General features: G+C 42.5%; 5 protein-coding genes across 5 annotated transcripts; 2 read left to right on the forward strand and 3 right to left on the reverse strand.

Annotated features, from left to right (window-relative positions):
* Positions 1-17640: 17640 nt before the first annotated feature.
* On the forward strand, positions 17641-22580 carry KRR1 (KRR1 small subunit processome component homolog; the record flags this gene model as incomplete). The annotated part of the gene is made up of 10 exons (XM_079549679.1): positions 17641-17704; positions 17977-18155; positions 18519-18653; positions 19015-19140; positions 19228-19311; positions 19996-20052; positions 20441-20611; positions 20784-20861; positions 20967-21060; positions 22441-22580. 10 exons carry the CDS (start codon positions 17641-17643, stop codon positions 22578-22580), a joined length of 1128 nt encoding a protein of 375 aa, XP_079405805.1.
* Positions 22581-27029: 4449 nt separating this feature from the next.
* LOC306947458 (glioma pathogenesis-related protein 1-like) lies at positions 27030-33670 on the reverse strand (the record flags this gene model as incomplete). The annotated part of the gene is made up of 6 exons (XM_079536778.1): positions 27030-27181; positions 27269-27295; positions 27808-27890; positions 28772-28881; positions 30549-30794; positions 33491-33670. The coding sequence occupies 6 exons, from the start codon at positions 33668-33670 to the stop codon at positions 27030-27032; spliced, it is 798 nt and encodes a 265-aa protein (XP_079392904.1).
* Positions 33671-66311: 32641 nt separating this feature from the next.
* LOC306947447 (glioma pathogenesis-related protein 1-like) lies at positions 66312-71692 on the reverse strand (the record flags this gene model as incomplete). Its single annotated transcript, XM_079536767.1, has 6 exons — positions 66312-66547; positions 66631-66657; positions 67536-67618; positions 68574-68686; positions 69095-69340; positions 71513-71692. The coding sequence occupies 6 exons, from the start codon at positions 71690-71692 to the stop codon at positions 66312-66314; spliced, it is 885 nt and encodes a 294-aa protein (XP_079392893.1).
* A 3396-nt stretch (positions 71693-75088) lies between these two features.
* LOC306944591 (GLIPR1-like protein 2) lies at positions 75089-83285 on the reverse strand (the record flags this gene model as incomplete). Its single annotated transcript, XM_079533164.1, has 6 exons — positions 75089-75243; positions 75340-75366; positions 76438-76523; positions 79608-79711; positions 81019-81264; positions 83118-83285. The coding sequence occupies 6 exons, from the start codon at positions 83283-83285 to the stop codon at positions 75089-75091; spliced, it is 786 nt and encodes a 261-aa protein (XP_079389290.1).
* Positions 83286-83588: 303 nt separating this feature from the next.
* CAPS2 (calcyphosine 2) lies at positions 83589-121536 on the forward strand (the record flags this gene model as incomplete). The annotated part of the gene is given in 27 exon segments (XM_079533177.1): positions 83589-83772; positions 84993-85198; positions 86406-86472; positions 87727-87817; positions 89287-89396; positions 89988-90242; positions 91365-91508; positions 91511-91566; positions 91570-91578; positions 91580-91619; positions 91622-91644; positions 93876-93922; positions 94866-94911; positions 95033-95152; positions 99587-99754; positions 102040-102162; positions 104844-104911; positions 106879-106998; positions 107885-107959; positions 108856-108951; positions 109058-109151; positions 111901-112016; positions 116669-116745; positions 118144-118298; positions 118805-118924; positions 120005-120101; positions 121361-121536. Coding segments are annotated over 27 exon segments (2883 nt in total).
* Positions 121537-129815: the final 8279 nt, after the last annotated feature.

The raw sequence follows: 129815 nt of genomic DNA on the forward strand, positions 1-129815 counted from the left end.
GTTTAGGATGTCTGTTTGGATATCTGATACAACTCAGTTTTTCACTCCTGCAGAGCAGGCAGAAGCACTCCCAGACTCCATTTTTAAATAGTCTGCTATGCACAGCACTCATGAGTAACCCAGGTCAGGCTGATGAACTGGGGAGCTAAACTCAGACAAACACATTTTCTCCATGAATTTGGCCTGTCCAGGCACTTGTTAGATCAGGAAACTGTAATTTTTCAGCAAAAGTAGGGGAAGCAGAGAGGAGAATCCAATGAAAACAGTGTGGATTGTAGTCTGGATTTTGAGGGCACACAGAAAGGGTTTGATATTTTCAGGGCTTTAGTGTCACTCTTTCAGTTCTGTCACCTATGCTATTAAAGTCAAACTTTGTTTTTGGATTTATCATGTACAACCATGCGGATAACATAAGCCCTCTGGGTTTAAATTACAACAGTTTTAGGCACCAGTAAGCAACAGACAAATTCTACTGAAAAACCCTCAGACACATTTTCCACGCTTGCTTTAGAAACTGCCTCAAAGCCTTGGCTCAGAATAACATTTCTGTTCATCTAGGAAGTCCACAGCCTCATCTGATCAAAGCATGTGCTCCTCCAAATCAGACTGTGAGGAAAATTATTTCTCTTTGGTGTAGAGACAGTTGGGGGCTGAGTTTAAGTCTTCTGGTGGAAAAATACAAACCAAATTGTCTTCCTTAGGCCAGCAACAGGTCTATGCTTCTTGCTTCAGGTGTATATAGGTATGTATCATTTTGTTATTGCTTCCATTTTCTTATTTTCTTATTGTTATTCTTTGTTTTGTAAACGGTATCTCACGTCTGAACAAAAGAAAAACCAAAGCTATTACTGTCTAGTGAGGAAGAAAGCAATTTGGAGATCAGCTAAACACATCTTCAGATGACTGGCCCGTTGTAAATTTCAAGCACAACAACAAAAACAAACAATTCTGTGCTCTCACAAATTCATAAGCAAGCTAGCTCACTAGTAAACTTATTCTAGTTCTAATTACTTAAACTTTTTTTTTTTTTTTGAGTTTTTAAGTCTAAATTGAAGCTAGGCTTTGGACGAACAAGGGTACAATAGAGAATTAACTTTGCTCTTACCTACTTTTCCCTTGGAGACACCACCATTTACTGCAGAGGTAGTCAGGGGTGGCAAGTGTTTCTGTTGCTTTAGTGACCTATCACCTCCAAAGACTTTTTAATATTTAATTTGGAGTTAGACACATACATGATAAAGGTAAGATTACTTCATCAGGGCTCCCACTCATTAAAACTTCCTCTACAAACTGTGGAAAGGGTATTTGATGCTCCTTGGTGCTCCAGCTTAACGAGAACCAAAGGAAAGACCTGGCTGAGCATCTGTGACTGCAAAGACACTGCTAAGTTCTTATTAAGAGGGTTACGTGTGATAAAAATGGACTGAGTTAGGAAGAACAGCTTTGCTCTGTTTTAGTACTCATGTTGAAGGAACCTGAGGTCATTCACAAGCAGGCTTTATTTTTCCAGTAGTGACTCAAGACAAGAAAAGAGCTTTTTATTACTATGCAGTGATGGAAAAGGATGAAAGCACAATTCATAATATTCTGGAAACTGCATGATATCTTGGTGGCAGTTGTTTGGTCCAAACAAATTTATATAAGGATATCTGCTTTTTTTTTTTTTTTTTTCTTCTAAATGTTTCTCTGAAGTTTAACATTTACAGGGAGGCTTTATATCCATGCATATATTTATTCAAAAACTGGACTTTAGAGTAAGAGATACAGGATCCCCCAGAGAACACATAATGAGTACCTCTGTTTGCTAGGACAAATTCAGGTGTTGGCAATCAGCCCTAACATGATTCTTGGAGACTGGGTTTTAACCAATCCTGGCCCTGGAAAGGATACAGGTGTGCCATAGGGGAAGGAGCCTGGAACCCCTAGGGAGGTGGGTGCCCTCATTGAAGGAGGACAACACTGGTGGTTTTTTTTTTTTTTTTTTTTTTTTTTTTTCTGCAGCTGTGAGTTAGGTGGAGTTGCCACATTCCTTTGTTTGATGGAAATTAAGATATTGTGAATGCATATACCCAGAATGCCAGTGCTCAGAAGTACTTTCCTGACTGGCAAGGAGATTCAGCAGGTCATAGAGATAGGCATATGCTTTGTCATGGGCAGTTTCTGTAAAATACAAGGCAGGTTTTCATGTGAAAAAAAAGAGAGGCTACAAATGCTGCTTGCCATCTGTTCTGCTCCTCACTTGGTTTCCCCTCTGCCCCTGGGGTCCTGCATCTTCTCTGGGAGGAGCTGGTATGGACCCTTGCTGCAGGCACAGTACTGTGCTACAGGGAATAGAGGCTGAGCTATTTCAGCCATCTTCCATGCACCAAATTTATAGATTTGCCAACATGATTTGTTTCTAGAGAGGGGGGAATGGAAAGAGAATCAACCACAGCCTTTCAAGGAAGGAAGTACAGTGGGAATTTTGGTTTATCCCCAGGTCATTCATTAATATCGGCTGATGAGTCAGAAAAATGTGGCTGTCTGCTGACATGTAGTGTGCCTCAGTAACAAAACAGGTTCCTGTTGCAGCAGTTCACCATTGCTAATGCAGAGCCAAGCCCTCTGTCAGCTTCTGATGATTCCCACATCCAAATAAAGGGCTGCATTTTGCTTCCTGTTTGCTTTTCTGTTCTCTCAGTCCCCCAGCTGATACCTGCGTGCAGGCTTACAGAAATAACAGTTCTACTGAGTTCTGTAGAGTGCTGTATATAAACATACACATCAGTTAGGATACTAGATCATGTTGCATTGAATATATTTAATAAAACAGCATTCTCCATTATAAGGCTTTTTGTCTCTCAGTGCAAAGTCTCAGTTAATGCCTGCAGAGCCATGGAGGCACTTGCTGAGGGCAGTCCCTACCCCAGCACACACCGTGCCCGCAGCTGCCCAACGGCAGCCCTCACTGCCCAGAGGAGGAAGCAGCTCTGCCACAGGGATAGGCCATGGCAGAGCCCAGCAGCTCTGCTGCGAGGCAATCTGCTCCTCAGGGTGAGCTGTGCATGAGCAGATGGCAAAGGGGCTGACCCTGCTCCAAGCAGGAGGCTGATGGCCACAAGGCCCTGCCGAGACCTCTTCCTACCTGGGTTACCTAAAATCCCCTGATCCTAGCCCCAGGTCTTCACACCTGCTCACCTGATTCAAATACTTGGCTCCCTGGCTCTCTTCCAGCCTTGGCTTTGCATCTATATCAACACTCGGTGACGCAAAAACTGCCCTTCTCCCATACATCTTCTGAATATGCACAAAAAGAAAGTGTGTTTTAAGATCACTGTATATCTGTTCCCTTCTTCACATGGGGTGATGGTTGCCCATGGCTGATCTGAATTACTAAATAGCTCTGATCAAGCACATTTATCTGCAGATGTAGCAAAGAACTGCTGGACCACCAGACCACCTGACTAATCACTGATCAACAGTAGCCAGACAGGCTCCAAGTACCCACTAATAGATTTTCCAGACCTAAGTGACTTGTAGGTTTATTTAATGTGAAATCTTTATTCTGCTTGTCTGATCAGTCTTATTTTCCTTCTGGTGAAGTTCTTCCTAGATGAAAACCATTAAAAAACAGTTCAAAGGCTGTTCTGCTTAGCAGTGCAAGCTCCTGTCTTGCCTTTTCCCAGCTAGCTGTGTATTGTTAACCACTCCTGATGAGCTTTGAGGTGAGGCCCGAGCTGACTTTTATTCTCATCCAGCGGAAACTCCAACACAATCAATTGAATCTGCTTTTGAGGAAGAAGGCTGCTCAGAATACACAGTGTCACGATGCTTGCACTGTTTTCCATAAATACAAGGCACATTCAGGGAGAGTGTAGGAGGGACACAAATGTTTTGAGACAAAGGCAGAGAAAGCATTTTTCTAACAGTTGATTTTCAAAACAGAAATCCTGTGGGATTTCAAAATAGAAATTGCTCCTACATAATTAAATCTTTTGAGAGGTTCATCTGCATGCTTGTCCCTGCCTTGGGGCTGGTGTTTTGCTGCCCATAATGAGCTGCAGTTGGCCGCCCCTGAAGCCCCGCTGTAGGCAGGCGGCACAGTCGGAAGTTCCCATGTGTTTGTGGGGGATTCAGCTGCAGCTTGAGGCAGTGATGTGCCTGAAGGTGGGGGGGGGAAGGTCAGAGAGGAATAGCTGGAATAATGAGAGAAGTTATCACATCCCCCAGGGGATGGATTTTCAGGGTAAGTTCCATTTCCAGCAGTGCTGCATGTGTAGCCAGTATTGTCTTGCTAAGTCCTCTAACCTGAAAATACATTATCTGAATATAAAGAAAAACGGAAATGATGAGCTATTTTGGAGCTATGTCCCATCCTCTGCATTGAATCAGAGTGGGAAAAAAAAACCTGCAAACATGAGTATTCCTACATACTAATAAAAACAGCATTTTAGACTGCTTTCATACATGGGTGTCTCCTCTTTCTTTCTGCTTCTGTTGTTAAGACACTGGCCTCACAGAGAACTACAGTCTTTTGTCTTTCCGGGTTCCTCCATGCTCAGGAGCTCAGCTGCAAGTATCTCAGCTCTGCATTCTCCCCAGCACACCATGCTCACATGCAAGTCATCGAGCCCTGGAGCCTCCAAAACAGCCAAGGGCAAACAGGCAGCACAAGATGAGGAAGTAAGCCCCAAGCACCATGCGGGAGCTGCTTGAGCACCTTGTGTCAGGGCATGGCTGCCATTCCCTGCTGCCTCCTGTGCTCTGGGAGCTCCAGAGCGACAGATGGCAGCATTTGTGCCATCGCTGCAGCATCACCTGCCAGCCCTGCATTGATCTCAGCCCAGCAGTGCCCAACAATCCCTCTCATTCATAAAACCCTGGGATTTTTATCGTTCCCTTTGCTGCTCTGAGACACTATTTTTTCCAAAGATACTGATTTAGGCTCATAAACACGGTGACAATTTTGTGAAAAATAACAGGTGGCGTGGGTTTGGGGGCAACGAGGCAAATGCGTTTTTCTTTTCACACCGGATCTTTCCTAAGCTGTGCACAAACTCTGTTTTGCAGTTAATGATGAAATGCTAAGACTGCCAGGACATCCTGCTTATCCAACAAGAGGAACAAAGAACATCTTTTAGTAGAAATCAGGTTTTTTTTGTATCTGAAAGACCAACATCACTCACAAATCACGGAGGCTTTGGAGCTGATGCTCAGGGTTAAGTGGATGCAGCAATAAAGCTCACTGACAGCTTTACAAGCAGGGATACCAGAAATCCTTCTCCAATAGAACCATAATCTGTTCAAAGTGTCCTGCATGGGGCTTTCATCTTTTCACACACTATTTGGAAGAAAGCTCTACTAATGAGATTTGTGCCATCATGAGATGGGATTTTACTTTTGTATTTGGACGTGGAGCTTAGGGGTGAAACGACTTCAGCCACAGGCTCCATGGGTGCCTCCTTCCAGATGTGCACAGCTCCAGACGTGGAACATCCAGGAAAACTGCTGCCCACCCCAATGGGAGAAACACCTGCACTGTAGTTAGGCAGCACCCTGCATGTGGCCCCCGCCCGCACATTAACTGTGAGCCAAACCCTGTCCTCCTCTACCCCTGAGCGTGCTGGGTGCTGGATTTGGGCACCTGGCCTCAGGCAGGCATGGAGGCTGTTCTGCCCTGTAACGCCTGCCATGCAGGGGTAATCAGAAACGTCATGTACAATTAAAACAAATATGGCATTTAGCTGACCAAGGCTTATTAAATAAATACGATGTAGGATTTACATAAGGACAAATGTACGATTTTTACTTTGCTGTATTTTTTTTTTTTTCTTAAAATAAATAGAGAATAGAAAGTTAATTCAAAATCATGATGGCCTACTTTCAGGTTACCATAGAACATTAAAGCAGCCCAGACGGAATAAACACTGATAGACAACATTCAAACAATACTTTTTTTTTAAAGTCTCTAAGATTTGGCACTATAGAAGAAGGAGCACTGAAGGTGGAGTACATCTGAAGACCAAATTTGAAGTGTGAACCACTGGCTGGGCAGGGAGGCAAAACTGGTCTTCATGAGAAGAAACATTCTTGCTGTAAGAGGGTGTGTGCATGGCCATGGTCATTTTTCCCAGACTGTGAGCCTGGTATGTAGGTTGCTGTATCAAATGTTGTCTCATTGCAATGTATGCCCTGACTTCACTTGTATGAGGCAGAGATGAGAGCTGTGGTGCCCCAGGAAGTACAGGGGGAAGGGTTCTGTGAAACATCCTGCTGCTCCTTCCTGTGGCCACAGGAATGAACCTCCAAGCAGAGAGGTCACAGCCTGTTTGTTACCAAACACAGCGTCATAAATTATGAGAAAATTTTCCTCCTGGATGAAAGGGAACATATGATGCACTGTGGTACTCAAAGCAACGTAGGAGACTCCTTAACACATACACGCTGTCCTGAATGGGCAGATGTCACTGCACTAAGGTTTCATAAAATCCCTTTGGCAACTTGGGATCCTGTCTCCAGCCTGCATTGCTGAGTGCAGGAGCAGCCCATCCTGCTTCTTTCTTCACCAACAGAACAAGAGATGCCGAAGTACTCCAGAAACTTTCAGGTGATTGCAGAATACAGCTGGTTCTCAGGGAAGTCATTTCACCTGCCAGTATTTCGCATAGTTTTCATCCCTTCAATTTGGCAGTCAGGGTGACTGCTGAGCCTTGTTGCACCACCCAGTGCTTGCTCTGAAACATGACATTCTCCCACAGTCATACCCAGGCACCCAGAGCTTTGCAAACCTGTCCCAGCTTTGGAATTCACCACAGACTGAAAGCAGGAGAATTTGGCCTTGCTTTGGGAAGCAGCAAGTGCTTGTGAATGTTTTGGGTGAGGCTGGTTGTAGAAAGCCATGTTTCAGCCAGGCTCCTGAAGACAACTTTTAAATCTTAATTTTCCCCTTAAAAAATGCTAAGCTGAAATAGTTGTTACTTTACTTACAGTTCCTGCAAAATTGCTCCTTTGAATATTGAGTTAGCAGCAAGAGAGAAAGTGCTGGGTTCTGTCACCTAATGAGAAGCACTGTTTCTTTACAAACAGTGAATTAGGAGATCCTTAACATAATGGCAGACCATTAATCTCAGCGCAGCAATACAGTACCTTTTGCAGTATTACTTTTATTTTTGTCCAAGCTTCATCCAGTTCCAAGTATTTTCTGATTCAAATAAGGATCTTAAGCACTTTCATATCTTTATCTCATTTCTCATTTGCTCTATAATATATTTCACACATTTTAATTATTTTTATCAGTGATGGTAAAGAGTTATGACTTGACCATTCAGCTTCCAACCATCATATAGCCATCAGCAAATTAGGACCTGACTATTAGATGCCTGCAGAGTAGATTTTGCTAAATGTTTGACTCTTCTCATTCAAAAAACAATCCTCTTTGCTCTATTTATTTTCTTCCTTCCTTTCTTTCTCTCTCTCTCTCCCCCTCCCCTCCTCTCTCCTTCCTTCCTTCCTTCCTTCCTTCCTTCCTTCCTTCCTTCCTTCCTTCCTTCCTTCCTTCCTTCCTTCCTTCCTTCCTTCCTTCCTTCCTTCCTTCCTTCCTTCCTTCCTTCCTTCCTTCCTTCCTTCCTTCCTTCCTTCCTTCCTTCCTTCCTTCCTTCCTTCCTTCCTTCCTTCCTTCCTTCCTTCCTTCCTTCCTTCCTTCCTTCCTTCCTTCCTTCCTTCCTTCCTTCCTTCCTTCCTTCCTTCCTTCCTTCCTTCCTTCCTTCCTTCCTTCCTTCCTTCCCTCCTTCCCTCCTTCCCTCCTTCCCTCCTTCCCTCCTTCCCTCCTTCCCTCCCTCCTTCCCTTCCTCCTTTCTTCTTCATTTTTTTTTTATATAAATGAAGAAGCGATGCCAACATAAGCGCTGTGACATTTACAGCAGTTCAGCTGGGAACATGCTGCCTGTTCTTTTTATACCTAATTTGCTGATGATTTCCAACCATGTAAGAGTACAAGCAAGCACTCAGTTTGATAGCAGTGTGTGCTGCTGCCCTTGTCTTTTGTTTAACCCTTATCTAATTTTGGCAGGACCGCAGTTCCTGCTCTTAAGTGTGATAAAAGGATCAGCACACTGCCCAAACCTACAGCCAAAGGCTCTGGGGCCATGCAGGCAGGATGTCTCAGTCCAGCACTTGCTGAAATAGGGTCATCTGACCCATGTGATCAGCAGTGCCCTTGGGTCCCGCTGAGCTTGCTGCGTGCCCACAGCCCTAATGCTATTTTGTTATGCTTTTGGCATAACTTGTCTTCCCTGCTGACTCCCTGTATTTCCTCTCTCCTCATTTGGAGATGGCCTCAAACCCTAAATAAGAACTGTTGCTTAGCCACAGTGATTTATGAGGACATTTCCTAGCCTAGTTGTGGTTTCCACAGTGCAAGCCTTAATATGCAATTCAAGGAGAGAACTGGAAGGATCACAGATCTCATGGCAGAAAAGGACCACGAAGTATAGCACAACTGCCTGGGAATAGACTGTTTGACTGTCCATACACTTAACTAAATTGCTGCTGTTAGAGTAAAGCATATCATCCAGAAAGGCACCAAATCTTCAGTGTAGAAGAAGCGGAGAAAACATTTTTATCCTGAGCATTTAACAATTATCCTTATTTTTGCATTCTTGTAAAAATTATTTATATATTTGTCACAACATTGTTCCAACCACTTCAGCTGTATTGCCTGTGCTTCTTTAATTCCCACAAGCTACACACAGTCACTTCTTTCCAGGATCCTATTTCCCACAGGGGTCCAGCTAGCATTCCTTCTTCCCAAGTGTGTGTTTTTGCATCATCTTATGTTAAAGTACTCCTTGTCTGGATGACTCGAGCTGAGTGAGTGCCCCAGCACACTCTACATGACTGCCATATTACAGCCTATCTGCTTTACATCCCGGGCGTCTTCCATACTTTGGCTTTGCATTGCTCTTAGGTGCTCAACAAAACATTACGTTGGCCCTATGCAGACTGAATCCCAAATCTGGCAGCTCATTTCAGGGTTATTCCTCATTGTTAATCAGGAAGGTCTTAATCCACTGGCTGTGTCCTGTGTGATGTGACAAGGTTTTTATTTTGGTTGATGTTGGTGGAGCTTTTTGAGATAACATCCATGTAGTCCGTTACAGTACATATGAGTTAAGGGTCTGTCCTATATCCATAACTGTATTTTATCAGACAAACTTGTACACTGGAAAAGTGAAATATATGAGTAGTAATGTAGGTTTGTTCTTGCAAAGCACCGGTGTCAGTAATTAAATGTACATCACTGAATCTCATATCAAGGTTTTCCGTAGTTTCAAGTAGGATGGAAATTAACCAGCCAGTCCATAGCTGTCAGCTAGTGACATCCTTGACATCCTCTTCAATTAGCACCTCATCATCTTGCTTCAAAGTTCCTGTAGTTCCCCTGGTATTTTAGAAGCTTCTCAGCCAGCTCTTCTGGGACACTTGGGATGCACAAGAGGCACTCTGCCTGTGTTACAGAAGCCAGAACCTTGCATCTTCCAAAATCAGAGAAAAAGTGCTTTCCCGAATGTTTCTGCTTCTACTTTGCATTACTTTAAACATTCTTCTATCTCAGCTATTGGAGGTCTACTTTCAGTTTCGGTTTGAACATATTTACAATTAATAATTGTCCTTGAACATATGGTAATTTTTCACATCTAGAAAATTCATTGTTCCTTCACTGGGCATGAGATGTAATAGAATTACGTGGACCTGGGAAGCCCCAGAAAACAGCTTATGCAGCTAGGAGGCAGGACTAATGTTGCCTTGTTTTAGGGTGGCTGGATGCAGATCCTGTGCACGGGGAGCTGCAGAGCTAGGTGACCTTCCCTCCCTGCCTTATGCCTGTGGCTGTGTGCTAGAGAAAGCCAGCCTGCCCGCTGTTTCTGTTTCTCACTTTCCTTTGGAAGCTGCAACAGCAACTTTGTGCTTTAAAACCATGAGTCCATTTGAGACATTTCCAAAGCGCTTGACAGCTTTTCCAACCTGCTCAGACTTGGTGTCTCCTTGTATGACAGCCTTTTGAAATGCCCACAAATATGTTTTCTCACTTCCCATTCATGTATTAAAAGCTCATCTCAGTGATGCGGTGCCTGCCCGGGGTCTCTCTTAATGAACAACTGTCAGATGTTCAGCACCAGCGGCCTTCACCGCTCCAAGGCACAGGCTTTGAGAGCTCTTCTCAGTCACTTCCAGTTCTGTCTGAGAGCACAGGGCAGGGGGGAGAGGGGAAGGAAGAGGCTGTGCCTGTCAATGGGATTCCAGCTGGTTTGTATATAAAGTCTTTCCAGGACACCCAAAATGCCTCATTCACCAGTCAGACGTCACATTTGAAACAAAACAGGCTGTTTGGTTGACATGACAGCCCTGCTGAGGTACGTGATAATGGCATCCCTTGTCTGCTGAGCCCAATGCGCGTGCTCCCCATGCACCGGCAGCCAAGCGGCCCTGGCCAGGCTCCGTGGTGGGCGAATGCACTGTTAGGCCTCTGCCCCAGCCAGCCAAGGTCCAGAAAATACCCTGGCATAGCTTCGTGGCACAGACCATCATTTTTATATTGCTTTTGGGTAAACTTCAATGACTCATCTTGTATTCATACTCATCTATAGTCGGCTTTTTTTTTTTTTTTTTCCTTCTAATGTTCTGATTTGCCAAGCTGCAAGTGGTTTGTTTAACAATGTGTGCTGCCTGGAGAACAGATGGCCTCTTTTCTTCCTCCCGGTGGCATGCAAAAACGAAATTTTATCATTCAAACTTTGGTCTGCGATATTTCATCCGAAATGGTTGTTTTAACAGCTACTTCACCACCCACCAGCTCCATTGTGTTTCCTTCCACATCGGATATGACTTTACAACAAACTTAGTGTCCCATGCGGCAGCTGTGCCGCGCACAAGCTCCTCTCAAACTGCTGTCCTGTACAAATCGGTACTTGGAGAAAGCTCGCCACCTAAAATCTTTACTTTGGTAAGGGAAGGGGACAGCCCAAAGTGCTCTGAAAGAAGTCCTGGCATCACCTCCCAAATTGCCTCTGGGACACTTCGTGCTGCGCTGCACTCCACATTTTGTGTCCCCGCCTGTGTCCCCCAAGCTCCAGATGGTTGCTGTGGATCTGGATCAGAGGAAAGTGCTGTGAAATCTGCTGTGGGTGGAAGGATACACATGTACTAAACGACTTCATAGATACATAAGAGGCTTGATGTTCAGTTTTAAAAAAAAAAGCTTGCTAAATTCTGGGTTTTGAAACTGGCTGCTAATATTTTAGTGAAAAACAAGAACCATGTGGATTTAGCGAGTCACAGGGCAGGTTATGAACAGATGTTTTGTCTGCCAGTTCTCAGCTGCTACTTTGATAAATCACAGGGGAATTTCTCACTGGCTATCTCAGGGGTAAATGCATCAAGCACAAAGTTTCATATCAGATGTTATGGGCTGTAGCCTTCAGCGTACTGAGTTCCCTCTGAGTCGCATGACTGTGAACCAAGGACAAGCTGTGCTGCTGAATCACCGCTTTTATGGTGAGAGAGCTCCCCGTGGACACCAGGCTGGTGGGGACACTACTGCAGCTCAGGATTTCAGGCACACAGAGACAGGAGGAATGGAGATATGGGAGTGAGGATAGTCTGGGCTTGATCCCCTGCCTGCAGCATAGGATACAGGCTCATAGCTGCTTCCAGAGTACCCACAGCTACATATAACAAATTGACTGACACATACATTAAAAAAGAGCAAGAGCTGAGGTCTTACTTGTTTTCTGGCACAGAAAGCATGAGTGCTTCAGGGTGACTGTCATGGTGTCCTTGGGCCAGAAGAGCTGCACCATGCAATGCCCCTAGCCTGCCTGGTGCCATCGACTGTGGTGAGCTCACCCATGGAGCCTGACAGCTCAGGCTCTGCATCTCAAAACTAATTCATCTGTGCTTCTGCTGACACCTTCTGATTATGCTGCTACCCCAGTAAAATAAAGGATGTGCTGCAATCAGTTTCCCACCCCCTACTCCATTGCGGATACGAGACAAAAGATATATTGCTAATTAAAATGTTCTTATCTGCTGGAAAGCAGTTTGTAGGATTGATTTCAATAAAACTGATGATGCAGCCTACTCAGATCACTGGGAAATGACCTCCTTATTATAAAGTCCCAGAATAACATAGTGAAGCAATCTTGATTTCCTGAAATCTGTCAAAGGAAGAACTTTGCAGTTAGTTACAGCTTATAATATGGATACTCCTGAAATGTCCTCTGCTTAATGAACAGCTGATATTGGCTAACCTCATGGAAATAAGAGAGAATTAGTACCAGCTGCAAAATGCATTCATTGGATAGTGAAACTGGCAGTTGGTATTATGCCTGCTATAAATATTTTTAATTAAAAATTGTTTTCTGTCTCTTCAATTGGTATAATAGCGATGATGCTTACTGAGAGTTACTGAAGATGTAATAGGATTCCCCTTCGTGTATAGCAGAGCTATTTATTCTGCTGTAATTTTGCTATAGTGGAAATCTACATAATAATGCCTGGATTCTAGTACAAGAGAAAAATAGATTGAGGGAGTATTTTATCTCCACATTTCAGAATAATACACACCGGCACTATTGCGCATTCCTAAAGATCCGCAATGCTCAAAGCCTGGCTGCTCAGGTACAATATTATAATGATTTTAATCACGCATTTTGGAGAAATTCAGGGATGTATTTCCTGAGCACTCTCAGCTGCACATTCTCTGTGCATATCTCAGGTCTTGGCACAGTTTCTGTTGCGTGTTGTTCGCTTTCTGACAACTCCCAGACGCTCAAGTCAAGAAAAAAGCCCCATCCTGTCCATCACTGTACGACGCATGATTAGACACATCCCCTGCTCCAAAGACTTTTTGATTTAAGCCTGCTGCTTTTATTTCATAATGACATTGAGTTCCTTTTCCCATTTGGCTCCTTCCCTTTCTTGGTGACAGCAGTTTTATTGCAGCAAGGCTTTCCCCAGACAAAGCTGTCATCCTTTCTGTCTGTTGGTTCTTTCTTCTTATTCTGGGTTTTTCCTTCTGCCTCAAATTATCTTTGCTATGGTTTTCCAGCAAATCCTTTCAGATGATCTCGTGCTTTGTGCCCCTCTCATGTTTCAGCTCTTTGTTCCTCTTTAGGGTTTAGCATGTGCTCTCCTTTCTGCTCTCTTTCAAAGGGAAGTCCTCTCTCTCTTAGAGTCAGCTAGCTCTTAGCTGAGCTGAATTTATGATGGCTGCTGTCCCCTTTCCTGATCTCTCCATGCCTAGCCCTGCAAGTGCTAGCTACATCTGAAAACTTTGCTCTTGAATCAGTGACACTTCTCTCATTTTTAGCAAAACCTTCCTTCTGGCTTTCCAGCTTTGAAATACTAGTAGATAACTGACAGTGTGAGCACTTGCTCTTTTTTTCAACTTTAACCCAACTAGCAGGAAGCTGTGCAGTTATTTTTCCATCCTGACCTTGTAGCGAGGTGTGGATTTGCTATGTGGTGAAGAGAGCCCAGAAGACTGAGAATTTGTTTATGATCCTGTGATGATACACAAAGTCTCATTCCCTCTTCTGAAATTTGTGTTTTCCTCTCCTGCTTCCTGCTTGGCACCTGTGATGACCTCCCCCTCCTCAGGTTCCCTGCAGAGTTGGCAGCAGCACTGCATCAGCGTGGTTTGCAGTGGGCACTGTTACTTTTATCTGTCAGCGCCTCTGCAGATTGCTGCACTCAGCAGCAAAGTCAAGAATAAAGCAGAACCAGAAAAGCGACTTACACCTCTGCTAGAGAGAGAACTGAAGAGGAAAGAGAAATGGAAAGCCCAGCCATATCAGCCTTGGTTGTGTTAGCAGGATGGGGCTGTTCTGAAGGTAGCTGGGCACAGGAACTTTCTGCTTGATAATTTTTATTCTGTCAGGCTGTCTCTGAGTATTGGGTCACTTCATGCCATAACTTTACTCAAATAATGAAGGACTTTAATATTAACATGAAAAGGACAACACATTCTCAATTTTTTTTCCCCCTATATCGTGACCAGTGAACAGATTTTGGTATCCAGTTTGAGTTATACTTTTATCATTTGGGGTGTTTTTCATGAAAGAGCTCGGACTCTCACTTGCCTTGTGGCTTGTTTCCTGCCCTGCCATGAGCAAAAAGAATTAAGAATACCCTAAGCTAAGACAAATTTGAGATACAATTCTCCAGTTGTTTCAATCAAAAGGCAGTATTGATTATTTAATTATGCAGAAAAGATCCAGATGCTGAGCATTTACTACAGATTAATGACTGTCCCAGAGCAGTTAATGGCTCTTCTCACTGCCATCAACACAAACTGCTTATTAATCCCTGGAAAATGGCTTGCATAACAATCATAACCTGCTGTTAAAAGTTTATAAATAGATAAAAGTGTCACATGGATTTACGAGTGCTGGGGCTGAATGGGATCTGCATGGCATTTCTAGTGAATGAATGCCATGTGCATGAGCTCATCTGATTGCTTGAATTATCACAAAATCCCAAGTTGCTCTTTTGGATTTGAAAATGGCACGTAAGAAAGTGCCAAGTGGCTTGAGTCCTATCTACTGACTGGGAAATAATTACTTTGCTGCATAATAGAGGCACCTTCAGCCTAACAGCAGCGCTCTGCCTATTTTATCTTACAGCCTGAAGTGCATTCAGGGGAGGCTGTGGCTGTGCTGTTTCATCGCCTGCTTTCCTTCTAACAGGAAAGCGGTGAGCGCACATAGACACACGCACAGCTGCCTAGCTTCCTCCAGAGCCCAGCAACTGGCTCAGCAGATGTAGGGGTCTTGCTAGACTGAGATCTGCATTATTCAGGCAGAAGACTTCAAAAGGTCACACAAAGGGAATTTGATACATGTTGCTTCCTGTAGGGAAACTGCTTCAGCAGGGCCTTGGACTCCATGATCCCCAGAGGTATGATCCAACCCCTGCAATTCTGTGATTCCATGAGAGCTGCTTTAAGAAAATGTGTTGCCCCATCAGAGTCTTGTACAGGACTGCTGGAACTCCCTGCAGTAACCTCCATCTCCCTGTCCCCTCGGCAGTCCCTGGCCCCAGACAGCTGTCCCCACCTCCCAGCCTGTCACTGCCAGACATGCTGGGGCTGGCCATTGCGTCTGAGCAGTGTCGGACAAAAGTGATATAAATCTGTCATTGTCTGAGCCCAAGTGGGCTGACTGGAGCAGGAGAGGGGTCTACACGAGCACCTGGTCTGTGACAGGAATTAGGGAGGCGGCTTCCTTGTATTCAGCTCCTCTGCAAAATTTGAGGTAAGAAGAAAGCTGAGAAGTCACTGCCGCCACCAGAGAGCCAGGCAGGACGGGATATGAGAGGCCATCCTGAGTCACAGCTTCCAAGTCTGACAGCACAACTGCTGGTATTGTCTCTTAATTTGAGGCTAGATTTTCTTCCCTGTAGCATGATATTCTTTCATCGTCATATTGCATGTGGGCTGATCCCCACCTGGAGATAAATTAAGGAGATTAGCTCCTCTGCACCTTGATATTCCTCTGTGCAAAATAGCTCAGTAGTCACGCTTATGGGTCTCAGTCTGGTTTTGAAAGGAGTTGGAGACCCTCTGGATGAAAGTGGGTATAGTGGGCATAATGGGGATGGGTTAATGGTTGGACTGGGTGATATTAGGGATCTTTTCCAACCTTAATGCTTCTACAATTCCGTGAGTGGGCACGGTGGGGTTAGGTCTACAATTGGGCCTGATGGTCTTGAAGGTCATTTCCAACCTTCATGATTCTCTGGTTCTGTGATTCTATGAAGGCAGTGTAGTGAACACCAAGTGCTCTATCAACCCAGGATCATAAATTCCCTGTTTAGTACTCGTTGTAGGTAAGCAGGTTGCAATGTCAGAGCCTTTCTGCCACACACATATACACTTTCCGAACAGTTTTGTTGCAGTAAATTATGGTGTAATTAAAGCAGAACAACAGCGCCTAACTAAGGGTGAAATCTTGAAAAATAAATAGCATTTCAGTTGGATTTGTAATTGTTTCAGGTTCCCCAGATACGAATTATACTGTCAGGCTCCTGACTGATGAGAGAGCTGCATACACCAATAGCTGGGAGCTGGGTGCTGCCTGGGCTGCGGTTTGGGTGGCCTTGTGGGTGACCCCATTGGGGTGCAGAGCTTTGAGAAGCAAACTCGATGATTTTAGTTCTTTTCCAACCTGAGTTACTCCGTTGTTTTATATTTTCAGCCAGCGAGCAACAGGGATGCTCTGTTCCCATTTCCTTGGAGACAGACGTCCCTGGAGCGTGCTTGCAATTTGGAGAAGATCCAGGTGCGTCTCATCAGAAACTTCTGAGCCGCGGTCTGTCCGTGCTCATTGCCAGAGCAGCTCGGGAATCTGCTGTTCCTCAGGCACCGAGGCTTGCTAGAGCTGCTCCTTTTGTCGCGGCGGTCAGTGCCACCCAGCGGGTAAAAGCAGCATGTGCGGCCCAATGAAAGGTCTTTGGTTGTCAGAACTGAGTTTTGGATGTTTTATTTATGTGTAGAGTAGACAGCAGGGATAGCTGTTGGAGAGGGTCCAGAGGAGGGCCACGAAGATGATCAAAGGGCTGGAGCCTTTATGAAGAAATGTTGTGGGAATTGGACTTGTTCATCTGAAGAAAAGGCTCTAGGGAGACCTCATTGCAGACTTCTAGTACTTGAAGGGAACTTAAAAGCTGAAGGGGTTTGATAGTGATAGTAAAAAGAGAATGGCTTTAAACGAAAAGAGGGGAAATTTAAGGTGGATATTACAAAGAATCTTTTACTCAGCAGGCAGTGAGGCACTGGCTGCCCAGAGAGCCTGTGGGTGCCTCATCTCTGTTGGGTTAAAGGCTGGGTTGGATGGTGCCTTGGGCAACCTGAGTTGGTGGGGGGTGGCCTGCCCATGGGGGAGGGGTTGGAATTGATCTTTAAGGTCACTTTCAACTTAAGGCATTCTATGATTCCATAATTATGACAATAATTAAACCACTCACAGTGAGCAGGTCTGATGAACATTTGCAGGGACACTGCCCTGCCTCAGGGACTCCTGCTCAAACGTCTCTTCCAGCTTCTCCTGATGCCTAGGAAAGCAGCAAAGGCTGCACAAGCTTGCTTTCATTCTGAAGAAAATGCTATAGTACAAGTATGTGATGGGGAGTGGGGAGGAGGCAGTGCATCACCCAGGAGGCATTAAGCTATGTCATTCAACTAAATAATTAGATCTCATCAGGAACACGTGTTCTTTTTAGTTGCAAGTACTAAAGTACTTCAAGCATCTACCCAAGTGCTTTGGTTTGATTTTGATGATGCTGGATTTTTTTTCCCTTTGCACTGCAATACGCCAGCAGCAAATTCAGCGCTGAGGTGCGCGGATGGGAGCGATGTCTGACATGAAAGAGGAAGGAGGAAAGAAGGTGCTTGTGCCGCACGCCCCCCAGTCAAGCCCATCTCCAGGACCCCGCGGCTGCTGCCTGAGTGGAGATACGGCACCCGCCCCAGCTGCCCAGCGCGCTGTGCCGCCCGGGAGCTCGACTACAACGGCGTGCAGCGCGGGACTCCAGTTCCCGGCGTGCCGCGCGGCCCCTGTTCCACTTCCGGCGCCGGGCGGAAGTTGTGTGCGCGCGGTGAGCATGGCGGCTCCTGAGGCGGCGGAGGAAAAGGCGCGGCGTCCCGGCAAGAAGAAAGCGGCCAAAGGTGGGTGCGTTGCTCTGCGGGATCTGTCCGCGGGTTGCGCGGCTTCTTGGCGGCGGGGTTTGGGCCTGCTGCTCCGCCGTGCTTTCCTTTTCGCTCGCTGAGAGGATGAGGGGCCCGGCCGCGGGCCGGAAAGGGGGTAACTTCCGTAAGGAGAAATGCAGATCGCCTCCAATGGAGCATTGCACGCACTGCCTGCTATGTGCCTGCTTTCGGTTATCACTGCCATCGGTGACAAAGGAGAAACAAACTTTATTTCGTCTTTTAATCTCTAGCAGTTGATGAGTCTGAACTGCTCACCGTGCCGGATGGATGGAAAGAACCGGCATTTACCAAGGAAGACAATCCCAGGGGGCTGCTGGAAGAAAGCAGTTTTGCAACGTTATTCCCCAAGTACAGAGAAGCCTACCTGAAGGAGTGCTGGCCTCTTGTCCAGAAAGCCCTGAGTGAGCATGTATGAGTTGTGATGCTGTGCTCTATTATTTGGGAGATATAGGTATTACTTTTGCATCAAAAGTTGCTGTAGTAGTAGGTGTTGTCCACAATCTGCCAACTTTAAAAGAGATGAGGGGGATAGTGTTTCAGGCCTTGTGATACATAGAGACTGCCAATCTGGTGGCTTTTGTGTGTGTGTGTGTGTGTGTGTGTGTGTGTGTATGTGTATATGTGTCTGAGAGTCATTTTCAGAGGTTTGGATAATGGATTTGCATGCCTGTGCGGTGTGAAGTTTTATATTTCTTAAGTTCATCCTACCAGAAATATAATCTTAGATTCTTATTTTAGAGATTGCTTTGCTGTTTATTTTCACATGTTGCAGTATGTGAATGCAACGCTGGATCTAATTGAAGGAAGCATGACAGTCACTACTACTAAGAAGACTTTTGATCCATATGCGATCATCAGGGCTAGAGATTTAATAAAGCTTCTGGCAAGAAGTGTTCCATTTGAACAGGTTTGTAGCAAATAATATTGTAATGTTTATAAAGTAGTATGTTTTCAAAATATGGCTTTTTCAGGTAGTGGTGGTGAAAAACTGGAACAGGTTGCCCAGAGAGGTGGTGGATGCCCCATTCCAGGAGATACTTAAGGTCAGACTGGATGGGGCTCTGAGCAGCTTGACCTACCTGTAGGTGTCTCTGTTGCAGGGGAGTTGGAATAGCTAACCTTTAAAGGTCCATTCAATTCAAATGATTTTATAATGATATGAAAATATATATTTAAAGTAAGCATAACTGCAAATGAAATTAGTCTTTTGGCTCTTCTGAATAATACTTTTGGATTCAGATGTTAATACCTGCTGCTTGTATCTTCAGGCAGTTCGTATTCTTCAGGATGACGTTGCGTGTGACATCATTAAAATAGGTTCTCTAGTGAGGAACAGAGAAAGTTTTGTGAAAAGAAGAGGACGACTTCTTGGGCCAAAAGGATCTACTCTGAAGGTATAAGATTTTACCATAAAAATCTTAGATGTAGATTTGTTTCAGACCTTGAGCTCACACTGACTTTATTCGTTTTTGTTGTTCCAGGCCCTCGAACTGTTAACCAACTGTTATATTATGGTGCAAGGTAACACTGTTTCAGCTCTTGGACCTTTCAGTGGGCTAAAAGAGGTAAGAGAAGGCAGATGAGTGGTTTCTGTAGCCCACTTTTGTGCCCAGCTCTGACATGGATTGCAGGCAGAATCTGACAGCCTCGAGAGTTGTCCTTTCGGCTACATGTTAGTGCTGCTTCTATGTGAATGCCTATGATCTTAGCTCTTGAATTTTGTTAGTTGCTGAAAAAGTATTTTTTGTTTCTTAAGGTAAGATTTAGCAGGCATATCAAAGGGGTGCCTTCTTATATTTCTGAATAATGTATCTACTTCTGCTTCTTTGGCTTTTGTTTTTCTCTGTAGATTACTGTGAAGAATTGCTATAGTTAAGAGATTTAAGTGAAAATACTGCAGTGCTAGTGGCATATAGCATGGGTGAACATCTCATGTATTTTTAGTAATTCTGTAGGGAAAAATACATGTCAAAAGCTAAAAAACAACATAACATCCATGGTGGCATGAAAGTAGTGCTTGTGGGTGATGCTGGAGTGTATCAGAAGCCTGACAGTAGAACTAATGATATTTTTGAAGCACTGTGCCTTCTAGTTGGCTTTGTGGCTTTTTCAGTCTAGCTTCTTTTGTTGTGCAGCTAGGAAAGAGAAAAGTTCTGATTTTGAAGAAACTTAGGGTACTTAATATTTTAATTGATCAGAATATGAAGTACCTGCTGAGCGTACCGTTCACTTTCTTTTATTAAATGCAGGTTAGGAAAGTTGTTCTGGACACAATGAAGAATATACATCCCATATACAACATTAAGGTTGGTATGGTCTGGTGTGCACCTCTGAAAGCATTATGTCTTTGTACAGAGCTTTATGTTAATAGTTATATGTTTCAATGTAGTAAACTGCTTGTGAGTATTTCTGTTTTGTACTTAAAAAAAGAAAAATCGTCTACTTGCTGGGGATATGTTGTCATATCATTGACAGTATCTGAGAAAATATCATGTTTTCTTCCCTTTGATTGTTTGCTTGATACCTGCTCATTTAAATTGTTCCCATCCTGAGACATATTCACCTTTCTGCTTCTGTTCATAATTAAATCCCTCAACTATTAGTATACTATCAGAAACTTTTAGTTTGGAGCTCTTAGGCACTACTGCAAACTGTTGTTTTATTCTTCTTTGTGACATTCTAAAACTCCCAAAGACTTTGATGATCAAACGTGAATTGTCAAAAGATCCTGAACTGAGGACACAAAATTGGGAAAGATTTTTGCCTAAGTTCAAGCGGAAGAACTTGAAAAAACGCAAGGAGCCAAAGAAGAAAAATATTAAGAAGGAGTACACACCATTCCCACCTCCGCAGCCAGAAAGCCAGGTCAGCTGAAACTTTATTTGCTTATGCAGGAGTATATGATGATGATTTTAAATCCTGCTTTTGTTAAGATGAAGTTAACGGGCTTTTTCTGTCAAGTTTTTATTTCCTCATACTATATATCTGGCTGATAATGTATAATTTTCTAAAGCTTCCTGATACTTTTCTTGTACAGATTGATAAAGAATTGGCAAGTGGTGAATATTTCTTGAAAGAAAGCCAGAAGAAACGAAAGCGAGTGGAAGAAATAAAGGTAAATTTGTTACAACCAATTAGAAAGGGCTTGATTTCTGTCTTCGATTTTTCTCCCTTTTGCCCTGCTCTATTGGTACTTCATACTTGTTATTGTTAACTTTAGGCAAAGCAAGCTGATGCAGTCAAGAAGAGACAAGAGGAAAGGAATAAAGCTTTTATCCCACCGAAGGAAAAGCCAGTTGTGAAAGCAAAGAGAGGTAACATTTTTTTTTTTTTTTTTTTTTCCCTGTTCTAAACATTTGTAGTGTAAATTCCTAGCCTGATGATGTGGAGATGTAGCCATAGGAAATAAGAAAGGTCATGCTACTTACATATTAATACACTGTATATTGCAGTTTCTTGTGAGCTGAAGAATTCGTATACTTCTTAAACAGTGTATATTCTGGAGCACTGATTTGTATAAAATACTTTTTTGTGATAGCAGTAAATTTTCTGTAATCATGCTACTGCCTCTTCTGTGTATCAAATAGTGCGCTCTTCCAGCTGGTAAGTGTTTTGAATGAAACCATTCAGTCTTCCAGAACTAAATAACAGAAATACTTTGTATGTAGAGAAGAACTGAGTTCCAAAAAGGACACCTGATGGTGTGTAGGAATTAACCATGTGAGGTGGCAGAGTTGGACCTAAGCTCATGACTCTTGGCCAAAAGAGAAAATACCAGATGAATCACAGAATCATGGAATGGTTTGGGTTGGAAGGAACCTTAATATCCTAATTCCAACCCCCTCCTATGGGCAGGGCCACCTCCCTCTAGACCAGGTTGCTCACAGCCCCATCCAGCCTGGCCTTGAATGCTTCCAGGGAGGGGCACCCACAGCCTCACTGCAGCCTGTTCAGTGTCTCACCACCCTCGCAGTAAAGAATTTCTTCCTAGTATCTAATCTAAATCTACTCTTTTCCAGTTTAAAACCACTTCCCCTCGTTCTGTCGCTCATGTCCTTATAAAGCATGTTCTTAAAATGTTTTATGAACATAAAATAGGATACTCTTCATGCTCTGTCACTTCCTGTAGAAGTCTCTTACAAAAGTTTTTGTGCAGGGATCAGACTTTTTCCAGCAGCCATCATTAATGCATGGCCAGGGAAGGAAAATAAAGGTGGTACAGGCATGTGTGTGAACTCATCACCCTAGTTACATGCATATATATAAAATGCCATGAAAGCTCTGAAAATAAGTACTCAATAAATAGTTTATTCTTTTTATGTAAGACCAACCAAGGCAATAGACAAGTGTCCAGCAGACTGTGTATGTATTAATCTTGGACTACAGCAGTGGTCTGATGAGCAGGTGACAGTTTCTAAGTGTGCAGTGTAGTAGGGCATCAGTTTTCAAATACAGTTGTATAGGATTTTTTTATGTAACTATTCCTTGAATTCTGTTGAAAGAGGATTGTGTATCATTTTCAGTAAAAATGATAAGAATAGTTTATAAAATTGTTAGCAAACATAAAATTAGTCCTAACCAATGCTACAGCATGCAGTTTACCATGGATACATATGAAGTAATCTTACAGGCTGTGAAAAATCAGGAAAGTAAAACTTGTGTCTGTTGTTTGTGCTTGTGTTTCTACTGTGTAGCCTCCACTGAGAAAAAAATTGATATTGAAGCCATCAAGGAAAAAGTAAAGAATGCAAAGAAGAAGAAATTAGGAGCACTTCCTATGGAAGAAGTCAAGTTAAAAATGGCAGCAGATGAAAAGAAGAAAAAAAAGAAGTAATTCAACTCTCATGTTTACTTTCTCCTACAATAATGAACGTTTTCACACTTGGAACAACTGAGACATGGAGTAAACCACTTCTTGCTGTCAGTGTAGTGTGGATGAGAAAATCCTAGGCAGGAAGATTGTTCTCTTTTCACAAGCCCATTTTAACAAACGGACCTAGGGCAGCTATGCAGAATTGTCAAAGTTGGTGTACAAAATCTGCTCTCTCATGTTTTTTTGAGAAAGTGAGAGTGTATTTGGGTAATATCTGTCTGCCTAAAGGAAGTTGTATATTAGAAACATTCAGGAGTTTGATACAGAATGTGAAATGGTAAGGATTGGAGAACTCAGTGGGAGTTAAATGGAATACTTCTATGAAAGGCTACCAAATAACTGTCAAGATAGGCAAGATTTATTAGTTCTATTAAGCTTTTATTTCTGTACAAGCTGTTTTTCTTGTGTGTCTTGTCTTGGTGTTAATAAACTATTTTAATATATTGATGATAAATCCTTTAATTAGTCATCTATTGCAAAACCTACATCTTGTATTCTTGTAAGCAAGCTCACAGCTTTGTGTGAGGATTAGACAACCATAATCTTAATTGAACGCCATTAATAAATTGTCATTTATTAGCATTATCTTGTTAGGCAGAATGTAACACAATGCAAGTGTGCTGCAGGGAAAACATAAATGTTACCTTTCTTTAAATGTGTTCTTAATTCATTTCTTACAAGAAATGAGAACTTAGGTTCCTTTTAACTTTGTTCAGCCCCTTCCCCTTTTTTGAAGGAAGTACAAATGGAAATTATGATGAAACAGAGTGCACTGGAAAAGCAGATGTTACTTAGTTGATGAATCTGAGGTTCAGGAAGCAAATGTAACAGTAAGTAGGTGGTCAGGCCACACCAGTTTCACCACAGCGTTTGAGTGCTTTGCCAGACTTTGGAATTCTGATCCCTTGCACATGTGGTAAAGATTATTATGCTAGAGCACTGCAGCTCACTTTGCTTTGGTTAGTGGCCTTTTATTTGAGACTGGTCAGTGAAAACACAGCTGTTTTCTTTGTTACATGTCTAAATAAGAATTTAGAATGTATGTTAAAGAGTCAGTATGTGTATGTGCACGGAGAAAATGATCTAGGATTCTTGCCCTTTAGGGTGGGGGGCAATATTGGTACCCCTTTCCGTTGCCTGACCTTTTCTTGCAACTTAGTTCTGGAAGAGAAAACTCAATACTCTATCATCCACAAATGTCATTTTAAGTACTTATAAAATCATGTAAGAAAGTACTGCTCAACAGATGCTTCACTGAGAAAATAAGAAAATTACACACCCATCTCAGAAGCTGTAGTAGGCTGATATGTTTAGGATACCAGCCCTATGATAAGCTCTTAGACATGTTATCTGATATGTAGCTGTTGATGGTGTAAAGGGGAGACCTGAGCTCAGCATCAGGTGGGTCAGACATATTGGCCTGGGCTACCTCCAGAGGCATTGCCATGGTTCTCATGTGATCCCCCAAGTGAGTGGGATCACAACTTCAACAGAGCAATCTGCAGAGTCCAAAGCCAGTAAAGAGGAGCTGAACTGGATTCAGGGGAGGTGCAAGGAGGGAAGAGTCCTCTTATATTTTGGACTGAATGAGGCCCCTTTTACTGCAGAAGGTCCCTGCAGCAAATTTCTGTTTGCTAAAATTTTTATATCTTGTTCCATGATGCAAAGAGCCGTTTGACTTTGTAGGTTGGCCTTTTATTTCAGGAACCTGGTTTGGCTAAAAAGGCTTGCTGCTAATTAAGTGATTGTTTTCCTGCTGGGCCAACCAACTGCGTGGTTGCCTGAGTCACAGAGCAGGAAAATGTACGTTAGCTTGGTGGCAGCCTGACCTTAAAATGCATCTGTGTACTTCCATGGAAATGTATGTTTTGAATTTTGGTTCCCCAGCTGAGGTATGTGTGTAGGTTGGGCATCAAAGCCCCAACCGCAGTAGAACTTACTTGATTTCATGGAGTCTTGTTCTGTTTTTATGAGATGAAAGGGTTATGTTTGACCTTTTTTGGTTGTTATGGCTGCTGAGTTTCAGGGATTGTTGGTTAGACTTCTATTTATTTAAACAGGAAAATCTAGAAAGGCCCTTCATTCACTAAGGAAGGCAAACCAAGGATTTGTGTGCTTAGAATCAGCTTTTTAGTGGTAACCACCTGCACTGGGCTCACTACAGTGCTTTTGACACCTATTCTGATGTGTCTTAAAAAAAAAAACACAGAAAAATAAGTTTAGAAGGGCAAAGTAGTTGTTTTGGTAATTTCAGAACTAGCTTGAACTTTTGCAAATTATCTCCTTAAACTGATTTTAGAGTTTAGAGACTAGCAAAGTACTCAATGGCTGTTTGTGTATCTGTATTTTGCACTGATCATGTGGAAGTCGCAGATGGATGCCATAAAAAGAATGTGAACAACTTGAGGGGGTTTAATCATGAGGAGTTAAATATCTGGATTTTGGGTGTCCTTAAAAAATGAGATGCAGTTGTTTGGCTTGGACTCCTTGACTTTCTGGATTTTTTGTTTGAACGTTACCATGCTGTAGAATTTGTTGTGGGTTGGTTGTTTTTTTTCCCCATGAGCCCCAGTGATTTACAGTTGTTTTTTTAATGAAGCTTTCTCTATGGAATTCCCTTCAAGCTGCTAAGGTATGTGGTTCAGTGGCAGCACTGTGAATGTTCTGAACTTTAAGGGCTCTGTGTTGGTTCTGTTTACTCTCCTGGAAACCAAGTATAGATTAAACTTAGCAGGGGAGCATTCCTGCTGAGCTCATTTTGCTCCTTGGACACAGCGCTGTATGCACTTTCCTTTCCTCCATTTCTTCTTCCATCAGTAGGACCTTTCTGCACATGGGGCAGATGCTGGCATAACAGCCCTTCTCTGCAAAAGGACACTGCAGAGTACGTCCTGCTGCCAACATGTGCTGGTTATTGTCCTTGTGGGATTTCCAGATGGGACTTTGCAGTACAGAAAGTGTGAGGCTTGAGTGGTGCTCAAAAAAGTGTGGCCAAAAGGTAAGTGGGAATGAAAGTGGCTGCCCTTTTCAACAGATAGACCCGTGGCCTTGAATTTGTAGTGAAGATTTTTTATTTTTATTTTTAACAAAATTGTCTCTTTCTATTTTGGCCAGAACATGTGCTGTGACATTGGTCACTGGATGGCAGAAAAGAGGCTCTGGCACAAATTGTAAATATAAGTGAAGGACAAGGAAGAGAATTAGGAATTCTGTCCCTGACCACATTTACATTTTGGAAAATGATTTATTGAGGACATGCTGTGATGCTGAGATGATTCAAGTACTAGCAACTAACTGCATGGAAGAATAATGTCAGAAACTCTGGGTTGCAGTTGCAGTAATTCCAGGTGAGACTGACTCCAGGAGTGGCATCAGAGCAGGACCCTGTGCAGCAACACTGACAGAAGTGAGCAAAGACAGCACCACAGACGGGAAGCAGCTGGGGGACTCCCTGGATTCCTGCATAGAAGCACCCAGCAGAGTGGTGTGATATATCGAAGGGGCCTGGCTGAACCCTGCCTGCTCTGAGCACAGCCTCATGGAGACTGGAGCTTGGCAGCCACTGAGCCCAGAGCGCGACTTTGGGCACAGCACAATTTTTAGAGCACTGCACTGTGTTTCCCAGCATCGTGTTTCTTGGCATTGTGCAGGCTGGAACTGAATGTATTTGTTCTGGGTTTGTGCACCAGTGGACCTTCAGATCAGGTTGCAGATACATGATCACCATGCATGAGAGGCAGGAAATAGTGGTTTATTGTTTGAAGCAGAAATAAAAAACCTCATGCTCAGAAAAAGAAAAAAAAAAAAAAAAGGAGTTTAAGGTGGTGCAGAGTCACATTTAAACACGGGTGAAGCTCTGTGTCTTGGCAGAGATGATGTGTGTTTGAAAACAGATTCTAAGCAAAGAGAAATGCCAGTGGTCCCTGTGCACTGCGATACAGGGAAACGCACTATGGGATTCACATGCTGGAACTCACCTGTACCCAAAAATTATGAGGTAAAAAAAAAGCTATAAATGATAAAAGAAAATCTCTCCAGGCTACCTAAAACCATGCTGCTGCGTCTCGCTGGAGGAGAGCTCAATAGGCATAGAGGAGTCTGCTCTGCTGGGCTGCCGACACCCCACTCCCTCCCTGGGAAGTGTGGCAAGCTGTTCCATGGCACACCCATCTCTGCCACAGTGCTCCACTTTGGAAAAGTAAGCAGGTAATTTAAAACCAGCTACTGATTCTGAACAATGAGAAGGCTCCTTATCAGCTCTGCCAGCTCCTCCATGAAATGGGGATGGTATTTCTATATTTAGAATGATTTGTGGATGCAAACTACATCTCCATCCATCTCAGCGCTGCCAGTAGCTTAAGCACAGGGAGAGGACGAATCAACCTCAGTGCTGCCACAGCCTTCTATGAGTTACTTGGTGGCAGGTGCTATGGACCAGTATTTGGGTAGGATCCAAGTGGCTACAATACTCAGAATAAGAAGTAACAGCCTTAAAACAACCACAGAGATGCAGTACTCATCGCAGGCAGGTCTGTCCCAAGCTGGGTGCCACCTGGAATCACCTGGAGGCAAAACAGATCAATTATTTCAAGTGTAACTGCACTGGGGACAACAAACCGAGGCACTGATTTAATATCTGTGGTACTTACTAATGACTTTGTCACGCTCAGTGTTTCCTGGAGAGAGAAGAAGTGAATGTAAGCAGCAGGCTTAGAATCTGTAAACAATGTAAGTTATAAAAGAGGAGAATTCACTCACAGTGGGCTGACAAGAAATACAGTTCTGTTTCTTTCCAGGAAGAACCAAAGACCTGTAGATTTCCAGAGAGTGATTCTGGGGCTTTGCTGCAGAGACCTCGATTGCATCTTACTGAGTGTCCCTGCCAGTGGCTGGCATGGAGAGGACTTATTCCTCAGGTACACTTCACTCCATCACCTTTTTTTTTGCCCAGCTCTCAAGTTCAAGATCCACTTGTCTAGCTGACGTCAGCAGCCAGGGATCCCCTCTCATTCCTTGATGCTGGTATTTTAAAGCCTTTACTATCCATGGGCATCACTGCTCTCTTGGCTTCTCATTGCATTTTTTCAGACAGTATTTGGGAATAGGGGATGCTGTGCTTCCTGCCAGAGTCTTCTTGCATGCTCCCTCTCTACACGTGCTTGTGGAGGAGGGTGGGTTGCCTACTTACGACACAGATTGTCAGCGCACTGCTCGCCGTTGCATTTGCTGCATGCTGCTCCTGTCTCGTATGGGTGCCGTCTGTAATTCCCACTGTGAAAGAAAATAACATTGCTTTGAAGCTGCCCTTATGAGGAGATGGCAATCCCTTCTGCTAATTTACTTCTGAACTTGAGATTTTCTCTGCTTGTACTGACAGTGAACTGTGTCCTGGTCAGCCCTGCCTGACTGCCCTGCTCTCACCTCGCCCAGGAGGTGCCCAGGCTGCTCCATGAAGATTTTGTCAGGCAGTAAATATCCACAGTAAGGGCTTTGTACTCTATGCTCCCTGTGACCTTCAGGGCTGAGCAGATCAGGGCCTCAACCAGGACCAAGAAAGCATCCTGCCCTCCTAATTTGAGACCAAGGTTCAGCAGGTCCTTCAGAGCCTCTGTGTCTCTCTGTACCTCAGGCAGCAAATATGCTACTTACAATGCATATGAAGGATCTCTCAATAAAATTCTGTCTTGAGCAGCCCCAGCATCACGTCCAAGCTCTCATACTAAAGCTCAGCCTGCAGCTACAAGCACTGCACACTTCAGTATTTACTCAAACCATTGACCAAGAGACCTGATTCTGCAGACAAATGTGTAAATATTTTCACACCTTGGATCTGCACCTTGGCAACCATCTGGGGCCACCTCGGCACTGAGGAACGAGGGAACAGCTTTCAAATGATCACTTAGGTATGCTTATTTCAGTGTCTTATATTTTACCTTTTCTACCAGCACCATTGCTTTTTGGCTACAATATATAACTCCCATTTACTCAAACTAGGGTTGCTTGGATAGAAGTATGTATCTTTCTCTGCTTTGAGGACCATTTCTACCCATAAACACAAGAAAAAATGGTCTGATCCTGTCAAATTGCACATTGTGGGAGGGAAGAAGGGGCAGGATCTGAATCCTCTAAAATATTTGTCCTGGAAACCTTACGCTGGCCCATAGTTGCAGACGAAGTGTGCTGCGTTGGTTCCTGAGAAGTATGACACTGTGGGACAGAAGTGGACAGCACAGCCAACCTTGTAGCTTTGAGCCCAAACGACCTGGAAAGACAGACACAAACATTGGTGGCTGAATATTTGGTTAACAGCTACACTTTTAGGGAAAAGCCTTGCTCTCCTGTATGTTACATGTCAGATAGGCTTTGGAATGCTCCTTGGACATGATTTGCAGTGGTAAGCAGTAGTGATGGATATCTAAATAATAGCTTGTTCTGAAGAATATCTGGTTGTTTTAACTAATTCACTAGATGTTTATTAATTTATTTGATGACCAGAGGACTGGAGCACCTCTTCTATGAGGACAAACTGAGAGAGCTGGGTATTTTCAGCCTAGAAAAGACTCTGGGTGACCTCATAGTGGCCTTCCAGTACCCAAAGGAGGCCTAAAGGAAAGCTGGGAAGGGACTTCTTAGAAGGGCATATAGCAACAGGATGAGGGAAAATGGTTTTAAACTGGAAGAGGGTAGATTTAGACTAGATATCAGGAAGAAATTATTTACTGTGAGGGTGGTGAGACACTGGAACAGGTTGCCCAGTGAGGCTGTGGGTGCCTGTCCCTGGAAGCATTCAAGGCTGGATGGGGCTGTGAGCAACCTGGTCTAGGGGGAGGTGTCCCTGCTTATAGCAGGAGATTGGAACTAGGTGATCTTGAAGATCCCTTCTAACCCAAACCATTCTATGATTTTACAATTAAAATGGCTGAAAGAAAGAGAAATTGATTGTGACAGATAGTTTTCCTTTCTTGCAAAGGAGAAGGTGAAATTTGTCTCCTTTCCTTCATAGTAATCCATGATAGTTCTGCCTTTCCCACTGGAGGATATAAAATCTGTGAGTACAAAGCTGTTTGCTGTCTTCTACAGGGGTTTACTGCACAGGCAAATGACAAAAAGCAGGGAGCTACAGGAACAGGGAGAAGGAGCACATTCAGGTTGCAGTCTTGCCTTCTATGACCACAAGCATGACTGACATAACAGAGACAAGAGCATCAGATCCTCTGCGTAGCATGAGTTATCCAATTCAACTCAGCACCACATACCCTATTTCCCTTTCCAAAGGGAAGCCTGCAACTTGTTGTTTGCCAAGTCCATGAACAGAACAGAATTTCTTTGTCAGAATTGCAAGTCTAGTTCATAAAACCATAGAATCATAGACCCATGAAACTTGGAAAGGACCTCTAAGATCATCTATTCTAGCCGTCCACTCATCACTGCAATGTACACTAAACCATGTCCCTAAGTGCTGCATCTCCATGTTTCTTGAAAATTTCCAGGGATGGTGATGACTCTACCACTTCCTCAGATAGCCTATTCCAACACCTCACCACTCTTTCTGGGAAGAAATTTTTCCTAATATCCAAGGTGAGCTTCCCTTTGTTCAGCTTAAGACCATGACTTTTTGCTTTGTCCCTGTTACCTGGCTGAAGAGGCCAACCCCACCTCACCACAACCTCCTTTCAGGCAGTTGTATAGAGCAATAAGGTCTCCCTGAAGCCTCCTCTTCTCCAGACTAAATAATCTCAGTTCCCTCAGCCATTCTCCATATGACCTGTACTCCAGGTCCCTCAGCAACTTTGCTGCCCTTCTCTGGACACCAGGCTCCATGGCTTTGATATATTTCTTGCAGTGAGAGGCCCAAGACACAGTACTTGAAGCCTCAGCAGCACTGAGTACAACTAAACTTGACAGAGTTGGAGAAGTGTGATGCCTTACCTGTGTGTAATGGCCACATACTCTGCTACAGCTATTGCTGGTGTATGTGTAGTCTCTGACCTCTTTGTACCAAGAGGTGATGGCTCCTTGCACTGAAAAAATTGAAAGTGAGCCAGTCCAGAGATTTTCTCCAACAGGAGTAAATCTGGGGTGAGCCTGCCCTGGCTCTTGGAGGTATATGTTATGTTTAAACTCGCATCTCTTTGCCCAACCTCTTGCAGTCTTTGCCAAGTCTGGATCCCAACTCTGCAAAATAAAGACAAGTAAAAATGACTTGGTTATCTTAGCAATGCAGTAGTGCTGAACAGATTTTGGAGAAGTTGTGTCTATATGCTGCAGGTTCGCTTGTTTATTTCTGCTGAGACTTCGAGTGCTGTATGGTAGACTGACCTGTAAGTTCCAATGGGAATCTAGTCACTCATTAAACATGGGGAAGATTTTGGAGAGGTGGACAATTGTGTCTGACATGCTTGTTGAGTGCCAAGACTTGTGCATCGAAGTGTGTGGAGCACAATACACATTTTCAGGCTGTGCCACTTAAGGGTGAATGTTAATTTAACCTTTAAAAAAAAGTATTTATAGAAAGCCTGGAAGAAGAGGGTTGTGCTTTCTGTCCCAAACTGTCTGAAATCTCATGCAGCCTCACAGATTAAGGCCGCTGCTTGCTGGTCAAGTCACAAACATGCAGGATTTTTGAAACAGTCTAAACTCAGGGAATTTTGTGGCTTCAAACACTAGCACTGAATTCATATTTGTGGAATCACTCACTCACTTGCAATTCAGTCCAACAAAGAGCTGTTGCATAAGCCATTGAGTTATATGAATGTCTTTTGTTTGCACTGGAGGCATTGTCTGATTCCACTGGGTTTTCTTGTGTACACAATCTGATTGAGCAAGCAGTGTTATCCCTCCTGGAAAACAGCTCCTGGAGCTCTGCTTAAGCAATGTGTCATGAAAATTAAGCTGTTCAGTACTGCTGGAGAATTTCTGATTGGGCTTTTGTTAAAAAATAAGACTTCCTTATTTATCCTTCTGTGCATGGATTAAAATCTCTCAGTTGCCTCTGCAAACAGTGGGATCACCAGAGAGAAACTGTTTTGACCTGATCGTGACTGAGGAAAGATTTGGAGGTTGCTGAATTTCATGCCTATGTTTTACATAATATAGTTTTTTTTGTACTGAAGATGTCTAAAACGTTTTTTTTTTTAAAGAAAATTAGAGAATTGGAGAAATTGCCAGGTGACATCAAAATAGATCTACAAAGATTTGAAAATATTTTGTAACCACCTTCTTCCAATTCTCCCTATGCCAATTATTTGCGAGAAGTGTTGTCCTACAAAGCTAAAACATAAATAATAAGTCTAAGAACTCAGTACGTGGAATAATAAAGGTAAGCTTGGTAGCAGGGGGTCTAAATGCAACTGAAGATCTGTTGTTTCCTTAGATGATAACTTTGAAGGATAATTAACACAATCTCGCTTTATTCAGGCATTATCTCCCAGTCCTAGCATTGCTGCAAGCTGAGACAGAGGCTGCAGTTCACATTTTGGCAATGCTGTGAGGTCACAAGCAGAAGACTGTGACAAAAGCTTTGTGACAGCAGTTGATGGGTTAGTCCTCCGCAGTCCCATTTTTTAAGCTCTGCTGGAGAGTTCGCACCCCTCTTTTCTTCTTCATCCTGCACTAGCATTAATAATAACAGCTGTATTACAAATGTGGCTGGTTAGGCTTTGTCACTTGTGCTTAAAGGAGTTTCTGTCTTGCATTTTGTTTTAAAAAGTATTTTTTTCCCAAAGGATGGAAATGCCTTGAGTTCATATCCTTCATCTTTATGCATCTAGATGGACAGTTATCAGCAGGAAACAGAAGTGTTCTGAGAAATAAAAAAGTTTTCTTGTTTTCCTCATTTTTGTAGCACTAAGGTCAATTACAACAATGAACATGTATGATCTTCTCAATTTCAATACTTCTCCTTTTCTCATTGATTTTATAATGTATTTTACTGCTTTATCCACAACAAATTCTTACTGGGAGAGGTCATACCCAAGACTAGTTTTTTTGCAGCTCTTTAAAAGAAAGCTGCCATTATTTTGGTTCTTTTCTTCTTTGTGGTGACCTGTCTTTGTTTGCTTTTTTTTTTTTTTTTTTTTTTCCTGGTTCCAGGTCTTCAGCTTTTCAAACAGAAAAATCAGGCACAAAATTGCTGCAATTTTAAAAAGATGGATACTGCTCATAGCAAGACTCTGTTAGTACAGAGCTAGTGAAGCGGTTTAGAAAAAGTTTCAGAAAAGGTCTGGAGCAATATGCAGTGGAGGTCTGGTTTGCCCCACTAAAGCTACTTCCCAGGGCTGGGGTTCTTTTGAGTCACAACAGATTGCCTTTTGCATGATGGTTGCAGCCAGAGATGGGCACCACTGTGCAGGACCAATGCCTCCAGCTGTTGCAGCTGCTGCACTTGTTTTGGCTTCCTTTGCAGCCCAGCACCTAGGAGCTGCAGCTAACAGCTCTCTATTGGCTCAGGCTGCAGAGATCTTTGCAAAGAAAGCTAAAAGAAAAGCTCTCCAAAGCCATTTGGCAATGTTTTCTGCACTTGCCAACTCAAGTATGAAAGGTTGTGCTAAGGTCTGCACATAAATCACACCCCAGGCTGATAAACTGCAATGCCTTGTAACGAGGAGCCTTTTCACAGCACTTTTCACAGTGCTAGGCTTAGGGTTAAAATTTTGAGTTTTGAATGAAAAAATTAAGTCAGCTAAGCTACACGCATATCTGATTGTGTAACACCATCCAACAATCAGAGCCTTATCTTCTGCTTTAAAGAGGAACTGCAGCTATGATCCCAGGAGTTGGTTTCTTTTTCATTTTTTTACATTTGATTAGAAAAATCATCTTTAACAACTGTAAACACCACACTTGCATGTAAACTGTGAATATCCCCTTACCATGTACAACATGTTGCTGGCTGGGGGGCTCACTCCAGACCGGAATCTGTTGTGCGTTCTCACACATTCCTCAATGAACTCTGCATCTCCAATATCAGGCAATGTCTCTGGTTGATAGAAGCCAGAAGAAAGGCAGAAATGCAATAAAGCCAGCTCACAAGTGAAAAATCTGCTTATCATGTTACTTAGCCTCCAGTCTGTCAGCTTGAAGAACAGAGCACTTCAGCTGTGTAAGGTGGCGTTAGCTCTCCTTGCAGCTTGTGGACTTGTGTTGCTTGGAAGGCTTGTGGGCTGGACTTGTCTTTGCCATGGTAACTGACTGCAGCACATGTCACAGGAAATGAGTCATATTTCAAGAGCGTTGCTATGAGAATAGGGAAATTAAGCTACGAATTCACATTAAAGCCGCAGAATCTTTTTCTCTCTTCTCTTTCACTGCAGTGGGCAAGCTTCTCGTCTCCTAGCCCTAGGGCTTCTTTGTTTCTGTAACCTGCCATCCGTAGCAATCACAATGGGTTACAAGAACGTTTTGGATATTTTTTCTGCTTTTCATAAAAACAGCATTGCTATTAAGTCTGCCATTCTGAGACAAAATGCAATGAGACATAATTGATCTGAATTAAATCTTTTACTATAGTAGAGCAGTCACTATGGCTGTACTTGCAGTTACTGGCTAAGTGTGACTTAAATGTACTATGCATACTGATGGGTTTCTTCTGTGATCACTTGCTTGTGGTATTTGTTGCTCCCAAATTTTCCTCCCCAGCTTTAGCAATTCATGAATCATTCCCCATGACCCAAGTCTGCAGTGGAGCTGTGTGCCACAGAGGTTGGTGCTGCCTCATGCTACATGCCCAGCACCCACACTGGGCTTTTCACCCAGCAGCTGCTGTCCCAGTCACATTGCCTCACGTACCCCAACACCCCCTGCCCAGACCCACCACCATCACCACCCTTTCCTCACAGTGCCTGTAACTATAATCTCTCCACCAAGCTCAGCATCCTTTCTGTGACCCAACTTGGACATCTTCATGGGAATGAAGTTGGATTTCTTCCCACTCCATGTTTCATTTTAGGAATTTGCAATTTTGGATACTTAGGTGTAATCCACAGTTACCACTTCTGTGCATGCGATGCCATAAATGTTGGCCTTGGTCATAGCAAGTTATGCTGTGGGCCTACAGAAGCAGCCCCACCAGGACACATTACGTGCCATGGGTTGCACACCTCAGCTTTTTGGGGGAGACTGTTTATGGGCAACAAAGCCCTCTGAAGGAATCAGGTGCAGGAAACACCACGCTCCCAATTTCACTACAGATCACTTCTTAAAGAATAATAGGGTGGATTGGGCCCTGCCAGCAGTCAAGCACCCTCTATGAATCCTTCTTTGTTTTTGGCTCAAAGCTTGCTACCTGAGGTATTTCTTGTGATAAGACTGACTTGTCTAGGAGATGAGTGATGGGTGTTGCATGTGCCAATCAACATCACTGTGTGGACAATTTTACATTTGAAAGCATTTCTTTGGAGCTGTTTGCCTTTGGAAGAGAGTGCTCAGGACTGCTTACTGGCAGAAGATCTAGCCTGTGACCAAATAACTCCAGCTTGCTATGGGAGACTGGGGGATGAAACCATTGCATCCTGTGAAGGCAAGATACAAGTTGGCGCTTCCCTGTTCCCTCTTATCTGCTGGCAAGGCCCGGAAGATGGGAACAAAGGAGTTTCTGCTGAGATCTCAGAGCCAGAAGCTGCCACTCAAAAGAGAGCTGACTCGACCACTTTGGACTTATAAATAAGTTGGTTCTACCATTGAGAAGCTGCCATCACCATCGCCATGGTCACTATCACTGTCAACAGAACAACGCCTGATGACCCACCACTACTGAAGACTGAGCTACGAACCACGCTGGATCCATGGTGGTGACTATCTCCCTCTTGTTTCCCAGAAATACTCCTTGCTTCTTTCCTATCTTTTGTATTGCCTTTCTTCCCTTCCCCATCACCCTAATTTGTCATAGTGTCTGTCCTCCCATTCTCTATCACCCCGATTAAGATTTGTAATAAGCTGGTCGGACCAAAAGTTGAACCACTGCTTCTTAATCTCACACCGAGTATACAGATATCAAAGAATCTCCTTTCCCTCCTATAAATTGGAGCAAGACACACCCACAGCCAGCAGAATGGAGGAGAAAGCAGGAATTAAAAGATGAGAAAACTCATGAGTCAGGATAAAGACAGCTCAACAGAAGTGGAGATGAAGGAGGAAAACAAACAAAATAACAAGTGCTGTGAAGGCAATCACCCTCACAGACAGATATATAGATGCCCAGTCTGTGAGCAGTGGCCACCCTGGAAGAAACCCCTGCCTCTTCTTCCTCTACTCTTGATTTCATTTCTGAGCACAATGTTACATGATGTGATATATCCTTTGGCCAATACAGGTCAGCTATCCTGTCTGTTAAAGGCAAACAATAATAAATGCATGCATATACATTCTCTAAATCTTTATTTAAACCTTTTAATTTAAATCTTTACTTATTTCTCACGGTGAAAGATGGCAGCAGAGAAGAACTGACAATGGTCAAGTTAAATATGTATCTTCTTATATGGTGACATTTTAACAAAAGCCTGAATACCTAGTGTTCATTTTCTTTGTGTGATGCCACATTAACAGAATCACAGAGTTGTAGGGGTTGGAAGGGACCTCCAGAGATCATCGTGTCCAATCCCCCTGCCAAAGCAGGTTCCCTACAGCAGGTCGCACAGGTCGGCATCCAGGCAGCTCTTGAACATCTCCAGAGAAGGAGACTCCACCACCTCCCTGGGCAGCCTGTTCCAGTGCTCCGTCACCTCACTGTAAAGAAGTTCTTGCGCACATTTGTGCGGAACTTCCTATGCTGCAGTTTCCGGCCGTTTCCCCTTGTCCTGTCTCCTCTCACCACTGAAAAGAGTCCGGCCTCGCCATTCTGCCCCCCACACCTCAGATACTTATAGACCTGGATCAGGTCCCCTCTCAGTCTTCTTTTCTCAAGGCTGAACAGACCCAGTTCACTCAGCCTTTCCTCATAGGAGAGATGCTCCAGGCCCTTCACCATCTCTGTGGCCCTCTGCTGGACTCTTTCCAAGAGATCCCTGTCTTTTTTGTACTGGGGAGCCCAGAACTGGACGCAGTACTCCAGATGAGGCCTCACCAGGGCAGAGTAGAGGGGGAGGATCACCTCCCTCGACCTGCTGGCCACGCTTTTTAATGCACCCCAGTAAGCCATCGGCCCTCTTGGCCACAAGGGCACACTGCTGGCTCATGGCCAACCTGTCGTCCACCAGGACACCCAGGTCCCTCTCTGCAGAGCTCCTCTCCAGCAGATCATCCCCCAACCTGTACCGGTGCATGCAATTATTCCTCCCCAGATGCAAGATTCTACACTTGCTTTTGTTAAACCTCATCCGGTTTCTTACTGCCCAGCTCTCCAGCCTGTCCAGGTCTTGCTGAATGGCAGCACGGCCTTCAGGCATGTCAGCCAATCCTCCCAACTTCGTATCATCAGCAAACTTGCTGAGGGTGGCCACTAACCCCTCATCAAGGTCATTGATGAAGATGTTGAACAAGACCAGACCCAGCACAGACCCCTGAGGAACACCACTGATTACAGGTCTCCAACCAGACTCTGCACCACCAACAACGACCCTCTGCGCTCTGCCAGTCAGCCAGTTCTCAACCCACCTCACTGTCCACTCATCTATCCCACACTTGCTCAGCTTTGTTATAAAGATGTTGTGGGGGACAGTATCAAATGCCTTGCTGAAATCAAGGCAGACTACATCCACTGCACTCTATTATGACCCCACAGAGTACCATAGTGACCCCATGGAGCTCCATAGTGACCCCATTAAAGTTCCATTGTCACCACTTAACAGCTTCATTATGACCATATAGACATGCATAGTGACCCCACAGAACTCCATGGTGACCCATTAATGTTCTATTCTTACCCCATAACAACAACATTATGACCATATGAGCTCCATAGTGACGCCATACAGCTCCACAGTGACGCCATAGAGCTCCATAGTGACCACATAAGAGCTCCATAGTGACACCATAAGAGCTCCATAGCTACACCATACAGCTGCACAGTGACCCCAAAACAGTTCCATACTGACCCCACTCAGCTTCTGTGTCACCTAAGAATAATTCTTGGGAGACTCCAGGCAGGTCCAAAGTGCCCCTATAACAGCAACATTAGCTCCATGGTGACCCCATCCAGCTCCATAGTGGCCCCATAACATTTCCATCCTGACCCCCTAGAGCTTGATAGTGACCCCACAACAGATCCGCTATGAGCCCATAGAGCTTCATGTGACTCCTTAGCAGATCCCTTGTGAGCCCACAGAGCTTCTTAGGGACCTCCAAAGAGTTCCACAGACCCCCTGTGGAGCTCTACAGTGTCCCCATACAGCTGCAGAGTGACCCCAAAACAGCTCCCTTATGACCCCTTACAGCTCCATAGTGTTGTCCTAGAGCTCCATAGAGACCATAGAGAGCTCCATAGTGCCTCCATAACAGGTGCATTATGACTCCATGGAGCCCCAAAGCAATCCCTGAGCTGTTCCATTGTGACCCCATCACAGTTCCATAGTGACCCCATAGAGCTTCTTAGGGACCTGAGATCAGTTCCACAGACACCCCATAGAGTTCCATAGTGACCCCATAGAGCTGCATAGTGACCCCAGAAAAGTTCCATTCTGTCCCAATAGAGCTCCATAGGTTCCACATAACAGATCTATTACGACCTCAAAGAGCTCCAAAGGGACCCCAAAACACTTCCGTTATGACCCCCTGGAACTCCATAGTGATCCCATAAGTGTTCCATTGTTACCCCATTACAGTTCCCTTATGGGCAGAAGAGTTCCATTATGACCCCATGGAGCGACATAGTGACCCCCTAGAGGACCATTGTGACCCCATTAAAGTTCCATTCTGTCCCTGGAAGAGCTCCATAGTGACACCAGAAAAGTTCCATTGTAAACCCATAACGCTTCCATTAGGACCCCATAGAACTTCCTAGTGACCACATTACTGTTCCATTCTGACCTCATTACAGCTCCATAGTGAACACTTCAGAGGTCCACTGTGACCCCATGGAGCTCAGTAGGTTCCATATAACAGATCTATTATGATACCGTAAACACCAAGGTGACCCCATGGAGCTCCACAGTGAGCATCTAGAGTTCCATGCAAACCCATAGAGGTCCACTGTGACCCCATTAAAGTTCAATTATGAACCCATGGAGCTCCATAGTGATCCCATAAAAGTTCCATTCTTACCCCATTACAGTTCCCTTATGGCCAGAAGAGTTCCATAGTGATGCCATAGAGCTGCATAGTGACACAATAGAGCTCCAGCGTGACCCCATCACAGTTCCCTTGTGACCCCATGGAGCTCCGTACATTACACATAATACATCTATTATGACTCCACAGAGTACCATAGTGACCCCATAAAGCTCCACAGAGGCCCCATCTAAGTTCCATTGTCACCCCTTAACAGCTTCTTTATGACCATACAGAGCTCCATAGAGACCACACATAGCAACATGGTGACCCCATTAATGTTCTATTCCTACCCCATAACATAACATTCCGACCCCATAGTGACCCCATAAGAGCTCCAAAGTGTTGCCCTAGAGCTCCATAGAGACCATATAGAGCTCCATGGCGACCCCAAAACCGTTCCATTATGACTCCATGGAGCCCCAAAGCAATCCCTGACCTGTTCCATTCTGACCCCATCACAGTTCTCTTGCGACCCCATAGAGCTCCTTAGGGACCTGAGAACAGTTCCATAGACAGAACATGGAGTTCCAAAGTACCCCCAAAGAGCTGCATAGGGACCCCAGTAAAAGTTCATTCTGTCCCAATAGAGCTATGTAGGTTCCACATAACAGATCTATTACGACCTCAAAGAGCTCCAAAGGGACCCCAAAACACTTCCATTATGACCCCATGCAACTCCATAGTGTTCCCATAAATGTTCCATTATTGCCCCATTACAGTTCCCTTATGGCCAGATGAGTTCCATAGTGACGCCATAGAGCTGCATAGTGACACAACAGAGCTCCAGCGTGACCCCATCACAGTTCCCTTGTGGCCCCATGGAGCTCCGTACGTTCCACATAATACATCTATTGTGAACCAACAGAGTACCATAGTGACCCCATAAAGCTCCATAGTGGCCCCATCTAAGTTCCATTGTCACCCCTTAACAGCTTCTTTATGACCATACAGAGCTCCGTAGTGACCTCACAGAGCTCCATAGTGACCCCTAAGAGCTCCATGGTGACCTCATTAATGTTCTATTCTTACCCCATAACAACAACATTAAGACCATAAGAGCACCACAGTCACCCCATAGAGCTCCATAGTGACCACATAAGAGCTCCATAGTGTCACCATAAGAGCTCCATAGCTACACCATACAGCTGCACAGTGACCCCAGAACAGTTCCATACTGACCCCACTCAGCTTCTGTGTCACCTAAGAATAATTCTTTGGAGACTCCATGCAGGTCCAAAGTGCCCCTATAACAGCAACATTAGGATCACACAGCAGCTTCACGGTGACCCCGTCGGGCTCCATAGTGGCCCCATAACATTTCCATCCTGACCCCCTAGAGCTTGATAGTGACCCCACAACAGATCCGCTATGAGCCCATAGAGCTTCATGTGACTCCTTAGCAGATCCCTTGTGAGCCCACAGAGCTTCTTAGGGACCTCCAAAGAGTTCCACAGACCCCCTGTGGAGCTCTACAGTGTCCCCATACAGCTGCAGAGTGACCCCAAAACAGCTCCCTTATGACCCCTTACAGCTCCATAGTGTTGTCCTAGAGCTCCATAGAGACCATAGAGAGCTCCATAGTGCCTCCATAACAGGTGCATTATGACTCCATGGAGCCCCAAAGCAATCCCTGAGCTGTTCCATTGTGACCCCATCACAGTTCCATAGTGACCCCATAGAGCTTCTTAGGGACCTGAGATCAGTTCCACAGACACCCCATAGAGTTCCATAGTGACCCCATAGAGCTGCATAGTGACCCCAGAAAAGTTCCATTCTGTCCCAATAGAGCTCCATAGGTTCCACATAACAGATCTATTACGACCTCAAAGAGCTCCAAAGGGACCCCAAAACACTTCCGTTATGACCCCCTGGAACTCCATAGTGATCCCATAAGTGTTCCATTGTTACCCCATTACAGTTCCCTTATGGGCAGAAGAGTTCCATTATGACCCCATGGAGCGACATAGTGACCCCCTAGAGGACCATTGTGACCCCATTAAAGTTCCATTCTGTCCCTGGAAGAGCTCCATAGTGACACCAGAAAAGTTCCATTGTAAACCCATAACGCTTCCATTAGGACCCCATAGAACTTCCTAGTGACCACATTACTGTTCCATTCTGACCTCATTACAGCTCCATAGTGAACACTTCAGAGGTCCACTGTGACCCCATGGAGCTCAGTAGGTTCCATATAACAGATCTATTATGATACCGTAAACACCAAGGTGACCCCATGGAGCTCCACAGTGAGCATCTAGAGTTCCATGCAAACCCATAGAGGTCCACTGTGACCCCATTAAAGTTCAATTATGAACCCATGGAGCTCCATAGTGATCCCATAAAAGTTCCATTCTTACCCCATTACAGTTCCCTTATGGCCAGAAGAGTTCCATAGTGATGCCATAGAGCTGCATAGTGACACAATAGAGCTCCAGCGTGACCCCATCACAGTTCCCTTGTGACCCCATGGAGCTCCGTACATTACACATAATACATCTATTATGACTCCACAGAGTACCATAGTGACCCCATAAAGCTCCACAGAGGCCCCATCTAAGTTCCATTGTCACCCCTTAACAGCTTCTTTATGACCATACAGAGCTCCATAGAGACCACACATAGCAACATGGTGACCCCATTAATGTTCTATTCCTACCCCATAACATAACATTCCGACCCCATAGTGACCCCATAAGAGCTCCAAAGTGTTGCCCTAGAGCTCCATAGAGACCATATAGAGCTCCATGGCGACCCCAAAACCGTTCCATTATGACTCCATGGAGCCCCAAAGCAATCCCTGACCTGTTCCATTCTGACCCCATCACAGTTCTCTTGCGACCCCATAGAGCTCCTTAGGGACCTGAGAACAGTTCCATAGACAGAACATGGAGTTCCAAAGTACCCCCAAAGAGCTGCATAGGGACCCCAGTAAAAGTTCATTCTGTCCCAATAGAGCTATGTAGGTTCCACATAACAGATCTATTACGACCTCAAAGAGCTCCAAAGGGACCCCAAAACACTTCCATTATGACCCCATGCAACTCCATAGTGTTCCCATAAATGTTCCATTATTGCCCCATTACAGTTCCCTTATGGCCAGATGAGTTCCATAGTGACGCCATAGAGCTGCATAGTGACACAACAGAGCTCCAGCGTGACCCCATCACAGTTCCCTTGTGGCCCCATGGAGCTCCGTACGTTCCACATAATACATCTATTGTGAACCAACAGAGTACCATAGTGACCCCATAAAGCTCCATAGTGGCCCCATCTAAGTTCCATTGTCACCCCTTAACAGCTTCTTTATGACCATACAGAGCTCCGTAGTGACCTCACAGAGCTCCATAGTGACCCCTAAGAGCTCCATGGTGACCTCATTAATGTTCTATTCTTACCCCATAACAACAACATTAAGACCATAAGAGCACCACAGTCACCCCATAGAGCTCCATAGTGACCACATAAGAGCTCCATAGTGTCACCATAAGAGCTCCATAGCTACACCATACAGCTGCACAGTGACCCCAAAACAGTTCCATACTGACCCCACTCAGCTTCTGTGTCACCTAAGAATAATTCTTGGGAGACTCCATGCAGGTCCAAAGTGCCCCTATAACAGCAACATTAGGATCACACAGCAGCTTCACGGTGACCCCGTCGGGCTCCACAGTGGCTCCATAACATTTCCATCCTGACCCCCTACAGCTTGATAGTGACCCCACAACAGTTGCGCTAAGAGCCCATAGAGCTTCATGTGACTCCTTTGCAGATCCCTTGTGAGCCCACAGAGCTTCTTAGGGACCTCCAAAGAGTTCCACAGACCCCCTGTGGAGCTCTACAGTGTCTCCATAGAGCTGTAGAGTGACCCCAAAACAGCTCCATTATGACCCCTTAGAGCTCCATAGTGCCTCCATAACAGGTGCATTATGACTCCATGGAGCCCCAAAGCAATCCCTGAGCTGTTCCATTGTGACCCCATCACAGTTCCCTAGTGACCCCATAGAGCTTCTTAGGGACCTGAGATTAGTTCCATAGGCACCACATGGAGTTCCATAGTGACCCCATAGAGCTTCTTAGGGACCTGAGATCAGTTCCATAGGCACCACATGGAGTTCCATAGTGACCCCATAGAGCCGCCTAATGACCCCAGTAAAGTTCCATTCTGTCCCAATAGAGCTATGTAGGTTCCACATAACAGGTCTATTACAACCTCAAAGAGCTCCATAGGGACCCCAAAACACTTCCGTTATGACCCCATGCAACTCCATAGTGTTCCCAAAAAAGTTCCATTGTTACCCCATTACAGTTCCCTTATGGCCAGAAGAGTTCCATAGTGATGCCATAGAGCTGCATAGTGACACAACAGAGCTCCAGCATGACCCCATCACAGTTCCCTTGTGGCCCCATGGAGCTCTGTACGTTCCACATAATACATCTATTATGACCCCACAGAGTACCATAGTGAGCCCATGAAGCTCCGCAGTGGCCCCATTTAAGTTCCATTGTTACCCCTTAACAGCTTCAGTATAACCACATAGAGCTCCATAGTGACCTCACAGAGCTCCATAGTGACACCATCAGAGCTCCATAGCTACACCATACAGCTGCACAGTGACCCCAAAACAGTTCCATACTGACCCCACTCAGCTTCTGTGTCACCTAAGAATAATTCTTTGGAGACTCCATGCAGGTCCAAAGTGCCCCTATAACAGCAACATTAGGACCACACAGCTGCTCCATGGTGACCCCGTCCAGCTCCACAGTGGCTCCATAACATTTCCATCCTGACCCCCTACAGCTTGATAGTGACCCCACAACAGTTGCGCTAAGAGCCCATAGAGCTTCATGTGACTCCTTTGCAGATCCCTTGTGAGCCCACAGAGCTTCTTAGAGACCTCCAAAGAGTTCCACAGACCCCCTGTGGAGCTCTACAGTGTCCCCATAGAGCTGCAGAGTGACCCCATAACAGTTCCATTAAGACTCCTTACAGCTGCGTAGTGTTGCCCTAGAGCTCCACAGAGACCCCTTAGAGCTCCATAGTGACTCCAAAACAGTTCCATTCTGACTCCATTTAGCCCCAAAGCAATCTCTGAGCTGTTCCATTCCGACCCCGTCACACTTCCCTTGGGAACCCATAGAGCTTCTTAGGGACCTGAGAACAGTTCCTTAGACACCACATGCAGTTCCATAGTGACCCCATAGAGCTTCTTAGGGACCTGAGATCAGTTCCATAGGCACCACATGGAATCATAGAATCATAGAATCATAGAATCACCAAGGTTGGAAAAGACCTAAGAGATCATCCAGTCCAACCGTTCACCTATTCCCAATAGCTCCCACTAAACCATGTCCCTCAACACAACATCCAGTCTTTCCTTGAACACCCCCAGGCTCGGTGACTCCACCACCTCCCTGGGCAGTCCATTCCAGTGCCTGACCACCCTTTCTGAAAAGTAATACTTCCTCATGTCCAGCCTGAATCTCCCCTGCCGTAGCTTGAAGCCATTCCCTCTGGTCCTATCACTAATGACACGAGAGAAGAGGCCGACCCCCAGCTCACTACAACCTCCCTTCAGGAAGTTATAGAGAGCAGTGAGGTCTCCCCTGAGCCTCCTCTTCTCCAGGCTGAACATTCCCAGCTCCTTCAGCCTCTCCTCATATGGCCTGTGTTCCAGACCCCTCACCAGCTTTGTTGCCCTCCTCTGAACACGTTCCAGGGCCTCAATATCTTTCTTGCAGTGAGGGGCCCAAAACTGGACACAGTACTCGAGGTGCGGCCTCACTAGTGCTGAATATAGGGGAACAATCACCTCTCTGCTCCTGCTTGCAACACCGTTTTTGATGCAAGCCAGGATGCCATTGGCCTTCTTGGCCACCTGGGCACACTGTCGGCTCATGTTCAGCCGAGCATCAATCAGTACCCCCAGGTCCGTTTCCTCTACGCAGTCCTCCAGCCACACCGCCCCAAGCCTGTAGCGTCGCCTGGGGTTGTTGTAGCCGAAGTGCAGGACCCGGCATTTGGCCTTGTTGAACCTCATCCCATTGGCTTCAGCCCAGCTCTCCAGCCTGTCCAGATCCCTCTGTAGGGCCTCGCTACCCCCAGGCAGATCCACGCTTCCAGCCAATTTGGTGTCATCTGCGAATTTACTGAGGGTGCACTCGATGCCCTCATCGAGGTCATCAATAAAGATATTGAAGAGGACAGGCCCCAGCACCGACCCCTGGGGAACACCACTCACGACCGGTCGCCAGCTGGATTTGACTCCATTCACCACCACTCTCTGTGCCCGGCCCTCCAGCCAGCTCTTCACCCAGCCAAGAGTGTACCCATCCAAGCCTCGGGCTGCCAGCTTCTGCACGAGAATGCTGTGGGAGACAGTGTCAAAGGCTTTGCTGAAGTCTAGGTAGACCACATCAACAGCCTTTCCCTCATCCACCAGATGGGTCACTAGATCATAGAAGGAGATCAGGTTGGTCAAGCAGGACCTGCCCTTCATGAACCCATGCTGGCTAGGCCTGATCCCCCGCTCATCCCGCACATGCCGCATGATCTCCCTCAAGACAATCTGCTCCATAACCTTCCCTGGCACCGAGGTCAGGCTGACAGGCCTGTAGTTCCCCGGATCCTCCTTACGACCTTTCTTGTAAATGGGAGTCACATTGGCAAGCCTCCAGTCTTCTGGGACCTCACCAGTCAACAAGGAGCGCTGACAGATGGTGGAAAGCGGCTCGGCTATCACCTCCGCCAGTTCCCTCAGCACTCTCGGGTGGATCTCATCTGGCCCCATCGACTTGTGACAGTCCAGTTGGAGCAGTAGGTCTCTGACTGTTTCTTTCAGAATCACAGGGGGGTTAGTGCGCTCCCCAGCCGAGATTACCAGGTCAGAGAGAGGAGTGTCCTGAGGATAACTGGTCTGACTTTTAAAGACAGATGTAAAGAAGGCATTCAAAACCTCTGCCTTTAACTTATCCTCAGTGGTCACATTCCCAGCCTCATCCAGCAAAGAGTGGAGATCCATAGTGACCCCATAGAGCCGCCTAATGACCCCAGTAAAGTTCCATTCTGTCCCAATAGAGCTATGTAGGTTCCACATAACAGGTCTATTACGACCTCAAAGAGCTCCATAGGGACCCCAAAACACTTCCGTTATGACCCCATGCAACTCCACAGTGATCCCAAAAAGCTCCATTGTCACCCCATTACAGTTCCCTTATGGCCAGAAGAGTTCCATAGTGATGCCATAGAGCTGCATAGTGACACAATAGAGCTCCAGCGTGACCCCATCACAGTTCCCTTGTGGCCCCATGGAGCTCCGTACGTTCCACATAATACATCTATTATGACCCCACAGAGTACCATAGTGAGCCCATAAAGCTCCATAGTGACCCCATCTAAGTTCCATTGTCACCCCTTAGCAGCTTCATTATGACCATACAGAACTTCGCAGCGACCCCACAGAGCTTCATGGTGACCTCATCAATGTTCTATTCTTACCCCATAACAACAACATTATGACCATAAGAGCACCACAGTCACCCCATAGAGCTCCACAGTGACCACAGAAGAGCTCCATAGCTACACCATACAGCTGCACAGTGACCCCAAAACAGTTCCATACTGACCCCACTCAGCTTCTGTGTCACCTAAGAATAATTCTTTGGAGACTCCATGCAGGTCCAAAGTGCCCCTGTAACAGCAACATTAGGACCACACAGCTGCTCCATGGTGACCCCGTCCAGCTCCGCAGTGGCTCCATAACATTTCCATCCTGACCCCCTACAGCTTGATAGTGACCCCACAACAGTTGCGCTAAGAGCCCATAGAGCTTCATGTGACTCCTTTGCAGATCCCTTGTGAGCCCACAGAGCTTCTTAGGGACCTCCAAAGAGTTCCACAGACCCCCTGTGGAGCTCTACAGTGTCTCCATAGAGCTGTAGAGTGACCCCAAAACAGCTCCATTATGACCCCTTAGAGCTCCATAGTGCCTCCATAACAGGTGCATTATGACTCCATGGAGCCCCAAAGCAATCCCTGAGCTGTTCCATTGTGACCCCATCACAGTTCCCTAGTGACCCCATAGAGCTTCTTAGGGACCTGAGATCAGTTCCATAGGCACCACATGGAGTTCCATAGTGACCCCATAGAGCTTCTTAGGGACCTGAGATCAGTTCCATAGGCACCACATGGAGTTCCATAGTGACCCCATAGAGCCGCCTAATGACCCCAGTAAAGTTCCATTCTGTCCCAATAGAGCTATGTAGGTTCCACATAACAGGTCTATTACGACCTCAAAGAGCTCCATAGGGACCCCAAAACACTTCCGTTATGACCCCATGCAACTCCATAGTGTTCCCAAAAAAGTTCCATTGTTACCCCATTACAGTTCCCTTATGGCCAGAAGAGTTCCATAGTGATGCCATAGAGCTCCATAGTGACACAGTAGAGCTCCATAGTGACCCCATGGAGCTCCGTACGTTCCACATAATACATCTATTATGACCCCACTGAGAACCATAGTGAGCCCATAAAGCTCCGCAGTGGCCCCATTTAAGTTCCATTGTTACCCCTTAACAGCTTCATTATAACCATATAGAGCTCCGTAGTGACCTCACAGAGCTCCATAGTGACCCCAGAGAGCACCATGGTGACCCCATTAATGTTCCATTCCTACCCCATAACAGCTCTATTATGACAATAAGACCTCCAAAGTGTTGCCCTAGAGCTCCATAGAGACCATATAGAGCTCCATGGCAACCCCAAAACCGTTCCATTATGACTCCATGGAGCCCCAAAGCAATCCCTGACCTGTTCCATTCTGACCCCATCACAGTTCCCTTGCGACCCCATAGAGCTCCTTAGGGACCTGAGAACAGTTCCATAGACAGAACATGGAGTTCCAAAGTACCCCCAAAGAGCTGCATAGGGACCCCAGTAAAAGTTCATTCTGTCCCCACAGAGCTATGTAGGTTCCACATAACAGATCTATTACGACCTCAAAGAGCTCCAAAGGGACCCCAAAACACTTCCATTATGACCCCATGCAACTCCATAGTGTTCCCATAAATGTTCCATTATTGCCCCATTACAGTTCCCTTATGGCCAGATGAGTTCCATAGTGACGCCATAGAGCTGCATAGTGACACAACAGAGCTCCAGCGTGACCCCATCACAGTTCCCTTGTGGCCCCATGGAGCTCCGTACGTTCCACATAATACATCTATTGTGAACCAACAGAGTACCATAGTGAGCCCATAAAGCTCCATAGTGACCCCATCTAAGTTCCATTGTCACCCCTTAGCAGCTTCATTATGACCATACAGAGCTTCGCAGCGACCCCACAGAGCTCCATGGTGACCTCATCAATGTTCTATTCTTACCCCATAACAACAGCATTATGACCATAAGAGCACCACAGTCACCCCATAGAGCTCCACAGTGACCACAGAAGAGCTCCAAAGCGCTACACCATACAGCTGCACAGTGACCCCAAAACAGTTCCATACTGACCCCACTCAGCTTCTGTGTCACCTAAGAATAATTCTTTGGAGACTCCATGCAGGTCCAAAGTGCCCCTATAACAGCAACATTAGGACCACACAGCTGCTCCATGGTGACCCCGTCCAGCTCCACAGTGGCTCCATAACATTTCCATCCTGACCCCCTACAGCTTGATAGTGACCCCACAACAGTTGCGCTAAGAGCCCATAGAGCTTCATGTGACTCCTTTGCAGATCCCTTGTGAGCCCACAGAGCTTCTTAGAGACCTCCAAAGAGTTCCACAGACCCCCTGTGGAGCTCTACAGTGTCCCCATACAGCTGCAGAGTGACCCCATAACAGTTCCATTAAGACTCCTTACAGCTGCGTAGTGTTGCCCTAGAGCTCCACAGAGACCCCTTAGAGCTCCATAGTGACTCCAAAACAGTTCCATTCTGACTCCATTTAGCCCCAAAGCAATCTCTGAGCTGTTCCATTCCGACCCCGTCACACTTCCCTTGGGAACCCATAGAGCTTCTTAGGGACCTGAGAACAGTTCCTTAGACACCACATGCAGTTCCATAGTGACCCCATAGAGCTTCTTAGGGACCTGAGATCAGTTCCATAGGCACCACATGGAATCATAGAATCATAGAATCATAGAATCACCAAGGTTGGAAAAGACCTAAGAGATCATCCAGTCCAACCGTTCACCTATTCCCAATAGCTCCCACTAAACCATGTCCCTCAACACAACATCCAGTCTTTCCTTGAACACCCCCAGGCTCGGTGACTCCACCACCTCCCTGGGCAGTCCATTCCAGTGCCTGACCACCCTTTCTGAAAAGTAATACTTCCTCATGTCCAGCCTGAATCTCCCCTGCCGTAGCTTGAAGCCATTCCCTCTGGTCCTATCACTAATGACACGAGAGAAGAGGCCGACCCCCAGCTCACTACAACCTCCCTTCAGGAAGTTATAGAGAGCAGTGAGGTCTCCCCTGAGCCTCCTCTTCTCCAGGCTGAACATTCCCAGCTCCTTCAGCCTCTCCTCATATGGCCTGTGTTCCAGACCCCTCACCAGCTTTGTTGCCCTCCTCTGAACACGTTCCAGGGCCTCAATATCTTTCTTGCAGTGAGGGGCCCAAAACTGGACACAGTACTCGAGGTGCGGCCTCACTAGTGCTGAATATAGGGGAACAATCACCTCTCTGCTCCTGCTTGCAACACTGTTTTTGATGCAAGCCAGGATGCCATTGGCCTTCTTGGCCACCTGGGCACACTGTCGGCTCATGTTCAGCCGAGCATCAATCAGTACCCCCAGGTCCGTTTCCTCTACGCAGTCCTCCAGCCACACCGCCCCAAGCCTGTAGCGTCGCCTGGGGTTGTTGTAGCCGAAGTGCAGGACCCGGCATTTGGCCTTGTTGAACCTCATCCCATTGGCTTCAGCCCAGCTCTCCAGCCTGTCCAGATCCCTCTGTAGGGCCTCGCTACCCCCAGGCAGATCCACGCTTCCAGCCAATTTGGTGTCATCTGCGAATTTACTGAGGGTGCACTCGATGCCCTCATCGAGGTCATCAATAAAGATATTGAAGAGGACAGGCCCCAGCACCGACCCCTGGGGAACACCACTCACGACCGGTCGCCAGCTGGATTTGACTCCATTCACCACCACTCTCTGTGCCCGGCCCTCCAGCCAGCTCTTCACCCAGCCAAGAGTGTACCCATCCAAGCCTCGGGCTGCCAGCTTCTGCACGAGAATGCTGTGGGAGACAGTGTCAAAGGCTTTGCTGAAGTCTAGGTAGACCACATCAACAGCCTTTCCCTCATCCACCAGATGGGTCACTAGATCATAGAAGGAGATCAGGTTGGTCAAGCAGGACCTGCCCTTCATGAACCCATGCTGGCTAGGCCTGATCCCCCGCTCATCCCGCACATGCCGCATGATCTCCCTCAAGACAATCTGCTCCATAACCTTCCCTGGCACCGAGGTCAGGCTGACAGGCCTGTAGTTCCCCGGATCCTCCTTACGACCTTTCTTGTAAATGGGAGTCGCATTGGCAAGCCTCCAGTCTTCTGGGACCTCACCAGTCAACAAGGAGCGCTGACAGATGGTGGAAAGCGGCTCGGCTATCACCTCCGCCAGTTCCCTCAGCACTCTCGGGTGGATCTCATCTGGCCCCATCGACTTGTGACAGTCCAGTTGGAGCAGTAGGTCTCTGACTGTTTCTTTCAGAATCACAGGGGGGTTAGTGTGCTCCCCAGCCGAGATTACCAGGTCAGAGAGAGGAGTGTCCTGAGGATAACTGGTCTGACTTTTAAAGACAGATGTAAAGAAGGCATTCAAAACCTCTGCCTTTAACTTATCCTCAGTGGTCACATTCCCAGCCTCATCCAGCAAAGAGTGGAGATCCATAGTGACCCCATAGAGCCGCCTAATGACCCCAGTAAAGTTCCATTCTGTCCCAATAGAGCTATGTAGGTTCCACATAACAGGTCTATTACGACCTCAAAGAGCTCCATAGGGACCCCAAAACACTTCCGTTATGACCCCATGCAACTCCACAGTGATCCATAAAAGTTCCATTGTTACCCCATTACAGTTCCCTTATGGCCAGAAGAGTTCCATACTGACGCCATAGAGCTGCATAGTGACACAACAGAGCTCCAGCGTGACCCCATCACAGTTCCCTTGTGGCCCCATGGAGCTCCGTACGTTCCACATAATACATCTATTATGACCCCACAGAGTACCATAGTGAGCCCATAAAGCTCCATAGTGACCCCATCTAAGTTCCATTGTCACCCCTTAGCAGCTTCATTATGACCATACAGAGCTTCGCAGCGACCCCACAGAGCTCCATGGTGACCTCATCAATGTTCTATTCTTACCCCATAACAACAACATTATGACCATAAGAGCACCACAGTCACCCCATAGAGCTCCACAGTGACCACAGAAGAGCTCCATAGCTACACCATACAGCTGCACAGTGACCCCAAAACAGTGCCACACTGACCCCACTCAGCTTCTGTGTCACCTAAGAATAATTCTTTGGAGATTCCATGCAGGTCCAAAGTGCCCCTATAACAGCAACATTAGGACCACACAGCAGCTTCACGGTGACCCCGTCGGGCTCCACAGTGGCTCCATAACATTTCCATCCTGACCCCCTACAGCTTGATAGTGACCCCACAACAGTTGCGCTAAGAGCCCATAGAGCTTCATGTGACTCCTTTGCAGATCCCTTGTGAGCCCACAGAGCTTCTTAGGGACCTCCAAAGAGTTCCACAGACCCCCTGTGGAGCTCTACAGTGTCTCCATAGAGCTGTAGAGTGACCCCAAAACAGCTCCATTATGACCCCTTAGAGCTCCATAGTGCCTCCATAACAGGTGCATTATGACTCCATGGAGCCCCAAAGCAATCCCTGAGCTGTTCCATTGTGACCCCATCACAGTTCCCTAGTGACCCCATAGAGCTTCTTAGGGACCTGAGATCAGTTCCATAGGCACCACATGGAGTTCCCTAGTGACCCCATAGAGCTTCTTAGGGACCTGAGATCAGTTCCATAGGCACCACATGGAGTTCCATAGTGACCCCATAGAGCTGCATAGTGACCCCAGAAAAGTTCCATTCTGTCCCAATAGAGCTATGTGGGTTCCACATAACAGATCTATTACGACCTCAAAGAGCTCCATATGGACCCCAAAACACTTTCGTTATGACCCCATGCAACTCCACAGTGATCCATAAAAGTTCCATTGTTACCCCATTACAGTTCCCTTATGGCCAGAAGAGTTCCATAGTGATGCCATAGAGCTCCATAGTGACACAATAGAGCTCCATAGTGACCCCATGGAGCTCCGTATGTTCCACATAATACATCTATTATGACCCCACAGAGTACCATAGTGAGCCCATAAAGCTCCATAGTGGCCCCATTTAAGTTCCATTGTTACCCCTTAACAGCTTCATTATAACCATATAGAGCTCCGTAGTGACCTCACAGAGCTCCATAGTGACCCCAGAGAGCACCATGGTGACCCCATTAATGTTCCATTCCTACCCCATAATAGCTCTATTATGACAATAAGACCTCCAAAGTGTTGCCCTAGAGCTCCATAGAGACCATATAGAGCTCCATGGCAACCCCAAAACCGTTCCATTATGACTCCATGGAGCCCCAAAGCAATCCCTGAGCTGTTCCATTCTGACCCCATCACAGTTCTCTTGCGACCCCATAGAGCTTCTTAGGGACCTGAGAACAGTTCCATAGACAGCACATGGAGTTCCAAAGTACCCCCAAAGAGCTGCATAGCGACCCCAGTAAAAGTTCATTCTGTCCCCACAGAGCTCCGTAGGTTCCACATAACAGATCTATTACGACCTCAAAGAGCTCCATAGGGACCCCAAAACACTTCCGTTATGACCCCGTGCATCTCCATAGTGTTCCCAAAAAAGTTCCATTGTTACCCCACTACAGTTCCCTTATGGCCAGAAGAGTTCCATAGTGACGCCATAGAGCTGCAGAGTGACACAACAGAGCTCCAGCATGACCCCATCACAGTTCCCTTGTGGCCCCATGGAGCTCTGTACGTTCCACATAATACATCTATTATGACCCCACAGAGTACCATAGTGAGCCCATGAAGCTCCGCAGTGGCCCCATTTAAGTTCCATTGTTACCCCTTAACAGCTTCAGTATAACCACATAGAGCTCCATAGTGACCTCACAGAGCTCCATAGTGACACCATAAGAGCTCCATAGCTACACCATACAGCTGCACAGTGACCCCAAAACAGTTCCATACTGACCCCACTCAGCTTCTGTGTCACCTAAGAATAATTCTTTGGAGACTCCATGCAGGTCCAAAGTGCCCCTATAACAGCAACATTAGGACCACACAGCTGCTCCATGGTGACCCCGTCGGGCTCCACAGTGGCTCCATAACATTTCCATCCTGACCCCCTAGAGCTTGAGAGTGACCCCACAACAGTTGCGCTAAGAGCCCATAGAGCTTCATGTGACTCCTTTGCAGATCCCTTGTGAGCCCACAGAGCTTCTTAGGGACCTCCAAAGAGTTCCACAGACCCCCTGTGGAGCTCTACAGTGTCCCCATACAGCTGCAGAGTGACCCCATAACAGTTCCATTAAGACTCCTTACAGCTCCGTAGTGTTGCCCTAGAGCTCCACAGAGACCCCTTAGAGCTCCATAGTGACTCCAAAACAGTTCCATTCTGACTCCATTTAGCCCCAAAGCAATCTCTGAGCTGTTCCATTCCGACCCCGTCACACTTCCCTTGGGAACCCATAGAGCTTCTTAGGGACCTGAGATCAGTTCCATAGGCACCACATGCAGTTCCATAGTGACCCCATATTGCTTCTTAGGGACCTGAGATCAGTTCCATAGGCACCACATGGAATCATAGAATCATAGAATCATAGAATCACCAAGGTTGGAAAAGACCTAAGAGATCATCCAGTCCAACCGTTCACCTATTCCCAATAGCTCCCACTAAACCATGTCCCTCAACACAACATCCAGTCTTTCCTTGAACACCCCCAGGCTCGGTGACTCCACCGCCTCCCTGGGCAGTCCATTCCAGTGCCTGACCACCCTTTCTGAAAAGTAATACTTCCTAATGTCCAGCCTGAATCTCCCCTGCCGTAGCTTGAAGCCATTCCCTCTGGTCCTATCACTAATGACACGAGAGAAGAGGCCGACCCCCAGCTCACTACAACCTCCCTTCAGGAAGTTATAGAGAGCAGTGAGGTCTCCCCTGAGCCTCCTCTTCTCCAGGCTGAACATTCCCAGCTCCTTCAGCCTCTCCTCATATGGCCTGTGTTCCAGACCCCTCACCAGCTTTGTTGCCCTCCTCTGAACACGTTCCAGGGCCTCAATATCTTTCTTGCAGTGAGGGGCCCAAAACTGGACACAGTACTCGAGGTGCGGCCTCACTAGTGCTGAATATAGGGGAACAATCACCTCTCTGCTCCTGCTTGCAACACCGTTTTTGATGCAAGCCAGGATGCCATTGGCCTTCTTGGCCACCTGGGCACACTGTCGGCTCATGTTCAGCCGAGCATCAATCAGTACCCCCAGGTCCGTTTCCTCTACGCAGTCCTCCAGCCACACCGCCCCAAGCCTGTAGCGTCGCCTGGGGTTGTTGTAGCCGAAGTGCAGGACCCGGCATTTGGCCTTGTTGAACCTCATCCCATTGGCTTCAGCCCAGCTCTCCAGCCTGTCCAGATCCCTCTGTAGGGCCTCGCTACCCCCAGGCAGATCCACGCTTCCAGCCAATTTGGTGTCATCTGCGAATTTACTGAGGGTGCACTCGATGCCCTCATCGAGGTCATCAATAAAGATATTGAAGAGGACAGGCCCCAGCACCGACCCCTGGGGAACACCACTCACGACCGGTCGCCAGCTGGATTTGACTCCATTCACCACCACTCTCTGTGCCCGGCCCTCCAGCCAGCTCTTCACCCAGCCAAGAGTGTACCCATCCAAGCCTCGGGCTGCCAGCTTCTGCACGAGAATGCTGTGGGAGACAGTGTCAAAGGCTTTGCTGAAGTCTAGGTAGACCACATCAACAGCCTTTCCCTCATCCACCAGATGGGTCACTAGATCATAGAAGGAGATCAGGTTGGTCAAGCAGGACCTGCCCTTCATGAACCCATGCTGGCTAGGCCTGATCCCCCGCTCATCCCGCACATGCCGCATGATCTCCCTCAAGACAATCTGCTCCATAACCTTCCCTGGCACCGAGGTCAGGCTGACAGGCCTGTAGTTCCCCGGATCCTCCTTACGACCTTTCTTGTAAATGGGAGTCGCATTGGCAAGCCTCCAGTCTTCTGGGACCTCACCAGTCAACAAGGAGCGCTGACAGATGGTGGAAAGCGGCTCGGCTATCACCTCCGCCAGTTCCCTCAGCACTCTCGGGTGGATCTCATCTGGCCCCATCGACTTGTGACAGTCCAGTTGGAGCAGTAGGTCTCTGACTGTTTCTTTCAGAATCACAGGGGGGTTAGTGTGCTCCCCAGCCGAGATTACCAGGTCAGAGAGAGGAGTGTCCTGAGGATAACTGGTCTGACTTTTAAAGACAGATGTAAAGAAGGCATTCAAAACCTCTGCCTTTAACTTATCCTCAGTGGTCACATTCCCAGCCTCATCCAGCAAAGAGTGGAGATCCATAGTGACCCCATAGAGCCGCCTAATGACCCCAGTAAAGTTCCATTCTGTCCCAATAGAGCTATGTAGGTTCCACATAACAGGCCTATTACGACCTCAAAGAGCTCCATAGGGACGCCAAAACACTTCCGTTATGACCCCATGCAACTCCACAGTGATCCCAAAAAGCTCCATTGTCACCCCATTACAGTTCCCTTATGGCCAGAAGAGTTCCATACTGACGCCATAGAGCTGCATAGTGACACAACAGAGCTCCAGCGTGACCCCATCACAGTTCCCTTGTGGCCCCATGGAGCTCCGTACGTTCCACATAATACATCTATTATGACCCCACAGAGTACCATAGTGAGCCCATAAAGCTCCATAGTGACCCCATCTAAGTTCCATTGTCACCCCTTAGCAGCTTCATTATGACCATACAGAGCTTCGCAGCGACCCCACAGAGCTCCATGGTGACCTCATCAATGTTCTATTCTTACCCCATAACAACAACATTATGACCATAAGAGCACCACAGTCACACCATAGAGCTCCACAGTGACCACAGAAGAGCTCCATAGCTACACCATACAGCTGCACAGTGACCCCAAAACATTGCCACACTGACCCCACTCAGCTTCTGTGTCACCTAAGAATAATTCTTTGGAGATTCCATGCAGGTCCAAAGTGCCCCTATAACAGCAACATTAGGACCACACAGCAGCTTCACGGTGACCCCGTCGGGCTCCACAGTGGCTCCATAACATTTCCATCCTGACCCCCTACAGCTTGATAGTGACCCCACAACAGTTGCGCTAAGAGCCCATAGAGCTTCATGTGACTCCTTTGCAGATCCCTTGTGAGCCCACAGAGCTTCTTAGGGACCTCCAAAGAGTTCCACAGACCCCCTGTGGAGCTCTACAGTGTCTCCATAGAGCTGTAGAGTGACCCCAAAACAGCTCCATTATGACCCCTTAGAGCTCCATAGTGCCTCCATAACAGGTGCATTATGACTCCATGGAGCCCCAAAGCAATCCCTGAGCTGTTCCATTGTGACCCCATCACAGTTCCCTAGTGACCCCATAGAGCTTCTTAGGGACCTGAGATCAGTTCCATAGGCACCACATGGAGTTCCATTGTGACCCCATAGAGCTTCTTAGGGACCTGAGATCAGTTCCATAGGCACCACATGGAGTTCCATAGTGACCCCATAGAGCTGCATAGTGACCCCAGAAAAGTTCCATTCTGTCCCAATAGAGCTCCATAGGTTCCACATAACAGATCTATTACGACCTCAAAGAGCTCCATATGGACCCCAAAACACTTCCGTTATGACCCCATGCAACTCCACAGTGATCCATAAAAGTTCCATTGTTACCCCATTACAGTTCCCTTATGGCCAGAAGAGTTCCATAGTGATGCCATAGAGCTCCATAGTGACACAATAGAGCTCCATAGTGACCCCATGGAGCTCCGTATGTTCCACATAATACATCTATTATGACCCCACAGAGTACCATAGTGAGCCCATAAAGCTCCATAGTGGCCCCATTTAAGTTCCATTGTCACCCCTTAGCAGCTTCATTATGACCATACAGAGCTTCGCAGCGACCCCACAGAGCTCCATGGTGACCTCATCAATGTTCTATTCTTACCCCATAACAACAACATTATGACCATAAGAGCACCACAGTCACCCCATAGAGCTCCATAGTGACCACAGAAGAGCTCCAAAGCGCTACACCATACAGCTGCACAGTGACCCCAAAACAGTTCCATACTGACCCCACTCAGCTTCTGTGTCACCTAAGAATAATTCTTTGGAGACTCCATGCAGGTCCAAAGTGCCCCTATAACAGCAACATTAGGACCACACAGCTGCTCCATGGTGACCCCGTCCAGCTCCACAGTGGCTCCATAACATTTCCATCCTGACCCCCTACAGCTTGATAGTGACCCCACAACAGTTGCGCTAAGAGCCCATAGAGCTTCATGTGACTCCTTTGCAGATCCCTTGTGAGCCCACAGAGCTTCTTAGGGACCTCCAAAGAGTTCCACAGACCCCCTGTGGAGCTCTACAGTGTCTCCATAGAGCTGTAGAGTGACCCCAAAACAGCTCCATTATGACCCCTTAGAGCTCCATAGTGCCTCCATAACAGTTCCATTATGACTCCATGGAGCCCCAAAGCAATCCCTGAGCTGTTCCATTGTGACCCCATCACAGTTCCCTAGTGACCCCATAGAGCTTCTTAGGGACCTGAGATCAGTTCCATAGGCACCACATGGAGTTCCATAGTGACCCCATAGAGCTTCTTAGGGACCTGAGATCAGTTCCATAGGCACCACATGGAGTTCCATTGTGACCCCATAGAGCTTCTTAGGGACCTGAGATCAGTTCCATAGGCACCACATGGAGTTCCATAGTGACCCCATAGAGCTGCATAGTGACCCCAGAAAAGTTCCATTCTGTCCCAATAGAGCTCCATAGGTTCCACATAACAGATCTATTACGACCTCAAAGAGCTCCATAGGGACCCCAAAACACTTCCGTTATGACCCCATGCAACTCCACAGTGATCCATAAAAGTTCCATTGTTACCCCATTACAGTTCCGTTATGGCCAGAAGAGTTCCATAGTGATGCCATAGAGCTCCATAGTGACACAATAGAGCTCCATAGTGACCCCATGGAGCTCCGTACGTTCCACATAATACATCTATTATGACCCCACTGAGAACCATAGTGAGCCCATAAAGCTCCATAGTGGCCCCATCTAAGTTCCATTGTTACCCCTTAACAGCTTCATTATAACCATATAGAGCTCCGTAGTGACCTCACAGAGCTCCATGGTGACCCCAGAGAGCACCATGGTGACCCCATTAATGTTCCATTCCTACCCCATAATAGCTCTATTATGACAATAAGACCTTCAAAGTGTTGCCCTAGAGCTCCATAGAGACCATATAGAGCTCCATGGCAACCCCAAAACCGTTCCATTATGACTCCATGGAGCCCCAAAGCAATCCCTGAGCTGTTCCATTCTGACCCCATCACAGTTCTCTTGCGACCCCATAGAGCTTCTTAGGGACCTGAGAACAGTTCCATAGACAGCACATGGAGTTCCAAAGTACCCCCATAGAGCTGCATAGCGACCCCAGTAAAAGTTCATTCTGTCCCCACAGAGCTCCGTAGGTTCCACATAACAGATCTATTACGACCTCAAAGAGCTCCAAAGGGACCCCAAAACACTTCCGTTATGACCCCATGCAACTCCATAGCGTTCCCAAAAAAGTTCCATTGTTACCCCATTACAGTTCCCTTATGGCCAGAAGAGCTCCATAGTGACCCCGTCACAGTTCCCTTGTGACCCCATGGAGCTCCGTACGTTCCACATAATACATCTATTATGACCCCACAGAGTACCATAGTGAGCCCATAAAGCTCCGCAGTGGCCCCATCTAAGTTCCATTGTCACCCCTTAACAGCTTCTTTATGACCATACAGAGCTTCGCAGCGACCTCACACAGCTCCATAGTGACCCCTAAGAGCTCCATGGTGACCTCATTAATGTTCTATTCTTACCCCATAACAACAACATTATGACCATAAGAGCACCACAGTCACCCCATAGAGCTCCATAGTGACCACAGAAGAGCTCCAAAGCGCTACACCATACAGCTGCACAGTGAACCCAAAACAGTGCCATACTGACCCCACTCAGCTTCTGTGTCACCTAAGAATAATTCTTTGGAGACTCCATGCAGGTCCAAAGTGCCCCTATAACAGCAACATTAGGACCACAGTCAGCTCCATGGTGACCCCGTCCAGCTCCATAGGAGGGACCCAGGTCCCTCTCTGCAAAGCTCCTCTCCAGCAGCTCATCCCCCAGCCTGTACTGGTGCATGCAATTATTCCTCCCCAGATGCAAGATTCTACACTTGCTTTTGTTAAACCTCATCCGGTTTCTTACTGCCCAGCTCTCCAGCCTGTCCAGGTCTCACTGAATGGCAGGACGGCCTTCAGGCATGTCAGCCAATCCTCCCAACTTCGTATCATCAGCAAACTTGCTGAGGGTGGCCACTAACCCCTCATCAAGGTCATTGATGAAGATGTTGAACAAGACCGGACCCAGCACAGACCCCTGAGGAACACCGCTGGTTACAGGCCTCCAACCGGACTCTGCACCACCAACAACGACCCTCTGCGCTCTGCCAGTCAGCCAGTTCTCAACCCACCTCACTGTCCACTCATCTATCCCACGCTTGCTCAGCTTTGTTATAAAGATGTTGTGGGGGACAGTATCAAATGCCTTGCTGAAATCAAGGCAGACTACATCCACTGCTCTCCCCCCATCCACCCAGCCAGAGACAACATCATAGAAGGCTACCAGGTTGGTCAAGTATGACCTCCCCCTGGTGAACCCGTGCTGACTACTCCTGATAACCTCCTTTTCTTCCAGTTGTCTGGGGATGACATCCAGCACAAGCTGTTCCATCACTTTTCCAGGGACAGAGGTGAGGCTGACTGGCCTATAATTGCCTGTATCTTCCTTCGTGCCCTTTTTGAAAACCCGAGTGACATTGGCTATCCTTCAGGGAAAACCCAGTCTTCAGGGACGGGTCAAAGATGACCGAAAGCGGTTCAGCAACCACCTCTGCCAGTTCCCTCAGCTCCCGTGAATGCATCCCATCGGGTCCCATGGATTTGTGAACATTGGTGTTGCCTAGGCGATCTCGGACAACCTCTTCCCTGACTGAAGGGAGGTCTTCCATTCCCCAGACCCTCTCACTCACCTCCAGGGTCTCGGATTCCCGAGGGGGAGCTTTTTCACTGAAGACAGAAGCAAAGAAGGCATTCAGTATCTCCACCTTCTCAGCATCCCCCCTTACCAGAACACCCCCGTCACTTAGCAGGGGAGCCACATTCTCCCCAGTCTTCCTTTTACTGTTAACGTACTTAAAAAAGCCTTTTTTATTATCCTTTATCCCCTTCACCAGATTGAATTCCAGGCGGGCTTTAGCCTTCCTCATCGCATCCCTGCAGGCCCTGACAATATTCCTGTATTCCTCCCAAGTGGTCAGACCCTTTTTCCACATTTCATGAGCCTTCTTCTTTCCTTTGAGTTTGCGCACGAGCTCCTTGCTCATCCACACAGGTCTCCTGCCACCCTTTCCCGATTTCTTCCTCACAGGGACGGACCGATCCTGAGCTTGGAAGAAGAGCTGCTTAAATGCCCACCAGCTCTCACAGGCCCCCTTGCCTTCCAACACCCTAGCCCATGAGACAGCTCCAAGTAGGTCCTGGAAGAGATCGAAGTTGGCTCTCCTAAAGTCCAGGGTAGCAATCCCACTTTTTGCTTTACTTCTTCCACTCAGGATCTTGAACTCCACCATCTCGTGGTCACTACGACCAAAGCTGCCCCCAGCCTTTACTTCCCTGACAAGCCCTTCTCTATTAGTGAGAATAAGGTCCAGCAGTACCCCTCTCCTCATCGATTCCTCAACCACCTGCATCAGGAAGTTGTCTTCAACACATTGCAGGAACCGTCTGGACCGCGCATGCCTGGCCACATTGCTTTTCCAGCAAATATCTGGATAATTGAAGTCCCTCATAAGCACCAGCACCTGGGATCGTGACGCTGCTTCCAGTTGCTTGTGGAAGGCCTCATCAACCTCCTCCTCCTGATCAGGGGGCCCGTAGCACACTCCCACAACAGTGTCAGCCATACCAGCCCGCCCCTTGATTCTCACCCACAAGCTTTCCACTGCCACAGCGCTCTCCCCCAGGTGGAGTTCAATACATTCCTTGTGAGCTACATCATGGCTCAGAATTTGAGATACTGTGTTCACAAACTGTAGGTCTAAAATAAAGGAGGGGAAACATTAATAGCAGTTACGCATGCTAATTTCAGCCAGTATTTAACTTGAAGCATGGCTTTCAGACAGGGTTTGTTTTCTTTTGCTAACAGAAGTACGTAGGAGCAATAGATGGTTGAAGCCAAAAGTCTCTAAAAACAAATTGAAGCCACCAGTGATTCAAGCTTTTTGAATGAGGCTGAGATCTTCATTTCTGAACCAGAATCTGTTCTGAGCCCGCCTCATTTTTCCCACACCTGGTTTTCTTCCCTACTCCTCTCTCTACCAGCTTAGGGTGGATGTTACCTACTCTGCGTGTCACATTTTGTCACCTTCATATATCCTAATGTTAGGTTTCTTCCACTGGCACTCCATTTTAAACCTCGCTCTATCAATCTTTGCCTGTATTTTTTGAGCTAGAGAGAACAAAGATTAGCTCTGAGAGAAGAATGGAATGGTAACACTGACAATAGAATAACTTAAATGGAGACTAACACATGCAGGCTTAGTAAAGGACAAGCTTTATTCTTTCTCTTCTTTAAAAGTAATACATAGTTAAATCTCCAATATTAAGAGAAAATGATGTTTGGGATAATTGAAATTTAATGAAAACGAGTTATTGCTTCTTTTGGATCCAGAGTTAAGTTCAACTTAAGAGCTGAAGGAGCACTTAGACGATGCTCTCAGACAGAGTATGATCATAGAATCATAGAGTCACAAGGTTGGAAAGAACCTGCAAGATCATCTAGTCCAACCATCCTCCCATTCCTATTGCTACCACACGCCGCTAACCCATATCTCGCAGCTCCTCATCCAGAAGTCCCTTGAACACTGCCAGGGATGGCGACTCCACCACCTCCCTGGGCAGCCATTCCAGTGCCTGACTACCCTTTGAGAGAAAGTTTTTCCTTATGTCTAATCTAAATCTCCCCTGACACAACTTGCAGCCATTTCCTCGGGTCCTGTTTGTTGCCTGGGAAATGAGGCCAAACCCTTCTTCACCCCAACCTCCCTTCAGGAAGTTGTAGAGTGCAATGAGGTCTCCCCTGAGCCTCCTCTTCTCCAGACTGAACAATCCCAGCTCCCTCAGCAGCTCCTCATAAGACTTGTGCTCCAGACCCCTCACCAGTTTCGTTGCCCTTCTCAGGACACTCTCCAGGGCCTCAACGTCTTTCTTGTAGTGAGGGGCCCAAAACTGAACACAATACTCGAGGTGCGGCCTCACCAGTGCTGAGTACAGGGGGATGATCACCTCCCTGCTCCTGCTGGCCACACTATTTCTAATGCAGAACAGGATGGCATTGGCCCTCTTGGCCGCCTGGGCACATTGTGGGCTCATGTTCAGCCAAGCATCAACCAACACCCCCAGGTCCCTTTCTTCTTCACAGTCATCCAACCACTCATCCCCAAGCCTGTAGCGCTGCACGGGGCTATCGTGCCCAAAGTGCAGCACCCGACACTTGGCCTTGTTAAACCTCATCCCATTCACCTCAGCCCAGCAATCCAGCTTATCCAGATCCCTTTGAAGGGCCTCCCTACCATCAGGCAAATCAACACCACCTCCCAGCTTGGTGTCATCTGCAAACTTACTGAGGGTACACACAATCCCCTCATCTAAGTCATTAATAAAGATATTAAACAAGATGGGCCCCAGCGCCGACCCCTGGGGGACAGCACTTGAAATGGGTCGCCAGTTGGACTTAACTCCATTCACCACAACCTGTTGGGCATGGCCCTCTAGCCAGTTCCTTACCCAAAGAAGGGTATACCTGTCCAGGCCACAGGCAGCCAGTTTCCCTAGAAGAAGCCTGTGAGAGACCATGTCAAAGGCTTTGGTGAAGTCTAGGTTGACTGTATCAACAGCCTTTCCCCCATTTTTCGTCTGGTCACCCAGTTGTAGAAGATGAGGTTGGTCAAGCCCAATCTGCTTTTCATGAACCCGTGCTGGCTGGGCCTGATCCCCTGGATGCCACGCACATGCTGTGCAATCTCGTCCAAGATGATTTGCCCCATAACTTTCGCTGGTGCTGATGTCAGGCTGACAGGCCTGTAGTTCCCTGCATTCTCCTTATGGCCCTTCTTGTAGATGGGAGTCACATCAGCAAGCCTCCAGTCCTCTGGGACCTCTCCAGATAACCAAGAGTGCTGGTAGATGGTGGAGAGCAGCTCGGCAATCACCCCCGCCAGCTCCCTCAGCACCTGAGGGTGGAACCTCTCCGGTCCCATGGATTTATGACAGTCCAGATGGAGGAGGAGCTCTCTAACCATCTCCACCTGAATCACCCAGGATGTATTCTGCATAGCATCCCAGACTTCCAGACCAGGATGTAAAGTGCTCTGAGGATGTCTGATCTGCCTATTAAAGGCAGATGTAAAGAAAGCAATGAGGACCTCAGCCTTCTCCTTATCCTCAGTGGTCACATTCCCTGCTGCATCAAGTAAAGGATGGAAATTCTCCTTGGTTCTTTTCTTACCGTTGATATATTTGTGAAAGGATCTCTTATTCTCTTTTATTGCAGTGGCCAAACTGAGCTTGAGTTGAGCTTTTGCCTTCCACCCTGCATACCTTAGCAACTTCCTTGTAATCCCCCCAAGTAGCCTGTCCCTTCTTCCAAAGGACATAGATCTCTTTTTCTTCTGGAGTCTCAAAAGCAATTCCTGGTTCATTCACACCAGTCTTCTTCCCCTACGGCTCGCCTTACAGCATTCAGGAACAGCCCGTTCTTGTGCCTTTAAGACTTCCATCTTGAGGAGCATCCAGGCTTCCTGTACCCTTTTGCCCTTAAAGAGGGACTCACAAGGGATATCTGCAACAACCATCCTAAACAGGTCAAAGTCCGCCCTCTAGAAGTTCAAGATAACAGTTTTGCTACTCACCCTTATGACATCTCCTAGAATAGAGAATTCTACAATTTCGTAGTTGTTCTGCCCAAGACAGTCCCTAGCCTTTAGATCTCCCACCAGTCCTTCTCTGTTAGTGAAGAGCAGGTCAAGCAGGGCACCACCCCTGGCAGGCTCTCATACCAGCTGAGTAAAGAAGCTATCTTCCATGCACTCTGGAAACCTCTTGGAATGCTTTCTCTGCAGTATTGTATTTCCAACATATATCAGGGAAGTTGAAGTCTTCAATGAGAACAAGTGCTGGCGATTGTGCAACTTCTGCAGCCTGCTCATAGAATGCCTCATCCATCACTTCATCCTGATTAGGTGGTCTATAAAAGACCCCCACTAAGATGTCGCCCCTACAGGCCTTCCCCTGATCCTTGCCCATAGACATTCAACTTTATCATTCACAACCCCAAGCTCTTTGACATCAAAACACACTTTAATATGAAGTGCCACACCACCATCCTTCCTTCCTTGTCTATCTCTTCTGGAGAGCTTGTAGCCATCCATCACAGTACTCCTGTCATGGGAATGGTTCCACCATGTTTTGGTAATAGCAACTAGGTCATAGTTAGCCTCACAATCACTTACAGCTCCTCCTGCTTGTTGTCCACGCTGTGTGAGTCATCTGCCTCTCCCCCAGTTCCAGCACTGTTCCCTTAGGCTCGTCTCTGGTGAGCCCTGTTGTGTCTCCTTCCCCCACTGTAGCTAGTTTAAAGCTCTTTCGATAAGCCCTGCTAGCTTTATTAAGGATTGTTTCCCTCTTTGAGATAGGTGGGTTCCATGGACGGACAATTGGCCATGATCAAAGAACCCAAAGTTTCTGCTTTGACACCAGCCTCTGAGCCAATTATTCATTGCTTGGGCTTTCCAAGCCCACTCTGTGTCCTTCACTGCCCCTGAAAGTATAGAACAAAAGATCACTTGAGCTCCTTTTCCTTGAACTAAATGCCCTAAACCTCTGAAATCTCTTTTCATAGTTTACAGGTTTCCCTGAGCAATTTCATCACTGCTCACTGAACTATGAGTAATGGAAAGTAATCAGTGGACCTAACCAGCTTTGGGAGTTTCCTGGTTATGCACCTGACCTGGGCCTTCCTCTGAGAAGGGAGTCACCCACTACGATCACCTTTCTTTCTTTCCTGACAGAGGCAGTCTAAAGGCGTGGGGGTGACCACCTCACCTTAGGCTCCCTCCTAGACAGATCCTCCATCACCTCACCACTCATCGGCCCTTCAATTTCCAGCGTCTCAAACCTGTTGCTTAGCAGGAGCTGGGGAAGCAGGCTAGGCAGTGATGCTGAGTTGAAACTCTCTTCCAACCGTTCTCATCTGTCAGGTCTGTCTGATTGTGACAGGGCAGGGGGTCCACACCTTTCTGGGGATATCTCCCTGGCACCCTTCCCTCTGGCACGCCAGCAAGTCACTCCACCAGTCAATTTCCCGCTCACACTCCCTACTGGTCCTTAGTCTCTCCACCTCCTCTTTGGGCTCCACCACCAGGCTGAGCAGCTCATCCACCTGCTCACACCTCGCACAGGTGGAATCCCTGCCACCCCTCCCCAGGCAGCAGCAGGCTCAGGCACTCCTTGCAGCTGGAGACCTTAACAGCCACACTTCTGGGCAGGCCCTCTGTCTGGGTCGCTGTCTCTGTCTTTTCAAAAAAGCCTTAAAAAGAGCTTTTTTGTTGGCCTTTTTCACTTCAGGTCCCCTGATTTTTTGGTAGTCCTGCATGGAGCTGGAAGTTGGATTCAATAATCATTGAGGTCCCTTCCAACTTGGGATACTCTTTGATTCTATGATTCAGATCTTTGTGATGCTCCAGGTTTCCAGAAGGCTTATTAGCATATGCAGCAGTACACTGCCTACATGGTCCTTCCAGCAAACTTCCCCTGAAGCTGAGTTAAGAGGCTCTTACAGATGTAGAAGCCACGCTAATAAATTAGAGCAACTCCATGCACAGCCATTTAAATCTTGTCCTGAATGCAGAAGCATTTTGCATTGGATAAACACCACGAAGTATAGCAGAGATGACTGCTTTTTAATCAAACATGCAGTTCTCTAATGGAATGGTAGAATCGCTATCAGCATCTTAACAATCATTACACATATATAAACATGTGTGGAAACCACCGCTGCGCTAAACAAACACCTACAGCACTCAGTACCAAAAATAGTGGCCTTAAAATCAAGACACTAACACAGTAGTGGTCACAGGAAGAATGCAGCTGCCCAGCTGTGGGTGTGCGGGCCGGAGGCCGACGGGCTGGAGGCTGGGGGGGACGGGGCTGCGGTGGCTGCGGCAGAGTGTCCCAGTCCGGATACCAGTTGGTATAACCTAAAAAAAGAGTAAAGAAATGATTGTTAAAGCCTGATCAACTTAGCCATACTCAAAACAGTGAAAAGCAATCGAATACATACTTATAAGTTTCTCACGTTCTGCGTTTACTGTGGAGAGATCAGAAAAAAGACATCAATGCAACAGCCTTTGTCCTGTAGGAGAATATAGCAAAACTGGTTGTAGGATCTAGCACTGAACTAACAGAAGCTCTCTTTTTCCTCTCCGTCCCCCTAGTCTTTGTGATGCTGATAGCCTTTCTGTGGCCTGTCAGCCTGTGACTTCAAAATGAGTCAGCCAGGACATCACAGAAGGAAAACAAATAGCAAATGCTCAATTATTTTTACAGCTGAAGCTATCTAGAGTCTGGCTAGTAGAGAACATCTCCTGTGAAACGCTGCACAAGAGTAATATTTAAGACACTCTGGCATGCCTGTTACTCTCTGACCATTTAAAACACTGTTTCTGACTAATTTGGGACTGGGTGAGACAATTAAGATCCACGGCTGCAAACTGCTGTGGAAAAACAAGCTCTCATTGCTCTATTTCAGAAAATTCTAACAGTTAAAACAAGGTATTTTTCAGTATAGTCTCATTATTGGTTCAGAAGTATAGTTTTCTGGAAAATGTGTTAGGATGTATAAATGAATGGAAAAATTGAGTATACTATTTATCCTGGGGAAAAAAAGTCAGATGGGAATACTTGTTGGGTATATTTTAGTTTTGACTTCCCTACAGATAAAAGGTAAAAAGTAATCTAATCGATACATCTTTTGATTGGAAACTCTACTTTGTACCTCCAGGAACCCTAAATTACAAAATGTTCCAATTGATAACTTCATACACTATCCTAACCTGATTTTAGTCCTGTGGTGGGCTACAGACCCACTATGTACTTAGTGCAAACGGACCCACTACTGTATTTTTACTGATACTTACGAGACCACTATTTCTATGCAATCTCCTTAGTGAATCACTTTGATCTTACCACAGAGATTGCCCACACACTGGTCGTTACTGCATCCACTACATGGTTGTCCTGCTTTATAAGGTTTTGTTGGGTAATTCCCCCTGAAAAGGAGAAGAACAGTATTTTGTTAGCTCAGTCTTTGGAAGAGCACTTTAAACACACATGCTAGAATAATATTTATTGGGAAGCTATTATTGGGCAAAACAACCCTTACCAAAAAAGGATCATTATCACTATCTGAAATTCCACTTAGGTGAGACTCATACTCTCACTGACATGCGGAGGTTTCTTCTGCAATGCTGTAGTATTCAGCCCAAGTGTACGGGAATCTGCTTTTAGTCCCTCATTACCCACTGTATTTTTTAAAAATCCATAAAATATATGTCTAGAAATCACAAAGCATGAGATGAACTTGAGCACTGTCTTCCTTTTATACTAGAATCAGAGAATAATTTAGGTTGGAAAAGGCACTTAAGACAACAAAGTTCAATCATCAACTAACACTACCAGGTTCAGCACTGACCCTTGCCCTTTATTGCCATGTCCACATATCTCTTAAATACCTCCAGGTACGAGGACACCACCACCTCCCTGGTCAGTAATGCCTGACCACCTTTCTACAAATAAACTCTTCCTAATATTTAATCTAAACCTCCCCTGACACAACTTGAAGCTATTTCTTCACATCCTATCAATTGTCGCCTGAGAAAAGAGACTGACATCCCACTCACTGCAACCTCCTTTCAGGTGGCTGTAGAGAACAATGAGGTCTTCTCTCAATCTCATTTTGTCCAGAAAATGGATTTTATTCCACAGCCCTTGCTGACAGCATGTGCCCTCTGCCAGGATCTGCTCGTCTGCTTTTATAGAGAGTGATTTTCTGCAGCTCAGACTGCCCAGCACCTAATGCTTTAGATGGTCAGGGGAACTGCTGATTGGTGGACATAGCTTCTGAAATTTGTTATAATGCTCCTGCCATTGGTAAAATCTGATGCTGTTAGTTAAAGCACATTTAAAAACAAAAGCATGAAACCCCAAATGCCATAATTTACTTACGCTGGCCCATAGTCACAAACAAAATGTGCCACATTGTCGAATCCTTGAAGATTGTGAATTCTATGGCAGAAGTGAACCGCACAGCCAACTTTGTAACTCGTTGCCCAAACAACCTGAAGGGAAAAGTGAAACGTGATGCACCTGATCAAGGTCTGTAAAAGCAGCCAGAATTCACAGTATTGATGAAGGAATTGGTGACTGAGTGGAAGGATCTTGTGAAAGTTGAAAACAGGCAACGCTGACAACCCAAAGCGTGCCTGGGACCAATGACTGATCGGTGGTCTGGCACCTATTGCCTGCCTCCCTCAGAAGCCTCAGAAGTCAGGGAGATAATCTCTTCCAACCATTAATGAAACAGAGCTCAGACAGCCCTGCAGATCAGAATTTACTTCCAATCTCATTGAGCACTAGTATACAGAGTAAAAACCCTGCCATAACTTGTGTTCCAAAGCAGTCTGGTCCATGTCTGCATTTTTTTTTTTTTTTATAACATAATAAATCACTGGGCACATAAGACTCACCTGGGTGTAGTGACCACACTTATCAGCACAGTGACGGGTGTTGAAATCATAGCTGCTGACTTCATTAAACCAGTCAGTCAGAGCTACGTGCACAGAAAAGATGGTGGCGGTGCCAGTCCAGATGTTTTCTCCAATAGATGTAAAGGTGGGGTGCATCTTCTGTGGTATTTTAAGGTAGATATTGTGCTCAAACATGCACCTCTTTGCCCATGCCTTGGCAGATTTAGCTAAAGCAGGGTCCCAGGACTGTAGAAAAGAAGGAAAATACAAATGTAACCTGAACTGCAGTGAGTTAGGTGGATTCAGGTATTCTAAAAGAGGAAACTGCTATTTTTTTCCTTGTATTCAGCTTCTTTGTCTTGTCATTTCTATTCTTAAAGCAAGAAATTTTCTTCCTCCTTCTCCCTCAGGTATTAGTGGACATGTAGCACCTCTCACTGTTCTGTAATATCTGACTTGTTACAATGCTTAGAGCTGGACTACAGTATTTAAGCTACCATGTCTGTGTGGAGACTGCAGAAAGATTTATGCCACCAGGCAATAAAATGGCAAGTGAAAGTAGGTATGGAAAAATAAGTAAGTTAAAATAAGTAAGTGAAGGGATGTGAGGAAAAAAAAGAAAAAAAAGAATTTTAGCTTTGTGTTCATAATTATAGGTTTGGAGCTGACCATTACCATGCATAAATCAATGCTGAGTAGTACCATTGTATAATCAATGGATATCAAGATGTTACAATCACAATATAAACAAGAGAATTAAGCGAAGTGGACTATGATAACAAGAGAGAATAAATGGAAGGCTTACCCTTATGCTGGGCTCACCATAAAACACCAGAAGGAGGGATCTCCAGACAAGATCCCTCCCCACTGGTAGCCAGCTCTTCAATAGGTCTAGGAGGGGTGCAGCCTGGCTCCACCCCTTGCGGCAGCACAGGTGAATTGCCTTCAGCTGTGCTCCTCTGGCTGACTCATGGCTCGCCTCAGGTGGTCAATCAGAGGTTCAGGCTGTGACTCAGCAGTTCCCATACATACTATAAATGACAAAGTTTTAGAAATTCCTTGAGAAGGAATGGAGAATGAAAAAAAAAAAAAAAAAGTACACTACAAGTCCTGTTAAAAACTGTGCACAGTACCTCACTTTAAGAAGGAGACATTGGAACTGGAAGGGATGCAGAGAACATAGGGGAGCATGATCATCCTAAGAATGGAAGGCTTTCATAAAGCAACATCCTTATACAGCAGCTTTTATCTTGTGTTAAGTATGTAAACAAGCAATGATCACATGCTCTTCCCAATACAGGTACCAGAGCCTATCAGAGGAAGCTAGTAGTTATCAAAAGCAAATAAAATGCTGGGAGATATCATCACGGAGCTTGTAGGTAGACTGTACAGCTCTTTGCTGTGAGTTGTTAGGGATGATAAAAACTTGCAGAGACTGAAAAAAGTAATGCAAGAAAAGTCCATTGTGAGCTTTCAAACACAATGGAACAGGTTTCTTTATATTTGTCCTCTTATTCCAGCATTGCTGGATCTTTGCTGCGAGCAGCTAAGTTGCCTCTGGTGCTTTTCCATTATCAATTAAATATAGATAGATTTAACAAAGTTCCAAGAAATTAAAATCATGAGTAGTATGAATGTTACTTCTTTGCTGTGATCTTCTTTACATAAAATGACTCATAGCATTTATATGATTATGCATTTAGCTTCCTTTTCAGCTAAGCAGCACTGCCTGAAGGCTCAAAGCAATGACATGAGCTGACTGGGGTTATCTCCCCCACCTATCTGTCTTCTCCTTACACACTCCATTGAGCAAGCTAAGACTGATACACAGCCTGTTCTGACATCCATTACATTTATGGGGAGATCTGCTTTCTAGTCCAGATACTAGCACCCCTGCTCTCCAAGCCCTGTTGCAGCAAATCAAGATGAGGCATCTATTTGAATGTCCAAGCAAATCTCTTTCTTCAGTACATATTCTAGATTGGAGGAAACAAGGCAAGAGACTAGATTTCCAATAAACCCTGTGGTACAGGTTGCCTTCCAGGAGTTTTTTAATACCAAACAGATTTCTTGTAGGAAAACTGGGCTAATATAATGAAGATTACTGTCTCTCTCTGAAAAAGGTAAATGAAATGCTGAGAACTGAACATTATATATATTTTATTTAAATACAGTCCTTAGCTGTGGCTGACAATTAGAGCAACAATCTGTTCCTATACAAGAAATCCCCTTCCAATTATTAAGATAGAACAGTACTGCGAAAATGAATTGCTTTCTATTTCCTACCAAGAATGATCATACATAGTGCAGAAATCACTGACAAAAAAGGAAAGAAAAGCACAGAGGAAATGCAAATGAGGATGGTCTAAATCAGCAGCACCATCTTAATTTTCAAATAGATCACAGAAGTCTCCTTACCATACGAAGCATATTGCTGGCTGGTGGATTCACTTTGGATCGGAAGTCATTGTGAGCTCTCACACAGTCTTCAATGAACTTTGCATCTTCTATGTCAGGCAAGGGATATTGGTCATATGTATGACAGCAAACAAAGAGATCAAGCAAGAACAGCACAGCAAAGAAAAAGGTGATTTTCATAATTCTTCAATGCTTTTGGTATTTTTTTTTAAGGTTTTTAGAAGAAGAATTGCTCAGGTGGAGTCAGTACTGCTAGGTTCTTCCTCTGTAGTCCTTGGTGTTGAAATACTTGAAAGTGTCTGCCAAAGCAACAGGAAGTGAAACTGCTTCCTAAGATGAAGATCTAACTGACATCACATCTGCTGGCTGCCCATGAAACAGGCATCTGCCATACATATCGTTGAGGGGCAACGTTAAAGATATGACTCTGTCTTTTCTTTGAGTGTGTTTCATTCTGGTTGACTGCCAAGCTATTTGGTGGCTGTTGGTGCTAACCACAGAGGTGCTGCATAATGAGTTTGCTAAAACTCCTGTGAACCATAAAAATTCTAGCTATGACAAAACACAGATCTGCTGTTCATCTGACTTTCTTACATCATTATTTTGCAGAAGTTCCCTCCTTCTCAGAATTACTCTAAGAACAAACAGAATTAGCGAAACTGTGTACATTAAATTTTGACCTCACAAGAAGGAAAAAAGTTCCTAAGCAGCAGGAACAGAATTCCTGACCTTTTGGTTTGGTGTGTACAAAGGCATGCCTTAGAAATCCAAGCCATGAATGCACGTTGATTCTCTGTCAGTAGCCACCTGTGCTTATCTGATAGGCTGACATTATTGGAAGAGCCTTCTGTGCTCCCGGAAAGAGAACACTGTGGGATTAGCGCTCCTGGTGTAAAATTCCAAGCCTGATCCCTTCCTGGGGCAGTAGGATGTGCGCTGGTGGGATTTGCATTGTCTCGTCAATCCTTCCACAAGCTGGTTAATCTTTTATTTCAAAACGGTGGTCCTCCAACTCCATCACATTTATATCTATCTAAGCTATTAATAGGAGGCATGTAACTATTTCTCTGTGTGCACATGTATGGATGTCAAGCATTACTAATTCTCCCCACCCATGTCTTGGCCCAGCCGTGATTTGCTGACTGATTTCATGAAGGTAGGGCCTGCTGCAGAAGGCAATGGTGTGCTGGACACCTTCTGGAGCTTTGGATCTTCTGGGAGAGAAAGAAACAGGTCCTACAGTTGTCTTTGTTGGCTATATTACACACACACAAACTGTAAAAATAGAACACAAGTAGCATACCAAAATTGCACCATCGATTTAGCAATTGCACCGGATTTAGCAATCCAGTGATCTAGCAGTTTTATATCTTTGTAGCTGAAACGTGTGTGGAGACTGAAAATGGGTGCTTTATAAAGCAGGAAGTCTTGGCTTATCCAGCACATTCAGGGTTCTAAGATGCTTTCCTGCAGGGATGACTCTGGCTCCATCTAGTGAGTCTATCCTTAAAACAGAAGTGCAGTCTGTCCACACGTAATGTTTTCACAGAAAGCCAATTAATCACCAGCATTAATAGTCCTCTTTCATACACCAGATGAAAATAAAGCCTTGTGATTTGGATATCCATGTAGTATTTGTCTGGATGATGCAAACGTTCCCTGTCCTTGCATAAATCTCGAGTGAGGTTTAGCACATGGAGTAACGGATGGGCAGGAAACTGTACAGCCCAATTGTTCGTAAGAAAATTCCGTAATTCCATCCTTAGATTCCTCTTTCTCACTCTGTACCTCCTGCTTTCATTTTAAAATGGCTGGAAACAGGTTTCCATTTCTTTTTTTTTTTCCCCCCTAATGTATCACATGGTTAGATAAATAAGGACTGGTGGACTACATACTAACAGAAGTCCAAGATGTAAAATTGCGTTTAGCTTTCTCCTCAAGTTACCAGCTTTCCCAGTGAGTGTTGTTACTTGTGCTGGGGACAGAGAGACCTACTTGTCTTTGACTTGCTTGATTCAGCTTAACAAGAGGGTGGATTTGCTAGGCTTTCTTGGTCTGCCCATAGGATATGCAGATGTAAGATCACCTGCCCTTCCAGGGGGGTGAATAAGCAAGCATTCTGACATCTGCTGCTACTTGTATTACACAGTTTCACCTCAGGGTAGAGACTAATTGGAAGGATCATGTTGGTATGGATGATTTCCACATGAATTCTTTTGTAATAAATTTTTTGTAATTATTTATTAAAGAGAAAAGGTATATTTGTTAATTTGGGGGGTAATAATGAGGCTATAAACAGATAATATTATAATATTAAACTTACAGAAGAAATAGCTGTTGTATCTAATCATAAATTAATTTTCAAGAAAAGTCTGGCTTCTTTTCTTCAAGACTGTGTTATAAGAAATACTTTTAATATATAAAATCAGTGGAATTACAAATACTAACTTATATAATAATGTGCAGTGTTTCCAACCCAGATTGTGCATCAAACACACAGAAAAAGGAAGAATAAGACAAATTATTTCCTGAAGATGAACTCAAGGAAGCTTCCTTAAGCTCAGATTAAGTTCAGAAAATAGCAGTTTTTCAGTCTGGATTTCTTCAGTCTGTTTTACAATAAAGGTGAAATATTACCTAATAATAATGAACTTTAAAGCAGCTATATTAGTATTTACTAGACAAGACAGTGACACAATTAGGAAAATCTACTTTTATTATACAAAAGAACAAAAGAAGCTTCAGACTATTGTATAAATAACATTTGTTTTTTAAAAAAAGTGAAATAATTAAAGATTTGATCTGTTGGATATAGAAGAGTGAAATCAGTGTTGAATACAAAGGCTTCAGTAGGTTTAAAAAACAAGAACATTTATTAGTAGAACTACAGAACACTTACAGGTCAGTAAATATTCTATCAGTAACAGTGCAGTGTAAAGAACAGAACAGCAAGAAACACAAGGTTTAGAGGAACAAAGTAATAATCTGAACAATCTTATTTTGAATAAGGAGCAATAAATGCACAACTGAATAAATATCAAGTTGTCCTGCTTCATGTACTTCTGAAGAATCAGTACTTCTGAAGAACTGCCTTTCTAAAGAATTGTCTTCACAGATTTTACTCAGAACATTCTGTCGCTCTAGCAAAAAGGACTTTGTATGTAATCAGATGTTAGCTTCCTCTTGGCACTAAAACTAAGCATTTGTCACATCATATATTGGCTTAACAAATTTTACATGAACTGTAACAAATTTTTAAACTGATAGGCATTTTTCTCCTTGAATTCCAAGAATACAGTGTGTAAATCTGGTAAATAAACAGAGTTCAATAAATTTGGCAATTAAAAACAATGCTTCTGAACATCAAATGCCATCCTTAGTTTACTAATTTCTCAACATGGGTCTTACCTACAAATAATTTTTTAATTTTTATAGCATGTTAAGTTTTCTGTAAGGAGCATAAAATAGTAACAAAACTACAGTAAAAGAAAGCTGACTTTAAAATCATATTAATATAGATTTTTGCTTAAAACATTAGAGATTATGTTCAGAATATTGGATGCATTTCAAATCAAGTTATGTGAACACAAACATGTTTATAAAGTGCTTTCTGAACAAATAAATAGCTAGAAAACCAACAAATATCAGCAATGTTCTCGAAATTATAACAGCAATACAGGCTTCATCACATATGATTCTGAACTCCCAAGGTGGATGCCATCGTGAGTAATCTAAAAATAAACATATCATTAAAAGTTTAGGTGTACATTTTTTTCACTTGCAGTAACTAAGAAATATGAACAACAGTGCAAAATTATAACACTTACAAACAATTTTATCACGTTCTTCATTTCCTGCAGAAAGGAAAAAAAAGAAACAGTTCTATCAGGCAGCCAGAATTTCTCTTTCTTTAAATCTTTCCTAGTAAGCTGAAACTTACCAATGAAACAAGAAAATCTAACAAATCTGAGAACTTGAATTGAGAAACCTTACAAAAAAATGAAATTGCTTTGGTAAAAATTAAACTGCAATACTTTATAATGCCTCCATAAAGATATTCTTGCTTCTAACAGTTACACTGATGAGAACAAAGACCCACGTGAAAAGGAATTGAAGCCTTATATGACCATTTTCAGATTGAACCCTCTCTTCTTTGTGCTTCTCAAAATAATAAATACTGTTTGATATTCACAACATACACATGAAGTTAGTACATGCTATCAAGTACAGCCTTACGGCTGAGAATGGGAGACAGACTGTTTCCTAAATTGGGCCTAAATATTGGGGTAAGTATACCCTGGTAGTCCTATCTGTTTTTCAGAGGTGTCTCCTACTTAGAAATTATGACCCATAACATTAAAGCTATATAACATATATTAAGACAACTAATTGTTAAACCACGAGTGAAACTTCCAGTTATTGAATGAAACTTAAAAACTTATGCCCTAACTTTAGCCACATGAATCTTCCAGCTTTTGGCTTTCCAGTAGGTAGAAACTGTATGTTTGGGACCTTCTGAAGAGAGACATCGAAGTAAGAACCTTTAGAAGTACACAGAGAAATGCTGATTTCTTTATCTAGCTAATGATGTTATACCAAATACTCTGAAGCTTTACAGAGTACAACAGAAACCATAATACATTTAAAACTGCAATCACAAATTAGCAAATCAAATTGAGACTTCATAAGTATCCCTAGGACACTGATTCAGCAACATGAACACCTTTGTTTCCAGAATATAAATAGCCTTATGGATAGTTTATAATTGCATAATACAATAATACATAATACTAAACAATACAATTGCAAACTGGACCTGAGAGAGCATCAAGAAGGAGTAAACCACATTTTGCCACAGTTTTTATCAAGCACTTGGTCATGTTTTTTCCTTTTATGTATTACATTTTACATTGTCTTTCACTTACTACACAGTTTCCTATCACAGAAGTCCCTCCTGGCACATTCACTGCATGGTGCTCCTTCTCTATATGGTCTTCTTCGAAAATTACCACTATAAGGGAAGAAGTTTCTATGAGACAGGTAGGTCATGCATAATTTTAAAGAAGTCATTGGTTGAAGTAAATACATCGAAATACAATGAGTTGCTCACTATTAAAAACCTTGGAGTCATTTTGAAATCTCTCTTTTCATTTTCTTTGTTCTCTCCACGAGAAAGAAGAGACTTCTAAGAAGTTATTCCTTTTTTTATTTTTATTTATTTTTTTTTTTTACAGGAAGGTACTATGGCTTTTTATTCAAATTTTACACTGGTGGATAAGTGAGAATGTTCTAGGTAGAATTTTGTTTTAACTGAGATAAATTGAGAAGAGTTTTAGAGTGGAAAATTTTAAAGCTGACACACTCCTGAATAGCTTATAACAAATCATTTAGTAGAAAAATAAAAACAACATATGTAACAGGATATTCTGTGGGCTACTCACTGTTGAAAAACAACCTTTGTTCAGCAAAATACTTGAAAATGTCTAACAGTAAGAATGCAATCTTAATGAATACAGGTGGATTATTACATGCTTAAGTACCTCATCTAAGTGGAGTCTGACTGCTAAGTATAAGGGTCAGCCTGCAGGACTCATTAGTGGCAGACTTCTAAAATCCACTTATACATGTAACTGGTAGATCTGACAGCACAGACAGCATCATTCTGGCTGCCAGGTAATCAGCTGCACAGTATCCTGGCTATGCTGTATGGTCTGCTCAAAAAGAAGCAGTAATGCTATGCTCACAGCCTAACCCTGGGAACAAACAGACAGATTTAGCTCCCTTCAAGGACTGTGGGCTACTTTTCACCTCAATAGCAGACACTTTGAATAATTTTCTTCAAAGAAGATCACTTGCATCAAGACCTATGATAATTTTTTCAGGATTACAAGTTTCTACACACACTCTTCACTATCTGTATTTATAAGCAGGAGTTATCCACCAGACATAAAGATGTATGAGCTGGTAAAACATTGCAGAAGAAGGTGCAGAGAGAACCCCTCCAAGACATTACCTGCAATTTAACTGCAACTGTTCTTTGACATGCCTTTACACATCCACACACACTGTTGGTTGGCTTGACTGTTACCCCAGAAGCTAAAGCAGCCCATTTCCACCACATGCACTGCCCTGAAGCTCAGACAGGAAGAAAATGGAAGCAGAGTGCCCACCCTCGTAACTCTCCTGTTACTAGGAGTCAAAGACCTGCTATAGAAAAGCAGGAGAGAGTTCTGTGTACGTATAAATAAACACATACATATACAAAAGTTGCAGGTTAAGTGGCAGAACTTTTAAGTTAACACCCATATATACACTCACAGCATGAGTGATTTCAAACACAAGGCTTACCTGAAAAGGGTCTCAGACTCCAGAATGGAAAGATAGAAGGACAATGCAAAGCTTCTAGAAGCTCTGGCCAAAGCATAATATCAGATAACAGTGTGAAAGGAGGGCCAGCAGGTGATTGTGCACGGTTCAATTGCAGGAATGCAATACAAACCACAGAGATTGCCTGAGCTGCAGTTCAGGAGGTCTTTCTTGGTATCAAAGGCTTCAACTGCAAACAATAATTGTACTGTTACTACAGAGTTTAAAATCCTCTGTAAAATCCTCTTTGAGAAAACAGACTCTGAGCTACATATCCAGAGAGATGGAAGGCACTGTCTGTTTCCTGAGATGCCTTGCCTTCTCATTACAAAGAAATAAATCTAAACATTGAGTAACATCTAAGTTGTGGAGTGGTACCCCATTGAGAAGAAATAATGAATGGGGAAAAAAAGGCACAGATTAACTTCTGAAGAGGAAAAAAAGTCCCCTTCTCAAGGGGGAGTGAAAGAGCAGCATGGTAGAGTTCAGTTGGCCATTGGGGTGAAACCATCTCACACTTGTAGCAAGATGGGGCAGCCAACTTTGGGCATGAGAATGCTGATGGGAGGTAATGGGAATCTCAGACAAGGATGTACCACAGCATGCTGTCTCATTTCCTTTGAAAAGCATCTATAAAATGGCTACACTGCACAACTGCTATGCTGAATAAGGTAATTTTAGCAAGGTGATCTTTTAATTGGTGCATCCTCAATTCTGAGAAGAAACTGCTATCTGTCAGGCAAATTGAGTCCTCAGGATGCTCTGAGAAAATGGTCTTACTGTTCTAGCTCCACTTATTTCCTGTGGTGAATTAGAGATTGGGGTTCTTAGTATCATACAGTTAGACCTCATCTCTTTGTTGGATTGAAGTGACAGGACAAGAAGTAGTAGTTTTAAACTCAAAAAAAAAGCAGGCTTAGATTAGATAAAAGGCAAATTCTTCACACAGAGGATGGTGAGGTGCTGGCACAACTACGCAGAGAGCTGTAGATGCCCCATTCCTGGAGGCATTCAAGACCAGGTTGCATGGGGCACTGGGCAGCCCTGCCCATGGCACAGTGCTTGGAAATGGAAGATCCTTCCAACCTGGGCCACTATGCAGCTGAGCTATGAGTTGTCAAGAATCTGTAGGACGGCATAAGATATCAGCATGATAAATTGTTACAGATTAGAAAAGATCAAATTAATACATCTTTACACACCACTGCTGATGTCAATTAGTCATTATTCTGAATCAGCAATTGGAAATTTTTTTACATCAGATTTTAAAAAGAAAACAACCGCAAAACTCCATATCCCAGTAAGTTTCAAAATAATAATGCAATTAGAAGTACAGCAAAGAAGAGATAAAGGCAGAACTTAAAGGAAATATTTCATTCAAACTAACTGAACTCCGTGACAATGGCCCAAGTTTGCTAGAAGAAAAAAAGCTGCCAAGTTTCCCATTTGTTCTGGCTCATATGAAAAAGAAAGAAATGAAGAGGATCATAAACCAGAGTGGGATTTGCTTAAGATTGCCACAGAATGACCTTATCAGTAAAGTTGGTAGATTTAAAAAAAAAAAAGTACATGTTGTAATGGTTATGGTTAGTAAATGAATTAGACAACCATTATTCTCTCTAGGTTTAGCATTTGCAAGGCTACCAACAAACGAAGATCTCAGTTTACTTTTAGTGAATTTATTATTACAATTGATTTCTCTTTCTTCACAGTTAGAAGAACAACTTACGGTGGTGCATAGTTGCAAACAAAATTTGCTGCGTTTCTTATTCCTCCAACTTCTTTACAGAAAGCAACAGCACAGCCTAGTTTATATGTATCATCCCAAACGATCTAAAAAATGTTCAAAAATAAATTAAAATGACACACACGGTAACCTAGTCTAATATCCAGCAAATAGCAGGCTATTTTAAGAGACTCTACATATGAGTTCCATTTTGCAGTAACTGATCTACTCTTAATGTTTATTCATAAAAGAACTGCTGGTAAGAAAGCATTCTAAGATGCACATCCAAATACACCTCAGGAGTAAGAGAGCTATCCTGCAAGTTTCCAGAATCTTCTACAGGACAACTTTAGTAAACATCACTGGCTTTATGGTCGCTGGGCAGGTTCCAAGGAACAGAAGGGAAATCAGTGGCAGCTACCTGACAGCTTCTTTAAGTAGGGCTGCAGAAGGCTTCTTATGTGCACTAAAAATGGCCTGGCTGGTAACTACAACAAACTTAACCTGAAAGCTTTAGCACTGTACAATTTCAGACTGACCACTGCTAGGTGCCGTACTTGAACAATGATGGCTTACTGTTGCTTACAATCTGAGTATCCACTACTTTTTCTTGGGAGATTCCTTCTATATCCTCTGCATATGTCCTGAATTTAGTTAAGAACTTTCAACTATATACCTATAATATCTGGATGATCCCATACCCCACTTCTGGAAAACAAAGACAAACCAGATTGCTCTCAGTATCTCCCCAGCATGAACAGTACAGGCCTCAGACTGACAAAACCATCTGAACTTTCCCAAAAGTTCCATCCTGTCCATTTTAACTGCAAGAAGTGGTTAAGCAGTCTGTTAAGCAGACATCACCTTGCTTAGAAAAGGACTTAAATGTTTAATTTAAAAAAAGTTTAATTAACTGAGTCCCAGATTAAGGACTATCTTTCTCTTTTCTTACTAGATATAATTGATATTATAGGATATAATTGATTTTGGCTGGATTTTCATTTTCTCTTGGTGTTTTTTTTTTTCCTAATAAGGAGTTCCCCCAGATATTTTGCAATTACTGTGATTACTTCCAACACCAACCCGACATTTCCAGAATTCAGAATGGTGTGTGTACACAGCTGGAGAACTCGGAATGATTACTAAGCAGAGTTCACAAAGTGCTGATACAACTAAATGAGTAGTGAGTCTAACATTGTAGGCAATAGTGGATTGTTATTACACGTGATTTTATGAAACAAGAAGGTGAACCAGGTAACTTGCAGTGCTGCCACTGCTTGAGATTTGAAAAGACAACAAGCTGATGGTCACTACAAACCACATTCACAATTCTGTATTAGTGACAGACCCTGATTTGTCCGTGAGGCACTATACTACTAACTACACAGAAGATTTTACTGAAGATGATTCTTACCTGAGTGTAATGACTGCAGACTTTACTACATTTCTGCAGTGAGTAATTGTAGTTTCTGACTTCATCATGCCACGCTTTAATGGCATATTTAACGTGAAATATTTGATGACTTCCAATCCATATGTTCTCTCCAACACTCATAAAATGAGGATGGCCATGATATCTCACGTTTAAGTATGTGTTATGATCAAAAATGCATTTATTTGCCCATGCCCTGGCAGTCCTTGCCAAAGCTGCATCCCAAGTCTGCAAAACAATAAAGTTGAAATAATTGTGCAATGTCAAGTTGCAGGAGTCTCCAACAGTCAGATAAAAGCAGGCAATAAAATGGACAGATACAGAGTATTATATATTAATAACAGGTAGACTTTATATATTGGAGCTACATAAAGAAATGCTTTTCCTTATTTAAGGCAAGTACTCGAGTTTCATTTTGACTTTTCCAGTGGCAGCACAGAATGACAAACTTGAAAGAATTTTCCCCTTTTCACTGCTGAAAATTAACTTTGTAAGAGCACATACTAGCAACTAAAAAAATGTTTGGAACGCACTTTTATCTTCAGATAAATGAGTCATTAATTAAGTGTGAAATTTCTGGGGGATTTTTTCTTACTGAACAAATTGTTAAGGATTTCCATCACATAAACATTAATTCAGAGTAAAAAATACACAGCTTCTGTAGATTAAGATGTATAAATATTTTATGCATTTTGATTCTCCACAAACACATCCTGCACTAATGCTTTAAATACACCAGAGCATTTTACAACACAGCTTCATAAAATACGTTTGTTTGGCAAATAATTTATTCTGCTATTTATTATTTCTCTGCAGTCTACCACTGTAACATAACTTCTGATTATTTAACAAATGTATTTTGTATTTGTGTTTCAGTCATGAGTGCTTTCCAGCAGGCTTCTTCTATTTTCTTTCTTTTTTCTTTCTTTTTCTTTCTATTTTCTTTCTTTTTTCTAAAAAAACTACCTAGTTTTATGTCTTACAGAAAAGATCCCAGGTTTTAATGCCTAAGCTTAGCATTGTGCAGACATTTTGGTTACTTTTTGTCTCTACATGGCTGCCAATGTTGTTATCTCACCAAGGCCTGTTGCTTTTTTTCTAGCTATCTGTCTAAATTCATATTTCTTTTTTTCATCATTTTTCTCTGCTTTTCCTACACTAAACCCAGGCACAGCGCTTTAACAAGGTACTTCAGCCTGAAAGTTATATGGCTCTCCATCTACCATTCTGGATTCTAACCCATACACACAAAGCCATTCTGTTCCCACAGAATGAGAGCATGTGATTATTTTCAAGACTACTTCAAAATACCAAGATATCAGGTCTCTTTTTTTCAGCATGTTCTTCAGTTTTGTTTAACCATTTTCACCAAAGTTTTCAGTGCCATTTGTGTCAGTACCAGATACAAAGACTTTTCCTTGATACCAGAGATCTCCAGCCCCAGCAGTCCAGTTCATACTCTTGCTTTTGACAGAAAACTGAACTGCCATCTGGTGCTGGACTGCTTATCTTCCGGAGGGAGCTCAGGGGAGACCTCTGGCTCTCTACAACTCCCTGAGAAAAGGTTGTAGCAGGGTAGCAGTCAGCCTCTTCTCCCAAGTAGCAATGATACAGTAAGAAATAGGGGCCAGGAGTTGCACCAGGGAGGTTCAGGTTGGATATTGGGAAGGATCTATTGTCAGAAAGAGTGGAGTCATGGGCACAGGGAATTGGTGCAACCCCTGCCCCCTGAAGGTGCTTGAGACGTGTGGAGATGTGGCTCTGAGGGCCGCTGCACAGTGGTGCTGGGCTGAAGGTTGGACTGGATGATCTCAGAGGTCTTTTCCAACCTTAATTCTTGATTCTGTGATTCTTCCAACCAGAAATTCCTTGGGGTTGACGTGAACCTCTTCTGTTTGCCCATCCTGTAGCACCAAGCTGCACGCACAGCTGTTTCTATCTCACCTGTCTATAACCTACCCAACTTTCTAAGATACTTCTCATCAAATAAGCGTGATGTTATCTGAACACACACGGCACTGCTTCTACCCCGGCCATCTCACTGCGCCACCCCGCTCACACAGCCGCAGGCCGCCGCCTACCATGTACCGCATGTTGCTGGCGGTGGGCTCCACATTCCTGCGGTACGCGTTGTGTGTGCGCACGCACTCCCCGATGAAAGCCTTATCAGAGATGGGCGGCAAGGCGGGGATCTGCCCGGCCACCGCGCCCAGTGCCGCCGCCACCACCGCCAACACCAACAGCCTCATGGCGCCGCACTTGCCGCAACCGCTCGGGCACGCGACGGGCGGCGGTGCCGCTTCCAGAACGTTCGGCGGGCCGGCTGAACTACAGCGAACTACAGCTAACAACAGCTAACTACAGTCCCCTGCAGCCCCCCGAGTGCGGTACCACTCCTCCTCCCCCGGTCTCGGCCGCTTAGAGCTCCGAGCCGCGCGGGAGCCGTGAGAGGGCGGCGTGCTGCTGTCACAAGGACCGCCCCGCCCGGCCGCCGCTCCTCCTCCGCGCCGCTGCTGCGCGGCCGCCGGGCGGGCGTCGGTCCGGCGGCGGCCATGGTGCTGTCGGTGCCGCAGCAGGCGGTGGTGTCGGTGGTTTTGGTGCTCTGCCTGCTCGTCGTTATGCCCAGGATGTTCGGGGGAGGCGGAGGCGGCGGCAGCGGCAGGGCTGGGCGGGCTCCGCGGGGCGGCAGGGCCGGGCCCGGCCATTTCGAGCCGTGGCAACAGCAGCAGCACAGAGGTACGGGCCCGCGATGCCGGAGGGGCCGTTCGGAGCCGTGTGTGTCGGGGCGGCCCGATGAGAGCCCGTGGTGCGGAGGGGGCCGTGAGGGAGGTGTTGGGAATGCCTACACGTGAGCGAGCGGGGCCCCACCAGCAGCGTGTGTGAGCTTTAAACCTCCTGCTCCTTTGTGGCCCTGCTGGTTGCTGTCTGTTTGTCTTTAGAAAATTATTTACAGAGTATAGGTGAAACCGTGTTGCTGGAAATGTATGATGCCGGTCAGCGAAACGAACGGGTAAGTGTATTGCATTGGCTGCGGGAATGAAAACTCTTCTCCCCTTGCCATCCAGCCTGTTCAGCTTGCAGATATCCGCGCTGCCATCTGCAGCACCTCTGATGCTGCCGTGGCCCAAGTTGTGCAGAGTTGAGCCTGTGCTGGGAGGGCACTGCTCTGTGTCCTGCTCCTGCCAGGCCAGCCTTTGCTTCCTGTAGTCCTGCAGTCTTCTCATTGAGAGCAAACTCAGTGGAAGAAAGGAAGCAGACGAGGGAGGGAAGCATTTAGCATTCAGGCAGTACTTGTTGGCTATAAATGGGAAGCTGTTGTGGCCACACAACGTATGTAATGTTTCAAGCAGCCTGAGCTGCCTGGCAGGGTACATCTTGGCTCAGACCCTCGGGGACAGCTTTGGGGTAAATGTCTCTGTGCTGGCCATAAGCATCTCTGACCTTGCCCTCCTCGGATGAAGATAGATGGCCTCTTCTAAAAGGGGGGCCACAAATACCCCTCACATTTAATGCAACTGCTGCCTTGCTCCTGAAACTGCTGTGGCCTCAACAGGGACTCATTTGACAGAAAGGAACATCATGCAAGATTGTGTTTACTCTTAAAAGAACCAAAGCAGAAATACAGCATTGAAATGTTTTCTTTGTATGTCTGTCTTTTTTGTGGTTTGTCCCTGCATTAACCAACGTGTGCGTGAAGGGAGAAACACAAAACTTGTATCTTAAAGCAGCATGGAAACTTAATTTGAGAATCTTTCCTACTCAGATTTAACTTTACGTTCTATTTATAGAAGGTTGATTGCTGGTAACTTTGAATGTGGAGCTGACAGCATCATCTGCTGGAGTGAAGAGTGAAGCTGATCACAAGAAGGAAAGAAATTAATTCTGGTTGTGAAGCTGATTGCAACTCTGATTTCATTTTTTTATTTTGTCTTATTTCTTTCAATTTAACTTTGAAGGTAGTCCTCAGACAGTTCATCAAGGTCGCCCAAATCCAGGAAATCCTGAAGGTAGTGTTTACCAGAGTATTCAGCAGATGAGAAATGCAATGGCAAAAGAGATAAAGAGTGAGAGGACAAGAGGAAATGGCAGAGACTTAGCATTCACACTCATGCCCTTGTATGCTCTTGGAGTGGGAGTGTTTGCAGCATACAAATTCCTTAAGGTGAGATATATGAAAATCATTATTATTGAAATTGAAAGGAAACTTTTTTTCTCCCCAGTTCTGAGCCCATGTGTGTGGTTGTCTGATGACGTTAGATCTATCTTGTAACATAAATGCTGTAGTTAAAATAGTAGTATATGTCATTCTTCCTAATGAAGGCATTGGTCTTATCTTTTTTAGATGCTTAAATGAGAGTCTTATGCTTCTTCTCCCAGTCTCATAAAAGAATCTGAGAATATGAACAGTGCTGTTACTGAGGCTGTAATTTCAGTTTCATCAGTATTTTTCATCCTTCAGAATGAGCTGGGATATGGGAACAAGGCGATTCCTGCAAAATAACAGCTTTAGGCTAGCAACTGAATAGAACAGTGAGCAGTAATAATGAGCAGTCTAGAACTTCTCCCCACCCTGACCCCTCTCATTTGATCAGGCTGCTGTAACAAAGACTGCTAGCCATGAAATGCAATGCCTTTTGTACCATTAGTGAATTAAGAAAGGAGAATGCATGATTGATTTGTTCTTAGTTGTTTTAGTATCACACTTGTAAGGTTGTATGGATAGCATTTGAAAGATTGTGTGCATCTGGAATGTTGTTGCTTGCCTTCAGGGGGGAGAAAATAAAAAACTAAGTCAAAATTATTTTTATATGTATGCTGCTGAACGGTGTACACAGTCTTTTCATGTCTATAATCAATTTCATATCATATATGAGAAGAATACAACTCAGCAAGATGAAGGTAGAAGTTGAACAATTTGGGTCTAAAAATAAATGTAATACTAGAAGTAATTAGGTTGTAAGTAAGATTTCATATCATAAAAACTCTATTTTGGATGTTATGACTCTATAACTTGTGCTTGCAGGCCTGAAACAAAAGCTTCTATAGTAACATAATATTTTTATGACATTTTTATTAGTATAAGGAAAGTAGTTTTATCTCCTAATTAATAGCAATCTAGAAGGTTTCTTCTACTACTTTTGTAAAACTGAAGATGAAGCAGCCACTTCTTTTATAGCTTTCCTCAGTCATGTTAACATTGCTTTGAAGTGTTATGTTAATATTGCAAGAAGGCAAAGCAGAAATGAAATTTCCTTGATGGAGCATAAATTTTACAGTTGCTGTTTTCTTCCAGTGAATTTCTGATTGTATTTTTATTTTTAATGTAAAGATACTAATGTGATCTTTTAACACAATTTTGTTTATCAAAGATGAAGGCACATGAAGAAAATCTCTCTGAGAAGGAAAAGAGTACAGAAGAGAAGGCAAAGGAAACGGGTAAGATTCCCACTCAGAATGCATACATTCACCACCTGCATGTATTTCTTGCTGAAACAAGGCTACTGATTTTCATGAATATGTTCTAGCTCAACAAAAAAGTTCTTTTCAGTTACTTTGGCACCATTAGAGAAGGACAAAAAGCATTTTGTTATTCTGTATATTTCACACACTGGATTTGGTTGAAAACTCCCGATGGAATTATTCTTTAAAACAGTTACAGTAATACGAGGCAGAGAAGCATTATATGATGGTTTCAGTTTTCTCCTTGTGTAGTGGTTCTCTGCCTTGTAATGTGCAATGTTCTTGTCACTCGATGCCTGGTGAATGGCTTCATTAGATTAGAGTGTTAAAATAGGATATAATATCTTTGAGAATTAATAGGATGTTGTAGGAGAATATAACAATATTATGCAGTTATACAGATTGTTCTTTTTCTGGGCCAAATTAGAGATCAAAGTCATGATTTGTTTATAGAGAAGAGAAAGTAAGTGATGCTATCTTATGAAGCAAATGTACCCTTGACTGTCTGATTCACTGTATTTAGGACACACCAAAAAGTGAACTTTCTTTTGGAGAAAAAGTTAAGGCACATCAAAGTTGTACTGTTCTCATACCTTTTCTTGCCTCTTGTATAGGCATGCTTCTAGTTAAATGAACAACTGGCAGCCTCTTTTGGTGTCCCTGTACAACAGATCTATAATTGTTTTTGGCAGTGATTTGTTATGCTGCTTCCTCACCACCCTCATATATTGTATTTTTCTTTCTTCAGAGTTTCACAGTATTTTAGGAGGAGTTACTCCTCACAATGCTAGTGCCTTAAGCACTCGTTGAATGCAACTATTTCAATGTAGTTTGCAAGGTAAGAGTAAAAAAAAATTAATGACAGTATGAAGGATGAAGGCACTGCTTTTGACTCGGAAAGTCTTAAAACTGCATAGTTCTTCAGGCTGGGAAAGTGGCAGTCAAGTTCTCAGATTCTACCAAGGTATGCCTGTGTTGGATACTGTTAGAGAGAGGTTACTGGATAAGAGGGATTTCAGGACATGCACTGTAAAGTTTCTGTTCTTAACCCAGCCATCTCCTTTTCACGTTCTAGATTTTAGAGAAAAAACCTTTCTGAATTTTGAATCTGTCCATCCAAAAGTATAAAGTAGTATCATTTTGGCACTGTAAACGCTTCTAATGTAACATTCTCTCTCTCTTTCTCCCTGCTCTTTCCCTCTTTTTTCAATTTGTGTTTCTGTTTGCTAGAACATCAGCTTTTAGAATTGGAGCAGCACCTGGCACAGACAGAGAAAATGTTAAATTCTTTGTTGACTCAGTTGGATCCACTGTCAAACTGGTGAGTGTTTCAAAAATGCTTTAGTATCCATCTTCTGTTAAGTGAACTTCTGCAAAAGAACACATTTCTGAAATACAGGTAGAAAATATTGCTTAGAAACCTTCCTTAATTACTGCTTATGTAGCCTTTAATAATGCTTTCATTTATGGTATTTTCTGCAGACACCTCCTTTCCTTTGTTCATCAACATAAATGCCAAAGCTCAGACTTACAATCAGATTACTGTCACTGAACAAGTTAAATTGTAAAGTGGACTGAGGAGAATAATAGTGAAAAAACACTTAAGCTCAGCAGCCTTTGAAAACCCTTGTGGGAATTACATTTCTGGTAGCAAACTGAATTCTTTCAGTTTGCATGTCATTAGAAGGTGAAATCGGTTATCAAGGTATAGCTGCTTATTTCTGTGTTTTGAAAAAGCTTTAAACTGAATGTGTGCATTTGGGAGAAACATAACTGATCTTTGGTGGTGAAAAAATGGGAATGAATAATATTACCTCTCTGTAGTTTAATAAGTTGTTCATTCTTTAAGAAGGTAGGACCTTATGCAAGTATCAGAAATAAAAGTATCCATGCTGTATATTTTGTGTAGACTTGACAGCTTTCATGAAGCCTAGTTTAAAATACGGTGAACTTCTCAATTGCTCCTTTAGTATGCTTCTAAACTTAATATATATTGGAACTATTAAATAGTAAGAACACTGGCCAATTTGTTTACCAAATTTCTGGTAGTCATAAGGAAGAGAAAGAGAGTAAATAAAACCAGAAATAAATGAGAAAATGCTCTAAGCTGAAATTTTCTGTGTTGGCCACGGTTCTCCTAAAACCAAAATTAATTGGGTTGTTGTTTCTTTAAGTAGTCATTACGCAACCTGAGTGATTGAATCTCCACTGTTTGAATTCAGCAACTATTCAGTATGTGTGTGTGATCGTAGAATCACAAAATATCCTGAGTTGGAAGGGGACCCACCAGGATCACAAAGTCCAACTCCTGGCTGCATGCTGGAGCACTCAAATCCAGACCATGTCTGAGAGCACTGACGTAATGTTCCTTCAACTCCATCAGGCTTGGTGCTGTGACCACTGCCCTGGGCAGCCTGTTTCAGCTACCTCCTGGTAAAGAACCTTTTCCTTATACTGATCCTGATGCAGCTCTGTGCTATTCCCTTGGGCCTCTTTTTGTGGAGCTGTGCTCCAGCCTCTCATCCCCAGTCTGTACATATCCAGGGTTGCCCCATCCCAGGTACAGGATCTGGCACTTGCTCTTCTTTAATTTCATACAGTTGGCGATTGTACAGCTCTCTAATCTGTTAAGATCTCTTTATGGGAGAAGTTCTTAAAGAAAAACTTTACAAAAACAATCGCTAAACCAATGTATTTATGTACAGAAAGAAATACTGCTATCGCATGCGCTGTTACCAAGTAGTCATTTCTAAGGTGATCTTTCAGCTGTTGATAATATCTCTTTTCTAGCGTTAATGCTTTAGCTTGTGAGCAGAAAGATGAAATAATGACACAGATCCAATCAATTAGACGACTGATGAAAGAAAGTGGATTGGATAAATCAGAAAACAAGATGACAGGTACTTCCAATTTTCAGTGTGATAGTTATCTAATTAATTTACATTTTAAACAGTCAACATCTTTCTGTGATAATGTTCAGCTCCTGCATCTTAGGTGAAATGAGTGTAGAATTAATTTTATTCTGCAGTTGTACTATTCTTCCTGTTTGAGTGGAATGTATTATCAAGTTTTTTGATACACTGTAGTTTTTTTTAAAGAATAAATGCTAAAATACATTGAACTGATATGCTATGCTTTCAAGAAACTAGCTTCTTGAATGAAAGTCCTTGAGCAACCTGTTAGTTTTGATCTAATTTTAGTCTGAGAATACCCACATGTGGACCTTAGAGGTTGTGGGCAATACTGCACAGTTACACTGAACAGCAGATTGTATATTAGTTTCCTCTGGAATCTTCCAAAAGGTGAACAGTAGTCCAAGAGAAATTTTAAATGTTAGGAAGAGTTGATTAGAAGTTTGGCAATTTCTCCGTTAGTTGAATTTTATTAAAAGAGAGAAAAAAGACATAAATATTCTACTTCTGAACTGCCTCTAAACTTGGAACCTGTCCAGTAATTTAAACTTCTTTTTTTTTTTTTTTGTAAATTGTAAGATGTCAGCCACGTTTGTAATGAGAAACTTGAAGATCTCCTTCAGTCATTTTCTGAACATTCTCCAGAGAAAAAAATGAATGACGGAGAAGATGACGGTAATGAAGATTTGCATGAAGATGCTGCTGATGATTACAGAATAGAGGAGCATGAATTACGTGATGAATGTGAAGTACATCAGTTTGAAACAGATGTAGTAGAAGACCAAGAAATGATAAACAAGGATTTGATAGAATCAGAGATGGGATTGAGGAGACGTAATAAATATGAATGAAATCTGCATGTGTAAAACTTAAAAAGCTTATGAATTTTTTTTCACAATGTTGTATGCACTTTAAACTGTTTTGAATGAAGTTATGAAGTTATGTGCACTACTGTATGCTTTAAAAAGAGGGATTAAAACTGCTCGTATCTGATTGTTCTGCAATTGATTTCAATGGCAGCAAAGTTTCCCTGGAGATGTTTACATATTTTATGTATTTATTTTTTCCTATAAAGATATTTCTGTACTCTGTATATAATACACTGTAATCTTATGCTTCACTGAAATATTGGAATATCTTGTAATTTAGACTGAAAATAATAGGTGCTTCATGTTTTGTAACTAGTAAGCACAGTACCACTTGAAGTGTGATTTCTTGAGTTCATTAAAGAGCATGAGTGATGAATTTAGGATATGTTAATGGAGAAATTTCTTGATTGGCAGAGAAATTTAGCCACAAACACTATTGAAATCATTTTCACTTGTTGTCTTGTCGGGAATGGTGTATAGTTTTAATGTCAATGTAAACCTTAATGCATTACACTGGGTAGCTTCATTTTTTTTTTCCCCACAGCTGTACCTGGTTAAACCTGGCAGCTGTGCAATCACCGACTTACCCCTTAGTACTTGTGTCCTTGCTTCATATTAAGACTATTGAACCTGGCCTGATTCATTGTGCTGTTATTTTAAGTTAGCATTACCAGATGTGCTAGTGCTTCTCACTCAAGAGCTGTAGGCTTGGTTGTTTCTTATGTATTGTGCCAACTGGATTGTGGCTTTCTAGGTAATTGTTTAAATAAGCTTTTATTATTATTCTCCTTTGCTATAATCATTTCTATCCAGACCTCAGTTTTCTCTTAGTTTTTTCTTCACTTCATGCACGTGCCTATGATGCTGCAATGCTTCAGTTGTAGAAATGAGTTCAGAGGTCGGTTTGCCTGAAGAATGCTGTTGATGTTTGATTTTAAAAGTACGTAGTTTTAAATAATCAAGTACAGCACCGTGACTCTTACCTTCTCCCACAATTCGGCCTACAGCCATTCACACCGCTGCCATCTCTGCTTGTTTTGCTCCCTCGGAGCCTGACCGCAGCCCGGGCTTTGCTGAGCTTCCACAGCGCCCTGCACGGCCTGGGGCGGAGTGACGGGCGGGACGCGGCGCCGTTACCACGGGGACGCTTGGGGCGGCCGCCCTCCTCCGGCCCTCTCTGGTTTGCTCGGCGTTAGCTGCGTTGCGCTCCGCCTGAGGCTTCGTTGGGAGGGCCGGGGCCGTGCCGGGTAGTTTGTGCCGATTTGTGTCGAACGCCTCGAGAAAGGTCGTGAGTGTGGGAGGGCCGCCTTAGCGAGTCCCGCGCGGCCGGCTGCGTACACAGCGCGGTGCGCTTCCCGCCTGGTGAAGGGGGGGGGAGGTCCGGAAGGTAGAAGCGGGGTCAGCCTTCGTGGATGGCGGTCTAAAGGGGGAGCGTCTGTTGTCTGGGATAATACGCAATGAGCTTTGGGTTTAAGCTCGCTAGATGGAAGGAAAAAACAGCCCGGCAGGGAGGGCAGAAGGGTGAAATGTGAGCTGTGTTTTTCAGTTTATTCTGAAGGCTGTCACTGCGTTTGTATGGATTTGGAAGTGAGAGGAATTGCTGCATCCCCTCGAAGGCAGACTCAGCTGCTGTCGAGAGGGAAGAAATGTCAGGTACGTTAACAGAGCGCGTGTGGTTGTTTTCTGTCCCTACGCTGAGGTTTTTTTTACAGAATTTTAACCATACGCTAAGGTTTAGAGTTCAGGGCTTCAGTGCATTTGGTGGAGAAGAAAGCTTATAAGGAAGTTAATTCTGACAAAGGTGATAGTTTAGTGATAATTCCATACAACTGTTTCTCAAATAAAGAGAAGGATTGCAGAAAGAAGCACACCAACACGCTGAGTACTACCTGGAGCCTGGAGAATGTAAGAGCAAATGTTTGCAGCAAGGACTCAACCTGTGCTCTGTGCTGTTTCAGACTCCTGGTGAAACTGGTGACAGCGTTTCGTTTTCCAAAAGAGCAATAAAGTCCAACAGCCTTCAAAACATAATCTCAGAAGGAGTGATGCCACACTGCCTTTGTGTGAAATAAATCCCAGTGCTTAGCATGCGTCATGACAAGTGATCTTATTTTTCAGGTAGTGGCTGACCTTTTGAGTTCAGATAGGTAGACAGCCCTCACAGGATTACTGTAGGTAGACTTCCAGGTTAATTTTTGAAAGGCTGACTAGAGTAAATATGATCTTGGATTATGAGAGCCATTGGTTTTATTACAGGTAAAGTAAATATTTTTTGTAACAGTTGATTTTTCTCACAGATATGGGCATAAAGTATGCAGTGAGGTAAACTTCATCTGCAGTGTTCCCTTAGCCCGCATGCACCCATTTACCTTCCATGTTTTTTGAAAAAACTTGGGTATTTACTCTGGGTTGTAAAAGAAACATCCTTTTTATGCCTGTCAGTTTCCAAATTTAGACTCTTTATTGCATGACTCTGTGGCTTGAAAAACTGTAGATTGAAATGAGGTTGAGACTGTGTCCTAATAAATGTGGGTAGTCTTCAGGACAACTTTGCTTTATTCCTGATTTGATGACTCTCAGAAAAGGCATTAAACATGTTGTATTCTTTCTTCTTAAAGGCAGTTGAAATGCTGCAGAAAAACTTGTGGTTTAATGCACTGCAAAAATACATGAGACAGCACACTGTTATTCCAAGAAGACTAGAGTTCGTTTACTTTGGTTAGTTTGAGAAGACTGCGTTTTGTCCCTTAAAGACTTTTCACATATTTCACCACAAGGTGGTGGTGTTCATTATGTGCGGCCGCTCTGAGAGAGATTTTCTTTTTTTTTTCTTTCTTTCTTTTTTTTTTTTCTTCTTCCCTTCCCGTCCCCTCCCAAACCTAAATACCCTTTTCTGAAGACACCAGAGGCTGGTGGTGCTAAGTTTTGAACTCTCTTTTCCAGGGGTATGCTGCCAGGGTGTGTGGGGAGGAAAGCAATTAACAGTTCTGTGATGGCTTTCAAATCATGCATGCATTAGGCCACAGCTGGAAGCAGGATGCTTGCACAGTTCAGGGTGCAGTGCTGACATCTATATGTTAAGGTCTTTTAAAAAACAAGGTGCTGCAGAACATCTGTGAGCCACATATTATTTTTTTTTCCCAACTGGAAGGCCAGCTGGAGGAATTACTTCTGGCTCGATGTAAGCCAGCTGTCCGTCTGTGCTGTGGTTTCAGTTTATGGGCTGGCTGAGGGCTGGCTCAGAAACATTCCATGCCATCATCCATGTGACCTTAAACCTGGTGAGCAGTTGTTGTATGATCAAAATCTCAGAAACGTGGATTATTTTTAATGTATTAATAGCTGGTGTGGATGTTGTCTGTACTCTTAATGTCAAGAAAACTTTCTGTATTGACAAATACTGAATACTCTTGTTTCAAGATCTGTAAGAATCAACTTTTGGTGAAAAGCTTTTGTTTTGTCCTTTTCTTAGTGCTATCTCAGTCAAATACATACATCAGATGTCTGGAGACATTGGTTCTAAACAAAGGCAGGCTGAAAGAGACAGCTGTGTGTTTACCTCCTGACCTCTGTCAGCATTAATAATGTGTCCTTCTAGGGTTGGAGACCAGATACACGTGCTGCTCGGGGTCCTCGCCCCCCAGAGTAAGTCTGCTCATGTTTTTCTGAATCAGATTTCATCTGATTTCTTTAATAATTTACACCATACACTTGCATTTCTATTGATAAGTAAATCAGCATTGCATGAAATTTATCATCTTAAGGCTGTTTTCTGTGACATGTTAAAAGCAAAAATGTTCAATGCATTATTTACATTAGTGAAGTGCCTTACAGCCACTGTATCTTTCTATGTTATTTTCCAGCTGTGTGTCATTATGGCCTTGTTGTTCATATCTGCATCAAAGAACTTCAACTTTTTGTGTACTGTCAGTCAGTTTGTAATGAAAAACAACTGGAAATTAATGAGCTCTATTATTTGTAGAAGCAATCATGTTATAATAGGGTTGTTTGGAAATACTGGCAGTGAAATTCAGTCCCACGCGAGGGTAACTGAGGTAAAGATATAAGACACAGAAATTCTTAAATAAATCTGTGATATTTTCATTTCTTTAAGCAGAAGTGTGTGTGTGTGTGTGTGTGTGCACACTGAAGTATAATTTGCTCCCACTATGTAGTTAGGTTCTGCTGTATTAGTCTAGTTCAGATAATTGAGAATGCTTGCATCCTGAGGAATTATTGCTTCCCTGTGGGCTCTCTGGTGACTGGTTGTAGAGGGATGTTTCCACAGACCTGCTGTGGAAAATGGAAATAAGAATTCTTGATTTATGATCTGTTGCTTTGCTGGCGCTGTCTGAGGCTGGGAAGGAAGGAGAACCTTGCAGGGGCCTTTTGTGGTTGCTGGTGTGAAGGAGGAAAATCTCATTGTCTGGCTCCTGAGGGGCTAATAGAAGTTTCCTAAGTAGGCTGTTTCTGGTTGTAAGGAAACTTTTGTGTAGGTACTAGTAGAAGTAACTGTTGGAGTTTGTTTTTAATGTAACTGGAAAAATAAGAAACGTATTGTTCCTAAAATCATTTTAACTTCCTGCAGGGTGCCATGCCTAGATCTAGGGAGGCTGGGAGATTCTGATGATGAGGTAATTATAAATTAATTTGGTCTTGAATGGTTTTTAGAATTCACGTGTTACAAGAACTTACCAAATATATTTCTGAATATTAAAAACAAACAACCCGATCACTTGTCCTTTCTTGTTTTAGGATGGGAACTCTTACGTACCGTGCAGTAGAAGTTTTCCTCACACACGCTCTCTAAATTCATCTTCGGATTGGAGAACGTCGTTAGAAATGCCACATGGGCAGCATCTACCATCTCAACAGGTTGGTCTCTCATAACAAATCTGTTTAAAATGTGCCCCTTCAGTAGTAATTTGGAAAAAGTAGTTCAGTATTTTAGTATCATCATACAGTTTTTTTTGTTTTTTTTCTTTCTCCTTCGATTACATTCTCATATCCAGTTGCTAATGGTCCAAAGTAATTTTGTCAAAGGAGTTTCTACTGAGAAGCCTATAGCATATTTTGAAAATCCAGTGTTTGTTTAATGCCTGAGCTCATCTTCATTGGTAGATGCATTTATCCTTCTCTTAGTAACTTGCAAGAGATATATTAACAACTAGCTTTATTAACAGTTTGTCAAAGAAACTGAGTAGCATTGAGATAGCCTGTAACTCTGTCTTTCTGATCTGTTAAAATTAAAAGGTGAGATCAATTGTGATCATTAAGCATATGACTGAAAAAAACAACCTAAGCTTACAAACAGTAAAGTATTCTTTCTATGGAAGAACAGTTACTTTTGAAAAGGGAACTTTTGGAATTAGGTACAGATATTTCTCTCAGACTTTTTTTCAGTCTCTTTAAATATAACTGTTTGATGTTAATTTTGAAAGTATGCTCAGTTGGTCTGAGCACTTTCATTGTTAAAATTTCCCAATCATCTACCAGCATTATTTTCTGGTTGACTAAAACTTAATCACTGCAAATCTTCGATGCTTTATAAGGAATATCAGTAGTACAGATGGTTCTGTAAAACATTTTGATTTAAAAATTACAGCACTGTTCAGGGTCAGCGTCCAGTATAATAAATGTAAGAGTTAATTGCTCAGATAGTTTTCCTTTGAACGTTGATCTGAGTTAAGTTTGGAAAAAATAAGTGACAGTTTTTTATTTGACCATTCCATACATCTGAGATTTTGCTAATTACTATTTAATTTCTCTTTTTAACAGATTTCTAGAATGTCTTGTCAGATGAAAAGAGAGGTAGATTAAGCAATATACACTGACAAAGTTAGCGACCGAGTAGTAAACACAGCAGTGGATGGTCTGAAAGTGTAGTATGTTTCAACATCTTTTGTGTTGCAGGAAGTAGCTTATTTAACAGTCTTCTTAATTTGTCATTCTACATCCTAGGGTATTTTGAAAATGTTTCAAAAATGGTAATTAGAGAGAAAATGCTGACGCTTAATACAACACTTCTCTGTTAGTGATCCCTAAATATTTGAGAGGTGAGGCATCCGGAGCTTTTAAACTAATTCAGGAAGCACCAACATATTTTTCTGTCATTGTCATGCACTTAACATAAACTTTGTAATGTTTTATTTGTGCAATTTTATTTGGTTAGAGTGCAGGAAATACCCTGACTTACCAGTGTTATCTGAAAGAACTAGTAAGTACTTTCTACTGTTTAAAAACCTATTATTCCAGAAATATTTAACTTAAACCTAAGAACTGCTGAATGGCTATGTCTGTCTAGAGCACCAGCACTGCCAGAGATAAAACAATTATGAATGCATTTACATATAATCTCTATTCCTGATTTATTGACCTGTATGGCAGGACTCCAGATTGGCTGGCACTCGAAGGTGAATCTGCCAGTATCATCATTTTGTTTGTATGACCAGATGGTTTCCCAACTTGAAACAAAATATATTTAAATCTGAAATATTTAGTAGGTTGTTTTTTTTTTTTTAATAGAGAAAACATGGAGCAGTGTGGAGTAGGAGAGAATTAAAAAGTTAGTATATAGCTTCATTCCTGCGCGTTATGTCTCTTGCATGTACTCATGGGTGCTGTAAAATCAAACACTGAATTGCAGTAGACCAGTCTCTAGAGGGGTTTTGGTTTGATTGCCCTTGCTAAATGCTGTCTGTCTGGTCCTTGCAATTTCACAGTATGAGCTGTAGCCCCTGGGCTGTAAGCACGCTGCTCCAGGCTGTGCCTCCCTGTCCTCCACACTTTGTAGAAGTCTCTCTCCTGATTGATCTTGTCATTTCCTCCAGAGAAGGCACAGTCTCCTTTCCACCCCTTATCCTCTTCTTCATGCTTCTTTACTTCATCCTGTTTTACTGAAGGTAACCAGTAAAATTGTGAATAAAAATAGAAAAGCGTAAAACACATCCATCACAAAAACAAATAGAAGTATTTTTCTGAAGAGGTTTTCTGAATATAAATAACACTGATTTGCTGCAGCTTCTCACTTACTCTTTATTATTGTTTAAGCTTCTGCATGCTGCCTGAAGCCTAACTCCTTTGTTGTTTCTTAGAGTTCACAGCTAATGAGTATGTTCATTAATTTAGGCAATATGTATGGATTGTACAAACTGAGATAACTGGACTAGGAGTGCTTTAGTTCTCAGAATATCTCTGTATCCAACAAAGGTATTTATACACATTTTAAAATGCACCTGTATGCACTAGGGGAAGAAAAAGAAAAGGCACAGCCCTGCCAAGAAGAGCTTCTGGGTACTGGTGAATAGGAAGCTTAATATGAGCTTGCAATGTGACGTCACAGCCAAGAAAGCCACCATATCCTGGGCTGCATCAAAAGAAGTGTGACCAGCAGATTGAGGGAGGTGATCCTGCCCCTCTGCTCTGCACTGGCCAGACGTTACCTGGCGTACTGCATCCCCATGTGGAGTCCTCAGCACAGCAGAGATGTGGACCTGTTGGAATGCGTCCAGAGGAGGGTCACAAAAATGATCCAGGGGATGGAACACCTTCCCTGTGAGGGTAGCTGAGAGAGCGGGGCTCTTCAGCCAGGAGAAGGCTCAGGGGAGGAGTGATTTTTCAGTATCTAAAGGGGACCTATATGAAAGAGGGAGACAGACTCTTTATCAGGGTCTCTTGCGATGGAACACAGGAAAAAGGTTTCAGTCTAAAACAGGAGATTTAGTTGGGTATAAGGAAAGTGTTTTTATGACAAGAGTAGTGAAGCACTGGAACAGGTTGCCCAGAAGTGTGGTGGGAGCCCCATTCCTGCAGAGACTCATGGTCAGGCTGGATGGGGCTCTGGGCAACCATCATCTGGCTGTAGGTGTCCCTATTCATTGCAGGGCAGTTGGACTAGAAGACCTTTAAAGGTCTCTTCCAACTCAAACCATTCTATTTTTAACTGCAAATTATCTATTTTCCTTTGTATGGCACTATGATCACAGTGCATACATACTTCAGTTGCTATACTCCTCTTAGCTTTGGATGCCTATGGTTTCACTTGGTTTACTTTGGTTGTTTTTTTTTTTAAATATGTTCATACAAGGAAATCTATCTAGCTGCAGGAATGATACAAAAGGTTGGTATGACTTTGACTGTTTCAAGGTCTTTCTTCCTTTCTTCTCCGCTTTCCTTTATCTTGTCTGCTCCCTTTCTGCCTTTGTTATGTCTTAAATACTGTAGTGCTAAATGTACAGTAATGCATCTTCTGTTCATTTACTTTCTTTCAGCCATCTCTCTCTCTTCTTATTTTTTATTTTGCCTGACTTTTGGGGAGAAGACTTTTCAAGCAGTTCTGAAATATTAAGATCACATTCGTCTCAGCGAGTGCCCTTTATTTCTATGTTGCTTGCTTCTGGGGCCCTGACTGAGCATTCCTTTAGCAATATATATTCCAGGTTCCTCAGTAACAGACTGTGTAAGTAAATCTTTCCAAAATAGGTCACTTTTGGAATAATAATTTGAATTTGGTCTTATCATTCAGGGATTAACTAGTAAAGGCATATGGATCCCCTTTTGAATGAGAAAGTTGCCCTTTAAAGAACGTTTTGAAGATCTGAGTTTCTTGAAAAAGAACTTTCCAGAACAGGACTGTTTACTGATGTCCATATCCAGCATTTCTACTTGACACATCTCATCTTGAGACATCTTATTTTTGTTAGCGTTGAGGAGATATCAGTTAAACATTGAAGGTGTTGGTTATTCAGGAAGAGAAGAAAGAATGGAGTTTTGAGCTTATCATCTTGCAACTGTTTCTACTCATCAGCCTCCATTGCACAGACTGCTGAAAGGAATGTAAAGTTGGGAAGATGCTTAGTTGGCTTCATAGCCTTTTCAGCTGATGTTTTCAGGAAGGGAGTGGATCTCCTAATACTCATTTACTATTGGAATCTTTGACTGAAAACAGTCCATCAACCTAGTTTCAGCCCTTCAAAATCAGTTGTCAGAATACCTGTTTAATTAATCTGTAATGTCTTATAGGACAGCACCAATGAATCTTAACTTTGCATAAATGTATTTGGCTGTGTACTACTTTGATTAAAAAAGAAAAAGGTGGATTTCGTAGAACTCTACGAAAATTCAATGTGAATTTGCAGTCATGCACTTTTTTTTCTTTTTCTTAATGTGAAGCATAGTGTCAAATACTTTCAGAAGTTATTGCAAATGGGAATTATAAAAATGCTGTTCTCTTTTAAGATCCCAACCAGAGGCATTTATATTGATTACTCTTTCTGTAGAAAGAAAGACTAATTTGTATTGATTATTCTGCATTCTGTTGTGGAGCAGAAGACACTACCAGAAAATCTGCCAACAGACAAATACAAACTGAAGTATCATCAGTATGAAGCAGATATGAAGGCAGAGTATAAGCAGCACACTGAGAGAACTGCAGAAAAGAAAAGAAACCACCTCCAATGTCCAGAAGCTTCAGTAAAGGTGCTGGCAAAGTAGTAATTGCATTTTTAAGTGGTAAATGTTTGTTGGTATTTCATTCAATGTGTGGAGAGATTTGGATTTGTGTGTATATATATATATATATATATATATATATATATATATATATTCTTCCATTTATTAATTTTAAAGACATTTCCATATATGCTTTTGGCATTTAACACTTAGCAGGGAATAGACTATAGGAAGTTTACTTCAGCTGCTCTGTAGAATGAGAGATGATGGTCCTTGTAAATACGCTTCTGTTCTCTGCTATCATAATGTTTGCCCTCATAGCGCACGTCTGGCCTGGGCACTGAGATTAGAGTGATTGATGGGGATGAGCCTGGAGCCTAAGAAGATAAGTGACAGAGGAAAGATCATGGTAAAATGTTTTTTGCAAATATGGAAATGCATTCAGGCTTTTTTTTTTTTTTTTTTCCTCCCCCTGAATATTCTGTTGAATTAAGTTTGTACCGAGGACTTAGAAAAGAAATGGTGAAATATGTGGTCTGAGCCTTTAAGAACTATTAGTGCTGAAAATTTGACAGAAATATGGAGCTAAAAGAATGGAAAATAATATCTGTACTTTTTGTCTTTACCTTTTGTAAGATCCAGCACTTGTAGTCTATAAAGCTTGGACTGCAAGCTGTGTTAAATCTACCAGGTTTCTTAATTGTTTGTAAAGTAAAACTAAGCAGCAAACAAGGGAAGATAGGTTCTTGAGTGAAGGTGCCCAGCAAGGAACAAGAAACAGAAATGAGCAGATTATATGAGGACTGGTCAAAGCTAGACTGTGCTGACCACTTCACAGTGTGAATTACATGCAATATTCAGAATATTAATGGCTAAATACACAGTTGTTGAGCTAATAAGCGGTGCCTATTGCTTTTCAGATATAAAGTTTGTCATAATTGACAACAAGATTATTTGCTTGGTGTTCAGTAGCATGAGGAGAGATGGTTTTGTAGAAAACAAAGATTTTTTTTTTATTGCTTAGGCTAAGGTCTCTTTTGCATATATTACTTAAAATTTTAAAGGATTTTCTCCCCTTAGAGCCACACTTCTGATATTCAGATAATACTTGGAGAACATACAGAACCTTTATTTGTGGGTACTTCAAGTAAAAACTGAGTGAAGAAAACAAATTTGTTGTCTTGTTAAGTGCTTTTATGTTTGATGGTGGGTCCATTCTGGTGTTTTGTTGTAGTATTACTTTTGTTTTTGTTTCCACTCCTGCACACCAGACTGACACAGTGATGTCATCTGTTTTCCAAGGAGTGAATCCTTTATATATTGTTCTGCAAGCCATCAAAAAGGTATTTATGTGAGTGGCCAAGTTAGTCTGAAACTGAAGGATTGGGCCCAAGCCTGAACACAGAGAAAAGGCAGGACTGGCCCATTCCAGTGCGTTTGGGTTCAAGACAGGTGAATGCCAAGCACCAGAAGCTGTGTCTGTCAATTCTTGTGGCAGATATCAATATTTATATTCATATCTAATATTTAGATATATTAATATCTAACTAAGAAAATTAATCTGCTAGACATTATTACTATCTTATTAAATAATAAATCAAACCTTCATTGGATTTCAAGATATTATTTTGTTCCATTATTGAAACTTGTAACTTTTCTTCCCTGAAAAGAAGCTGCTCCTGCAGTAGTGTGGATAATAATTTGTCCCTACTGATTTGTCTCCCATGTTTCCTCTTTGCCAAGGTCTATAATCCTCCATGTGGGAAATACTTCTGTAATCTACTCAGGCTGATTTAGAAGTCTCTTAGAGCCAGTTCACCCACACACTTCAGTTCTTTCTCCTATCCAGGCAGTATTTTAACTTCTTTGCTGATCAAAAAGCAGCACCTCTGTGACTGAGATCTTATACACCTGATGGCAAATCTTTTGCTTTATCTTCTGTGTTCTTAAACAGAACAGGGAGAGCTCTTGTCTTCTTCAGAGAGGTACTCACAGTCCACTTTCTCCCTGACTTGCTGCTGGTTTTCAGCAAAGTTTGTGGAACCATGATATTTTTTGAGATTTTTTTTTTTGTTGTTATTTGCTTGTTTCAGTATGATTGGAAGTTGGTAGGCATTCGGAAGTTGGAAGGCAACTAGTGAGCAAAATCTGTAGGTTCTGTTTTAATAGAAAGGTAGGCTTACAATTTCTTTGCCTTTTTAATTATCATAAAAGTAGGATAAAGAAACTTCCAAAAAATGCTTTTTAATAAATTAAGGAATTTGTTTAGATGTTAAGAATTTGATTTCTGAAAATAATTTATTTTTGCTTAGGGTTCACAGTTTGAAGATGGGCACAATGATGGTCTTACAGCTCTTGATGAGAAAGCTCTCCTGCAACAGTGCTACACAAGCAAGCCCTACAATATGCAACACAGTATGAGGAAATCAGAAGCTGTAAGTGTTTTGGCTGTTGGACTGTTAACTGTCTCTATACATGTAGAATGACTTGAAGGTGTTCAGTAGAAGTTAGGCTCTTGATTTGGTCCTGGTCTCTAATTGTCATTACAGGAGTTTAAGCATTTGTTTCGATGGGAGCTGAGTTGAGTAATCCAGTGAGCAATTTTAAAATCTCATGTGCAATGCTTGTTCTTTTTTAAGCTGTAATGTGAATAAGTGAGAAAGCGCGTTAAAAGCCAGTAAGTACAACTAAAAAGACCAGCTGAGTGACTTGTGTGAATCTGACTGTACGGTTCTACGTCTTCTAGTCTCTAGCCTGTACATGAGCCTGTATTCTGTGGTGCATGGATTTCATGATTCTGTCAGCTTTTACTCCGACTCGTTTCCAGAGTAAATGGTCTTATTTTCCTCATTAACTGTTGGAATGGAGTATGTGATTGATAACCTTCTTCGTAAGCAGTATGGACTCTGCTGTTGGCATTAGATTAGCTGGCTTTGGATGTCCCCAAGCTCCAAGGGTGGATTGAATTCTACAGCGTTTATCAGCAACAGTATTTCTGTGCTGCTTCACTATTCCCTTTGTGAAGTACTTCTTCCTATCACCATTGTTAAGCCTCAGAAGGCCCAGTTTGTAACTTTGGTCTCCTGATGGCTGGCTGTTATCTGAAGGAAAAAAAAAAAAGTTTGGCTGTGGTCTTTGCCCTTTGGTTGTAGGATGCTTTTAGAACACCCCATACCTGCTTCCTCTGCAGTCTAAACAAAACCAGACTCCCTTAGTTTCTCTTTCCAGTTTCTTCTGTTCAGATCCTCTGTTGGATCCTCTCCAGTTTCCTTTCATCCTTATTAATTTTGTGGTGAAGGCAGCCCCCCAAACTGGAAACAGATGCGGCTTTGCTGTTACAAGAGGAAATACTAACTTCTCTTATGTTGACGTACGCAGTATATTTCTTTTATTTCTTACCTAGACACAGTTCTTACTCTTTTTAGGACTGTTCAACAGGACTATTGTCCATGTAAGGCTAAATTTCAAATTTGGGGTTATTTGAAATGGTGAAGAATCTTAAAATTTTAGGTACTGCTTGATTCAGTATTTTCACGTGCAGAGTGATGGCCTTCAGAACTTCATTTTGAAGGTATTATTGAACAGAATTAGCATTCTAACATCCTGATGGAATAATAAGCAATGATAAAATTTATGAGACTATGAAAGTAAATAATTTTTCATTTATTTTGTTTGTTCATTACTAAGCACTGAAGTTCATGTCATTGCAAACATGTTTGATTTCTGGTCTTGCTAAAATGAACGTGAATATTGTGCTATTGAGGTCACCATTCATTTTCATGTATCTAAAGGAAAATCTCTTTAGAAAGTACTCTTATGAAGACTTTCCTGTTCATTATTTCTAAAATAAATCTAAAAATCTATACGATACAGTGGGTATAATGGGCAGGAGGGGAAGTTTTGACGTACTTTCAGATTAACTACTGCTAAATCAAATAAGCTGAAGAGACTGATAAAAGGAGCAGTGCAGAACAGCCAAATGGCAGGTACACTGCAGCTGGCATGCTTTAAAAGGAAGCCAGCAGGTTTCTGAGGGACTCTCTGAAGCTCTTTTGTTACTGATTAGCACTCATGGTTACACAGGCTGCCTATCTCTTTCTAGGAGCATCTCTTAGGTTCTCTCATGTTCAAGATTCTGATAGAAGTGGTAATAATAGAAAAAATTAGAAGTAACAACTGCTTATGTAATAATTGAATTGGATATGTGTTGCCTCCATTGTAGGCATTTGATTTTTAAACTACATTTAAACATTTGCTTAAGAATACACAGTACTTTTAAAAGTTTTGTTTACTATGATCATTACTAAAACTTTTAATGCTAAAATAGATTGTCTTTTAAATTTTCTTGATGTTTGGAATGAGAATTACCTTATCTAATATGAATTACAGTAAGCATAAAATATCATAAATCTTCAGCTTCAGAACACATTACAAATCATTGAAGAGGTTGCCTGAGCCCCTAGAAAGGATAATCTCTCTTTTCTCATAGGTAAAATGGGAGGAATGAAAACAAATATCAGTGTAGCAAAGGAGTTCAGAGATCTGGAATGTGAAATGAAGCAAGATAGTAGAGCCTAATTGTTGCCGGTGGCCTCCATGCTGACCTTAAGCATCCTCATGTGCCTTTGGTTTCTCTTGCTGTGAAATGAATAATGATTGATAATCAAACACTTTACAGTGAAGGGCACAAGATTGCGGTTGAGTGTTATCCTAAAAATGCAGTAAGATCCTGCTCAATCACCTTCCTCCTCTGAATATTTATTCTTTTACAAGAACAAGTTATTCAGATTGGCCTTTTCCAGCAGAAAATTGCTCTGGCATGCAGCAAGTATGAACTGAGGATTGAGACTATATCTTTAAAGAGTTTTTAGCTAAACATTGCTGGAGGTGGAATCCCTCTCTCTGAATGTAGATCTGTGTGTAGCAGAGAACATTATTTGTCTTTTAGTTACACAAATAGGATTCGATTCAAAAAGATGGAAAAAACCTTCAAAATTCCAAATGAATTGTAACATTAATAGGATTAAGACATCTGAATGCTGTCTTAAAAGCTAATCTATTTTTTGAAGTGCTTGTTGTTATATTCCCTTTGCATTTGGTTACTTTTCCATTATAGGAGGATGTTGCTGCGGAGAGAAAGAAACAGGCTGTAGTAGAACAAGTGATGCTAGATCAGTTATGCAGGTAAGTGGATTTTTAATGTAAAACTACGGCTTTCCTTACTGAAGAATTTAGGTCTAGGAGCAGCTTCTCTTGCCTAGGTGTTTTGATCCTCTCATTGCAGCTCGTGTTATGTAGTGCTACTATTTGTAAAATCCCTTTAAATGGAAATTGTTTTTCATTTAAAAGACTCCGTAATTAAAAAAATCAATTTCAAGTGCTTTAAGTTCCTTTTTCTCTGAGAAAAATTGTTAATTTTATACCGGAAGCTTTAAGGGTTTTACAATAACAGTACATAAATAACCCTCTTGTACCTCTGCAAAATATATGGATTCCTGTCATTACAATTATTTTTTGTTTTCTATCCTAAGTCTGTTGCCTTTATTAATATTCTTCTATTAATATCTCTCTGAAGTTCAAGGGTAAGTTTAGGTTGGATGTCAGGAGACACTTCTTTACAGAAAGGATCGTTAAGCACTGGAATAGGCTGCCCAGGGAGGTGGTTGAGTCTCCATCCCTGGATGTGTTTAAAAACCATTTGGATGTGGTGCTCAGGGATGTGGTTTAGCGGAGGGCTGTTAGTTAGGGTGGTATGGTTGGGTTGTGGTTGGACTCAATGATCTTTAAGGTCTTTTCTAACCTGAGCGATTCTATGAAGGAGTATTATACCATTGTTAAGCATGCAGGAAAAAAGGGAGCAAATGAAGTTAACTGATTGAGGTTGTACAGGGAAGCTCTCGAACTTCATTGCTGTCCTTCAGCTCTGAGAAATCATTGGTTCTATATAGAAAGATTTCATCATAGGTTAAGGGGAAAAAAAGTAACTTACCTGTGAAGATGAGTGTAATTAAGACATCTTACTGTTGTTCCTATAAATTTGTTCTCGTTTCTATGTATGCTTTAATATTTCTGAGTTTTACCTAAGCTGTCTGGTCGTGGTACTATGAGATGGTATAGACTGGTGTAACGTAATTTCAATTTCATATTACTCTATGCTTGCTAAAAATTTTACATAAGTAGCTCCTGCTGTAAACCCTTCTGTTGGCAAATGTCAGAACAATGTTCAGTAGTGCTGCAGTTGCATCAGGATGAACTTTGTATTTAAGAAATCTCTCTGTTTACCTTCCATATATAACCATTCCAGAACTGCCAAATTGGTATCAGAGAGCAAAATGTTAATCGAGGAAGATTAGTTCAAAACTGTTTCACAGCAAATCTATTAACGAAAGTGCAAAAGGTATTTTGATTTGTTTTAATAGAGCCAATCTTGCAGTAAAATCCTTGTAACTGATACACACTCAGTGTGGATGGCTCAGTGTGGATCAAAGAGAACTCTATAAACATAAGTTGTATCAGTACAAAATTATTTTTCCTTCTGAGTATTTTTAAGGGTTCTTTTCTCTTGTTTACTTGTTAAACAACTACAGAGAATATAAAAATGTTCAGAATCCAGTTAACTTGTTATCTGTGAGATGGGACTTTGAGTTCCTGTAGATTGGGGGAGTGCCTTGGCAGTGGAGGTGCCTGTGTTTTTGTTGAGTGATGCTGCTAGCCAGTACTGGTAACTCCCATCACTGATTGTGGAGGGATCCAGGGATAAAGAAAATTGAAGATGGAATATTTACTGAAATGAGGAAGGGGAGAATAAAAAATCTCCATAATTCTAAGGAAATAAAGTAATAAACGCATCCATGCAAAGTATACTTGTTCACTACCAGATTGTTATTTTGTATACTTAATTTAGAATAATAGATTTCAGAATTTTAAAAACAAAAAAAAACCCCAAACCCACCAAATCCAAACAAAAGAACAGCCACCAACCAAATAAAAATAAACACCCCTCTCCCCAGATTTTTTCAGCTATAATAGCTAAATTCCATGTGCTATTGTTGCATTATTGTGAGGTTTTTATTTTTCAAAGTAAGAACATAAAAGTCTGAAGTGCCAACTCGATACAAGTTAGAAGGCTTATCCCTGCTCTTTTTCATCAGAGCTGTCATAAGTGATCCAGAACAATCCACACGAGGTGATGTTTCCAAGGAAACTCATGGACATTTGGGACTTCGGACTGCACCCATGCGTTTTAGAAAAAGAACACTGCATGAAACAAAGTAAGTTTTCTCTAGTGGTCATTTGTTTAGAAATAATCTCTTTTTTGTTGTTGTTTTGGGATCTGCAGAGTCTCTCTTTGTCTTTCAGGTGTTTTATTCCTGGCTTGGAACCAACAGCTTCATCTCTTTCTAGACTCCTCATTCTGTATAATTGCCTAGTGGGACCTTATTTGTGGATTCTCTGTGTATAATGTTTATTCACAGTATTCATAAAACATGGGAGAACCAACTTAATCTTATATTGATATTGTTCATCACAGAGTTTTGCCAGCCTTTTTTGCATGCTTGAGATCCTGTCGTATCCTTTTAGAGACATCCATCCTGAGGTGCATGAAATTGCATAAATATACATCCATAAATACTAAAGTAGATCCTCACAGTGTAATCATGCTTTTCTTCTATGTTTTGATTTCTTTTGCAGTAATTAAATGTAGCGGCATTTAGATTTTATTCCTGGCCTGCAAGTATTGAAATCATAATTCCAATGGCTTAAGAAAAATTGAGAAAACATTTTGCTTTTCAGCATTTCATGTTGACATGTGGATCTGCATTTCCTGGTTTTATTCTGCTAATCTTTTTCAACATGCAGGCAAACATGATGGGTGGTAGAATTTTAATTCTTGACAAGTGTTCATAAACAAAATATCCCATTCACGTCTGTGCTTTCTGTAGATGTACTCTCATATGATGTAATTACAGAGTGCCTTCCACATTGCAACTCTGAGTTGCTTCCTACTTCAACTACAAGGATCACCTCTTCAGCCAGTTGCCACGGATACTGTATTTCACTTTTTTTTTTTCTTTGCTGTTTTGGAACAGCTGAATTTCATATAACATTCTTTTGTGACCACATAGCTATCACTAACATGCAGCATTATTTTTACAGAATAAGGACGAAATCAGGATTAACTGAAAACATGCTCTCTAACAAGCTACGCTTTGATAGTAGGATTATATCCAGGTAATTACAATTTTTTTGGAAGCCTTTCGATTCTGTGAATATGTGAATAATGATTGTAACTCTTCTGAAATAATTAATTATAATGAACTTCCTCCGTTGTATGTATAGGAAAAAAAATGAATATGCAGTGTAGGTGAATGTGTGTGTGTGTGTGTGTGTGTGTGTGTGTGTGTATATACATATATATACACGTGTGCACTTACAATACAGTACAAAATTACAGTACAAAATTTGACCTGGCTTGTAGTGCCATTGTACAGCATTAAGATGCATAAGTCATGCTATGTTACCATCATGTCTGTCGTAGGACAGTGAGGTGTCTGTGCAGGACAACCACTGCAAATTGGTTAATGAAAAATTCTATGGTCTTGTCTCATGGTATGTGGCAACCACTGTGAATGGAAGGGATGGGTTTGTGTTTCGTTTGTGGATTCTTGCGTACTAAACCTTGTAGGTTTAAGGCAGCTTTGAAACTGATCTGAATTGAGTAGTGGTGGCATAAACATGTTCTTCAGCACTGAAGCAGTGAACTGTATATACAGCCAAGGATTCAGCAGAATAGCTTCATATACCATAATGACTACAGGTAGTCCAGGTTTAGGTAATCTAGTTAATGAATGAAAATTACATTGGTCTACTAAAGCAGGAAAATTTGATAGACTTTCTTAACATGATGGAGAACAGAATATTCCATGTAGATTTGGTCACAAATCCAGAAGAGGAATTCTACAGTGGTTTAGAGAAAGTAGATAGCTTTTAAGAGGAAAAAACATTGTGCAATATGGAAGAGTAGACACAAAGTGGGTGCTTCAAAATAGAAGTCCTATTTGTGTTTGGGTTGAATTAAACATGTATGTATGTAACAATGTAAATATTCTTTTCAATTTTCCTTCCAGAAATGGTCGTGATGCTTGTAGGGACTTGATTGGATTCTTTTTTACATGTGACAAATCCCTTACTGTATATGAATTCCGACAGTTTGGAAAAAATAGGTAGGTTAAGTTTCTTTTAAAAATGTTTTAGAAAATGTCTTTAACTTTACTTAGGAAACCTAAGAAAACGTAATTGTGTTCAGGTTGTTTCTGAATTATTTCACAGAACAAATGCCTTGCCTTTCATTCAGAAGGGAGTTTATCAACATCAGCGAGGACAAAGGAAGGGAGAAGCTTATGATCTCAGCGATTTCTACATCGTAAGTGTTTTTCTGTTGAACTCAAGGCAATGATGTTGGCGAATTTGAACTAATATTTCAATATTCAAATTCTAAATTGTGATATATCATTTAGGGTCTTCCTTTCAGTAGCATTTTCAATTTACACATTTTTCAGGAGTCTGAATTATTCTTCGTGTTTTAGAGATTCCTCCTTTGACTTCAGTTTGTAGCATTCCCACTAGAGGGCAGAAGACTGCAGATAGTGTAGACCTATCTGTAGAAAAAACATGATTCACGGAGTCCTGAAGATGAAATAGAAAACCAAAGCACTCTTTAAAAAAGTAATCATCTTTACAAGCTTTGCTGGAATTTTTGACAGGAGTCAATGTCTAAATATTTTTAATCACGAGGGAATTGTATGTTAATTGGTTTTAACCCAGAAGTTTGAAAATATTGACCACCAGCTGTTTAAAGAGAGCTTTTGTTACTTTTTTTCTTGCAGAAAGTGATTGAAACATCATTTGAATAAGTTGCATGTCTAATCAAGTTTATACTTATTTGAGCATTTGCGACTTCATCCGCCAGCTAACCTGATTAATGATTATGAATCACACTGGGTTAAGGGTTCCTGACTCATAAACACTAGCATAATTTTTCAAATACGGCATGTTTTGTCTGCATCCTCCTGAAAAAACTTAAATTTAGAGAAAACAGTGTATTTGAGTGAAGTATTGAAACAGTCAGGAAGAATGCAGGCCCTCTCTGGAAGGAAAATGGAAACTTGGTCATGAGGGATAAGGAAAAAACTGAGGTGCTCAATGACTTCTTTGCCTCAGTCTTCACTGGTGAGGGCTCTAGCCACACCACCTAAGTTGACGATAGCAATGGTAAGAACTTGGAGAAAGTAATCTGCCTGCTGTAAGTGATTACGAGGATCAAGACCATCTAAAGAACTTGAAGTGCATAAGTCCATGGGACCTGGTGAGATCCGTCCATGGGTTCTTAAGGAACTGGTGGATGAAGTTGCCGGGCTGCTATTCATGATATTTGAAAGGTCATGGAAGTCTGGTGAAGTTCCCACTGTTTGGAAAAAGGAAAACATAACAGCCATTTTCAAGAAGGGAAAAAAAGAAGATCTGGGGAACTACAGGCCAGTCAGTCTCGCCTCTGTGCCTGGAAAGATCATGGAGCAGACCCTCCTGAAGGCCCTTCTAAGGCACATGGAAAAATAAAGATGAGGTAGTTGGTGGTAACCAACATGGCTTCATCAAGGGTAAATCATGCCTGACAAATATGGTGGCTTTTTATGTTGGAGTTACAGCATCAGTGGATAAAGGAAGAGCAACTGATGTCACGTACCTGGACTTGTGCAAAGTGTTTGACACTGTCCCACATGACATCCTGGTCACCAAATTGGAGAAAAATGGATTTGATGGATGGACCAGTCATTGGATAAGGAATGAATTGGCTGGATGGTCGCACTCGGAGAGTTGCAGTTGAGGGCTCAATGCCCAAGTGAAGTTCAGTGATGAGTGGCATTCCTCAGGGATCAGTCTTGGGACCAGTGTTATTTAACATCTTTGTAGATGACATAGACAGTGGGATTGAGTGCACCCTCAGCAAGTTTACAGTTGATACCAAGCTGAGTAGTGCGGTTGACATGCTGGAGTGAGGGGATGCTATCCAGTGCGACCTGGACAGGCTTGAGAGATGGGCCTATGCCAACCTCATGAAGTTCAACAAGGCTAAGTGCAGTGTCCTGCATCTGGGTTGGGGCAGTCTCAAGCACGGATACAGGTTGGGTGAAGAATAGCTTGAGAGCAGCTCAGAGGAAAAGGATTTGGGAGTGCTGACTGATGAAAGATTCAACATGAGCCAGCAGTGTGCACTTGCAGCCCAGAAGTCCAACTGTATCCTAGGTTGCATCAAGAGAAGTGTGACCAGCAGGTCAGGGGTGGTGATTTCTGCCCCCCTACTCTGCTCTTGTGAGACTCCACCTGGAGTCCAGGTCGGTAGCCCCCAGTACAAGAAGGACGTGGAGACGTTGAAGCAGGTCCAGAGGAGGGCCATGAAGATAATCTGAGGGCTGGAGCACCTCCTCTATGAAGACATGCTGAGGGAGCTTGTGCTTTTCAGCCTGGAGAACAGAAGGCTATGAGGAGACCTTATAGTGACCTTCCAGAACTTAAAGGGAGCCTACAGAATGACAAAGAGGGACTTCTTAGAAGGGCAGGAAGCGACAGAACGAGGGGAAATTGTTTTAAGCTGGAAGAGGGTAGATTTAGACTAGATATCAAGAAGAAATTATTTACTGTGAGGGTGGTGAGACACTGGAACAGGTTGCCCAGAGAGGTTGTGGGTGCCCCTCCTTGGAAGCATTCAAGGCCAGGCTGGATGGGGCTGTGAGCAACCTGGTCTAGAGGGAGGTGTCCCTGCCTACAGCAGGGGATTAGAACTAGGTGATCTTAAAAGATCAAGAGAGAAGAGAAATAGAAAAGTAGAGCCAGGCTGAGGAAACAACAATCTGTAGTCCTTCATTCCTAAACTGTGACTTGAGGCACAAGTGGCCCTCTTCCTAGACAAACTTCTACATAGAGGATAATATTTCATTTTGAAGCATGCAGCTATTTTTATTTACTACTAGAAAAGCTGTTTAGAAGGTTAACTGACATTAGCTACACTTTTTTTGTCATTACATACCTAAATGTTAATAGTCATACTTCTTGAAAGTAGTTGTATTTTACAAATTACATGACCTATTTGTAAATAACTGTACACTTTCCAACAGGGAGCTAACCTAACTTTCCAAAGTGTTGATCATAATCTTCCAAAAAGCGTCAAGCAGAATCCAATTCTGACCCTTCGTGTAATAGGTATTGATGAAGCTGCTATGGATTTTCTAAAGTAAGTGCCACCAACTGTTTTTCAAATTAGTTTTCCCTACTTAAGCAAAAAATCTTTTTTATAAAAACTTGTAACTTCTTATTTATACTGTTAAAAAAAAAAAATCTGTATTTAGGAGAAATTAGTAATAAACATGAGAGGATGTATGTAATTTATTATAGAATGATAAGGAGTAAGATGAAAAATGAAATTAGAGATGAAGCTATGTTATTTGCTTTGAAGTTTTTTTCAATACAAAACCTTATGAACATTTTTCAATGTAATGAACTAATATACTGTGTTCAGGAGAAAAATACTTTTTTGTGATTAATGTTATAATTGAATCTTCTGTGAAGCCTATATTAAAAGCTTACATTAGTCAAACGATACAGGTGTTTGAACACAGTCAATGGAAGAATAGAAGATTTCTCTGGTTGTTTTTTGTTTGTTTGTTTGTTTTTTCATTTTTGTATCTCTTTTCTTCTAGATATTGCTACACATTGTAGACTGCAGGCACTGGGGCAACTCATTTGTCTTCTGTAATGATCCCCATGTTCCAACAGAATCTTTTATCACATGCTCTTTCCCTCATTCTCTTCAATTGTGTATATTGCAAATCTGCTTTAGCCTTTTGGTGTAGTGAGGAATGCTCCTTTCTGCACCAGAGGGCGGTGCTTGCCTCATAGTGGCAATTCTGAGTTACTGTTGAAGAATACACATCCTGATAGCATTCTCTGTGCTACTATATCATACACAGTCCATCGATTTTAGGACAGATGGCACAGGCTCATCATATCAGCACATAATAATTTGACATTGTATGATACTGAATGTCTTAAGAATTAAAGTGTTAATTTTGCTACATTGCCTATTTCTCCCCTCCCTATTGCAAGTGCATGAGGTAACAAAGTAGAAATAAGGACTATTTTTGTGCTACATTATATCATTAATATCTAATTGAGAAATCAAATTATGCCATATATTGTCTTTCCAGTCTCTTGCTATTTGTGTCTCAACTGGTATGGTTTGCTATGGCAAAGAACTGTGGAGAGAGAGGTTCAAGTGTTTTATCTGCTCCCTAAATCATTGTAGTCATGGTGTGTACATTAAACAGTCATTAAATGACACTTCTGATTTGGACATTTACTCAGATTTCCTGCAAACTTCATAATAATGAGATATGAGTGATCTTAACACGTTTCATTAGAATGCATGGCCTAGATATTTCCTCAGATTATCTGCACTTGATTTTTTTCCTCTTTCCTGCTGAAATAGAAGTTGATAATGTCTGAAGATGGGCTGTGATCGAAGGGAGGAAATTCTCTTCTTTTGCATTTTCTCTCTTTTATGAACAGTGGGATATAAGTATGATGAAAATACAACTCTAATACGTTACATGGTACAGCAGAAAAGCTTTTTTGGAGCAGGATTTCTACACTTGCTTTTTCAAAATATGTTTTAGAAAATTACATTGTTCTGTAGAGAATTTCATAGAACTTTTTCAGTTAATCCCCCAATATGCATTATTTTTCACAGTCAGTGCACTTATCTCACTATCTGCAGAAATAAACAGTCAGGGCAATGAACTGTCTTTCTCTGGGGTTTCTGGTTTCTATTGTGAATACACTGTTTCTTACCACCAAAAAAAAAGAAAAAAGGTATGAAAATTTGTTGCCTGAATATGGAAGTTAAGTAAGTCTGAAATACCATCAGTTTGATTATTCAAATTTTGGTGAGAAGTTTGTCCCTGTTGCCTCTTGTCCTGTCAGTGGGCTGCATTGAGCAGATCCTGGCTCAGTCGTCTTTACTCTCTCCCATCAGATATTTGCACACACTGGTAAGATACCCCTGAGCCTTGCTTTCTCAGGTCTAACCACTCTCAGATCACACAGCCTCTTGATTTGGAACAGCAATAACAAAGCCTTAATTAAATACATTCAGTATGTAAAGACTGCTTTCATCAGAACAATTTAACTGACTATTATTTTTCGTTCTGAAGCTGTTTAGATGCATGAAGCTTGTTCTCAGTTATGGTAATACTCACTTTATATCTCTTTACACTGAAAGCTCTGCAAAGGGGCCATAGTGAGCTAACAGTCCACAGAACAGTATATTCAAACTTAATTGGTTGTAGAAAGATATATCTGTACGATACTTACTGCTAATTGCTCCCTCTGCAGCATTTTCATGAAATAATATAGTTAAATTTTGGATAGCTTATGTAGGATATTTTATATCTCAGAAGCATATCATTTTGGTAAATATCTTGCATTTATTGCTAATTTTCTACCTGTGACATTTGGAGTTGATTCGGTGTTATTTCTGAAGGCTCTCTCTTCAGGCTATAATTTCATATTTTCTGCTACTTGTGATGGAACAAATCGTTTCTTTCTTCCACGTTCTCTCTAACTGAAGTGTTATGGGTTGGTTTTTTTTTCTTTTTCCCAAATAGTTGACTAAATTTCAGATTGTGAAATCAGCCTATTTTTTTTCTGAACAGTGTGTTTGAAAGGGATGATATTGAACTATAACTTATTCTTCTCTGGCAGAATACTCTCTTACCCTCGTTACTATACTTAGAGAGAATCCTGCTCAGATAGAGTCTTGAAGGTCTAATGCAGATTTACAAGAGCAGCTATGTCCTGCTGTCACAAGTTATGAATCTTCTGTGTTTTATGTTTATTTTAGAGTGTTATCCTCTGTAGGTGGCTGTTGATGGTAATGTACAGTTTAGGTGGTTTGATATGAACAAGTTCATAGGGGCTTCATAATGGAAAGTACACAAACTGGAGAGATGTAAATTCTTAATAGGCAGGAGAGAAGTAATTCTTTCTCTGAAGGAAGAAGTACTCCTCCATGACAAGGCATTGGTGAACAAGCAGTTCTAAATTGACAGTAGAGCTTTTGCATCTGCCTTCCTACTCTGATTAAAGTAGTTGCAGGAGTAGGAGTAGGTTTTCTTTTGTTTTGTTCATTTTCTTCGTATAGATTATTTGCAACAGTATTTTTTCTATCAATCTTTGTAATGATTTCTGACTGGGGATTCTGGGGGCGGGGGGACCTTTTCAGAACACAATCACTTGCCAGGAAAAAAAATACACAATTTCACTATAATTCCTTGTTCATGCCTATGATGTACTGATCCAGCTTTTGATCTACATCTTTGCTATTGTTTGTACCCTTACCAGATGAACTTAGAAAACTAACTTAACAACACTGAGTTTGCATTCATTTATTTTGTCAGACATACAGTTAGCATTGTGAATGAAAATATAAACGAGGTCAGAAACTCTTTGTTGCATCAAATTCAGTGTCAAATCTATGTAGCTAATCCTGCTTTCTACAGGAAAAGTTGCAAACCAGTGTCATGGAATGGCGCTTTCTTTTTCATGGAAGGATGCTTGTCTTTCTTCTGTTTGTTAGTGGTTGGCTTGTTTCTGAAATGAGAAGGCTCATGCATTTCCCAGTTAGGCTCTCATTAAACCTAAAGTCCCTCCATTTAATCTCCGGTGCAAGAGAAAATTTCTGTGATTAACTGGCATTTCAAAGTCAGTTAAGGCTCCTATGTGGTCTCTTCCTGTAAGTGGGCATAGTAAGGAGAAAAAAAAAGCCCAGAACTGTGTAGTGTTAACATATCTGTCATTAATATGCCTCATATTGCTTGTTAGTTACCTGGAAAATTCATTTCTTTATTTGAGAGAGATTTTTTTTTTTTTTTTTTTTTTCCTGGAGGATTTATCTGTGCAGTGTCCAAATAAATACACATCAAATCTGTGTATGTGTTTTCTGGGTGATTTCAACTTTGCTGACGTTCTTTTCAGATGGCTGATTTACACTGGAACAAAAGGGAGGAACTATATGAAATTTTGTTACCCTGTTATTCATCCTTTTAATGCTCAGTGCCTCATCTGTCTGAGTGTCATCAGATGTTAAAAGTAATTGGAATCTGCACAGACTATTTGTAACAGTGAGGTTATTGAAAGAATAAGTTCATTCAGATCTTTGTCTCCAATGTCTCCTAAGATTGCTAACAATAAAGGCACATGAGTGTAGAACACTTTCAGTTAATTCTTTTCTTGCAGAATCACCTTGCCTCTAGTTTGTTCTAGTCATTAAGTTCAAAGACTTTGAGAGAAACATTTTCCTTCAGAATATATGTGGAGAATACATGGGATATTTTATAAACACATAGAGGAATTTCAACCTTTTGAAATTTCTCTGAGCTATCTCACAACATTCTTTGGATGTGACTCCCAATCACAGTGTCCCGTTCATTAGCTCTGTTTCTTTTTCTTTTTTTTTTTTCCCATAAGCACGTTTTTAGAAATCCATGATTCATTTATCAGAACATTTTAAAAAGTATTACATTATGTAGTGCTGTGGTGACCAAGCAAAGAAAGCGGATTTTTAACCAATAATCAGCATACGGACGTGTTTGCATTCGTTAAAGTCTTCATGACAGAACAATCCTCAGGTCCTCTGGTCTTATGCCAATCTACTGGCCATTCCTTTTCTGAACAGTGTCCCTCCTTCAGCTTGCAACATTTTCATATCTCATATTTAGTGGATTTCTGGCTGTTGCCAGAAAAAATGCATTTCTACTACAGCTGTTTTCCATCAAGTAACGTTATGTGTGATTTTAACCAACCAACATTAAATTTTGATTATTGTAGAGATTCCTCCTTGAAATTCAACCAAGAATATTCTGAGCGATTGATTGATGACGGCAGAGTGTTCAAGAAAATTCAAGGTTTGTGTCTACCAGAACCCCCTTGATTTTCATTTCTGTGTCTCTAACTTTATTGTTCAATACAAGGAGCTGCGATGGCAGTTCAGAGGTTCTATTTGAATAAACAAAATTAAACAAGAGTTCGGTAGTTGTCAGAATATTATTGGAGTCTGATATCAGAATAAAACTATCATAAGAATGAGTTCTACTCTCCTTTTCCTTTAAATAGATGGTCTGCTTAATGATTTTGGAAAGAGTGTGGAATAATTGTGAGTGTAATCAAGATGATATTACTTTCTGTGATGACAAAAATCTTTAAAATATGCTGAAGTATAACACTAGTCCTTTTTTAAACTGGCATTAAATTAAAAAAGCACTGATGAAATGTAAGAACACGTTCTCATTTCATCACTTCTGTGCTCAGTAGTTCTTCGACCATTATTTCTACACACTGAGAAGTTGTTTTTTCATACTCTTGTAACAGTGTTTGTACTAAATGTGTGAATACAATTTAGTATCTAGAATATGCAATTGAATTTTACCAGGTTCCTACCTGTCTTATTTTGGACAAGGGCACAGCTTTGCGTTTAAAACTATGACAACGTGAGCACCTTACTGTGCTCTTGCTGTGTAACTGGTAGTCAACATAGGCAGTTGAATTTACACACAAATTGATTTCTCAATTATCTGAATATATCTAAAGTTTGTTGGTGTGGCCTGGAAGAAGGCAAGATGTATTTTCATGTACTTCTGACTTTGATCTTTAGTGGAAAAAATGCGTTCCTCTCTCCTCCATTTTGCTTTTTAAGTAGGTGCCAGTACTTTGAAAATGTAGTGAGATAATAGATGGCTTCTGCTATGGTATGCTGAGAAACTCAGACATCCCTGAAGTAAAACAGATGTTGGTAATGCTGTCACTGTTAGCATAGAAAGTTTGGAATGATTTTACAAACTTACTAATAGTTGTTTCTGGTTCCACATGTATTAGCATGTTTATAGGCAGAGGAGGCACTCTGTATTCATTAGTAGAACATTTGTTTTACCAAAGTACAGCATTACTAAATTGTTTTGTTTGTTGAAATTATGTATGTGACCAATTCCATTGAAAGTTAGCAGTTTTATCATATCAGCACATAGAAGGTAATCGAGCCATTCTTTCTTTCCTCCTGCGATCTTCCAAATGTTTTGTTAGATGTTCCTGCTAATTTATACAATTTCCATTCAAATGTTAAATAATTGATAGTTACATTTTAAACTCCTATGCCATCATTGAAGGTAAGAGAGCCTGGATGTGTGCATTGGCTGTTTTAACCTGCAGCGTTACAGGCTGTTGTGGTTTTGTTTACGTTTATAACAGCTCTGTAACGTGTGGTCAACTTTGGCTGAATATTGCACTCTTTTCTTTCTGTAAATCCTCAGGTATGCTCAGAGAGACTTTAAGTAAAAGAGGAGTTAGAGTTGTAACAGGCTTAGGAAAATATTTCCGACAAATAGACAAGAACGGCAATGGTTTTCTTTCTCAGGCAGACTTTAAAGAAGCTCTAAAACTATTCCATTTGGAAGTGTCTGAACAGGTAAGTCTAACTGAAATTGTAATAATGGGCAGTATCTCACTTTAGCTTACTGAAATGCTTCTTTTCTTTGCTTAAATCTATAGTTTAATATGGTGTAATTTTTGCAAGGCTTTTTTTTTTCTGGTGCTACATTGGCATTTCTACATTCAGCCCCTTGTAAAATTCTGAAATAAGTAAAAAGAAAATAAAGAAAAAGAGCTGTCTTTCTGAGGGATGAATGGAATTGCAATTATTTTTCTTTTGGGGCCTTTTGCAGTTATTGTATATGATGCCATTTACTTATCAGTCTTCCTTCTAAATATTATTTTACAAAAACAATACACAGCTATCAAAACTGCAAACAACGTGAATTATGGCTATCAGTGACTGATGATAACTTGAATTATTTTGATGAATCTTCAAGTCAGTTTGAATTGGGACATTCTTCTTTGTGAAGTTTGCACTGCAGCAATTGCTTTATTTCAGGACGTCATGAAAAGCTTTGGCAAAATATTTTTAAATTACAGGACTTTGAATCCTTATGGCTTATTCTTGATGATAGCAAGAGTGCTAAAGTCGACTATGGTGAATTTATTCATGCTGTAGCTGGAGAAATGAATGAATATCGGAAAGCATTTGTAAGAAAAGTAAGTTTTACTGCACTGTAATTGTAGATATTTTGCAGTCTAACTTTTGGAGTTGGTTTTTTATTTGAATATTTTTCCTTACATTTTGTTCCTGGTAACTGTCTTTTTAAATTGTCAAAGGAGTGAATTAAAATGAATGTAAACTGGAAGACTGCATGCTGTTTCACTGTTGAATGAAATTTAGTTTTGAACTCTGCCACCTAGAATCAAATATTTTATTATTTTGAGATTGAGTCTGTATGCTATTCTTACAGTTCACTCCAGTGTGTAAAGCATCTGGCACTCTGAAGCAGTATCTTCCAAAAGTCTGTTTCTGTATTTTGGCAGATCACCCTGTGATCTGTATATACTGTGCGCTTATTTTTTCTTCCAATGTCTGAAATAGAGGCAATAATACTTGCCTTCTTTGAAATGTACAGTTAAAGGCATTAAGTTAGTGAGAGTTTTTTATATTGGAAATGTCATTTGTTAAATGTGTATCTAGAAATTGGAAAGACAAACTATAGTGCCAGTGTATTGTGGAACCATTTCCAATATGAGACACTGATTGCAAATCAGCCAGTATTGTAGGGATGGAATATCATAATGAAAAACTATGACACATACTTTGAAACTTTTAATTATGAAGGATCTGACTCTCCTGGCCTTCTGCATTGAGTGTGTGTATTAAAAGTAAACTGTTGGAATGAGAATGAAGCTGCTGTAAGAAGTGCTGAAGAAGCCTCTATTGGAATGACACTGGAATCATACTAATTGGAGGAGGCAGAAAGGAAGCATCTTGACTGCAGATGCCAGGGATGTGCTAGAAATTTTGGAGAGAATACAATTTTTTTTTTTGAGTTTGTGAGGGACAGCATTTAATGTGAAAGTTGTTGAAATAAAATGATTGCAAAATTCCCCACCGTAGAATCTTTTACTGGCATCCAAGTGTCAGTGATGGAAGACTCAGTTTACTTATGTAAAATGGTTATGTCAGAATAATTAATTGCAAAAGATCTAGAAGTACGTATTAAGTATGTGAGTATATTTGATCTTTAAATATTTCCTTTTTTTTATTTTATTTTATTTTACCTTGTTTAGGCTTATATGAAACTAGATTTCAACAAAACTGGAAGTGTTCCCATGGTAGACATCAGAAAATGTTACTGTGCAAAGAAACATCCTCTAGTGTTGGCAGGTAATTCATATGAACAAAAAGAATATACCTGTAATTAATGAATTCACCATGTTAGCAGAGAAAACAGATTCAGAGACTGCTGCAAACATGAAATGTTTTTGTGTTGGCCTAGACTTCAGCTGTTGACAAGAACTTTTCTCCTCTGGTTATCCATAACGTGAAACAGGACTATAAATAGTACTGCAGTTCATCTGTATGATTTTAATACTTTTATCACACTGCGAAGACTTCAGATATGCAGGCTAGGTTTCTTTCCTTACCTTTGTAGGACTGTATTTAAGTAGTTGCATCTTAGCTCTTGTGTGCAAGCACTCACTGACATACACAATATTAGCAGTCTTAAATTAGGAGGATGCTCTCCCTTTCATGTTACTGTTCTCTCTCAGTACACATAAGGTTTCCAAGTGACACGATTTTCTCATCACTTGAAGTTCCTTCTGAATAAATTATTCATTTATTTCTGCTCATGGTTGTTCCTTTTTACTGAGGAAATGTTTGAGAATTCTGAAAAGATAATGAAGATAGCAGTGTGTTTAAACTCTTGCTGCTAAAAAAAAAAATAATAGGAGTTTAAATCTTTGTAGGTCAGTTTGTAAAACAACATCTCCAATGTATCGGACTCATTACTGTGAAAGCCTCCTTGATGTCTTGACCCCTTCTATTTTACCTATAGAGAAGAGGATGTTTTTTGTTTTGCCAACAACATCATAGTAACACATGAGGACAGCCTGTGGCTTAAGGATGATGGACGTGCAATTTTTTTCTCTATAATGCTGTATTTTCTCCAGTTTTTCCCTCAGTGCAGTAAAAGTTATCTGAGTATAATCTTGATTAAGTCACAAAAAAGCACTTGTCAATTCCGGAACGTTTTTGAATGAAAGTCATATCTTAATGTGTTCCTAGAGCTTTGAGCTTGTTTTACGTTAAATGCATGTTTTGTTACAAGTTTACCTCTGAATTACCAACATTTTAATTAAAGAATACATTGTTCAGTTTTCTCAGTCATTTGAGGAAAAATCTTCTTGATCTCATAATCCATTGAAACTGACTTTGGCCTCATGTTTCCATTTATATTTAATGCTATCATTTGCTATCAAAGTAAGGTAAATACTGCAGCTGATACCAGGTGGACAAATGATTTCATTGCCCCCTGTGAAGTCAGAATATTGAATTTTAAGTTTCGTTTCTTAAGATAGACTGAAAGCTGTATATTCACTGGTCTTAGAAATGTGTTTGATGGAAAAAATAAACTTTCACAGGCAAAGCTACAGAAGAAGAAATTAAAGTGTCATTTCTAGAGACATTAGGAGAATCCTGCAGCAATCCTGAAGAAGTGTCCTATTCTGAGTTTGAAGATTACTATGAAGGATTAAGTATTGGAATCACAGATGATGATGATTTTGTTAACATCTTAAGGAACCCTTGGGGAATTTAGAGTGGAAGAAGACAAAAATGAGGGAGAGACTCCTCCTGAACAAAAACAGAGCTACATAAGGGAGGATTTGATCATGATGTGCATTGCTTAATAATTATTGCTTTATATTGATTTCAAGGACTGAAAATTTTAGATGTTTTCAGAATCATACAAGACATGGTAAGTTTCTTAGAGTGCCTGTTGAGCAGAGATGACCACTGTTTTAATGTAAATGCTCTTTATGCACTTTCATGGCCTGTTCCCCATACCAGGAGGCATCGAGTGGATGTTTGAACAAAGAGACTTATTTTAAAAGTAAGTGGGAATAGAATACTAAAATGTATGTATGAGTAATGCAAGAAAAAAAAAAAACAGTTTTCTGATTGTTTTGACAGTGTAGGCACAGTATCTTTTTTTTTTTTTTTCAGTTTTATTTTATAAAAATAGTATAATTGCTCTTAAAACTTTATTTGCTTTATTTCTCCTTTACTGTGTTGGTGATCAGCCTGGAAAAGGCCATCTTCATCCAATTTGGAGGACGTCTGCTGTACTGAAAATGCAGAGAAGTTCACACAAATTAGTTTTGAAGCCAGTACCCAGCTCATCTTTACTGATCTTATTTTTTCATCTTGGTCAGGCGTCTGAAGCTGAATGTTGAATACAAAAGGCTTAATAAGCACAAGTATATTTTTTCTGCCTATGTTTTGCTAAATTATTTTCAAATCAGATTTGTATGTAAATATCTGACTTCTCTACTTTGAATTTCTGAGACTTTTTTTTAAATTAAGCAATTATATCCTTTGTCAGGCTGATATGCAGAACTTCGTGTCTAATTTAAAAGTATAGATCAGAAAAATCTATATTGAAAGAGCACCATTGCACCAAAAACTAAATTCTGAATTAAAATATTTCTTACTACTTCAGATAGTTAGCCAGGTAAGCTTTTCTATGTAATACATCCTTTTAATTCTGTAAGGTTAATTGTGTTAAGTAATAAAAAATGTGTTATAAATAAATTATATATGTATGTATTGATACCTTTGGTTTCAGTGTACCTCTCACCAAAATTAACAGTGTGTTGAACTGCATTTCTTGAGCTTATGCAATTACAGTATATTCCTTTTCCCCTTGCTGGTCTGACCAGTTTTGAATGTATAGCTTGGGGTTCAGAGGACTTCCTCTGAAACAGAATTTGTGTTCTACAGAAATTTAAGGACAGTGCTGAAATGAATGCTAAAATCAGGGACTTTAGACCCTCTGTGTCTGACTGGTTTGTTCTAGTTACAGCATTTTTGTGTTCTAATTACTTGTGTTTTTGTTATCATCTGAATTTCTGTAGCCTGACCTTTCTTGTAATTAGAATTGCAGTTTCTGCTCTGAACCTTCAAATGAAGGATTTTTTTTTTTCCCCAGTTCTTTTGAGGCTGCAGATGTCTGCATTGGTTTACAAAACAAAGCAAAATTCTGTCATTGCTTATTCTAAGAAGAGTTCTGATGTGGCTCATCACAATCTTTTTATTCCCCATTCCTGCTGAAATTTCTCTTGCTGGTAAGGTTCTGTCAGTTGGTCATGGAACTGGTGATTCTGAAATGGACATGCTCAGCAGAAGCTGCACAGGTCCTATGTGCTGCAAATTAAGTGCTTTTTAAAATTTTGTTCTTAGCACAAAACTTAGGTGAATGATGTACATGAATGATATTTCTATAATTTTTGTAGTAATGCTTCTTCATCTGAAGTCAAAATTTTAATTGGTTAATCTACAGTAAACTCTAAAGGTCAAAAATTGCCTAAAAAATGTAAGTATGTACTCTGGTAATTCTGAAAAACCTGCTAGGTATTTCATTTCTATTAACTTCAAGGTCAGTTACACATCAGTGGCCGCCTCTAAACATCAGCTATAATGTCTCTGAATTTTTAATGGAGTTCACAAAAGCTCCTGTTTTAAAAAGTCATCTTCCATTTGCCTGCTGTTATTTGTTCTGTCAGCTTAAGAAAGTGGCAAAGAATTGACGCAGACTTCTATGCAAACCTGGCACACCGTGCTTACAGTTAGTTGTAAAACCAGAAGGACTGAAACCATATTCAAACCAAGGTCTGTGACATCTGATTCTGTTTTCTGTATTGGAAGCAAGCACCCATCAATGCTGTAGATCTTAGTTGGTACTGTTCCTCTTTGGAAATCAGATAGCAAAGAAAGGCAGGGCAGCAACGTGATTCTGTAAACCCCAACAGGTTTTCTTTTTCTCTCAGTATCTAATAAGTTAGTTTGTTTGTTTATTTGAAGGGGCTTGAAATCTGCTTCTATGGTTGAATTATTCAGAACTGAGAATAACCAACCATTGTGATCTGTATTGCTGTGTTCCAGTACTCAGAAAAGCTGTCAAAAGACGTTCTTAGTAACAGCGGTCTCAATGCTCTGCTTAATTGTGTTCTGATTTGTTCTTTTTTAATTGTGAATCATTTGATGAACCCAAAACCTTTTCTTTGGTCAATGCTTTGTAACTTTAACACTTTCTGGATATATCTGCTGGGGCTTAATGCCTCTAAATGTGTTTGAACAAAACTCTTTTCTGTATTTTGTGCCTTAGTATCTCAAAGTTGCTTATGTTTTCTGAATGAGAATGTGTTTTTAGACGTGGTGTTCTCAGCCACAGAACTGGCTTCTTTCCTTAAAATTACTAAAAACTAGTGGTCTTAATGACAGCCTAATTTAAATTTATGCTAAGAAGTCTTAGCAGTCTGATGTAATTGAGAATAGGAGAAGTCCATTATGCTGCAAGCATGTTTTGTCCTAAGAAATGCATGCACTCCCAGAAGACAAGTGAAAATTAATGAAGTGATATAACTTCTCAATCTTAAGGTCTGAGACCACTTCATCAAGCAAATGTGCACTGGTAATACTGGCTGGAATGTTTGTGGACATTTTAAGAAGCAAAATACAAGCACCAGTACAAATAATCAGAATTTTCTCTTTTGTCAGTTAATGGAAATGTAGCATCCTCACCTGGGATAGCTCTGGTGGTAAGATAAGGTGTTCTGACTGATTTACACACACAAACTTATTTTTCTTCCTTAAGAGCCACGGCCAGATGATCAAATTCTATTCTCCTTCAGGGACAACATCCCTGCTAGAACGTGCGCACTGAGGTACTCTTTAGTTTGTGTCTGGTTTTGAACGGGTTATCTCTCATGTAAAACAGAAAGCCTAGAGTTGATTTCTTCTGTGTTGGTCTACATAAGCCCATACAAAAGCAAAACAGGTAAGTTTCTGTGGAAGAAAAGGGGCTGGTACAAAAATAGCGTAATTTTTTCTGTGTGTATAACATCTAATAATCTATCCTCTCCTTTATAGTCATGAATCAGAGACTGAGCCAATTCTGTACTGGGCTTTCATGTTGTTACCTTTGTCTGTTGGAAGCTGAGTCAGGTGGACTCTGCTTTGTAATCCTGAGGTATCACCAGTGATGACAGAGGAAGCTAGCATTTCCTTCCAGACCCAAATAGGCTGGCTTTTTTCCCCCGCAGGAGTTATATATGTATATGCACACACACAAACCCGCACACACTTCTCCAAAAGTAACAGCTCCTATTTATTTCCAGGGAAATTACAACAGATACGAAGAGCACAGTAACACCATTTGATAAAGCAAATTCTCAGGTACAAAACAATATTTTTCAATTCCATTAGCTATGCATTTTCACTAGCAATGAACAAGAGACCACATGCCATGCTTGTAAACATCAGCACTAGCGCAAGCGACCCACAGTTACTACTGCTGAAATGCTCCACCCACTGCCTCATGGTGATCACTGCCTCCGGTTGGTCTCCATCAACATCCAGCAAGCATCAGTGAATGTCAGTAGGTGCATTTCTTTCTGCATGGTCGAATTCAGTGACACACTATTGCTTCATATGTACTTCCACATCAGTGCCGTTGTGTCAGACTGCCCCTCTGCTGCCATCTGTCACAGCAACAAAGTGTAATGGGACACTGGTGGGAAGCTTCAGCCTCTGTGGCCATACCACCAACATCTGCCTCTGACGTCAGGGGTCAACATAGTAAAATAAGAGGCACTGCTTTTCAAACAGCCCTTGTGATGCCCCAGCATTACCTTGCTGCTGGCTCCTAGGCAGCTTTTGGGATGGAGATGACTTACACACATCTACATTTTTGTCTTGGCCACACTAGAACAAGAAAGCTGACATTATGGCAAAGCTACTGTTCTGTTTTGTTTTGTTCTGTTTTGTTTTGTTTTGTTTTTTAGCTTTCGAAAACATCAAGCAGTTATATGGTCTGGCTGCAAGCAAGTATAATGGAGAGGGTAGAGAGTGAACGGAGATGAACTAAAGCAAATACATAAAAAAGGAAAAAAAAGCAAAAGACATCAAATAATAGTACTTTTAGGGGCAGTAGAGGAGATGAAACAGTAGAAAGGCAGCAGGGATTTGCCTTGATGGAAGCTGGGAGCTAAACTCAGTAGGAACTGATTAATTCAGATTCCAGATGTCTCTGTTACCTCTCAGTGTCAAGGATACTTGTGGTGTCTGGTTTTTTTTTTTTTTTTTTTTTTAATCAATCCTGTCTCTGGGGCTATTGATAACTCCATGTCTGTTCTTACTTTGAGGTTTGGCCAGGGCCCTCACAAAACTCGCTTTGGTAGGAAAATGCTGTGGGGGAAGCCTACTTTACCTTGCTTTACACTTTATGTGAGGAAACCCTGGGCCATTATAGGAGTGTGCATGTTAAAATCAGTGGAAACTAAAATAGCAGCTTCAGTGATCTATCTTAAGCACTACTCCCTTTTCTTACAACCTATGTTAAGTAAGTGCACAATTAATGACTCCTATGACTAATTCTTAGATCCTGTGATTCGTCTTGGCATGAATTAGATCCTGTACTCATGCTGGTAAAATTACTCCCCTGAAGTCACTTCCTCTGACGGTAGTATTCGCCTTGCAGATGTTAGTCATTAAGCACAAGCTTCATCTGTGAGGATTGCACTTGCTTTCATACAGTAGATGTTGTTGAGTTGTCCCTTTTTCAGCATTTCAAGACCAAATAAACACCAACAGAGGTCAAACTGGTGCTGGAACTTTTCATTTTTTTGAAAGCAGCATTTTGGAAGTGCCTGATACGGCAACTAAGTGTAGTCCAAATTATAATATTCTGCTTTTTGTGGATTTAATGTGCTTCCAGGCATTATTGTTGCGTAGTTTCAAGTAACCATAGGGAAGTAGACTGCTGAAATTGCCAATTCCTAGTATCTGTCCTGATGGGAAATGTTGAGAATCATCAAGCAAAAATCGTAATGGTAAATGTCAATTAGTGATACAAATTAATAAAAAGTGTGGGGGGAGGCTTGTGACATGCCTCTGTGCTCTTAGAAGTGGATTATGCCATTTCTGTTCTGTGAAGCTGAGTGTGCTTGTGACAAAACAGGGTGCAGTGATGCTCCTCCCTGAGGAGAGCCCATAGGCTGTCAGTCTTGTCCATCTGTGTTCGTGACCGCATTCTGCACAAGGAAGGGGCCAGGTGACTGTAGGATGGGAGCTGACCCTAAGAACCTCCAAAGCAATTTTCTAAATTAATGCTAAATGCCAAAGTCAAGGAGTTATTAAAAACTGTAAATGAGTCTTAATTGTGATTCTGGTAGATTTTAAACTGGAGCGGCCCTTTCTGGAGCATGGTTGGCAGTCTTACAGTCACAGCGTTGGAGGAGCTTAAAGTTACACTTGGGATGGCAGGCTGCTCCTGGGCGACTCTCTTTGCTTTTGGGCTTCTATTATAATTCTTTAGGTGAGGAAGAATCTTTCTGTGCTGGGTCAGTCACATTAGTGCGTTTTCTAGCTTTGAAGCCCAGAGCTGGGCAAAGCAGTTCCCTCAGGGTGCAGTTCTTGCCTCAGGAAATGTAACATCTGTGTTGGAGGAGAGGAGAGGGAGAGAGCTATAGAAGGGAATATTATGCTAATGATACAAGCAGCTGCAGTGCAATGTAAGCACAGGCATTTCAGCTTGCTGCTTGCTTAACAAATATCGATAATTGGTAGAAAGAAAAGATAATTTAAAAGTCAGAGTAAATCTTCTCTGCACAGATTAGCAGGAACACCAGACGAGAGTAACCCTAAAAAGGCAGGATTTCAGAACAGGATGATTTTTGTTGTTTAAGCAACTCTCAAAGAGATCATCTTTAGCAGTCACTCATGTTTTCAGAAGGCACTTTGAATATCCCATGTGATGTTTCTGACTGCAGAGTTTAAAAAACCAAATTATTATGTGACACGAGAGTACTTCCATTTTTGACAGCAAGCATTTACTCGTAAATATAATAGGAAAGATTTCAATTTTGTGTGTTTGTTTTGTTTGGCCTCCATCTTGGGGAACAAAAAGCAGATAAGAATCTGAGCGGCACACAGTGGTAGTGAGGGACTGCCTCATGAACACCGCCGTGAGCTGCCTTGTGCACTGAAGCAGCTTCCCCCAGCACAGCGATGGCAGGCTGACTGCTGTCTCTGTCTGTCCTGCTGTCAGGCTGCACAGCAAGCTGCATGACGCAGGCCATAAACCTCGTGGTCCATCCGGGGCCTGCCAATGAGCGACCTGAGCTGGCTTTCTAAAGCGCAATGGTACTGAAGGGGAATAACGCTCTCGGCTCAGTTTTGTTTGCAAAAAAGTTGAGAAGGAATGAAGAAGGTGCTACAGCACAAAGGAACTGCTACCTTTGAAGGTACAGGAACAGCCGTGCATTGCAGAAAGGTCTTGGCAAGTTGCTGCCTAACTTTGGCGCATACACTGTGGTGCTACAAACTTCAGTCTGTCCACTTCTGTAGGAAAAGCAGGGTACCAGGCCTTTCTGTAGAGGCACATACCTTTCTCCTGTAAGAAGGATAAGGAAATTACTGTAGCAAAGTGGTATAGCTGAAGCTAAGAAGATGTTCATCTTGTTCACCTTTCCTTACGGGACACAGATCCCTGCTGTAGTCTGGCCGGTGAGATCAGTTCAGGGCCCAGCGATCATCTCTGTTCTAGACTTTTACTGCAAGAGTCTTAGTCAAAACAAATCTGTAAAAGCTCTCAAGGGTATCAAATGTTGTTATAATGCTTGCAAGATCAGCATGGACATGCCATCTTTGGCAATCAAGTATAACAGTGTGACCAGCTTGCTCTGTGCTCAAGGTGATGCATTTAAAGGTGCACAAAGACTCAAGAAAACTTGAAGCTTCCTTTGATTTTTCCTTATACAAACAAAGGCTGCTAACAGCCAGTGAGGCTGTTTCTGCCAAGACTTCTCTGCTTGAGCATAAGCTTGCATGGCTCCTTAGGCTTGCTGGCCCCTTGCCTCAGAGGAGAAGTGCTGATGGTGCAACCAGTGGTGGATGTGGGATTCCCTATTGGGCTCTCTCCTTCCAGGCAAAGTAATAGCCAAGTTTACAGGCTGCAAAAAGAAACCTGTGCCATCACCTCTAACTTTTGTGAGCAAGGCTGAAGTGCTAGCAGAGGAGATGCAGTGTTTATCTCTTGAGAATACTGTTCTGTTTCCATGGCAGTAGACAGCTCAGTCCAGATTTGGGCAATCTTGTCTGCAGAGTGGTATGAAAAAAAAAGTCAGAGAGAAAAACTTGACTGCAACTGAATGGAAGCAGTCAAAATTAATCAAGCTTGCATACAGTGAGACTGGATCTGCTGTATGAGACTGCAGACGCTGAAGAAACCTCTGCTTCCCGCACAGAAACGGCATCAGATTTAAGATCTGCCTGCCTCAGTCACTGAGACTCTGTGTGAGACTTCTGCCACTTGCATCCCAGGGATTTTCTTCTGGCAGATAAACTGTAACTGCTCATGATGAGAGAACAAAGCCATTGCAAAACGTAACTGTTACTCCTTGGATCAATAGCGGAGAATTAATCATTATTAAAAAAACCAGTGATCAGTGAAAATGGCTGTTCCTCCAGCAATGCCTGAAAGATCACCAGTGCACACATCCTTATAAGAGAACTTGTTAAAGCAGATCCCTTGTCTTGTTGGAGTAGATAAAGTGGGGTCTCTTATTAAACATTAATGAAATTAATGGAGTTGGTTAGTCACAGAAAGGAGGAAAATGATAGATGAGGTGGATTTCTAGTTCAGCTGTGATGGAACAAAAAAACTGGGTGGAGCAATGCTGGAGCTGTCTGAAAATGGTTGTGGTTCTTTTGTGTGTTTCCATTGATTTTGATGTCATCTGAAGGAGAGTTTGTTGACTTCCTCAGATAAATCACCATCTTATGCTGGTTCTATATCAGATTTGAATTGATTTCAGG

Source organism: Tetrao urogallus (assembly GCF_951394365.1).
Source record: "Tetrao urogallus genome assembly, chromosome: 1".
Classification (NCBI taxonomy): Eukaryota; Metazoa; Chordata; class Aves; order Galliformes; family Phasianidae; genus Tetrao; species Tetrao urogallus.